At 38.6% G+C, this 144,179-nt stretch overlaps 5 protein-coding genes and 1 non-coding gene across 9 annotated transcripts in view; 2 read left to right on the top strand and 4 right to left on the bottom strand.

The window, feature by feature from the left end:
- Nucleotides 1–18,220: 18,220 nt before the first annotated feature.
- Nucleotides 18,221–23,248, bottom strand: GDF9 (growth differentiation factor 9). 2 transcript variants are annotated; one of them, XM_027546514.1, is made up of 2 exons: nucleotides 22,287–23,248; nucleotides 18,221–19,767 (listed from the first exon to the last, which is right to left on the bottom strand). In XM_027546514.1, exons 1-2 carry the CDS (start codon nucleotides 22,360–22,362, stop codon nucleotides 18,803–18,805), a joined length of 1,041 nt encoding a protein of 346 aa, XP_027402315.1. In that variant the 5' UTR covers nucleotides 22,363–23,248; the 3' UTR covers nucleotides 18,221–18,802. The 2 variants fall into 2 exon arrangements, with proteins under 2 accessions (XP_027402315.1, XP_027402314.1); XM_027546513.1 differs by lacking the exon at nucleotides 22,287–23,248 and adding an exon at nucleotides 20,919–21,610 and having other exon boundaries at nucleotides 18,410–19,767.
- A 30-nt stretch (nucleotides 23,249–23,278) lies between these two features.
- Nucleotides 23,279–24,554, top strand: LOC113895381 (cytochrome b-c1 complex subunit 8). The gene is made up of 3 exons (XM_027546515.1): nucleotides 23,279–23,389; nucleotides 23,545–23,712; nucleotides 24,349–24,554. The coding sequence occupies exons 2-3, from the start codon at nucleotides 23,559–23,561 to the stop codon at nucleotides 24,441–24,443; spliced, it is 249 nt and encodes an 82-aa protein (XP_027402316.1). The 5' UTR covers nucleotides 23,279–23,389; nucleotides 23,545–23,558; the 3' UTR covers nucleotides 24,444–24,554.
- Nucleotides 24,555–29,341: 4,787 nt separating this feature from the next.
- Nucleotides 29,342–30,426, top strand: LEAP2 (liver enriched antimicrobial peptide 2). The gene is made up of 3 exons (XM_027546516.1): nucleotides 29,342–29,452; nucleotides 29,675–29,814; nucleotides 30,136–30,426. Exons 1-3 carry the CDS (start codon nucleotides 29,396–29,398, stop codon nucleotides 30,170–30,172), a joined length of 234 nt encoding a protein of 77 aa, XP_027402317.1. The 5' UTR covers nucleotides 29,342–29,395; the 3' UTR covers nucleotides 30,173–30,426.
- Nucleotides 30,427–31,451: 1,025 nt separating this feature from the next.
- Nucleotides 31,452–116,509, bottom strand: AFF4 (AF4/FMR2 family member 4). 3 transcript variants are annotated; one of them, XM_027546511.1, is made up of 22 exons: nucleotides 116,150–116,509; nucleotides 87,634–87,725; nucleotides 86,801–86,927; nucleotides 82,857–83,651; nucleotides 81,250–81,294; nucleotides 76,895–76,981; nucleotides 63,747–63,783; nucleotides 61,977–62,025; nucleotides 59,755–59,809; nucleotides 59,261–59,298; nucleotides 58,688–58,850; nucleotides 57,302–58,219; nucleotides 54,292–54,380; nucleotides 53,443–53,683; nucleotides 47,407–47,501; nucleotides 46,756–46,819; nucleotides 46,517–46,653; nucleotides 46,198–46,269; nucleotides 44,165–44,258; nucleotides 43,357–43,400; nucleotides 42,171–42,391; nucleotides 31,452–37,265 (listed from the first exon to the last, which is right to left on the bottom strand). In XM_027546511.1, exons 3-22 carry the CDS (start codon nucleotides 86,921–86,923, stop codon nucleotides 37,138–37,140), a joined length of 3,495 nt encoding a protein of 1,164 aa, XP_027402312.1. In that variant the 5' UTR covers nucleotides 86,924–86,927; nucleotides 87,634–87,725; nucleotides 116,150–116,509; the 3' UTR covers nucleotides 31,452–37,137. The 3 variants fall into 3 exon arrangements, with proteins under 3 accessions (XP_027402312.1, XP_027402311.1, XP_027402313.1); XM_027546510.1 differs by lacking the exon at nucleotides 87,634–87,725; XM_027546512.1 differs by lacking the exons at nucleotides 76,895–76,981; nucleotides 87,634–87,725.
- A 22,423-nt stretch (nucleotides 116,510–138,932) lies between these two features.
- LOC113896784 lies at nucleotides 138,933–139,039 on the bottom strand. Its single transcript, XR_003512142.1, has one exon. It is a non-coding gene; the product is annotated as a U6 spliceosomal RNA (small nuclear RNA).
- Nucleotides 139,040–141,959: 2,920 nt separating this feature from the next.
- ZCCHC10 (zinc finger CCHC-type containing 10) overlaps nucleotides 141,960–144,179 on the bottom strand; it is a 15,005-nt gene continuing 12,785 nt past the window's right edge. The window contains exon 4 of the mRNA XM_027546509.1: nucleotides 141,960–143,837. Within this exon, the coding sequence (XP_027402310.1) occupies nucleotides 143,570–143,837 (268 nt within the window). The 3' untranslated portion in view covers nucleotides 141,960–143,569. The remainder of the gene's footprint in view (nucleotides 143,838–144,179) is intronic.

Raw genomic sequence — 144,179 nt, 5'->3', positions numbered from 1 at the left:
ACATAGTACATTATCAGACTTTTGATCTCTGAAACCTGAAAGGTGAAAATGTTTTAATTTTTTATATATAAAATCGCATATCATTTTGTACTTTTTTTTTTTTTCATTTTGTACATTTTAAGGCCACTTGTATTCACTTCTGTGATCTGTCAACTTTCCTTGTCCATGTTTCTATTGGATTATTGGTCTTTTTCTTACTGACTTATAAGATCTCTTTATGTATCAAGGTAATTTACTTTTTTAAATTTTTAATGTGTGGCAAATATTTTCCCAAGTTTGTGTCTTCTGACTTTGTTTGTGGTGGGAGTGAATTTATAACCCATGGTTAAGGTAAAAAAAAAAAAGTTTCATTCTTGTAGATAGCAACTACAGAGCTATTTTAATAATTCAGAGACCATCATATATTGGTTCAAATTCACTAAGGCCAGAAATCCTTCAATGAATTATGTTGTCTATTTCTGGAAATCCAACAAAGCATGAATCACTGTTTTTACACAAGTGTCTACTTAAATTGTTAAGTGTTCCCTTAGAGCAAGTTTGTTTGCTTTTTAATTATGCACTGAATTCACCACACTTGTCCAAAGATAGGGCTTTATAGGAAGTCAGCCATAAGAAAAATTCAGGGAGAATGGAGTCCCCCCACCCCTCCATATGAGGGTGTCTGGCAGGAAGGCCTTTGGGCGAGGCTGGTTAGGGACTGGTTGTCCCAGCAATTGAATCAAAGTTTCCTTTCAGATCAGCAGTTCCTGGGAAAGAATGCTGGTCTGTCACATTCCTATTGAGTACGCGTATATCACCTTTTCCCTACAGATGCTGTGTGACTCCTTAGCCTCTGTTTGCTTTGGCCATAATAACTCAGCTTTTGTTAATTCCTCAGCCTGGTTTACAAACCCCAGATCTGGGCCCATTCCATCCTCCTCGTCTGCCCTCACTGTTACCCACACACCCCTGGCCAAGAGAGATTAAAGGAGGTAGCTGGATACAGGCCTCTCTCCTTTTCTACCAGCTCCAATGGACCCAAGACAGATAAGTGGTGGTCACATGAGCTTTTCCACTTTGCTTTGCTGGCCTCCCAGGATCTAGATGAAAAAATGTCTTTTACATGTCATTTTGGTCCCCAAGAATAGAAATTAACTCAAGACTCTGAACCAGACCCCCAGTAGCATCCCTAGGGAAGGCAAAAGCAGGCTCAGGTCCAGAGGTGGCTCTGTGTTCAGGTCCTAATAAAGGGGTGAAATGGTCTACAAAGGCCCCTCTCCTAAAAGTACCTTCTAATTGAGCTAAATCCGCCAAGTCTCTGGCGTCATCAGGAGTCATCTGATAAGCATTTTCAATGAGAGGATGTTCCAACCCTAGAGGTTTGGGCCTCGGGCTTTAGACGGAAGCCTGGGTACAGGATTGGGTCACAGCATGCCACGTGCACATAGAATGGATTCTAGTCGTTAGCTCTGGAAGTAGATAATGCATGTCCTTAACATTCATCAGGAAACTCTTGCTGATCTTAACTGATGTGTCTGGTCAGTTACTCACATGGAGGAGACTTTGTTCTAAAACCTGCGGGTGTGTTTATCTGGCATCCATCATGGTGCATGAGTTTTTGGGACCCTTCCAGGAGTGAATGTGACAGCACACACACACACACACACAGTTTAGTTGGCAGATTTTTGTACTCCAAGGGAAGGATCAAGAGAAGTTTAAAAAAAGAGGACAACAAAATTCTCCAACATAGCTCCAATAAGTGGAACATTCTCTGAAGCCCTGCCTGGTTTGTGTAGAGATGCAAGTGCCTATACTTATATTTAACTACTTCAGGGTGGGTGACAGCCTAGAAATCAGTTCCGCAGACACCCCAGCCACAAGGTCTTCCCACAAGATCATGCTGCCTGCTAGTCTGCTGCTGTGCTACAACAAACAAAAATAAAATACCACAATTAAAAAAAAAAAAAATAAGGAGGACAGAGAGCTATCCTCCAATTCACTGTGTCCTGGGTATACAAAAACCAGCAGTGAGAGAGCAAGCGTGAGTCCATAGCCTGGCAGACCTAAGTGAATGCCAGTCTGACCCTGGAGATATCCCAACCTTCCTGAACAATTCATTCCCTCATCTATAAAATGGATACGACTACATGTTTGCCAGGTAAAGATTAAATGAGATTTCATCAAATCTACTCAGCACGGGCTCACAGGAGGCCATCAGCAAGTGGCGTTAGTTATCATTATTATTCCTTACTTCAGTTTCTCCTGTAGGGAAGACAATCCTAACTAAATCCCAGCGTCAATTTGATCTTTGAGGACTGGTTTATACACCAGAGGTCTCCCATGAGTGTTGCTCCCCTCCTAAGCTTTGCTTACTACTCCCTCAAACAGGGCTGTGGTAGACATCTGAACACTTCCTTCCTAGGGGAACACATATTGTGTAGGTCTTGGGGAGAGAGAGCCCCTTCTTCCATTTTGAAAGACAGCTTGCCACAGTGCAAACCTTGAGACCTGGGCTTGACCAGTGTGATGCTCCTGCCAGGGACTGGGACTCTCATGTGGGTGTCATGGAGATGTAGGGACAGGTGAGAAACCACTAGGAGTTGGACGGTGTGATGTGGTGGTGGTCCTAACCTGTCTCCTGCTCTTGCTGTCCAGCCTCCTTTAGCTCCTGTCTACTTTCATTGCCTGGTCCTCCTGCCTTTTAGTCAAGTCTGTGAGCCACAAGTCCTCCTTCCGATGCATTCCTTTTTGGAGTTGTAGGAGCTGGCTGCTGCTGCCTGAATTGAAGAAATTTTGGAAATAAAGGTAAGACATCTTTTAATACTGGGATGCCAATGTTAGGCTGGAGGAAAATCTGGCCAGATTTGGGTGTTCAGAGTTATTCTATCCCTGGAAGAAGCAACCACTAGGCGAGAAGTGAGAAAGCTCTCCCACAGCTGCCCTGGGGCTAAGGGGATGTGGTCCATGCCCTTTGATGTGGCTGGAGATCCTCTAACAAGGCTTAAACAAGCTCAAAACTAGCAACTCAGGAAACAGGATAAAGCAGCACAGGAGAAATACAAGGCAGGCAAGTTCCTGGTTCAAAGTGATAAACATTTGCTATGAAATTGAAAACAAGATTTCCCTTGATAAACATAAAATCAAAGACAAGAAAGTTTGGAGATTGGTTCCTTTTTCCTATTCTTGCACTAAAGAGGGTGGCCCAGATTCTACCTGTTCTTTGTTTTTTTTTAGCATGGACCAAAAGACTAAGCAAATGTCAGGCCAAGGTGGGCCTGCCTGGAGACCTAGAAGCATAGGCTTCCATCCCATAGCTGCCCCGCTCCCCACAGAGAGTTGGGCACATGCTGAAGTTTCTTTTTTTCTTCCCTCTCCTACTAGAAAATGTCCTTAGGAAGGACCCATCGTGATGCGGAGTTGTACAACCCCTGAGCCAAGAACCGCCTCCTCAGGGAAACATCCTTGCTATCTCTAGGGAGAGTTCATTGTTCCCTGCTGCACCTAACATTACATTGTAGAATATACACACCTTCTCATTTACTTGTATGTCTGTCCCATAAGACAGATTGTGAACTCTTGAAGGAAAGGAAGTACCAGGCTGAGCCTGGAAGTACTAGGCTCAGAACTATCATCAGTGATTGTTGAATGAATGCAAGTGAGAGACCCAGGTGAACAGCTGGGTCATTCCTCCATTTTCTGAATTCACAGCTGGGAGAAGGCAATGGCAACCCACTCCAGTACTCTTGCCTGGAAAATCCCATGGACGGAGAAGCCTGGTAGGCTGCAGTCCATGGGGTCGTGAAGAGTCAGATACTACTTCACTTTCACTTTTCACTTTCATGCATTGGAGAAGGAAATGGCAACCCACTCCAGTGTTCTTGCCTGGAGAATCCCAGGGACAGGGGAGCCTGGTGGGTTGCTGTATATGGGGTCGCACAGAGTCAGACATGACTGAAGCGACTTAGCGGCAGCAGCAGCAACATCCTCCGGATGGTGACCTTGGTCCCCAGGACTTAGCGATTAGCCTGTGTGTACACACTTTAAAGTTTACCTACAATTCTTGTTTCACTTTCTCCTGTTGGTGGTTTTAACAAAAAGATATCATTTAATATACTGTAAGGAGCTATGTTCTTTTCAGAGTACACTGCTTCTGTCACTCACGTGGGACAGCAGGTAGAGGTCTGGAAGCTGCTGCTATGGATGGAACCAAGGATTTCTGAGTTCATTTGGGTTTTCCAATCCTCTGCAATGGTTCTTAGAAGTAGATTAATATCTTTTTTAGTGATGGCAATAGGTCCTAGTTCACATACAGTCTATGAACAATGGTTGTTTTTGAAAAATGCAGCAAGTGCCTGAAAAGGCACTTTGCTTTAAAAGTAAACCCAAACTGCAACCTGCTGGTCTTCTTGGAACAGTGAGTGCTTTATCTAAATTAGATTTACCTTAGCATGCTTAACAGCTTACAATTCAACAATAAAAAGACAAAGAATCCAATTTTTTAGTGGGCAAAGGATTCAAAAAGACATATCTCCCATGAAGATATACAAATAGCCAATAAGCACATGAACAGATGCTCAACATCAAATGCAAATCAAAACCACAAGGTACCACTTTACATCCACGGGAATGGCTATAATCAAAAAGACAGACATTAAGTATTGGCAAGGATGTAGATAAGTCAGAATCTTCCTGCACTGCTGTTGGGAATGTAAAATGGTACAGCTGCTTTGGAAACAATTTGTTAGTTCATCAAACAATTAAACATAGTTACCATATGAGCCAGAAATTCCACTCAGTATATCAGTTCAGTTCAGTTCAGTCACTAAGTCGTGACTGACTCTGCGACCCCATGAACTGCAGCACGCCAGGCCTCCCTGTCCATCACCAATTTCCGGAGCCCACCCAAACCCACGTCCATTGTGTCGGTGATGCCATCCAACCATTTCATCCTCTGTTGTCCCCTTCTCCTCCGGCCCTCAATCTTTCCCAGCATCAGGGTCTTTTCCAATGAGTCAATTCTTTGCATCAGGTGGCCAAAATATTGCAGTTTCAGCTTCAAAATCAGTCCCTCCAATGAACACCCAGGACTGATCTCCTTTAGGATGGACTGGTTTGATCTCCTTGCAGTCCAAGGGACTCTCAAGAGTCTTCTCCAACACCACAGTTCAAAAGCATCAGTTCTTCAGAGCTCAGCTTTCTCTATAGTCTAACTCTCACATCTATACATGACTACTGGAAAAACCATAGCCTTGACTAGACGGATCTTTGCCAAGAGAATTCAAAACATATGTTGCATGCAAAAACACATATCTGAACATGTAGCTGTTTATAGCAGCATTATTCATAATAGCCAGTAGCTAGAAACAACCCAAATGGTCATCAATAGAGGAATGGATAAACAAAATGCTGTATATCTATAACATGGCATAGTATTTAGCCATAAAAAGAGATTAAGTACTGATGCTTGTTACAAAAATCATAAACCTTGAAAACATTCTGCTAAGAAGAAGAAACCATACAAAAGACCACGTATTGTATGATTCTACTTAAATGAAATGTCTAGAAGAGGCAAATCCATAGAGACAGAAAACAGATAGGTGACTGCTAGAGGCTGGAACGTGTGGGCACAGGGAGTATTATTTGGTATGAACTTCTGTTTTGGAACTATGGAAATGTTCTGAATTAGAGATCAGTGATAGTTGCGCCACCTTGTGAGTATACTAAAAATCACTAAAGTGTATGATGTGAAGTGGTATGTGAATTTTATGGTATGTGAACTTTTCTCTCTGTATGTGTATGTATTACAGATGCACACATATATTCGTAGAGTTAACAATAGTTGCTGACATTGGTCCATTCTTGCCCAAGATCTTCATACATAAGCAACAAATGGTCTCTAAGGGCTATAATTACTCTGATATTTTAAGTGTGTGTCTAAACCCAAAAAGAAAACTCATGTATTCTTGCACTAATTTACCCACTGTCTCAGAGCACCATCTGCCCACAGACCTAAAAGCATGCATACCAGGAGATCTCAGGTTTATCTGTGGGCCACAAATCTCAATATTCACATGCATGGAGGTCACATGACTTTTAAGTTACTATTGAGGGGACTTCCCCGGTGGTCCAGTGGTTAAGAATCTGCCTGGCAATGCTGGGGATGCCAGTTTGATGCCTGGGTAGGAAACTAAGATTCCACATGCCACAGAGCAACTGAGTCTGTGTGCCACAACTTGAGACTCTGTGTGCCACAGTGAAAGATCCCACATACTGCAACTAAGAACTGATGCAGTTAAGTAAATGAGTAAACAATAATAAAATTTTTAAAAATTAAACTATTGAGGATGAATTAAAGTCTACTAATTATTAAAATAAGTCTTTAGCAGTAATACAAAAGGAGTCTGATCAAGAGTATATAGCCTAGTGCTGTGTGTTAGTCACTCAGTCGTGTCTGACTCTTTGTGACCCCACAGACTGTAGCCCGCCAGGCTTCTCTATTCATGGAATTCTCCAGGCAAGAATACTGGAGTGGATTGCCATTCCCTTCTCCAGAGGAACTTCTCAACCCAGGGATTGAACCCTGGTCTCCTGCCTCACAGGCAGATTCTTTACCATTTGAGCTACAGAGAAGTCTAGTGCTACCTGTTAACAAATGTTGTCTGACTTGAATTATAATCAGAATACTTAAATTATTGTCAGGACTTATTAAGTGAAGGCATACTCCAATCCTGACACTGCATGTGTATCTGTATGGTAGTTGTCAGCCTTACACGTGCAGTTTTATCAAAGAAAGAGAACTTTGGCAGAATTAGGTCCAAGGTCTTTATGGTGGACAGAGTTCTATCAGTTCCTCTCATTTGCATGGGGCAGATAATTAGACTGCCCCTGAGAACTATACTCCAAAGGCAGCTACAGAAAATTAATGCAAAGCTTCACATGTGTAAAGAGAGGGGCAACGTGTGCCTCTCTCATTAAACTGTCGTCACTGTTCTCACCAGTGAGAGCTGTGACTTCATTTTTACCAACAGTGATTCTACAAGGCTTGGGCAGTTCCATAGTGGGAAAGAAGCACATTCGAGTGTCATTATTCAGAAGAGCTGGCAGGAGGGGGCTGTATCAGATTAAGTGATAAATATATTATTGTCCTTTAGTATTGAGGGGACTGATTCCAGGACCCCCTGTGGATATAAAAATCCACATTGCTCAAGTCCCTTATATCAAGCAGAGTAGTGTAGTCAGCCCTCCCTACCTGCAGTTTGCACACCCTGAGGTTGGTAGAAGCCAGGTGCAGAACCCAGTCCATACTGAGGGCCAATTGTTTAATATGTGCACTTTATAAGTGTCAGGAACCCTACCTTGGCAGGGGGGCAATATCAAGATGGAGATTGGAGTGAAATCACATGAGGAAGAGATTGTGGTGCTAAAGTTATTTTCAGATCACAAAGGGAATTTGCAATAGACTTTCTTACTCATTTTCTCTAAGCAGAGGCTTGTACAAGGACTTCACATGCTGCTTAAAGATCTACCCTTTTGATTTGAAGAGCTGAGGACACAAACTTGTTTCTAGTTCCTCCCACTGACATTCAGTTCAGTTCAGTTGCTCAGTCGTGTCTGACTCTTTGAGACCCCATGAACCACAGCACGCCAGGCCTCCCTGTCCATTACCAACTCCTGGAGTTTACCCAAACTCATGTCCATTGAGTCGGTGATGCCATCCAACCATCTCATCCTCTGTCGTCCCCTTCTCCTCCTGCCTTCAATCTTTCCCAACATTGGTCTTTTCAAATGAGTCAGTTCTTTGCATTAGGTGGCCAAAATATTGGAGTTTCAGCTTCAACATCAGTCCTTCCAATGAAGACATGGGGCTGATTTCCTTTAGGATGGACTGGTTGGATCTCCTTGCAGTCCAAGGGACTCTCAAAAGTCTTCACCAACACCACAGTTCAAAAGCATCAATTCTCCAGTGCTCAGCTTTCTTTATAGTCCAACTCTCACATCCATACATGACTACCAGAAAAATCATAGCCTTGACTAGACGGACCTTTGTTGACAAAATAATGTCTCTGCTTTTGAATAGGCTATCTAGGTTGGTCATAACTTTCCTTTCAAAGAGTAAGCGTCTTTTAATTTCATGGCTGCAATCACCATCTGCAGTAATTTTGGAGCCCCCCAAAATAAAGTCTGACACTGTTTCCACTGTTTCCCCATCTATTTCCCATGAAGTGATGGGACCGGATGCCATGATCTTTGTTTTCTGAATGTTGAGCTTTAAGCCAACTTTTTCACTCTTCTCTTTCATTTTCATCAAGAGGCTCTTTAGTTCTTCTTCACTTTCTGCCATAAGGGTGGTGTCATCTGCATATCTGAGGTTATTGATATTTTTCCCAGCAATCTTGATTCCAGCTTGTGCTTCCTCCAGCCCAGCGTTTCTCATGATATACTCTGCATATAAGTTAAATAAGCAGGGTGACAATATACAGCCTTGACATACTCTTTTTTCTATTTGGAACCAGTCTGTTGTTCCATGTCCAGTTCTAACTGTTGCCCCCTGATCTGCATACAAATTTCTCAAGAGGCAGGTCAGGTGGTCTGGTATTCCAATCTCTTTCAGAATTTTTCCACAGTTTTTTGTGATCCACACAGTCAAAGGCTTTGGCATAGTCAATAAAGCAGAGTTCCAGTTTTTCTGGAACTCTCTTGCTTTTTCGATGATCCAGTGAATGGATGGATGGCAATTTGATCTCTGGTTCCTCTGCCTTTTTTTTTTTTTAAATTATAAGTGATTATTAAATATACCCAAAAGGCAAAGATCAGGTGAGGAGAGCACAGCAAATGTGTGAACAAAGTTTTGGACTGAAAATTGTCTAGAAGAGTGAACAGAGCTAATTAAAAAGGAAATCTAAACCTGTGGGGAGTGGGGATGTCAATGAGAAGCTACGTGAGACACTGAACAGAATCCTGGGAACCTCAGGAAATGATGCCACATGCCATGGAAGGCAGCAGTACCAGCTACAACTAAGTGGATATTGCCCAAATCTGTAGATGGAACAGTTGGACCCATTCCAAGCAGAGAGAGGACTATTCCTTAGCCAACTCAGCAGGATACTAGGAGTTGACTTTATGTAAGCGAAAGTTGCTCAGTTGTGTCTGACTCTTTGCGACCCCATGGACTATGCAGTCCATGGAATTCTCTAGGTCAGAATATTGAAGTGGGTAGCCTTTCCTCTCTCCAGGGGATCTTCCCAACCCAGGGATCAAACCCAGGTCTCCTGCATTGCAGGTGTACTGTTTACCATGTGAGCCACAAGGGAAGCCCAAGAATACTGGAGTGGGTAGCCTATCCCTTCTCCAGGGGATCTTCCTGACCCAGGAATCAAACTGGGGTCTCCTGCATTGCAGGTGGATCCTTTACCAACTGAGTTATGAGGGAAGCCCTGACTTTATGTAAGAGTTGAATCAAAACAGTTCCAGAGTTAAAACAAAGAGGCGTTGTGGAGGTTGGAGGAAGAGATGCAGTCAGTATTGTAATAAAAAGGGATTAGGTAAAAATTTACAGTCCTTTGCATTGCTTGGCTCTAAGACTACCAGCAGCTAAGGATACATTTTTGACCCATCTTCCTCCCACCAGAAGGATGGATAATTTTTTTGCACAAAAACTTAAACAGAGGAGCCTCAAACTAAAGAGCACACAAATTAACACATCTCACCCTCCCATGCAGAGCTTCCAACAGCTTTATAGAGCCTTATATTTACAAATGGAAAAAAGACATTTGAGAAAAGCCTCCAATGTGAAAAGCAAAACCCGAACAAACAGAAACAAAACTCAAGAAATAATGCAAGAAGAAAACAAACAGAACAATGAAAAAATTATAATTAAGAGGCAGCTCACATGGATGGGAATATGGAGCCAAGGAATAGGATAAGTTTTACCTCTTCATTTCACCATAAGAACCTAAGTTTCTTCTCTTAGTAGAAGACTGCCATCCTACAAGCTCAGAGAGATAGGCCAAGTAACAAATGGAGGTCACAAAAGTAAATCCCAAGTTTCTTCATGTCTTTGCATGCCCATCTCCACTGCCATATTCCAAGTCAGCATCATTTCTCACCTGGACCATGACAATAGCCCCCTAAAACCCAAAGTTCTCCCTGCTTCAGACTCATCTCTGTCAAACAACTCTACATAGAATACTGATACGATCTTTAAAAAACAATGAATTTAACCCTTTCAGGCCCCCAGTTGGAGAAGGCAATGGCACCCCACTCCAGTACTCTTGCCTGGAAAATCCCATGGATGGAGGAGCCTGGTAGGCTGTTGTCCATGGGGTCGCTAAGAGTCGGACATGACTGAGCAACTTCCCTTTCACTTTTCACTTTCATGCATTAGAGAAGGAAATGGCAACCCGCTCCAGTGTTCTTGCCTGGAGAATCCCAGGGATGGTGGAGCCTGGTGGGCTTCCGTCTGTGGGGTTGCACAGAGTCAGACATGACTGAAGCGATTTAGCAGCAGCAGCAGCAGCAGGCCCCCAATTAAACACTCTCAAGGGCTTCCTATTGAACCAGACATGTAAGTCCAATCCCCAAGCACTGGTCAACAAGGTCTTGTATCATCTGGTCTGTCTGCTTCTTCAGTCTCATCTCCCACTCCACTTGCCTTCTACCCATTCTTCCTCCTTTCCCACTTCCCAATCACATCTAGTTCTTTCTGTTCTTGGAACATAAGTTTCTTCTCACATCCATTTGTTCTGCCTAGAAGTTCCTATATATCTCTACTTGTATTGTTTAATTGTTTATTGTCTGTCTCTTTCCCATATAATAGACACTCTATGCAATCAAGTGCCACGATTGTCTTGTTTACCACTCATATCAGCATCTGGAAGAGTCCCTTACATGTAGGGTGTGCCCAGTAAATATTTATTGAGTAAGTAAAATTGTAGTTTAAAAGTCTCCAAGTTTCTCAGACTTGTGGACACAGTGGGGGAAGAAGGTGGGACAAATTGAGAGAGTATCACTGACATACGTACACTACCATGTGTAAAATATAGCTAGTGGGAAGCAGCCATATATCACAGGGAATTCAGCTCAGTACTCTATGATGACCTAGATGGGTGGGATGGGGTGGAAGGGGGGCTCAAGAGGGAGAGAATATATGCTTACTTATAGCTGATTTCCTGGTGGCTCAGATGGTAAAAAATCTGCTTGCAGTGCAGGAGACTTGGGTTCGATCCCTGGTCTGGGAAGATACCCTGGGGAAGGGAACAGCTACCCACTCCAGTATCCTGGCCTGGAGAATTCCATGGACTATATAGCCCGTGGGATCAGCAAAGAGTCATACATGACTGAGTGACTTTCACTTTCAGGGAAGATCTCTCATGCCGCAGAGCAACTAAGCCCGAGTAATTGTGCTATAGTGCCTGGGAGCCAAAACTGCTGGGCCCACAAGCTGCAACTATTGAAGCCCAGTGCCCTAGAGATCGTGCTCCACAACGGGAGAAGCCACCACAATGAGACACATGCACACCACAACAAGGGAGTAGCCCCTGCTCACTGAAAGTAGAGAAAAGCCTGCACAGCAATGAAGATCCAGTATGCTGCTGCTAAGTCGCTTCAGTCGTGTCTGACTCTGCGACCCCATAGACGGCAGCCCATCAGGCTCCCTCGTCCCTGGGATTCTCCAGGCAAGAACACTGGAGTGGTTGCCATTTCCTTCTCCAATGCATGAAAGTGAGAAGTGAAAGTGAAGTCGCTCAGTCGTGTCCGACTCTTCGAGACCCCATGGACTGCAGCCTACCAGCCTCATCCGTCCATGGGATTTTCCAGGCAAGAGTGCTGGAGTGGGGTGCCATTGCCTTCTCTGAAGATCCAGTATAAGCAAAGATAAATAAAATTTTTTAAAAACTCCCTAGATAGTGGGTATAGAAGTATAGAAGAACATACCTCACAGGATAATAAAGGCCACATATGACAAACCCACAGCTATTGATAACATTCTCAACAATGCAAATTAAAACCATATTGAGGTATCATCTCATATCTGTCAGAATGGCTAGCATCCAAAAGAACATAAATGAGAAACGTTGGTGAGGATATAGAGAAAAGAGAACTCTCATACACCGTTGGTGGGAATGTAAACTGGTGCAGCTACTGTCGAAAAGAGTATGAAGTTTTACAAAAACACTAAACATAAAACTACCATGCTAGTCAGTTCAGTCATGTCCGACTGCTTGTGACCCTATGGACAGTAGCCCGCCAGGCTCCTCTGTCCATGGTACTCTCCAGGCTAGAATACTGGAGTGGGTTACTATGCCCTCCTCCAGGAGATCTTCCCAGCCCAGGGATGGAACTGACATCTCCTGTGGCTCCTGCATTGTAGGTAGATTCTTCACTGCTGAACAACTGGGGAAGCCCCAAACTACCACGTGACCCAGTTATTCTGCTCCTGGGTATATATCTATATCTATATCTATATATATATATATATATATATCTGATATATATATCTGATATATATATATATATATATATATCAGAAACAAAAGTACTAATTTGAAACAATAAATGCGCCCCAATGTTCTTACCAGCATTATTTATAGTTGCCGAAATATGGAAAGAAACTAAGTGTCCATCAACAGATGAGTAAAGAAAGTGTGGGTATGCTGTTTCAAAGGTAGAGGCGAAATGGTCTAAGATGAAAACATACTGAACCATTAATTCCACCCAGAGATAAAAACTATATTGATTTTAGGGTCAACATTTCCCTTGACCCAAATGTATTCCTTCACAGAACATTCTGTAGTGATGAATGCTCACTGATGGAACTTAGGGGAATAAAGGATGTCTCCTTTTCTGGTAGGTGAAGCTGAGGACATCAAACTGTTCTTAAGCACAGCATCCAGCCCATAGTCAGTGTTCAATAAATATTTATTCAATGAGCTAATTATTTCTGAGAATACTGAAACGACATCCAGGCACAGGCTGTGAACTCTTAACACTGCCAGTCATAGCACTTCAATGTGGAAAGACACCAGCACGAAACACAGTTCTACAGATGACTCTGAACTGTTCACAAGGTACTTATTCTTAATGAGATGTCCAAAATGTACAGTTGACTCTTATCCACATTTATCTATTCATTTCTTCCCAACAAGTTGTATTACATAGTAGGGTAAGAGAAAGTAATACTGTCAGGCCATCTACAAAATCCTGTTCTTTAAATGAATATTGAAATAGTCCTAGTCTTACTAACAAATCAAGACCCTTTCTAAAAATTGTATAATATATATAGGGTTGGGAAGCACAACTCCATCTGGAAGTAATTAACCACATAAAGCGGACATACTTGGCTTGTCATTTCTGGTTAAGGATGAAGTGTCTCAATCTCCTGGTTGTGTTTATTTTTCCTTCTTCAGTTCAGTTCAGTCGCTCAGTCGTGTCCGACTCTTTGCAACTCCATGAATCACAGCACGCCAGGCCTCCCAGTTCATCGCCAACTCCCGGAGTTCACTCAGACTCATGTCCATCGAGTCGGTGATGCCATCCAGCCATCTCATCCTCTGTCGTCCCCTTCTCCTCCTGCCCCCAATCCCTCCCAGCATCAGAGTCTTTTCCAATGAGTCAGCTCTTCGCATGAGGTGGCCAAAGTACTGGAGTTTCAGCTTTAGCATCATTCCTTCCAAAGAACACCCAGGACTGATTTCCTTTAGAATGGACTGGTTGGATCTCTTTGAAGTCCAAGGGACTCTCAAGAGTCTTCTCCAACACCACAGTGCAAAAGCATCAATTCTTCGGTGCTCAGCCTTCTTCACAGTCCAACTCTCACATCTATACATGACCACAGGAAAAACCATAGCCTTGACTAGATGGACCTTTGTTGGCAAAGTAATGTCTCTGCTTTTGAATATGCTATCTAGGTTGGTCATAACTTTCCTTCCAAGGAGTAAGCATCTTTTAATTTCATGGCTGCAGTCACCATCTGCAGTGATTTTGGAGCCCCCCAAAATAAAGTCTGACACTGTTTCCACTGTTTCCCCATCGATTTCCCATGAAGTGATGGGACCAGATGCCATGATCTTCGTTTTCTGAATGTTGAGCTTTAAGCCAACTTTTTCACTCTCCTCTTTCACTTTCATCAAGAGGCTTTTTAGTCCCTCTTCACTTTCTGCCATAAGGGTGGTGTCATCTGCATATCTGAGGTTATTGATATTTCTCCCAGCAATCTTGATTCCAGCTTGTGCTTCTTCCAGCCCAGCGTTTCTCATGATGTACTCTGCATATAAGTTAAATAAGCAGGGTGACAATATACAGCCTTGACGTACTCCTTTTCCTATTTGGAACCAGTCTGTTGTTCCATGTCCAGTTCTAACTTTTGCTTCCTGACCTGCAAACAGGTTTCTCAAGAGGCAGGTCAGGTGGTCTGGTATTCCCATCTCTTTGAGAATTTTCCACAGTTTATTGTGATCCACACAGTCAAAGGCTTTGGCATAGTCAATAAAGCAGAAATAGATGTTTTTCTGGAACTCTCTTGCTTTTTCCATGATCCAGCGGATGTTGGATCAAGCAGATTTTTCCTTCTTAGAGAACAATTAATGTATAAAACAGCATACTTTTCTATTCTATCAATCATTCAGCCAATCGTTATACCTAAGAAATATTTGGGGGGATTTACATCCTCTAAATATTTTAAAGAATATTTTAAATGTTTTAATTTCACTTCAATTATCATTTTATAAGTTACAATCCCTCCAAAGTTACAAATTAAAATTGCCTACTTAAATTTTGATATAAACCAGGTTCTTTTGCCTGAGCATTATTCTTTTGTCACTTAAATAACCATGAGTACATCCTTTACCTCACGAAAGAGTAACTAATTTTTCCCACAGATTGGCTAAATTGAGTTCTGAACCAACTTGAGCAGCTGCTACCCTTGAAGCTGATTAGTAAAACAAAGTATTCAACCTAACAGAGGAGTTGATTTAAACTAATAAAGACAGGAAACTCAGAGCTGAAGGTGAACCCAGCTCCTGACATGGCCCATTGTTTCTTGGCACTCTAAGGCACTCATCACATTAAGTGACCTCGTATCTCATCTGGACTAAATACCAAAGCTGAATGCATCTATTTAAGGCAGATGTAGCCTCATCCTCGAATTTCCAGATCTAAATCACTGTTGTCCTTTCTCATTTATTTTCTAAATTGGCAGCTTTTATAAGAGTAACTGAAGAAAAACAGGTTTCATATGGAGGAGGCAGCTGGGAGACTAGTATATCCTCCTCAGTTGTGTAGAAGAGAATCTTTGAAGTTTAAATTTAGTAAACATAAACCCTGAATATTAACGATGTCCTATGAAAAAGACTAAATTTACAAATAAAGCCTAAGGGGATGGGAGGAAGCCAAGCTCACAGATCTTCAAGCTACAGTTACTCAGTTATAGCATCAAAACACTACTCGAAAGTGTTTTAAGTCAGACAATTTTAGAACTTACCTATATAGATGAACTATTTATCTACTCCTAATTTTGGCATTGACTCTAATACTTAACTTCCATCAAACTCCCCCACCATTTTCAAAACCTTCCGCTTGCAGACCAAATTCCATACTCAGCCACAGAACTAAACCATGATTTAAAAAAAAAAAAACCCAAAACAAACAATAAAGCAAAACAATTCCCATCTTTAAGGAAATAAACGCCAGTTTAGGGCGATTGGGGAGCTATAAGGGATCCTTAAAGTGGATAGATCTCATGTGATCCATTTGAAAATAGCCATACTTAGGGAGATTTTTTTTCTTTCTTTCCTCTAAGTTACTTTATCATAAGAATACAGGATTTAGTACATTGTCTTGTTTGTTTTTTAGTAGCTAAGTTGTGTCCAACTCTTTTGCAACCCTGTGGACTGTAGCCCACCAAAGCTGTCCAGGGGATTTCCCAGGCAAGAATACTGGAGTGGGTTGCCATTTCCTTCTCCAGGGGATCTTCCCAATTCAGGGATTAAACCTGGGTCTGCTGCATTGGCAGGTGGGTTCTTTACGGCTGTGCCACCAGAGAAGCCCTATAGTACATACAGCAAACAAAATGTGTGTTAATTGACTGTTCATGATATCGGTAAGGCTTCTGGTCAACAGTTTGTTAGTAGTTAAATTTTGTGGAGAATCATAAGTTACATGTGAATTTATTTTTTTGGCCTCGCCGTATGTGAGATCTTTAGTTCCCTGATCAAGGATGAACCTGCAGTGGGAGTCTTAACCACTAGAATCCCAGGGAAGTTCCTACATTTGGATTTTGACTATGCATGGGGTCAGCGCCTCTAACCCTTGTGTTGTTTAAGGGTAAACTATATTTTGATAAATAATCTTAAAGAGGTTATGATTTTCAGAGATTTGTAAGACAAAGTTTTCAATTTCCCAAAGAATTGAGCTGCTGCCTAAATGATATCAAAGGGCCAATCTGCCCATCAAACTATGTTTAATTTGCTTCTTTATACAGAAAGAAAGTTTCCAACTAAAATGGAAATACGATGATTTCTATGTTCTAGAACTTCAGGGTTCAGTGCATTATGCCTTCAAAAAGTCTGCACAAAAAGTTGAACACAAAAGCATTTAACAGGGACCTCTTTTGGAGCATATAATTCAACTCCAAACCATTCCACCTTAGGGGCAAAAAGCTTCCAATATTACTCTTGTCAACCCTGGAATATCAATCCCCAGCTTCCACTGCACACTGTTTGGGCTCAGGCAATTCTCCCGGCTCCCTTTAGCATATTAAGGAAGATTTAATAAGCTCAGTTGTACCCTGTCACCATCACTTGTGGCCTGACCATTCCAAATATTTTTTAATCCTAAGAATAACAGAATGACAAAACACCATTTCTTTTACACCTGCAGCCTCATTTACCCAAGAATAATGACTCCAAGTTATACAACAAGATGGCAAAGTTATTGGAAACTGGGCCACCTGAAACTTTTGTTTTTAGTCCCATTTTTCAGAAAAAAAGAAAAGAAAAAAAAGGGATTTTTGAGGGAAAAAAATCATGAGGAGATAAGAGCATTTATGACAGTGTGTGTGCGTTTATAAAGTGTATGCAAGATAACACCAGGAAACAACTCAAGAATAAATATTTCATTCCCAATATCATAAAAAATACTTAGAAATAAATTTAACAATATAAAGTTCAAAACGTATTTGAAAACTACAAAAAATTTTTTTATTTTTTTAAATTTACTTATTTTAATTGGAGGCTAATTACTTTACAATATTGTAGTGGTTTAAGTGAAAGTTGCTCAGTTGTGTCTGACTCTTTGTGACCCCATGGACAACACAGTCCATGAAATTCTCCAGGCCAGAATACTGGAGTGGGTAGCCTTTCCCTTCTCCAGGGGATCTTCCCAACCTAGGAATCGAACCCACGTCTCCCGCATTGCAGGCAGATTCTTTACCAGCTGAAGATCTAAATAAATGGATCCACCACACCATGGATTGGAAGTCTTGATGTTAAGATGGCAATACACCCCAAACTAATCTACAGATTTCAACACAATCTCTATCAAAATCCCAGCTGACTTCCTTAGACACTAGGCACCAAGCAAAGATCATTTACAAGAATGAGAAGTACTTGCATCTTGGAGGTACTTTTGATTTGTAGATGAGGGTTTTACAAACTCGGAAACAGAAATCACTGCTCAACCCTGGATTCCCCGTCTCCAGGTCTCTTTCAAGGTAAATTTACTGAAAACCCACATAAAAGCCCTCATATACAAACAAGGCCTGGTCTGTAATATAACCTAGTCACTGCCAGCTTAATTTAGTGCTAACAGTGCTAAATTCACCTGGAAAAAACCTGCAGGGGTGGAGTGATGGGAGCTGAGGGAAAGCAGCAAAACCAAACTAAGAAAAAAAAATGCTTCTTGACTGCCTTCCAAAGGTTCAGAGTTTTAAATATACAGAGGAGAAAATACGTTTAAAAATCTTAAACTCTGCAATTTCTTGGGAAAATTTGCAAGGCTGTTTCCTTTAAATAAAGCCATCTAAGGCACACAGTTAGTACCAATTACTAACCCAACAGAAATGGGTTATAGTGTATGTTGTTTAGTTGCTAAGTCGTGCCTGACTCTTTTGTGACCCCATGGACTATATAGCCTGCCAGGTTTCTCCGTCCGTTTCTTGGTTTGCCAGGCAAGAACACTGGATGGGTTGCCATCTCCTTCTCCAGTGCTACATCTACTGCATTGGCAGGCAGATTCTTTACCACTGAGCCACCAGGGAAGCCCAATATATTGTATACTCTCTAGTCTAATTTAGGTAGAGAGTTAGTCTCTCTAACTCTGAAAAAGGGATAGTAAGTTAAGTTGAGTAAAGACTAGCTTTTAGACACACTCCCTCTCCCTCTCAAATGACCATTTAAAAGCAAATCTTTAATTAAAACCGCACACAGAAAATTTATGCCACTCACAGGAATTTATTCCTCCATTAAATAAGACTATGAATTGTCTAGAACTGCAATTCCACCCAAGATTTATGCTAATTGTTTTTTAATTTTCTTACATCAAAAAGAAGACTCCTATAAAAAGAAAAAAGAATTACTTGGGAAAAAATTTAAAGTTCTCCAAAAGAAATACATTTCATTTAAACATTTGGCCATGAGGAAGGCAGCTGTTCCCTTTACATTGATAGATGCCACAGAATACGCTAATCTATACAGGCTCCTCCTTACACAACACACACTGTAGTACAGTTAGAGATTTGACACATGAAACTTCCTCCCAAAGGCATAGACAGGTGCACGGCATTTACACTGGCCAGGACACTCACGGTTTTACTTGACAGGAGTCTGTGTTAACGACAGGTACACTTAGTGGCTATCATATCTTCATATTCTTTATAAGCAATTGAGCCATCAGGCTCGATGGCCAAAACACTCAAAGGACTATACTTGGCAGGTACACAGGATGGTCTTGGCACTGAGGAGTCAAGTTTCTCATGGATGATGTTCATCACCATGGTGTGAACTGGAGAGCCATACCGATGTCCGACCGCCCTGGGACAGTCCCCTTTACAGTATCGAGGGTTGTATTTGTGTGGGGCCACAATCCAGTTGTCCCACTTCAGTTGACTAAAGCTAAGTCTAAAGTCATGGAGCTCACATTCATTCTGGGGAAAAAGAAACTGTTTGAAGTATTCACTCAGATTGAATGAAGCTGGAACCAGAGGCTTCTTCAATTCAGAGCTGACACTCTCCTGGTCTCTCCGGTGACGGGACAATCTTACACCCTCAGCAGCTTCTTCTCCCATGGGACAGGCAGACAGCCCTCTCTTCTGGTCAGGATCCTGTGAAGGCTTCCTTTTAGGGTGGAGGGAATGCCACCTGTGAAAAGCCTGAGCACTTGTGTCGTTCAGATATAGAAGCAGTGAGGGCGCTAAGAGAAGAGTCATGTTAAACAGGCTGTCCCGTGCTGAAGGATGCTGCAGCTGGTCTTTCACACATGTAAAATTTACAGACATGTGAATATTCCTCTTGTGGGAGGCCACCAGAGGCTCAAGAGGAGCTGTCACATCAATCTCAATCCATTTGTATTTCTTTCTAAATTCAAACTGTGAGTTAAAGGTAAATGAGTATGGAGCTCTAGGGAGAGTCTTGCTAGAAAACTCTGGCTCTTTTATCACCAGGTTGCATATACATTTAACAGGAAAGGGAAAAGAAATGGAGTTGTTGAAAGTATATAGCAAGACTGACTTGAATAAATGTTCCACAACAGTAACACGATCCAGGTTAAACAGCAGATCCACTGATGGAAGGGTTCCTGAGAAGAAAAACAATCCAACAGTAATGCCATATATAACAGGAAGTCAAATCAAGGAATCAGTACCTCAGAATGTACTTCTGTCCCTTTTTTCCCCACTTTCTGAAGCCTTAAACGTCAGGGTGGGATAGGAGTTATAAAGAAAAAGCAAGTTATCTGTACCATATCTAAGTCTCAGCACTTACTGCTGGATCACCAGAAATTCAGAATAGCTTTGGTGGTGAATTAAAAGAGAGAATCATTATATGTTGAAGTTTTAGAATCTTAATAACTTGCTCCAAACAAAGAGAAAGCTAAAAAGGAAAGCAGTATTTTTCTCTTGGAAAGTCTTTAAGAGGAAAACTATCAAAAGACACTTGCCAGGCTTGTTAAGAAAACATTCTAAGTTCTTACCGGCAGAATCAATAAAGAAAAAGTACTTGTCTAAGTTAATTTGGAACACTTGAGACTGACAACAAATGGAAGCTCTAAACCCACTGTAACAAAACAGGACATCAAGGAAGGAGAAAGGGTTTAAGATAGCCACAAATGACCTGCTGGGTTAGAAGGGTTTTCTGTAAGTCATGAACTAATGAATATAATTTTTTTTTCTTTTTAAAATAGCACTGCTCCCATCTCTCTCATACACACAAGATTGTTGACTAACACATTGTCCTTGTATGGATCTACTGTTCCACATAAGGACTTAAGCTTTCCTCTCACAGAAAGTAACAAATGTGGGGAAAACATCCTGTTTATTAAAGCACACCAACAGCTGAAAGAGGTACTGTAGGTTCATGTCCAGGTCAACATTGGTAGACTAGATGTCCAGGCCAACATTGGTAGACTAGAAAGAATATGCAACAAAGTCAAAATACCTTTTTTCCAGTCCTGATTTTGTGACCCTGGACAAGATGCTAACCTCCAGCAGCACTCTACCCAGGCTTTAGTCCCATTAAATCTCTTCTAGCAAGAGATTTAGCCTACATCAACCCATGAGGGCATTAGGAAAAAACATTAAGATCAAGTACGAGGTTTGTTTGGATTTGGATATTGAGTACCAAGCAAAGTAAAATGAAAGTCAAGGAGCAAGGGCCAACTCCTTTATGTAACTGAAATGCAAAAGATCTTTCTTCTTCCCTCCACCCATTAACCAATCTGCTCCCACACACCTGCTGCCTGGTCCCCAGGAGCCTGCTTGTGCTGAGCACAGGGGGTGAAGAGCCGAACAGTGTTGTAGAGGTGGCTTCTGTTGGATTTAGGGGTCCCCTCCTTGGTAGCATATGCTTTATAGAGCCTCTTCATGTAGCTCAAAGCTCTGTCATCTGGCTGAAGCCTGGGGGGTTCCCTGTGCCCATCATACAGAACGTTTAAGAGAGGGGAAAGGAGACCAGGTCTGTGTCTCCCATCTAGATGCTTCAGCAAGGACCAAGTCTCAGCCTCAGATTCCAACGCAGTCCTAGCTACAATCTGAGCTTCTCCCCTAGAAGGCTGAGAATCAAGGCTAATAGGAAAACAGAGCCAGGCAAAGCAGCAAAACCAAAGGAAGAATTTGTTGGGAAGCGCCATGGCTTGGAAGAATTAGCAAGGAACACATTTCCCCATACCAGTCTTCTTCCTAAAAACCAGGAAGAGCCTTGGTTGGTCTCTTAAATAAACTTTAGGTGTGTGGGTGGGCTAGGTTCACTTCTGTAATCAGACCTTAAGGATGCTTAGCTGAGGATAATTTTTATCAGCTGACAACACCCTATTCATCCAGTTTGTCCTAATTAGATACAGATTTACTTGGTCATATAGTTTTCCTTTTCCTTTCCCCTGCATTTATTTAAAATCTCTTAAGTTAATGGACTAGCTATGTAGCTGAAAGGCTAAGAGAAAGTGAGGAGTGATTAAAAAAAAAAAAAAAAAAGCCGCCCATTTCTTGAGAGAGATTAAGATTCTTAAAATGTTCCCTAGGTGCTTGCTGAAACTTCCAAGGCATGTGGAAAAGCTAATGATTCATCATGATATCCAGATCTGTTTGTATGCAACTTATGGTATTGGGTTTACTCTTCTCCCTGCATCTGTACCACCTCTCCTACTTTCAGGTGCTTAGAATATTTGTTTACTGCATGTTGATTTGGAGGGTGAGAGAAATTCACAACTGGAATTGAGATTCCAGAGAGCAGAGAACTGTTATTTTGCCTACTTCTCTCAGCTTTGTAAGGATATGTACTTGGAATACTGCAATATGCTTTAAAAAGGAGGACATCACATTTAATCTTGACTCATTTTAAAGTATATCTTGATGCCTTTATTTGGGTCTGCACATTCATCTATGCATACTTTAATTGAAAGGTTTAAAGACGTTTTCAGGTGCTAGAAAATAAATGAAAGGTTTGCTTTTTATTAATCACTCAAATGGTGGGAGTATTTGCTAGGTATTTTTATTCTTACCTGTGTAAGTATTTATGTTCTTGCCTCTGAGCTAAGATCAGGTTAGAGATTATGTTTCAGATAAATGAGACATGGGTGCACTAAGAAGAGCTGAATATACTCACCGTGTAAGATACAGAACCAGTCTGTGCAGTACCTAGGCTGATAAAACCGAGGTATACTGGTAAATTTTAAGTTCATTGTCTGCCAAACCTCCCTGGCTCGGATCTGGCAAGGAGGGTTATAAAACACACCCAAACTGCTGAATGAGAACTTAGTCCTAGATTACACATGGCCAGCAATTCCATGAAAAAAAACATTTACAGACACGTTGCATCAAGTGGAAAAGTCAGTCAGCTGTACAGGACAGCAGTATCCTTAAGTAGAAAGCACTTTCCGAAAATGCCATCGCCTCACACGCGACGCTCCTGACTTCCTCCTGGGCAGTGGAGTAAACAGTGGGCAACGCGGCATTCGGCCCCAGGCACTCTGTCAGGGCGAAGCCGGCTGCGATGGACGTTGCCTCTTCCCTCCTACAATCACTAACAGCTGCTCATCATTTGTTGGACTATTACCTGAGGACTCTTGTGGCTAAATGGAAACATTTTAGCCAATAAAATGGAAACATTTTTATTATCTCTTGGGAAAGTCTACACCCTGCCAGTGGATTCTAATCCGGTGGCTGACAAGAGAAGTCTCAGATCCGTGTCCCTGATTCGGGTCCTGCGGTCGCTGAGGGCCTGACCATAGCCGATTCCAGTTCCAGCTTACTGGACATGACAGTACAAAAACTCGCGTTGACTGCCAGGCGGCGGCCTCAAAGACGCTTTCCACAGCGCCAGGACACCCGACCCTAGGGCAGCTCCCGAGGTTGACAGGCCCCTCGCTCTTGTACTCTTAGTCCGTCCGGTTTCGGCCGCTTCCTGAAGCTCCGAGGAAAGCCGGGAACCGAGGAGAAGATTGAGGGGATCCGGTGGGGGGCGCCCCGGGACCCCAGAACCCGCCCAGAGGCGCTTGGCCCCACCCCAGAGCAGGCACCGCCCACTTCACGTCACGCGGCGGGGGCACGTCTCTTCGGCACTGGGGGCTATGGCGCCGTCACCTGGAGTCAGTCGGCAACTAGTTCTCCCGGAAGTGACCTCACCGCCTCCTGGCGCGGCGTCCGATCCTACCGGAAGTGGTGGACGGAAGCCGGAGGGTCCTGTGGTGTGGCGGCGAGGTGACCTCGGTGTGTGAGTGGGCCGCATCGCGCGGTCTCGGGGACCCCTGGAGGGTGGGGTTGCGTTCTGGGTTGGGGGGATGAGGAGCGCCGCGGAAGGACTCGGGTTGACGGCGGCAAGTCCCGGGCTTGAGCCCAACGCTTGTCCTCTCTCCATCTTGCAGAGGCTGCGGTGACCATGGGCCGCCAGTTTGGGCATCTGACACGGGTGCGGCATGTGATCACCTACAGCTTGTCGCCCTTCGAGCAGCGCGCCTTCCCGCACTACTTCAGCAAGGGCATCCCCAACGTTCTGCGCCGAACTCGGGCGTGCATCCTTCGCGTCGCGCCGCGTGAGTGCCCTGGCCGGGCGGAGAGGCTAGACTCCCATCCACAGAGGGTATTGCGGGTCCCCTCAGTGAGCACTCTGCAGCTCGCCATAAACACGCTTTCTCTTTCAGTAGTCCTGAATGCCGTTGAACTGGTCATGTCCTCCGCATCTTACAGATAAAGGAGTTGGGTCACAGAGAAATGACTGGCTCAAGGTCACTTGTGTGACTCCAGGGTCTCCCTCTGAGGTCACCTTTACCCACTTCTTTCCTAGCAGTGAACTGTTTTGTGTTAAAGGTGCAGCAGATTGTGATGATAGTTGCACATTTTGACTTTGCTAAAACCCACAGAAGTGTACATTTCAAAATGGTTGAATGATGAAGTTTATGCTATGTGAATTTGACCTCAGTTTTTAAAGCATTTTAAAATGTGCAACAGGGGAGCGATAGGGAAGATTTGGTCACATTTTCCTGGATAAACCCCTTTCTTTTACACAGCTTAAAAATGGGTTTGTAGCATAAGCTTTTTGATCATCTGGTTTAAGAGTGATTTCTTAAGAACTAGAGACAGGAAAGCAGAATATAAGGTGAATCAGAAAACAGGACTGGGATCCATGTGTCTTGTATGTGCTCACTGCTTCCTCTCATTTATTTTTATAGCGTTCGTAGCGTTTTATCTTGTCTACACATGGGGAACGCAGGAGTTTGAGAAATCGAAGAGGAAGAATCCAGCTGCCTATGAAAATGACAGATAAGCAGCTCATCTGGATAATGGTTCCTTGTCTCTGAAAGACCCTTCTCTGGGAGAGGAGTGTATATTGTAGTGTCTTGAAGACACAATAAACTTATGGGCTTCACTGTTGTGATTTTGTGTGTTGTGTAAGCAGAGTCTTTGGATGTGACTGCCAGTTTTCAAGTTCATAAACTCCCCTCCCCAGCATGATTGCTGAACCATTTTGGCTAGTCTGAGTTTGGGAAGGAGTGTGGCTCACCCCTTGTTCTGTAATCTACAAGACTGTAGCTGCAACTGAACAGTTGTGGGTGGCATCAACTGTAGGGAATGTTAACTCCCTGCCCACTGCTTCCATATTGACAATAAAATCTAGTAATTACTGTGTCAGGTATTTTTAGCCCTTTATGCAAATAATGTCTTTTAAACCTCACAGCTACCTTTGGTGGTTTTTTCCTTCACAAGTAGCTTTGAAGTATCACCATTACACTCATTCTGCAGATGACACAGGCAGACAGGTTAAGTAATTTGCCCCAAATTATACAACTAGTGAATGGTAGAATCTGGCACTGAAGTTTCTGTTCTTAAAGCTATGCTCTTCTACATGATAGCTATCAAAGGAAGAGATGAGGTGACTCCTTTGCCTCTAGAACTGAGGTCAGCAAACTGGCTACGTTTGTACCAGGTTGCTGAAAGTGCTTTTTAGCCATGTATGACCCATAAAACCTAAAGTATTTACTCTGACCCTTTATGGAAAATGTTCACCCCTGTCTTAGAGCCTTTGAATTATCTTTCTAGTGGAAAAATTACCCTTTTCCCTTCACCTAGGAGATGGTGGGGGTAGGTGTTGGCAGTTTATGCTTCTGGTTCCCTACTCCATTTCTAGAAACTTCCTCTCTTCTAAGGAGCTGTCCTGGTCCAGAGCAGCAGTTCCACAGGGTAGGTCAGCTTCTGGCTCAGGCTGTGTCTTTCCTTCTTATTCTATTATTCCTGCCTTTCATGAACCAAACCTACCTCAAAAATCTATAAGGTATCAGGAGATTGCATTGATTGTGAGCCAGGATAAGGAGGTACAGCTGAGACTAATAGACCTGGGGCCCATATCCTTTTAACTTGCTTCCCTAATGTGTGGTAAAGGCAAGAAACCCTCATTCTTGAGCTATGAACTGCTTACCCATAAAATAGGTATATTAAGACAAAGCCACAGGGCTGAAGTAACTGAAATGTAAGAGTCTGGTGAGGTAGCGCAGGCCTGACAGAAGTGTGTGATGAAAACCAGCCTCACCAAACTAATTTTCCTGTTTGGCTTGTCCAAGTTTATTCCCAGGGCTCACTGCCTGATATGCAACATATTTGGGTCATAGTCTCCTTTGAGAATCTGATGAAAGCTGTGAACTTAAGGTGTAAATACACCCATTCTTAATCTTGCATAGTCTGAACAGGTTCATGGGCCAGGGAGGATCGACTACTTCCTTGACAGGCCATTGATCTCTGTTTCTTTTTTCCCTCCAGTTTTAGCCCCAAGCTTCCTAGGTGGCATGGCCACCCTTGTCCCATCTTTGCTTCATTTTAGACTTCTATTTCTGGTTCTTTTGAGTGCTTTGGAGATTCCAGCCCCAAATCAAACAACCCTTTCTTAGCCTAGACTAGGTTCTGAGCCTTTTGGTCTGAAATCTTTTATCCCAGTAGTGCTCTACTGAGAAGACTGTCCTAGAAGTCTTTCCATGCACTCAGCTTCTACTTCCAGATAAAATTGTTAAGCACTGCTTTAAGCCTGTCCCTCACTAAAGGACCTCCCTCCCTGTGTTTGGTGACTCAGAGTTCTGTGTAGTAGGGTCCTGGAGGGTGGGGGTAGTGGTAGTAGTGAGTGGTGTGGAGTATGAATTACAGCTCAGTACACCTGTACATGACTGGGATCTGGGATCATTTTATGGACTATTCTATCTGTAGAAATTCATAAAGAAACTGAAAATGGGTGGTCTCTTAAGAGGGACCACTGTTGTGGGCCTCTATAGAGGATCCACTTGGAACCACCAGCCCAGGTGTGGCTCCTTCACCTGCTGCTGGGGCACAATCACTTTTTCATTTAGCTCTCCTTTTCCCCAGCAATGCTCCTGCTCCCAGAAAGGCATTTATCTCTGGTCTGCATAATGCTGTGAAGGGGACACTTCCATCAGCCAACACGTTGCCAGAGATGCAGGCCCAGAAGTCAATGCCAGTTCTAGCCAGCAACTGAGCAAATATACTCTATTTGTTGAAGTTTTACCCGGAAAAGTTTTTCCATTTCAGTCTTTCATTTTTCATTAGGCATGTCCTACTTAGGGACAGCAAAAAATTTCCAATTACTGTCAAGCCCTTCATGATCTTCCCTCCACCTGGAATGTGTTTCAAACAGCTGTTCATGTAGCTACCCGTTCGGTCTCACATTTCATCCTAGGCACTTAACTTCAGAAACAGAAAATCCCTCGGAGTTGTATTCAGAGTTACCAAGCTGTAAGCTATCAACCGTGTGTGTCTCTTTCTTCTTGTAAATTAATCATTTGAAAACCCACATGTCAGTGCCTGGGAGGCCTCACAGAGGTGCTCCCATCCATCTCATTGACACAAGAGACTAAAGCCCAAAGAGGGGCAGGGCTGGCTTCTGGTCAGCTAACCTATGTAGGTCCCTGGCTTCTGCTTTCCAGCCAAGCATTTCTTCTTCTTATGGCTGCTTAGACCTTTCTGCTGGAGAAAGGAACATGCACTCTTATGTTGATTCATTCAGCAAAATACTTGATTGTACAGAGCCCCTGCACTTTTAAAATGTTTATGTTTTAATTTCAGGAATAGGCCTTCACAGCTACTCAAGGGATGTGGGATGGCCATGCCCACATCTGGACAATTCTGTCACTTCAGCTGAATGCTGTCTGGATGCCACTTTGCTTTTAATAAAGTTTGACTTTAAATAAAACAACTACCGGGTTAGTGTAGACACATATTGAAATACTCTCCCTCACAGTGATTCCTCCATGGGCAGTAACTAATGGATCTTTTCTTTTGGGAGGAGGGATAGCATACAAGATAGAGGCTTGGGCCACAAAGGCTTCTGCAGTGTTGTCACACCCATGATGATGAATAGCCAGTCCTTTATTCCCCCTACAAAGAGGGGCCCCAAAGCCCCAGGCCTTTCCCTTGGCTGTGGTATTGGCTTTGTAAGTTACAGGCTACTTTGATTTTGCCTTAAGTACAGGATGGCAGAAATGGAGGACTGGGAGAAAGCGTCCATCTTGGGAATAAGCCCTTTCCACATCCCACTTGGCACATCACTGTAGGCTTGTTAAGGGGAGGTTGGCCCTCAGCCCACAGACCCAACTGGCTCTAGGCTATCACGTTGTTCAGGCTTTTGCTTATTTCATCAGATTTCTGTTCTTACCCAATGTTCACTAGGTCACCTCACAGCCTCTTCTCCATCCCACAGAAGTTCCTAGTTAAGCCCCTACTTGAGGTCATTCTGTATCGAAGCTCAGAAGTAAAGGGAAGGAACAGCTAATTAGTCTCAAACTTGCAGGATTGGTTGGGTGAGTTTGGCATAGGTCTGCTTCTCCATGCTCCTTAAGTGCAAGCGATGGTGTCTGTCTCCAGGCCTGGCCTGGTCCTGAAAGGACTGGGAACAGGCAGATGGATGATCTGTGGTCCTACCCTACCCAACCCCAGCCCTGAGGTCTACCACACTCCCTTTTACTTCCTTGGCAAGAGGATTGGTGACTGTCCTGTAGTACCTTCAGCTGTGCCACATCTCCACCACTTTTTCTTGGGGAACAGGCACACCTGCCATATCCAACCTGTGAAGATGAGAAGGGATTAGGGAAGAGGTATCAGCCAAATGTTCAGGGAGACACAAGGCAGAAAATAAAAATCTTGTTGCCTTTCTTGGCTTTTTCTTCCAGATCAAAGGAAGATCTGAAGTCCTATATATCTCCTTTTTCACAGAATTCAAATTCACACCTTTCTCTACAAACTTATTAAAATATCTGTCACTTAATGAGTACCCATAATTACTCATGGTTTAGGGACTTGCAGTGGTTCCTACTTAAGGTGACAGATGTTTTGGGCTTTGGAGAGTTCTCAGCCCTATGCCTGCTTCCCTGAAGTTGATGGATGTGCTCTGTAAAAGGCTCAGTCATGTACTGGCAGGAAAGCTAGTAATTCAAGGTTTGCAATATCTGTCACCACTGTCAAGCTTTCACTGACTTAGGAGGCCCTGCTATTTCCTCAAATTTTAAAGAAGGAAACAAAGTCAACCAATACTTATTTGCCCATGATTGAAACATGTCAGTCCTGATTGCCCTTCTCCTGGGAGATAGCAGGTAGGTCGGACTTTGAATTTTCTGCTGCTGGGTTTCCATTTTCTAGACAAACGATGTGGAACAAATAATTAGGGAGACAGTTAATCTATACAAACAAGGATCTGGGGCACTGTAGGCAAGTCTGGCTGAAGCATCCTCCCACATACATCTTTCCACAGAAGGGAGATAAGGGCCATATCCAATTGCCGGTAACAAGACATCAGTGCTTCTTTCCTAAATAAGCTGAAAGGACTCAGCACTGTTTCTAAAGAACTCATTAGGAGAATTCTATTTTGATTAGTGATTTCACTGAGCTATTTTGGAATGAAAATGTGGCCAGGTGCCTGGTCTCCCTCAATGGCTTCACGTGGCTTTTCAAAGGGGAGGAGGTAGTGCTGACTTTTGGTAAAATGGGTGAAAAAGTCCGAGCCAGCAACACAATCAAAGTCCAGATGAGGGATCAGTAAATACGTGCCTGAGAGGCAGGCCTTGAACACATTCCTCTCTGGTAGACATTAACTTATTAAACTGACCTTGACTGCAAATATAAACTTTGCCCCCATCTTACCTGGCAACCAAAAAAGAGGTGGGTCTGTCTATAAAAAGAAGTGGGTACTGTGCCCAGCCCTTCAGGCTTCTGGATCCTATCAAGATGTGGCACCTCAAACTCTTTGCAGTACTCATGATCTGCCTGTTGCTGTTAGCCCAGGTAAGGGCAGGATATGTATGTGGGTGTGTGGGGATGGTAGGGGTGGAGGGGGAACTGTAGGCAGAACTTGAGAGCCAGACTCAGTCCTGAGGAATGGACCCCTCTGCTCTGAGTCTACAGCATCTGGGGGTGAGGGTGGGTGGGGTGATGATCATTATTCTAAGATAAATAGTAAGGTTTCAACTCTTCTACACCTGAGGTGGCTATGTCTTCGCCCTACAGGTAGATGGCTCTCCAATACCACAACAGAGTTCAGCAAAGAGAAGGCCGAGGAGAATGACCCCATTTTGGAGAGCGGTTTCCCTCAGGCCCATTGGAGCCTCCTGTCGGGATGATTCTGAATGTATCACGAGGCTATGCAGGTACTCCACAAACCTGTGAGCAGGGCTGGCTGGACCCAAGAGGCCTGGGAAGCTGGACAGAGGAGAGATCAGCACATACAGACCTAATAATGAAACTGGGGTGGAGGACTGCCTGGGCTAACGATAGGGGCTCCATGGAGGACAGTCCCTCAAAAGTTAAGAGCCAAGAACAGCTCCAAACAGGTACCCTGATAGAGTGATACCTTTCCTTTTTTTGCTCTACTCTGAGACTGGATATCAAGCACAGGAAGGAAATGCAGCAGAGGTGGCTCTGGGGACTGCTAGACCTTTGTCTTAAAAATCACCTTTCTTTTCCCTTAGAAAAAGACGCTGCTCCCTAAGTGTGGCCCAGGAATGATGTACACACCAGGGGAAAAAGAGGACAGCACTTACCTACAACAATGCTCCGTTCTATGGAATATTGATTAACTGCATTTGGCTGGAGACACTTAAGTAAAGCAATCTTGTTTTTAAATGTTTGAAGACAGATATACGCTTTAAATTGGACTCCGTTTCTTCTTATAATGTTGATATGTAGATAAGCATAACTAAACTTGTTAACTTAAAAGAGTTTATTTTTCTATGGATACTATTAAATGTCTCAAACTGAAATTTTGGCAGCCTGGAATTCACACTTTTGAGGGGAAGGATTCATTTTGTATACTACAGAAAACCCAGCATTGCCTAATGATAATGTGTTAACAACTTAATCTGGAAACTGCAGTGAGAGTTAACATTTCTTCAGGTAATAAAAACACAATGGCAGGTTAAAGGCAAAAGTTTAGTAATAGCTAGTGATTAACCTGGAGAAGGCAATGGCACCCCACTCCAGTACTCTTGCCTGGAAAACCCCATGGACGGAGGAGCCTGGAAGGCTGCAGTCCATAGGGTTGCTGATGGTCGGACGCGACTGAGTGGCTTCACTTTCACTTTCATGCACTGGAGAAGGAAATGGCAACCCACTCCAGTGTTCTTGCCTGGAGAATCCCAGGGATGGGGAAGCCTGGTGGGCTGCTGTCTATGGGGTAGGACAGAGTCAGACAAGACTGAAGTGACTTAGCAGCAGCAGTGATTAACCTCAGCAAGTTCATAAACCATGGCCCTGGATCTTAACCCTTCATTGCATGTAAAGAACATATCAGTGAGGTGCAAAGACAGGCAATATTGGTTTGTCTATGAACAGAGAGAACCAGAAGAAAAACCTAGTTAAATGAAACAAAGCCCAAGCCACCAAGAATAACAAGAAGGATGTGTATGAGATTTCTCTTGGAGCAGGGAGAATTATGATCTATGCAGAGGGACCCATGGCCAGCCAGTTCAGATTTTTTTTTTTTTTTTTGCTGTCCTGTGAGTTTATTGTGGTCTGTTTTTACATCATTGTGTGTGTTAGTTGCTCAGCCGTGTCTGACTCTTTGTGACCCCATGGACTGTAGCCCACCACGCTCCTTTGTCCATGGGATTCTCCAGGCAAGAGTACTGGAGTGGGTTGCCATTTCCTTCTCCACAGAATTGCTGTAATCAGAAATTAAGACCTGGACTGGTGGGACCAGACTTTAAAAGAAGAAGATTAGCACAGAACCCTAATATACAAAACAGAAAGTACACAGAAAGGGCAAAGTAAAAGTTGAAAAAGTATAGACAGCACAGTGTTTATAAACTTTAATACAGAAAATCTATTTGATATTTATTAAACTTAGTTTCTCCAGCTATGGTTTGGCATTATACAAAGCATCTTAATGACACAGTAGAGTTAAAAAGATCTTTACAAATTGAAATGTGATACCCTTGTCTCCAAATATTTTAATTGCCATAAATTTGTTTAAAAATACACATTAAACGCATGTTTGACACTCTAAACTTTCTATAATCTCAATACCACAAAATACATATAATATACTATACAGATGTGGAAAAATCTAGTTAGTATATAATACTTTGCTCACCATTAACAGCTTTATTACGTGAAATGCACATACTGACTTAGAAATCCTAGCTTTTGAGCCCCAAAGTACCTCTGAAATTTTAATGTATTGCAACAAATAAAAATCACAGTATATAATTGAAATTTTGGTTGAAAATGTCAGATGCCTAAATATTTTGGATAAAAGAAATGTAAAACAAAGATTTGGATCATGTATAAAACAAAGGCATCCTATCAGACACTAACAGTACCTTTCTGCAGAATCAACAAGGCTTTTATCAGTGGCATTACCTCCCCTCCAAAACCCTCCCCAAATATCAAACCATTATTCACCAAATAATTTTAATTAAAAAAAAAAAAAAAAAAGGATTTTCAATAAATATATAAGTATTTATGTCCTCCATATACAAAATTTCTTAAAACCATTCAAAACGGAGGCTGGATAGAAATTTTCATAACTGTGCTTACCAACCCCACATCTGGTCCTCAAAGGTGATGCCTTTTTAGACACTGCCACCTGCGCCAGCTCTGTTGGTGAGCCCTGCCCATTCCCACCCCACCTCGACCCCAGTACTGTTGAATGCTCATGTCAATGATCTGCCAGGTGTGTGCATGAAGTTGTAAAATGGGGACACTTCTTGAACAGCAACAATAAACTCAACAGTATGGATAATTATGGCATTGATCTGAAAGCCAGCATTTCCAAATAGATTTTTTCCAGACAGGAACATAGCAGGTAGAAAATTCCAGTGGTAAAAAGCTGTAAAGAAACCCCATGTAAGAGGTCAAAACAGAGTATTTCTAGAATTTCTGGGTGGGAGCTTTTCCCCCATGCTCTAAATTAGAGCACCTTTTGGCTGTTTCTTTTTAAGAATGGGAATTTATGCTTAGCTGAGGAATGGTGGGCAAGGAGAGGTCAAAGGCTGACATTCCCCAAAGTCAACTTCATTATATGACGATTACTTGGGTTGCTATTTTCCGTTGCTTAAAGATTGGTTTAGACTTAACTCTAATGCCTTATTCTGTGACCAAATGCCATCAAAAAGAAAAAAAGAAGATATTCTTTCCATTCGCTTTTTGGGAGACTGTAAGTTCTTTTTAATTAACCATATGGTTTGAGTGAACAGAATCTGCATTTGCTTTACCAACTATTAATAACTTACTTCCTATCACTTGTTGGCTTAGTTATAGGGTCTAGGGGTCTAAAATGAATTTCTCTATTAGTGAATATGTGAAAGAAATGCTCACAAACATGAACAATTTGGCCTCTTGTCACTATATATTCTAAGTCATTCAATACTTATCTCTTCTATTTATATTACTGAATAGCAACCTTAGATGTGCAATATTATTATTGGAAAAAATTCTGCCTCTCCAACACATAGATACATGAAATTGAAATGAAATCTGTGTTCCACATAATTAGGGAATGAGTTATAGGAATCTAGATGGATTTGAAATGTTTTGCTTTGCAATCTACTTAGGATTAAAAAACAATCTTCACAATCTGCCTAAAACATCCTTCCCAGTAGATGTTCCTGGGATCCAGAGGCAAACTTCTATAATTCAAAATACATAATGAGGCCCTTTTGTTCAATTAGCAACTGGAAAATTAAAATCCTTCCCACCCTGTATGAGCCCTATAATACTACGGAAGGGCTCAAATATATTTTAAAAGTTAATTTACTACAAATCATAGTAATTAAGCTTTAACAATCTAAAAGGAATACACATTGCACCCTTGAACATTAATATTCAAGGTGTCAACAAGAAAGTGTCTTAGATCAATAAATAATGTGGAAATAGTTGCACTAAGCTAAAATACTAAACACACACATTTCTGACAAACTAATTTCATGTTTTCATACATACATACATATATATAAAGTGTGTATGTGTATATAATTTTAAAATCCAAAGTTGCATACCCTCACACTTAGAAGAGTGCACAGCGTACCTCTCCTCTACACAACTAGGCATCACTGACTGGAGCAACTACAGACTGCTCTGAAACTCCACAGAGTGCTGCTGGCCTCCAGAGCCAGAACGTTCATTTACAACAGGTGTGTTTTGCAGGCTCTTGCTTCACAACACAAGCTTATTCAATAAGGTAATTTCTCAAAGTCATTGTCATTAAATACAAAAATGATGCTGTCTGATCTAGCTGATTAGACCTTTCTTTAATGAAAAGAAACAAACAACGATTAAAAAACAACAAACAACAGCAAACCCAATAAAGCCACAAGTGTGTTGTTCAAAGTGCAACCCAGACATCTGTGCATCCATCAGTGCAAGAGCCCCTCAGAGCACAGGCATGTGTGGGCATGTGCACACATTACTCTAGACAGCTTTTACATTGGAGAATTAAACTAGTGATGGTCAACCTTCTCTACTCTGCAGCAACTACAGTTGTGGATTTATCTGAAGTATTCATTGCTTATAAAATCAGTTAACTACTTGCCCAGAAAAAGGTGGCACTGAGGCAAGAAATGGGCTAAATGCTTCCCGGTCAGGCTGGGCCTAGGCTGGACTGTGGAAACTTGAATCACCTGGAGGGGAGTGTTCCCCACAGCCCAGCCTAGGCTGGGCAATATTATATACCATGTGACAACTTCCTCCACTGTAATCTGTTCGCTGGTTGCCAGTGGTGTGGCTGCTGCCTCCTGGCATACAAGTGTGGTCTTAAGAGCAGAACACAGAACAATTTTTAAAATAGTTGCTATTTTTATAATTAACTATATTAAATACAAGTCTTAGGCTAAGTAAGTTTTAGCTACTTGTCAAAATCAGTTTTAAGTATTTAGAGAACACTGAAGACACCTATTGAGGAAGGAGGAATGGTCGTCTGTAAAGGAGTCCAAAGTATGTGCTGAAACAGATGCAGACAGACAGAACTTCTGAGGAGATGGACACAGAGGAGAGGGAGGGGTGTTTCCACAGACTTTTACACTGAAAATTCAACTGTTTAGAAAAGGAGTTTGATCCATCGCCCATTACCACCTAGTGGGAAAAATCCTCCACAATTAAAAGCTTGAAAAACTTATTTCCCAAGAATTAACACAGTTTTAGAGACAGAATATTTTAGCACAGCACCATAAAACATGCAGGAAATTCTGCTTTAACAAATTATCAGTGTGAAATGTTCCTGCTATCTTTCAGGACTCACAAGAGACTAGAACACACTGGAACTCAGAAGTGCCCCACTGGCTGCTGTTGCTGAAAGCCTAAAAGCTTTAAGGTTACTTTTTCCATTTCCAAGATATCAAAGAAAATTAAGGAATCAGAGTCAGAGAAATTAGAGAAGAACAGGGCAAACATTTACTTTGATTAACTGTGGCAAATTTCTTACTGAATAACCACCATGGATCATAGAGAAGCTGTCTTCTTAAGGAAAACTGTTTCTAAAACACACTAAGATAAAATTAGCAAGATATCAGAGGCAATTTTCTCCAAGGGAAAACTGTTAAATTCAACATCAATTGAGGATCTGAATCTTCAGTGATATGCAAAAAAACCCAACTTGAGGTACAAAACCATTAAGAAGCTCGAGATGAGGCCACAGGACAAGAAAAGTTAACTAGCTTCATAAGTGTAGATTCAGACACAGAGGGGCCACTACACCACTGGGCTTAGAGATTTTCTATCCCTTCTTTCTCATTTCAAACCTTAGCGATCATCTATAAATAACAGGGCAATCCTTTTTTCTGATTGAATGGATTCATTTTTGGAATTGGGAGGACAAACTATTTTTTGAAGCAGCATTACCCAATAGGTTAGACTAAGTCATGTACCAAAGCATTAGCTTTTCTGAAAGAATTAATCTTTATGTGAGCCTAAAGGACAACTGAAAAGGAAAGAGAATTTAACATTATTACTACAGAAGACCAACCATATGGGTGATCTGCTCCTAGTGTAAAACTTCATCTGTAAACAATCCATAGAGTCTTCATTTAAAGGTAAGATTTAAGGCACACCAGACATGATAGGGGCACTAAAACAAAAGACAGAAGGTATATTTCTCACCTTTAACTCCTATCTGCACCTTATAAGGGAAAGGTACTTTGATATACAACTCTTAACAGAGCTGGCTTATTAAGCTCTACTCCTGCTCCCCTCCCCTTCCCAAGAGAGCTCACATTGAAACAAGTTAGGTACTTTTCTAGTGCGAATTTTCTGATCCCATCAGAAACATACATCATTGATGAAGGCTTTCAAAATACAAAGGTAGTAAACATAAGATAGGTTTAAAAGGTGAAATTCATCATCTCTATATCAGGCATTAGAACCCTAAGTTGTATAGCAAAAAGCACACACACCAAAGCTCCAGGCCATTTTACATCAGTCACTGCATGCTCCTACTGGAGCATCACAGTCTAGTGTGGGAAAATAATTTTTTAATTAAAATTCTGAAGAGAGATTTTACCCTACAAACATCATCAATGAAAGAGATATAGGCAGCAATCCTCAGGAGTTGGATCATCCTTTGTTCAACAGTAACTTATTCTGTTTCAGTTAAGTGTCAAATTATTAGTAGTAACAACAACAACCAAACATATGGTTTAATAAAATCCATAAGGTTCAAGATTGTCCTTTTATGAAACCCTTCACACGATATGCTTCTCCTAGAAAGTTTGCCTGCCCTCTTTTGTAATGCATTAAATGCAAGTTACAGTCACCTTGTGATTGCTATAGTGTTATTAACACATGTTCACAGTTCTTGAAATAATGCATACCAAATCAGAAACATTTCACTTTACATTCACGTAGACTGCCATCTTCTCATATCTAAGTGATTTTCCATGTGTAGAAGAATATCCTTAATATTGTACTAAGTATAAATTCTGCAATAATAAAATTGTACTTAAGATCTGAAGTAATATCAGGTAGTAGGTGTAGAAAGAACATGTCCATATTCTAGATAAACCAACTCTTACTCTTAGAAGAGTTACCACAAAAAGACATTACTTTTAGGTAACAAAGCTCCCAAAGTATATAAATAAAGTCTACATTACATTTACATAAAATATTCAACAGAGTAAATTTATAGGCAGAAATAACTAAGTTTTAAACTAGCCCCAATCTGGGAACTTAAAAAAATTAAAATAAATAGAATTTCAACAAATTAGTAATGAACTGCAACTGAAATTTCAATCTTATTATAGATCATTGAAACCAACTATCAACATGCTGCAGATTTAAAAGTATTTAAATAATTTTCTTATTGGGAATATTGAAGGGTCAAATGACATGACTTTGGGTTATTAAAAAAAAATGCAGGAACCAGGGAAGAGAAAACCATTCCTCATTCTTAGTGTCAACTAGGTGGTGTGTTATGGCAGTTTTCCTTCGTGACATGACACAGTGTTGTGGAGAAAATCAGAGGCAATGAGATTGTGTTCAGTTCAGGATATCAACTTGGCATCCTGGCGAAGCCAGTGCAGTCCCTGCCGGGTGTAACGAACTAGGTCTGTCATGATGCTTGCATTAAAGATGAGAGGGCCCATTACTTTATCCAGTTCAGCAAAGAATTCTAGAAAACCAAAAACACTCATTAAATGATGCACACTCTTTTCAATCAGTGCTTTAAAGTTTTTAGTCTAGACTGTAAAAAACTATTCATATAAATTATAGTAAAAAACATTTCCTCCTGCACTAAAATGGTAACTGTTCATGCTTTAGAACAAATCATCCCATAGTCAATCAAGTTATATTTTCCTTAAGTCACAAAACATTTTATAAAGACTATATGGTCAGGAATTAAGAGTTATACATATAAACAAAATGTCACCGATGGAAATTGCTACTACAAAGCAAACATGATTAAAATGGAGACCTAATTATACAAGGTATTGACACTATACTATTACTCAAAACATTCTCTGTGAACAGTTTTTGTATAAGAAGCAAGTGGTATGAAAATGCAGGATGTTGTTATCTGCAAGTTTCCCCCATAAGAGCCCCTGTGAAGTTAGATACTTACAGTAGCCTGTGTCCAATCTTTCTGCTGTCATCATGTCATGCAACTTTAATGAACTGAATCTCATGTTTTAAACAGTAGTTTAAAAACGTAAGAGATAGAAATGACATGATTCTTTCTATGTGAACAAAATCAGACAGATGTGTATGTAAGGCAGCGGGTAGAGAGGAGGAAAGAATGACAGTATCCTAACATTTGATCCCAACACCATTCTGGGAGAAAACAGAGGGATGTAGGACTCAGTGAGGACAGTTTTTATATGTACAATGATAATAAAGACCTTAGTATACATATATAAGATAAGAAGTAATCAAACAGTTGAGGAGAAAAAGATTTCCTTTCTAGAACTCCAGCTAATAAATTCCTGATGAATTTTCTATTTTCTAATGGAGTAACACATGTAGGTGATAATCATTAATGGATGCTAAAAGCCTTAGTTAAATAGTTTAACATTTTAAAGTTTACATCAAACTGAATCAGGCAAACACCAGATGAATGGTCAAATACTACTAAGACTAAAATAGGAATAACCATTATATAACTCATAGTATCGGAGAAGGCAATGGCACTCCACTCCAGTACTCTTGCCTGGAAAATCCCATGGACGGAGGAGCCTGGTAGGTTACAGTCCATGGGGTCGCTGAGAGTTGGACATGACTCAGTGACTTCACTTTCACTTTTCACTTTCATGCACTGGAGAAGGAAATGGCAACCCACTCCAGTGTTCTTGCCTGGAGAATCCCAGGGATGGTGGAGCCTGGTGGGCTGCCGTCTATGGGGTCGCACAGTCAGAAACAACTGAAGCGACTTAGCAGCAGCAACTTATAGTATGATTTAATAGGAAATATAGAGTTCAGTTCAATTCAGTTCAGTTGCTCAGTTGTGTCCGACTCTTTGTGACCCCATGAATTGCAGCACGCCAGGCTTTCCTGTCCATCACCAACTCCTGGAATTCACCCAAACTCGTGTCCATTGAGTCGGTGATGCCATCCAGCCATTTCATCCTCTGTCGTCCCCTTCTCCTCCTGCCACCAATCCCTCCCAGCATCAGAGTCTTTTCCAATGAGTCAGCTCTTCGCATGAGGTGGCCAAAGTACTGGAGTTTCAGCTTTAGCATCATTCCTTCCAAAGAACACCCAGGACTGATCTCCTTTAGAATGGACTGGTTGGACCCCCTTGCAGTCCAAGGGACTCTCGAAAGAGTCTTCTCCAACACCACAGTTCAAAAGCATCAATTCTTCGGCGCTCAGCCTTCTTCACAGTCCAACTTTCACATCCATACATGACCACTGGAGAAACCATAGCCTTGACTAGATGGACCTTTGTTGGCAAAGTAATGTCTCTGCTTTTGAATATGCTATCTAGGTTGGTCATAACTTTCCTTCCAAGGAGTAAGCGTCTTTTAATTTCATGGCTGCCATCACCATCTGCAGTGATTTTGCAGCCCAGAAGAATAAAGTCTGACACTGTTTCCACTGTTTCCCCATCTATTTCCCATGAAGTGATGGGACCGGATGCCATGGTCTTCATTTTCTGAATGTTGAGCTTTAAGCCAACTTTTTCACTCTCCACTTTCACTTTCATCAAGAGGCTCTTTAGTTCCTCTTCACTTTCTGTCATAAGGGTGGTGTCATCTGCATATCTGAGGTTATTGATATTTCTCCTGGCAATCTTGATTCCAGCTTGTGCCTCTTCCAGCCCAGTGTTTCTCATGATGTACTCTGCATATAAGTTAAATAAGCAGGTTGACAATATATAGCCTTGATGTACTCCTTTTTCTATTTGGAACCAGTCTGTTGTTCCATGTCCAGTTCTAACTGGTTTCTCAAGAGGCAGCTCAGGTGGTCTGGTATTCCCATCTCTTTGAGAATTTTCCATAGTTTATTGTGATCCACACAGTCAAAGGCTTTGGCATAGTCAATAAAGCAGAAATAGAGGTTTTTCTGGAACTCTCTTGCTTTTTCCGTGATCCAGCAGATGTTGGCAATTTGATTTCTGGTTCCTCTGCCTTTTCTAAAACCAGCTTGAACATCTGGAAGTTCACGGTTCATGTATTGCTAAAGCCTGGCTTGGAGAATTTTGAGCATTACTTTACTAGCGTGTGAGATGAGTGTAACTGTGTGGTAGTTTGAGCATTCTCTGGCATTTCCTTTCTTTGGGATTGGAATGAAAACTGACCTTGTCCAGTCCTGTGGCCACTGCTGAGTTTTCCAAATTTGCTAGCATATTGAGTGCAGCACTTTCACAGCATCATCTTCCAGGATTTGAAATAGCTCAACTGGAATTCCATCACCTCCACTAGCTTTGTTCGTAGTGATGCTTTCTAAGGCCCACTTTCTTCAGATTCCAGGATGTCTGGCTCTAGGTGAGTGATCAGACCATCGTGATTATCTGGGTCGTGAAGATCTTTTTTGTACAGTTCTTCTGTGTATTCTTGCCACCTCTTCTTAATATCTTCGGCTTCTGTTAGGTCCATACCACTTCTGTCCTTTATCGAGCCCATCTTTGCATGAAATGTTCCCTTGGTATCTCTAATTTTCTTGAAGAGATCTCTAGTCTTTCCCATTCTGTTGTTTTCCTCTATGTCTTTGCATTGGTCGCTGAGGAAGGCTTTCTTATCTCTCCTTGCTATTCTTTGGAACTCTGCATTCAGATGCTTATATCTTTCCTTTTCTCCTTTGCTTTTCACTTCTCTTCTTTTCACAGCTATTTGTAAGGCCTCCCCAGACAGCCAATTTGCTTTTTTGCATTTCTTTTCCAGGGGGATGGTCTTGATACCTGTCTCCTGTACATTGTTACGAACCACCCCACCATCCATAGTTCATCAGGCACTCTATCTATCAGATCTAGTCCCTTAAATCTATTTCTCACTTCCACTGTATAATTATAAGGAATTTGATTTAGGTCATACCTGAATGGTCTAGTAGTTTTCCCTACTTTCTTCAATTCCACCTATGAAAAGTTCTTACCTAAAATAATGAACTTGACTCTAATCAAGTGTCAAGATATAACTATCAGTATAAATGAGGGGGACAGAAGAGCAAGCTAAACAATACCATGAGGAAGTAATCAGCAAAATCCAGAATTTGACGCATTCTATGGTACAGTTTCTCCTTGATATCAATGGCATGCCCCTCCCGCCAAAGAAATAGAAGAATGGAAGATACTTAAGAAATTGATCAATGAATGTTTCGATCCTGTTTGAAATAAACCCAATTGTTTAAAGAAAAAAGGCATATTTCAAACAATAGGAAATCTACGGGGAGATTATGTCTTAGAAGACATAAAGGAGTTAGCTTTAAAATATACCAGGGTAAAGAAAAATATGATGGGGAGTGATGAGGAGGGATGGTGGGGGGAAAAGAAAACAAGATTAGCAAAATGTTATATTGCTGAAACTGAAGTTGAGTAAAAGGTACATGGGTTCTCTTCCCTTTAGTCAGTGTTTGAAAATTAGCATAAAATATGTAGGCAGGCAGGCAGGCAAGTAAGAATGTAAACAACAGTGGGGGAAGGAAGAAGGAAAGGGAGGGAGGAATGGAGAGATTAAAGGAAAAATGATGCTAGAAAACTGGCATCAGGGAGAAGAATGTAATGCAGGGATAACTTAAAAATTGCATCTTGTAACCTTTCCTGAGTTGTATTGACAATATTTAAAATTTTAGAAACAAATCAGGTTTTTAAAAACACAACCTTCCTCCCACCATTACCCCTCTTTAGGGATCAGAATTTTTCATTTTCATCTGATGCTATAAGCATTATATTTAAATATACTCTGTGACTAAAGTATACTTGCTTGATTGGCTACTTAAAGTTTTCTACAAAGGAGTTGCCTGAACAGATGCTACATACACATATCTGCTCAAAAACATCTACTAAAGTGTTTATCCCGTACTTTTTCAAAGATCTTTAATACTTCCTAATTCGTAGTGTTCTTAGTTTGGGAGATAACGAGGTGCAATGACCTAACATTAAAGAATGCTAGACAGAAGGCTATTCATTTTATAGTCTCTTTTATCACCTAAGTTTCTTCCAATATATCTTTAAAAATCCAGTATGAACATGTTTTCTTATATATTAAATATCTCATATGTGTAAGATGTCTGGATATAATCCTTTGCCCATAGCCAAATTTACCTTAACCGTCCCAGGACAGATTATACATTTTATTACTTTTATAGTATAAGCTGCAATTAAATGTGGCTGAACAAAGCCATATTTGTCTTAGACCAAAACTATTTTTTGTTTAGTCTGTGTCACCACTATAGTGCAAGGTATTTTTTTGACAAAACTTAGTACATTTACATGATTGATAAGCCATGGAGATCAGCAAACTGACTGTCATTAACTCTAGACTAGATAATAAACTAAATGTACAAAAGACACTTAATTTAACTATTCCACAAAATCTCTTTTTAACAAGTCCATCCTTCAGAGTCTCTCCAGAGACCTCCTTACCTTTTTGCTCTTTGGAAAGCTGTTCAGCTTGGTCCCAAATTTCAGTGGCATAGAGGAAGTTGGATGTAACCTGAACATAGCTGGCTGCCATGTGGTGAATCCTCTGTGGAATGGTCACTGAAGAACCACTTGCTGAAGCACTACTGGCTCCAGAAGAATAATTTCCTGAATTGCCTGGTGACAGCTTTGGAGAAACAGGGGAAGGCATCCCAACAGCTTTGCTACACACAGAGAAACAGGAAGTTTATTCATATAGAAAATGATGAATGTGAGGAAATTAATGTACGACTGGCTCTTCCTACATGAAAGCTTTTAAAATGTGAAGGTTCTTTTAAACTAAAAGGGAAATGTACTTCCAAAGAAGTACAGCTTCTTTTAAATAAATACTTAGCTTACTAAAGTGTTTATTGTGAGTTATTATTTTATCAAGACTCTTTGGTTTAACCAATGGCAACAGTACAAAAGATGGGAAAGAAGTGAGGAAGTCATATACTTTGATAAGAGCTGTTCCAAGACTTAGAAACTAGATCATCTCACTCTCAGCTCAACACACTTTCCACCTATCTGGGCATATAATTAGGTACTTCCCAATTGTTTTATAGAAAGCTGAGTTGATTAACAACACGAGATTTCATGGTATTTTTCATCCTTTCTGTGGGTGAGTAGGATGGAGGTGATGTGGGAATGGAGGACAAACCATAATCATGCCACTGTTATTAAATTTTGGCAGTGTCCAGACATGAACAAAGATAAGTGCAAGGTGATAAAACTCCAACTAGCCACAGAACTCAAGCTGAGAAAGGTTGAGAAGTTGTAAAAAAAAAAAAAAAAACTCAAGACTTCTTCTCTAATCTTTCTAAGAGCATGTTCAAGATATTTTCAACTTAAAAAAAAATGATAACGGTAAAGAATCCGCCTGTAACGTGGGAAACCTGGGTTCGATCCCTGGGTTGGGAAGATCCCCTGGAGAAGGGAATGGCTACCCACTTCAGTATTCTGACCTGGAGAACTCTATGGACAGAGGAGCCTGGCAAGCTATAGTCCATGGGGTCACAAAGAATTGGACATGACTGAGCGACTTTGACTTTCACAAAAAATACCTTTTTTGGAAAGTGGCCAAACCCATTCCACTTTCGCATAAAAATAAACTTGTCACATAAAATTTTACAGAATAAAATTTACCTACCTTCCCAAGCCTGGTGATGGTGCTTGAGAGTTATTGTAAGAATTCTGTGGAGAAAAGAGAATGTACTTAATAATTAAAAAAAAACAAACAAAAAAGTAATTTATGAAGTAATATTTATTTATGATGTAATAAATATATTCAAAAGCATTGGGCCAGTACTGATCTTAAGAAACCAAAATGTGTGTGTGTGTGTGTGTATAAATATGCAACAGAAGGAAGTTATTTAGATAAGAGCTGGGGTGTTCTGGAAGACTGAAAAGTGAGAGACAAAGAATGAGTAACATTCAGATGGATAAAGAAGAGGGGAGAAGGCATAGAGCAAGGCAAGTCATCCTATGTACAAAGACTGCAGACAAGAGAGTGTATATGACCCAGACAATTTACCTGGAGTAAACTTCAGAAAAGAAAGAAGGAGAGTGAGAGAGAGATTGATCTTGAGGGCCTTGTAGGTCAGGATAAGAATCTTTCACTTGACCCTGCAGGCAATGCTAAGCTATTAAAGCATTCCAAGTCATTATCAGGGCTGAATTTTAGGAAGACTTATGTAGGGCTATCACAAAAAAACATTAGGTTTTGTGACAAAAATAGATTATATACATTGAAAGATTACTAACAGCTACTGTATATAGCTACATAGGTTCCACAATCAGATATGTGTTCATTTTAAACCTCAAACTATTTGAAAGTTCCCAAATAGTAGTTCTTCCTCTCCTCTGACAGGAAAAGAATGAGGGTACTTCTGAGGTGGGAATAGGAGACTTTACAAATTTTGTGTCCTGGGAAACAGATACTCTTACTGTGTACTTACCTTCAGATGCTCTGTCAGTGTCTTTGAATACTTCAGAGCAGTTTCTTTCTTCAGTTTGAAGAGCCTCAGGTACAGCAAAGACTGGCATCGCAGGCTAGCCAATGGAAAAGGACAGCTTATTTACCAGGACAACAGACTCTGGCCGCATCTCATAGAAAAGCTTCACATTGCACCAGAGTACACAAGTGACTCATGTGAGCAGACCATGGCATAAGGTCAATGACACTAACTCTTAGGCAAAACCAAAAGGTGTGATCTTATTAAGGTACACAACCTAGGGAGGGAAAGGAAGAGGAAGAGACCTAGGAGTAGTCTCCTATTTGGAGAAGGCAATGGCAACCCACTTCAGTACTCTTGCCTGGAAAATCCCATGGACGGAGGAGCCTGATAGGCTGCAGTCCATGAGGAGGAGCCTAGTAGGCTGCAGTCCATGGGGTCTCGAAGAGTTGGACACGACTAAGCAACTTCACTTTCATGCATTGGAGAAGGAAATGGCAACCCACTCCAGTGTTCTTGCCTGGAGAATCCCAGGGATGGGGGAGCCTGGTGGGCTGCCATCTATGGGGCTGCAGAGAGTCAGACACGACTGAAGTGACTTAGCAGCCTCCTATTTGTTGACATTCAAAAATCAAAACCTCACCCCCAGGACACCAACGTGTCATTTATAACATAGGGACTAAAAAATCATTGTGGGGGAATTTCCTGGCAGTCCAGTGGTTAGGATTCAGTGCTTCATCTTTCTCTGTTGTGGTCCGGGTTTAATCCCTGGTCAGGAAACTAAGATCCTATATAAACCGTATGGCACAGCCACCCCTCCCCTCAACACCCCCGCCCCCCTGCCACAAAAAAAACTTCAGAGCATAATTTCTGCATCAAACTAAAAATAATCTAAAACAACAAAACTAGGAACTCACTTGTAAATATTACAACTCTGAAGTAACATATGTAAAACCAACATGGCTTACAAAGGCCCTGCACGGTCATCACTGCCTACCTCTCCAATCACTTTCACTTACTTCTTTCTTCTGGGTCTTTTAGTTTCCTGACACAAGGTTTCCAGTTTCTTTTCACTATCCAGCCCTTGTAAATGTTTCCTCTACCTAAGGACTAAGTATCCCTATAGTTTACCTTTACAGTTATATAAACTTTTCCTTCAAAGTACTTAATTCACGTACTTGTGTGGTTATTTGATTAATTTCTGTCTCTTCACACTATACCCTAGACTCCATGACAAATAGGACTGTGCCAGTTTTTTCCTACAGTTGCTCTCCCAGTTGTTAAACCCAGTACTAGGTAAAGTAAATAACCATGATAAATAAACTCTCTCTCTGGGGATAAGCAAACAAGTCATTTCTTTATTCTGAGCAAGTTAGATGTTTGCTACCTGAGGTAAGGAATGCGTGCGTGCAAAGTCGCTTCAGTCATGTCTAACTCTTTGCAACCCTATAGACTATAGCCCGCGAGATTCCTCTGTTCATGAGATTCTCCAGGCAAAAATATTGGAATGGGTTGCCATGCCCTTCTTTAGGGGATCTTCCCGACCTGGGGATTGAACCCATATCTCCTGAGACTCCTGCACTGCAGGTAGATTCTTTACTGCTGAGCTGCCAGGGAAGCCCCAAAGGTAAGGTATAAGTATATGTAAATTGAGGGAGAGGATACCAAAAGAAGAGCCTGGATTTTTTATAGTGTCCATCTTTACTGAAATACACAATAGAAGCCTCAGTGTACAAAAAAAAAAAAAAAGTAAACTATAGTCAAATCAAAAAAATAAAAAGCCTAAAAAAGTGATCACTTAATAGAAAGTTCTAATATCATTCTCACTTTACCAAGGCTTTTATTTTGTCAAGAGGGCAATGGAGGAGAGGCTCTCAACAACTAAAAATTTTCACTGGAATTCTGTTGTTTTCTTCTTGACCCATCAAGAATAGATTTATGACTGGGTTATGGAAGGCCGATTCAAGGATAACTTTCAGAAGAACACAGACAGAAACTGCTTTGTCGTCTAGCAGAGGCTAACATACAACACTTACCAAAGCACTGTAAGTCTTTTATCTGCAGCTGTAGCATCTGGTGCCAAGTAATTCTTTAGCTTCATAGTGTATCTGTGAGATAAGAGAAGAAACAAAGGACACAAAATATAATACTTCATCTATTTTATGACCTCCTCAGTCCTCTAAACATTAGAATCAAACTTAAAGACAAAAATACCCACTAGAGTGTCTACTTCTCCTTTTCCAAAGACAATAAAGGATTAAGGATCCTCTTTAGCTATTATTTTATAAATTAGTCCTTTCCAAGAAGGAACAGAGAAATATTATTGCCAATAATGCAGCAAGTTTCCCCACTTACTTGATGAGCTCCACCGTTTCTGAATACATAAGGAATGGGGATTTGGATTCCTGAGCATTTTTCTCTAATGCATTCCCACATTCAATGAAAGATACCACAGCATCAAGATAGTATACAGCTTTCTCAAACCTATCAGACTGAAGAAAGGAGAATAAAGGTAAATGAGAGCCACACTGATGTGCTATGAGAACAAATGAAGATTTAAGTTAATTTGATTAAATATATAAATATTTACATACCAATGCATCTGCATTGTGCTTTAGCTTTTTTGCTTCTTGTAAATAATGGTCTGCTGAATAATTTCTGCAATGTAAATTTTTTATTTTAAGTAAAATGGGAAATATTTTCCTAAGATAATATTAGTTTTATAGCCCTCAGTTTTCATGTCCTCAAGTAAAGAAAATGAGCTATTACTAAACATTTGATTAATTTTTTCCCTGACAAATGTTTCTATTAGGTTAAGAGCATAAATCATTTGAAAGATTGAGAGTAAACAGAACGTAGGTAGGAAAAATAACCTTTATCAAAAGGGAGGGGAAAAAACCCTACGTTACTTACTTATTTGAGACATGAGACAGTCTTTATTTTAAACCTACACTGTTTTACTTAAGAAAGCCTTTAAACAGTAAAGTCAGCAAAGGTGGACCACTGGAAGGTACATTATTCACATTCTCCATGAGAATCATGAAGGTAAATTAAGTTAAAAGGAGCAATACTTGGACTTGAAGGTGCCTTTAAAATTAAAAATCTGAATATTCTGTCACAATATCACAATACAACAATATCACAATACAACCAATTCTTCCGGCCACTGACAGACATTAAAATGAGTTTCTTATACACTGACTAAAATGATTTCTTAAATGCATAAAAAATCTTATTTATCTTACCTGTCATCAAAGGCAAGCTTCGTTCTCCGAGGCTTAGAAGCATCAGGAGTTGGTGCAGATGGAGGACAGTTAGAAGAACTATTTGGAGCTTTTTCCTGACCAGAAAAATAAAAACAAAAACTACGTTGAAAATTATGAAATTAAAATTAAACTAGAAGTATTTCTTAGCTCGTGGTTAAAAAGCAAACAAAATTCCATTGTCTGTGGTAGTTAATTCCCTTGTTATAAAAATTTTAAATTTCATAATGTAAATGTCCTTTTTATGGAATGAGCCCATTTTAAATAACCAAGAATATTCTTTATAATATTCAGTTCAATCAGTCAGTCATGTCCAACTCTTTGTGACCCCATGAACCACAGCACGCCAGGCCTCCCTGTCCATCATCAACTCCTGGAGTCTACCCAAACCCATGTCCATTGAGCTGGTGATGCCAACCAACCATCTCATCCTCTATCATCCCTTTCTCCCTCCTGCCCTCAATCTTTCCCAGCATCAGGGTCTTTTCAAATGAGTCAGCTCTCCGCATCAGGCGGCCAAAGTATTGGAGTTTCAGCTTCAATATCAGTCCTTCCAATGAACACCCAGGAACAATCCATCTCCTTTAGGATGGACTGGCTGGATCTCCTTGCGGTCCAAGGGACTCTCAAGAGCCTTCTATTAGGGGTCTACTATGTGGGAGGCAATGACACTGACACTTGTAAAAACTTAAGGAATACACAAATCTAGTATCAATATAGCAGTATTACTTCAGACAAAACTTACTGGTAATAACTGGTCAATGAAAACAATTACAATATCTAACATTTACTATGTGCTTACTATTTACTAGGCACTAAGTTAACTAAGTACTTAGTATAATCATTAATCCTTTAACAACCCTATGAAATATGGACTGCTATTCAGTTCAGTTCAGTTCAGTCGCTCAGTTGTGTCCGACTCTTTGCGACCCCATGTATCACAGCACGCCAGGCCTCCCTGTCCATTACCAACTCCCAGAGTTCACTCAGACTCACGTCCATCGAGTCAGTGATGCCATCCAGCCATCTCATCCTCTGTCGTCCCCTTATCCTCCTGCCACCAATCCCTCCCAGCATCAGAGTCTTTTCCAATGAGTCAACTCTTTGCATGAGGTAGCCAAAGTACTAGAGTTTCAGCTTTAGCATCATTCCTTCCAAAGAAATCCCAGGGCTGATCTCCTTCAGAATGGACTGGTTGGATCTCCTTGCAGTCCAAGGGACTCTCAAGAGTCTTCTCCAACACCACACCTCAAAAGCATCAATTCTTCGGCGCTCAGCCTTCTTCACAGTCCAACTCTCACATCCATACATGACCACAGGAAAAACCATAGCCTTGTCTAGACAAACCTTTGTTGGCAAAGTAATGTCTCTGCTTTTCAATATGCTATCTAGGTTGGTCATAACTTTCCTTCCAAGGAGTAAGCGTCTTTTAATTTCATGGCTGCAGTCACCATCTGCAGTGATTTTGGAGCCCACAAAAAATAAAGTCTGACACTGTTTCTACTGTTTCCCCATCTATTTCCCATGAAGTGACGGGACCAGATGATGTGATCTTTGTTTTCTGAATGTTGAGCTTTAGGCCAAGTTTTTCACTCTCCACTTTCATTTTCATCAAGAGGCTTTTTAGTTCCTCTTCACTTTCTGCATAAGGATGGTGTCATCTGCATATCTGAGGTGATTGATATTTCTCCTGGCAATCTTGATTCCAGCTTGTGTTTCTTCCAGTCCAGCATTTCTCATGATGTACTCTGCATATAAGTTAAATAAGCAGGGTGACGATATACAGCCTTGACATACTCCTTTTCCTATTTGGAACCAGTCTGTTGTTCCATGTCCAGTTCTAACTGTTGCTTTCTGACCTGCATACAAATTTCTCAAGAGGCAGGTCAGGTAGTCTGGTATTCCCATCTCTTTCAGAATTAGGATAGAATAAAAAATACTCTCAAGGAAGCTGAGCAACTTGCCCAAGTCCAAACAGCTTTTAAGTAGTATTCCTGGAATTTGGGTTTTATGTCAGATCTATCAGATTTCAAAAGCCTAGACACTTTCTTAAATTTTATTCCGCCTCCTAACCACATGTCTATTCTGTCTCCTATCAACAGAGACCTTTAACACAAGGGCTATGACCCTGTCCTTCCAACAGCTTCCCCTCCGGTCCTATCTTGAATAAATTGAATACACATTTTTTTCCCATTAAAAAAACCATAAATAAGTAGAATTTCTCCTATGAGTTCATAAATGTCTCAACATTAGAAAACCCAATAATATATATATTTTTATTACTTCTGCTTAAAAGAGACCATGTAACCATTATTTTTCCTTTTCTTGTAAAAGAGTCCTTTCAAGTTCCACCTATTACAGCTTTCTTCAAGAATGAAAATAAAAGCCCTGAGATTTGAAAAAATACTAAACTCTTTATGGTAAAATCTGCACATTTACTAAATGGCTTCCTGAATACTACTGCAATCTAACATTACTTGGACAGCTTTCCCCCTGTGTTTTATAAACAGATCTATTAAGGTTGGCACAAAAGTAATTGTGGTTCCAGACCATGAATTTTAAATCATTACAACTAGGCTAAACATATCTTTATTAATCAAAATAGGAACCATTACAGTCAACATGTTCTTGCCAATGAGAAATAAGTTAGTCTATTCCTGTAGTGAAAAAATCCATGCTTTGGGATTCCATGAACTCTTGGAAAGCATTTTTTGCATCCTACTGGCTGTGGAAGCAAAAAGTTGTTGAGATGCTTGAAGTGGTAGTTGGTTGGCAAGAGGTAAGGTGAATATAGCAGATGGGGCAAAACTTCATAGCCCAATTTGTTCAACTTTTGAAGTGTTGGTTGTTCAACGTGCAGTTGGGTGCTGTTGTGGAGAAGAACTGGGCCCTTTCTGTTAACCAATGCTAGCTGCAGGCATTGCAGTTTTTAGTGCATCTCATCAATTTGCTGAGCATACTTCTCAGATGTTAATAGTTTTGCTGGGATTTAGGGAGCTATAGTGGATCAGATGGGCAGCAGACCACTAAACAATGACCATGACTTTTTTTGGGTGCAAGTTTGGCTTTGAGAAGTGCTTTGGAGCTTCTTATCGGGCCAATCACTGCTGCTGGTGGTTGTTGTATAAAATCCACTTTTCATTGCATCTGATTGAGAAATGGTTCATTGTTGTTGCACAGAAAAAGAGAGGACACTTCAAAATGATGATTTTTTTGATTTTCAGTCAGCTCAAGAGCCACCCACTTATCAAGCTTTTTCTCCTCCATAATTTGCTTCAAACACCAAAAGACTGTAGAATGGTTGACATTAAGTTCTTCGGCAATCTTTTGTGTTGTTGTAAGAGGATCAGCTTCAATGATGGCTCTCAGTCTGTCGTTGTCAACTTCAGTGGCTGGCCACTCGCTCATCTTCAAGGTTCTCATCTCCTTCATAAAACTTTTGAACCACCATTGCACTGTATGTTCATTAGCAGTTTCAGGGTCAAATGAATTGTTGATGTTGCGAGTTGTCTCTGCTGCTTTACCACCCATTTTGAACGCAAATAAGAAAATCACTTGAATTTGATTTTTGTCTAACATCATTTCCATAGCATAAAATAAGTTTAAAATGAATAGTAAGTAATAAAAGTCACTAGCAAAAAAACATAAAGTGAGAAGTGTGCATTAAAATAATGTACAACATAATCATATTTATTTATGAATGTATTCCAATAGCAAGTGGCAAATTTCAACAATGCAAAAACCTCAATTATGTTTGCACCAACTTAAATATAAGTGCCTAAGTTTAAATTTATTGAAGGAAAAGTGAAGTTTCTGAAAATAAAGAAAAATTACTGTGTGTGGTAAGAAATGCTCATTAGACTTACTGTGGTTGAGTAAGTTTTTGCAATACATATACATATAGGAAATCATTCTGTTGTATACCTGAAACTAATACAATGTTATATATCAACTTTATCTCAATTAATTAAAAAAACTGGTAGAAAAGGACTAACAAAATATCAGTCAGCATACAGAAGGTGTGAAAATATCATTAATCTAACTGAATTCTACAGGTCGCTGTCTCTAATTCATGTGGAAGACACAGTCTTTTCATTACAAAAATCTACCATGTAAGTACGCTGTTTTACAAAGCAACTCAACAAATTTCAAAAGATTACTGCATGCGGATCACTTTCTAGCCCCTTCTACAAGGTAGAAGTACTAATCAAAAGACAACCAGAAAATCTCTGTATGTTTGGAAATTGAGTAACACACTTAAGTATTCTTGAATCAAAAATGGAATCACACAAGAAATTAAAAAACGTTTTGAACTGAGTTATAAAAATATTATATACCAAGTCTTGAAGATGCAGCTAAAGCAGTAATTAGAGGAAAATATATAGTCTAACTGCTTATATTTGAATATTAGAGAAAAAGAGCTTACAATTAATTTTGAAAAACAAGCTTAGTATCCATCTTTAAAAGTTAATAAACAGAACAGCAAAACAAAAAGACATAAGAAAGGAAATCATAAAGAGTATAAGTTAATGATATAGAAAACAAAAATAAACTATAGTGAATAAAGACAAAGAAAGGCTGTTTTTTTGAAAAAAAAAAAACAAGTAAAAGTGATAAGCCTCTGATGAAATTGATGAAAGAAGAGAAAGACAGTACAGAAAACTAAAATTAAAAATAAAAGACAATATAAGAAGCAATATTAAAGATATTAAAAATAAAAGGCTATACTGAACAAAATTTATGCCAACGTATTTCAAAAATTTGGTTATCAGCAAATATCTAGAGAAACAGAAAATAAAAATTATATGTAATTTTGGTTTATCATATTATCTAATTTTATCCAGTAAGTTAAACACTGGATAAAGTGCAAACAAGTGAGACACAAATCCCTGCTTTCAAGAAGCTGACAAGAGTAGAGACATAGACATTGAACTTTACCTATGAGATAACAGAAACCAAATGAGCAGAAGAGCTCACTTAATGAGTGCATTTTAAAAAGAAAGAAAGAAAGAGAGAGAAGAAGTTTAAAAGAAGAAGCATACAGGTCTCAAATCCTACAGTTCAAGGATGGGAAATGGAGAAAGAGCCAGCCAGCAGGTAAACAGAGAACTAGGTCAGGGAAGGAGGCCCACAGAACAGGTTCTTCAAGGACACTATCTAAACTGCTATGGAAGTGGTCCAGCTGGAGAAAAATCCTTTGGTATATCTCAATTTGAGACATTGTTCACAATTTAAATTACCTCAAAATTTAAAAAATTTAATCACCACATTTAATAAGCAGGACTAACTGCCTTTGTCAATTTTTTTCAACTGTTAAACAGTTGCTTATTTTAAGTCACAAATAATAATGCAGTAAATTATATGCTTAAAAATCTAGGTATTTTCTTAATTTTGTCAGGGAGTTTGCTCCTGATCAGATCACTTTAGAAAGCAATGAAAAAACCTGATAAACAAATTCAGGATTAGAGCCTAAGTACCACCTTGAAAAAGCTTCTCTGATCTAGTTATGCACCCACAAACGTTAATATTCCCCTACCTGATGATCATGCTCTAGGGCTAATTCCAGTGCTAGCTCAGCTAAAGAATATTTTTCTTCTTCATGAAGCCAAATGGTTGCTTTAGTACTTAATGTAGTATAACTAGCTTGTAAAATCTAACTAAATACTCCAAAGACAATTTAAAACCATAGACAAGAACCCAATCAGAACAACTGGAGTTATTTACAAATTTGATCATAAACAACTGTTCTTCCATAACCAACTTTTCCAGTTATGGAAAACCAACTTTTCCAATTTCTACCTTAACTAATAATATGTGTGTGTCCAGATGACTTCATTCCTTTCATGGTCTCAGATCACAGCACAAGTTTATTATCAGACTATGACATTTTGAGAGTAAAAATGAACAGATCTGTAAGATTAGTAAGATGTTTACAAAATTTTCAAAGCACAGTTACCTTGGAGAAGTCACATGGCAAGGAGATTTTTTTCAAAAGGCTCAGGTCTCTCAGTGCCTTACCTTGACCTCCTTAGAGCTACTGGAAGTCTTCCCTTCAGTCCTCTTCTGCTTTGATGCGGAGGAACTGTTTTTGCTGCTGGCACTATTTTCCTTGTTGCTGTTATTACTTGACTTTAAGGAAGAAGACTGACTAACAGTCCTCTTCCGAGAGCCATGCTCTGTTTTTGGATCTTTTGAAGGAACAGGCCCAGCAGGAGAAGGCAATAAATCTTTTTCTTTAGAAGCACTCTGTTTAGATGACCTGCCAAACCAAACAAATGCCCTCATTTCTCCACATAGTCATTTAAGAGTGATGGACTTTTCCCATTTGACTTTGCCTGACTTCAAGACAAATTTGTTTTTCCCTGTTTGATTATTAGAACATATGATTTCTATAAAACAAAATAAAACTATAAATTTCAAGAGGGCAGATATCTTCTCCAGTGTTTCCTCCCCATTATGGTTGTATACTCAGTGCCTAAGCCTTGGTCTGCCATACACAAGTATTCAATAAATAGTGACTGAATAAAAGAACAAAAAGAGGAATGGTGAATGAAGATACTAATGCTCAAATGTCTCCTGCAGCTATACATAAGCTTGCCATCCAGCCTGAAAGTGGTAAAGCTTTACTTTAATTCTTATCCTATGAACACTTCCTATTCTCCTAAAACGAGAGATAAAGTGACTGAATCTTGCTTTTAATCCCAATTAACTAAAAGCAAAACCTCCCACCATTTGGTATATGACTGCGTACAGAAATGTATAACATATACATACTAAATGGAATATTCTAGGAGCACATTAGAAAGTACCCAGCAGCAAATAACACACACAGATCAACACACATGTTAACATGTTTTGCAGACATACTCTTTGTTGCTGGATGGCTTGTGGCCTGCCATATTCTTGTCCTCTGTTTTAGGTTTCTTGCTTTCATTGGCTCGGTTATCATCTTCATTCTGGATGAAAAATAGAGGAAAAAAAGCAGTTAGGTTTTGATTTTTATTCATCTAATTTCAGTTTTCAGTGCTAGTCACCATCAAACAGTTAATCTCTGATATACTTCAGAAAGAAGATAAATGTGAAGTGAAAGAACTCATTTAAACAGTGTTAAATAAATTAGGTTTTTAAGTCTAAGAAGAAGTCTCCTATTTTAGATAAGAAAAGCTGAAATGCTGTAACAGTCTTTTAAATGGCATCTTTTCAGTCTGATGATTTGAGGAGGGGGGATGGGATAATTAAGATACAATTCACATACCATAAAATTCATCTGTGTTGTAAGATTATTTGTCAATATTTTATTTCTTTGTAATGAATGAATATATTCCATTGTATGGGTATACCACATTTTATTTATCCATTCATCATTTGAATTTTTCCTACTTTTCAAGTATAGGTTTTTGTGTGGACAAGTTTTCATTGTTCTTGTGTATATACATAGGAATGAAATTGCTGAGTCATAAGGGAATACTGTCTATTTACTTTTTGAGGAACTGTTAAACTATGTCCCAAAGTGGCTACATTACTTTACATTCTCATAGGCACTGTCGTTCTCCACATCTTCACCACCACTTGTTACTGTCCATCTTTTTGCTTTTAGCCAAGACTAATGATTTTTGAAAAACTTTTTTGCTGAAACAAAAGCTATGGGCCTGTCTATAATTATCAAGCTACTATGCTTGGGGAATTTAAGTTTTCCTATTGATTTAAATATCAGGGCACAAATATTGCAAACATCCTGCCTTACAAAAGAATTTGTTCCCATACACAAATGATTAAAGTTGGACATGTGAAAACATGAGAAAAAGGAATCCACATCTTTCATTATCTTTGGCTGGTCTCTTTCTCAGTATTATTTGCTTTATCTTCAAGAATAATTTTACCAAAGCAACAAATTTCAAAAATCATCACTGGGAAATACCCTGGTGGTCCAGTGGTTAGGACTTTTTGCTTTCACTGCTGGGGCCTGGGCTCAATCCCTGGTGAGGGAACTAAGATTCTGCAAGTTGTATGGCATTCTGGGGCGGGGGGGTGGGGGGTTGCGAATAATCATCACTAAGTTTCCTGGTGATATACATTTTATAAAATCAAAATTTCATTTACAGGTATTGATATAAAAAAACTTGTGAGGAATATATGCCAATGAAATGTGGGGGAGGTAAGGAGATATGCTTAGTCGCTCAGTTGTGTCCAACTCTTGGTGACCCCATGGGACTGTAGCCCACCAGGCTCCTCTGTCCATGGGATTCTCCAGGCAAGAATACTGGAGTGGGTTGCCATTTCCTTCTCCAACAGAGATATGGAACACTCCTTTTAGAGGAAGGGGATTTTTTTATTACAAGTTAAGTATATTGTAAAATTTTAAACAAGAGTAAAATATACTCAGTATATTATATGTTAAATGTCTGAAAAAGTTTACAAAGATTTGTAATACCTTTTTAAAGATAAAAGAACCATTTTTTTAATTCCATAAGAAACATCTTATTTTTTTAAGGAGCAGAATCTATCATATACAAGCTCTTATTTCATATAATTTCTATGAATTATATAGAATAATATAAAATCCTATAACTAAGTCCACCAATGTGAGGCTGTGGGCTCTAGAATCCAGCAGTCCTAAAGAGTTTACCAGTTGAATAAAGCATCCCTTTACTACAATAATGGAACCTCTTAGCTATAGTACTGAAAGTAGGAAGCTTCAGTTTTCTAGAAATTCAAATTTTAAAAAATCTTCAACTTTTGAAGATGCAAAAAAAAAAGTGTTATTCTCATTTGTCCAGATACATCAGCAACAGCACACAGTACTGTGGTTCCAAGGAAAAAGAGGGAAAACCGCAGGCTCATTTCATTTTAAGAAAACGTTATATTCCTCCTGTCCTCCTACATGAGATTCTCAGGGTCAACTGGGACTGGGATTTTGTTGAGTCCACCTGCTATTCCGTTCACCTGCTCATGTTTTCAATATCTTACAATCGCATTCACACATGTGTATCAAGGGAAATTATACTATTCTGCAATACAAATTAGTAAAATGTACTCTCCTCTAAAGATTTCTCACTAAAGTTGAGAGATCACATTTCTTTCCAAAAAATCTGTCTCTATATGTAAGTTTTTCAGCTCCATGGTATGTCCATTATCTTCCAATCACAGATATCCATGAATTTTCTTATTTCCTGGGTTTAAAAAAAGCTGACCTTAAAAGTATATACCAAGCTTTATCTGTAAATCCAAATTATCTTGGAATTATTTAGGGACGAGAGCTGGTTATGTGCCAGCAGATGTTTTTAATTCTGAACTTGCAGATATGAGTGTCTCAAAAAGCAGAAACGCTGTGGCACAGCTATGTACAATGGATTGGTGAAATCCTTAAGGACATGTTAAAATTGGTGAGTCAATTTACTAGCTGGAATTTGTAATCTAAAACATGTCACTTGGTCTGGATATAAGACAGAAGAAAGTGTTATGAAGTATGACAACCTGGAGAGTACATATCCCAACTAAAGACATTTAAAACCAAAATTTTAAGAATGTTGTAAAGGCCACTTTGCAATCTTTGCTTCGTTCTCACCTCTACACTGGCCAGCACACACTATGAACAGATGCACTGGTTCATTTCTTATCTGAATCAGAAATTCAGATAAGAAATGAACCTTTAATAAAGAATTAGAAACTATAATTCTTTACTAAAGGATACAGGGAGAGGCACGGTGGTCCTCAAGAGACTCTTGTGTCTGTTGCCTCATCAGGGCTTTAGGCTCACCTCTATTTTCCCTCATAGCTATGAATTAACTAGCTAGTTTTTGGCTTAATGAGATTTCCACTGCATTTTAGAGGATGATGTTCACACAACAACAAGAACAACAAAAAACCCATTACAAACCTTATGTTTCCTCTTGCCTTTGTTGGAAACTTTCTCTGAGGCTTGTTTCTGAGCCTCTCTTGTGTGCTTTTCTGGCACATTTTTCTTTTCCCCCTTGGGTGGCTCTGTTTCTTTGTAAGGCTTTCCTGGTATTCTAGTCAAGAGATTCAGGTCAATCTTCACAATAAGTGGATACCTGTCATCAGGCTCACTGAGGGGTGAAAGAAGTTCCTTCTCTTCCATAGGAGAGAACATTCGTTGCCGAAAAAAGCTATCTTCTTCCTCCACTGAGGAGGGTTTAACGGGAGTCCTATTACTCTCAGGGTACTTAGGAGTTTGTGAGGAAGGAGGAAGGCTCTCGCTTTCATCCGAATCTGAGGATGAGGTATCTGTTTCTATAATTTCCCTTGATTTCTGGGAAGATTTACTTGTTGACTTGTATTTCTTTTTCTCTGCTGAAGGTCGAGGGGAAGATTTGGACTCCTTTTTTATATTGGGTTTTCTTGAGCCTTTGGTGGCCGCTTTGTGTCTGCTGGAGGGCATGCTGGTAGCCATGTCTACAGGAGTTTCACTCTCTATCTTCAGGCCTCCACGGGGCTCTTCAGCAGCTGCCTTCTCAGTCTTTTTGGGTTGTTTTTTCCCTACAGTTCTCCTCTGTGCTGTGCTGTCACTCTGGGCAGGAGACTTTTGCCTCCCACGCCCACTTTCTGATCCCTTTTGGACAGTTTTGGAGTCTCGTCCAGGAGTAGCAGAACTTGTTTCTTTAGGACCACCTGGATCTGTGTAGCTATTCCCTGTGCCCTGTTCTCGGCCTTCCTTTTTATAGCCTTGAGATGATGGGATATTACTGTCCACAGAAGAAGCTGGTGATACTTTATGTGGATTTACTTTATTCAGCCAGTTATCAAGTTGCCATTTATTTGTGGGAGGTGGTTCAGGCTGAAAAACAGAGAAAGTATGCTTTTTCAGTACTGAAACTTTCTCCTTTCTTCATAATCTCAAGGAAGAGGAAAAAACACAATGCCTAACACCACAAAAGCATTTGTTTTTCATAGTTCTAACTGAACCAAAGGAAAAGGCTAAAAATAATAATAGCTCTAATCACTTCAAAGAGAACATAAGCTAATTATTATATATATATAGCTTTTAAATATTAAATAGCCCTGTCAGGAATGCATACAGTACATTTAATTCCAGAAAGCAAACAAACAATGTAGGAACCAACAGAGATTTTAAACCACATTTTATCAAGCTACAGTGAATTTATACTATTTAAGACTTCTTTTCACCATAACTAAACAACATGAGTCACCAGGCTGAAACAAAAATAAAGCTCAAAGTAAATACTGGGCATCACCAGGGGCCTTCAGAGTGCCTACAGAAGGGACCCTCTTGGCTCCCTCTCACCTCAGGAGATGCACTCTGGGATGGCTCATTTGCCTCACTGTCACTGGAACTACTTTCACTCTCTGAGTCAGATCCAGAGCTGCTTTCAGATCCACTGTGGCTGCTAGAATCATCCCTGGAGTTATCTGCCCCTTCACTATTATGGTGTGAAGGTTCAGAGTTACTAAAAGAAATAAAAAATATAAATGACCAAAAGATTTTTTTTTTTCAGAATGACAACCTGTAAGCATTCAAAGTTGACACTCCACTTTATTTAAAATGTTTACTATTTGTTAAGCTCTTCAAATTCTATGATTCTTAAACTTCATTATAAATGAAATAAATACTTCCTTTTAAAAAGTTTCTGAAATGCAGCATTAGCCACTAGTACTCACCTTTAATAAAAGCTTTACTGGGGTACAAAATACTCTAAAATTCATTTATTTTAAACACACAATTCACAATGATTTTTAGTTAATTTACAGAGTTGTAATAATAATATTTACTTTATAAGGTCAATTACTCTATCACTACACACTGTTATCAGATTGACCCTTCCACTATAAATAAAACAAAAAATAAAAGGATGCCTACCTTCCTGGTGTACTCCTTGGCATTGTCTTATCACAATCCTAAAATTAAAACATGAGAGGAAATCTATAAATGAATAAATAGTACTTTATCTGCTTAATGTGAACAATATGTGAAATCTTAATAGAAAAACTTTCTTCTCTAATATATGCATCAATGGTCACTTAACACTTATGAAATACTGTTTTTACCTGAACAATAACGAATTGCCAGGATAAGATTAAAAGCTGTGTTAATAGTTTTTCTTATCAACAATCTCATGCTTCATGAGGATGTTCTAATATATGCTAAGTAATAAGGAAAAGTCATTTAAAAAAAAAAATAAGGGAAAAAAGTGGAGGTTTAAAGACAGAGTGGAAAACTATAATATACCAGTGTCAGAAAAGCAGGAATGAACTTAACTACCTGGATCATAAATGTATTATTCAATTATAATTCTTATAAAATACAATAAAAACAAACACTGTGTGAAACTAGTAAATCCTAAGCAGACACACCTGTTCTCCATCACTGTCTTCACTGCTGCTTAGCTTTAAGTCATCTTTTAACATACTAGAAGGAAAAGACAGAAAGGCTGATTATTTGGGGAATTTCATCATGGCATAGCAGAGCATTAGATATTCTACAATAATTCTAGAAATAATCACCGTGGTAGCCAAATATTTAATTGAAAAATAAAGAAAAGACCCAGTAAGTCTTACTCTGTCTGGTTTGGTTTATATCCAGAGTAAAAAACTGAGAAAGATGAAATTTAACAATTTCAATTTTGGAAGCTCTAACTTTTCCATAAGTAAAATATTCATCTTTGTTTTCTATAAATAAAAGTTACCTGCCACAAACTCCTATACTCACTTCTGTTATCTGTAATTTTTCTCTAATTGCAAATACACAAACTCATTCATTATTAAAACAAATTACCATACTCATAACCAACAGTCCACTAGAGGAATATGACTCTCAAAAAGAAGGAAGATAAAATGAAAGCATCAGCAATTCTCTTTCACTATCCCCAAGGTTTTATGAAGAGATATGTACACTTGGGTAATTGTGAAAACCAGAACACACAAAGTGCTAGTTCGTAAAGGCCTTGCTATGAAAGATGAGTGCTCTTTGCAGATGTACAATTTTGGGCAAGAACCTTGGTTATACAAGAGAAATAACCATATATGAATTAAAAATAACTCCAGAGTCCAAATCTTTCTTAATCAAAATTCAAATCAACTGTTTAAAAAACACAAATAAATACTTTAAGTTAACAGTTCCTGGAATTAGTTTTTAAAAGTAAAATTATAGATTTAAATTTTCCTTAAGGCCACAGAATCAAAATCAAAATTAAAAACTGAGTAAGGAATCACAAAACACTCCTTGCCTTTTTATAAGAAAGGAAAAATTAACACAAACCTTAGGGAAAACTAGAAAATGTTTGATTTCTATCACCACTAGTTACATTACCTTTCTTCTCAAAATTTCCTGACAGTCTCCAATCAATGGAAAGGAAATCTTCTTTCACTCCTACTACTACTAATATTGTCCCCTCAAAACTTAATCTGAGTTTCTAAATCTGATCCCAAGTTCAGAGTTTCACATAAATGACCATGTTGATACAAAGTAACCAGATGATTATAGAACTATGAAATCTAAGGATGACCAAATAAGTGGGACAGATAAAAAGGTCTTCTTTTGGTCAAGGTCTCAGTACATCTCTATGACTGATTTCCTATAAAGAAATGTGCTTACTCTGAATTCTCTCAGCCCTTATGATTTAATAATGGCAGGTCAATGAACCTGTTTACACATATGAATATGTCAAAGCTTTTACCATACTGCTTAAGGTACTGGATGCTCTTGTTCCCTCAGAAACCAAAGTAATCTGCACATATATGGTAAGCTCCCATTGGTTTTCTGCACATGAATAAATATAATAAATAGGAATTTACATAATTTGAACTCTTCAACAGTCAGGTGAAATTTCTTGTATTCATGTATTTTCATTCTCACTCAATTCCCACTATGTTCAGCTGAAGAGGCTGAGGTTATCAGTACAGACTGTGGTTATACTGGTTATTCACTTTCTTTAGAATTTTGTTTCAATTACTGAATTAACTTGTGGTCTCAGGAATTCAGTAGTAAGTTCATTCTGTAAGTTGGAATTTCTTATCATCCAATATACCACTCTACTACATTTTGATACATATTTCTGGGTCTACCTATAAAATAAAAGTAGGAAAACAACACGGACAGTATGAACTATGCTGCTTTAATATTCTAAATTTTGTGGTCAAATGGAGGGTTTTACTAAGAAGAATCCTGTATTTTTTTTACGTGTTTTTTTGTTTTTTTAAACAAACTAGCATCACAAACACTTCTGAAAGATAAGAAAAAAGTGTAATCATAGAGCAGGGGTATGTAAACTATGGCCCCACAAGCCAAATCTAGGCCTATTTTGTAAAAAGAAAGTTTTAACTGGAACATAACCACACCCATAGTCTCTGGCTGCTTTTATGGTACAACAGCAAAATTGAGTAGTTGAGACAGAAACCATCTGGACCCTAAAGTCTAATAAAATATTTCACTATGTGGTCCTTTACATAAAAGTTTGCCTACCCGTGCCTTAAAAGATTAAACACATATTTCTAAGTGTTCTAGATATCCAGATACTACAAGTTAGATTTTGAGCAAAAAAAAGACAAACATTAAACTTATTAAGCAATAAACTTACGATTTAGACTGGTGTGCATTTGAAGTTTTAGAAGAAGGATTATATCTTTCTGGAGCAAAAAAGAATGCAGACATCAGCAACTACAGTATGGCTATTTATATTTTAAAATGTCTATCTATATAACCTCAAAGAAATAAAAACGATGGGATATAATTCTTCATCCATCAAATTGGTAACACTTTAATGTACATAATATGAAATATTGGTGGAAACAGGCATGTCACAAGTTATTGGTAGGACTGTAAATTCATACAATCTTTCTGGAGGGCAATTTGATGATATTATCTTACCAATACTGTAAATGCACATATCCACTGACCTAGCAGTTAAAAGGAAATGAATTTACACTACATCTGGAGGAATACATACACACAAATAAACACTCACACAGTTTATTATAGCATGGTTTGCAACAGCAAAACTGGAAACCAATGCCCATCTATGGGGACTAGATAAATACATTAGGATAGTTTCAACAATATAACACATTTTTGTTTTTAAAAAGAATGAACTAGAGCTTTATACTGATATTAAAAAAAAAAGTGACAGTTAGTTGCTCAGTTGTGTCCGACTCTTCGCGACCCCATGGACTCTAGCCCACCAGGCTCCCCTGTCCATAGGGATTCACCAGGCAAGAATACTGGAGTGGGTTGTCATGCCCTCCTCCAGGGGATCTTCCCAACCCAGATTGGGAAGATCCCAATTGGTTGATTGATTGACCTGGTTGGTTGATTCCCAACCAGGGATCAAATCAACCTGGTTGGTTGATTCCCAACCAGGGATCAAAAACCCAGGTCTCCTGCCTTGCAGGCAGATTCTGTCTGAGCCACCAGGGAAGCCCATACTGATATAAAGACAGTTCTAAAATAAATTAAGTGAAAAACACAGGTAATAAAGAGTAGGTGCAGCTTATGGTCCCATTTGCCAATAGTTAGCTATGGGCAGAGAGAATGGGGGAAGAGGAGTAGAGGTAAGGAGATACTTTAAAAAGATTTTAAGAGAAAATGAATACTTTCTGGCCTACAGGTAGTTATTTACTATGTATCTATAATGCTGGGTCCTTTTTTCCTATCTGTAGCTTTAAGACAGAACAAAGAAATAGTTACATAAGATTTGTTAACCTTAAACATGGACCTCTGCTTTAAGATCACTAAAGTCAACAAACTAAGGACTAAAAAAGCTCCACATTTTAATCTCTCTAAATAGCTTATTACCAGAGTAAATATACCTGAGAAGTTACTGCTCTTGGAAAAAGAACATTTTTTTTTTTTTTTTTTTTAAGCGAGCTTTATGGTGAAGTCCCAACATTTGCAAGGTTCCTGACCTTACCACTACCAATTCATACAGCCATCAACTCGTGGAACCACAATGAAACTCCCCAAAGCTCTCTTCCCCTCAAGTTCTTCTGAGGCCAAGAGAGTGGAGGTAGACAGGGATTTTGTAGCAGACATCAGACTTTCCTCCCAGCGAAAAAGACCCAGAAAGAATAGAATGGCTCTTGGGGATATGAGGTGGCCATCAAATTGAACTCATGAGCTCTAAACTATTAGTTCAAATACTTAATAAAAATAGCTTATTTTGATACAGAGTGATTTATAATTCTTCATTTTTTAAGCTAAGATTCAGTTCAACCCATTACTAATCATCAGATCATAAATACTGGGATAAGATACACAAAAGAATTATTAAAGAAACATATGATGTGACCACGAGAAATGAATGTGAAATAAACAGCTTAATATAAAAACCAAGAGGAAAAGAAATACTCACTTTGTTCTCCAGGGCCAAAACTGGACTGCTGAGACTCCTGAGAAAAAGAGACATAAAATTATACAGTGACATTAAGACAAAAAGTTTCATTAGAGAAAAATACTTCACATTAAACTACTCAATTCCAACTAATTCAATGGAAGATTCTGTTGAGTTACTAAGAATGCATAAAAGACAAAAGCAAAAACAAAACAAAGACAAACAAAAAAAGAATGCATAAAAGAAAAAAAAACACACCAAAAGAATTTAATGATTCCATCTGATCAACTTCACCAATTCAATGGTCAGTAGTAGAGCTTCCCAGAGCTTAATACAGAAAAGTACCAATCTATGTAACAGTCTTTCTTTTATCATTTGTTTTTAGCAGCATCCTTGGCACTCATATCCTAATTTAATTCTTGGTCTTAAGAAAATGTTATTTTTTAAAGAATACTAATAATGATATATTAAAGTGAAAATAGTTATGCAAATTATATATACTCAAAAGATACCACTATTATGGACTAGTAACCCCTTCACAGTTATTCCCATGTCATTTTACTCCCCCTCCCTGCTCTCAATATCTTATAATTAGCAACCTGAGGAAGAGATTTGCCATACTCATTTTACATACTTCTTTGTAAGCCCTATACTAGCACTGTGTCTGGCACTCAGCAAGCATCAGTAAAAAGAAAGCCAAAATGTCCAGGAAAGAAACTTTTCAAACTCAACTTTCAAGACGAGAACAGCTATTTCACAAGTGCAAGTTGTACATTTTTCTAGGTTAAGTCTGTGGTACACATTGCAGTACACTAAGATCACACAAACATCCCTATTCTCTTCAAAAGCTTACTTAAAAGTATAATCTTCTAAGAATGACAGAATTATCTGTGAAAGAGAAATCCAAACAGTATCAAAGCTAAAATATAGTTTTGCTGTTTAAAAATACTTTAAACCTACATCAACTGTCAACTGATTTTCAACAAGGGTGTGAAGACCATCCAACACAGAGAGAATACTCTTCAACAAAAGATGCTAGGACAAGTGAAGAGTCATACAGAATGAAGTCGGCTCCTTACCACAGACAACCTGGAATAGATCGAAGAGCTAAATCTAAGAGATAAAACTACAAACTCTTAGAAGAAAATGCAGTGCCAAATCTTAATAACCTTGGATTTGGCAAAGGATTCTTATATATGACACCAAAAGCACACGACATGAAAGAAATAGATAAATTGGATTTCATAAAAATTAAGAACTTTTGTGCTTCAAAGGATACCATCAAGAAAGCGAAAAGACAACATACAAACTGGGGAGAAAATATTTGCAAATCATATATCTGATAAGAGACTGGTATCTACAATATATAAAAAGCTGTTATAACTCAATGCTGAAAGTCAAGTAACCCAATGAAAAAACTGGGTAAAGGATCTGACTATACATTTTCCCAAGAAATGTGGCCAGAAAGCATATGAAAAGATGTTTGACTTCATTTGTTATTGGGAGGAAATACAAATCAAATTGACAATGAGATATCATTTCATACCCACTAAGATGACTAGAATCAAAAAGATAGATAACCGTAGTACTGATAAGAATGTGAAGAAACTGAAAGCCTAATGGGAAATACTAAATGGTACATCTAGCTGTTTTGGAAAGCATTCTGGCAGTTCCTCAGATAATTAAACATTAGAGTTACAACATGATCCAGCAATTCTGCCCCAGGTATAACCGAGCGAAATGAAAACATGTCCACACAAAAAATTGTGCCCAAAGGTTTACAGAAGTATTAGTCATAGTAGCCAAAAGCCCAAAACAACCCAAATTTCCATCAGCTGTTGTTGTGTTAGACACTCAGTCATGTCCGACTCTTTGTGACTCTGTAGACTGCAGCCCACCAGGCTCCTCTGTCCCTGGGATTCTTCAGGCAAGAATACTGGAATGGGTTGCCATTTCCTTCTCCAGGGGATCTTCCTGCCCCAGGGATCAAACTTGCACCTCTTGCATCTCCTGCATCACTAGGGAAGCCCTCCATCAGGTGATGAATGTAGAAACAAAATGATATATCTCTAAACAATGGATTATTATTTGACCATAAAAAAGAATGAAGGAACTGATACATGCTACAATGTGGAAGAACCTTGAATATTATGCAAAGAGAAAGAATCCAGTTGCAAGAGATATGCAATATATGATATGATTTCATTTACATGAAATGTCCAGAAAGGGGAAATCAATACAGAGGACATATTGGTTGGGTAGGACTGGGAGGGGAACAGAAGGAAAAAGGTTGATAGCTAAATGGTAGGGAGGTTCCTTTTGAGGTGATAAAAATGTTCTAAACATTAAAAAAAAGTTCTTTTTGGCCATGCCACATGGTTTGTGGGATCTTAGTTCCCAGACCTGGGATTGAATTCGGGCCCTTGTCAGTGAAAATGCAGGGTCCTAAGCATTGGATCACCACAGATTTCCCAAAATGTTTTAAAATTCACTGCTATAATGGCCGCACATATCTATAAACATGCTCAAAACCATTTAACTGTATACTCTGAATGGGTGATTTGCATGATATGTGAATTCTATTTCAACAAAGCTATTCTAAAAAAGTCTTTAAATACATCAGTGACCAAGAGGTCATTCCTGTGAATCTTATTAAAAATGAAAAGAAGGATTTCCCTGGTGGTCCAGTGGCTAGGACTCTGCGCCCCCAATATAGGGGGTCTGGATTCAATCCCTGGTCAGGGAACTAGATCCTGCATGTCTCAACTATGACCTAGCACAGACAAACAAAACATTTATTTTTTTACATGAAAAGAATTCTCTACCCAGCCTTGAATGACTAATTGTCTTATACTCATTTACCTGGTAAATGGTCTAACAGTTTAATAACCTAAGCTTTTAAGTAGTCTCTTGATTCATTTTTCTCACCTCTGACAATAGTCAGTCAGCTAAGTGACCAAAAGCAACTGGAGGGACGTCCCTGGTGGTTCAGTGGTTAAGACTCCATGTTTCCAATGCAGGGGACATGAGTTTCGTCCCTGTTCGGGGAATTAAGATCTTATATGCCACACAGGTGGCCTAAAAAAACACAAAACCTATAAAATAAATAAGCAAATATGACTGGATTCTGTCTAGACCATCTACTTATATGCAACCCCCTCTCCTCTACATCTGTACTGCAAAGACGTAGGTTCTCACCTTTCTTCATTTACAATGGTCATCTAATGGATCTTCCTGCAGCCTCTAGTTGACCTTTCTAAAGTCCAAGTCTTAGTATATATCATTAATACTCCCTTATTTTTCACAGAGCGTACAATGGCTCTTCCTTTTTCCTAAAGCTGAAACCCAAACTCCTTGATACACATTCACTCACATATCTAAGTACTGGAAAAACACAATAAGCAAAAACTGACATGGCCTTTGTCTTCATGGAACTTAATGAGTATTTTTGCAACTACTCATGCAAATCAAGATAAAATAGCAACTGTGTTAAGTACAACAAAGGGCAAATGCTTGCACAGTATTATAAAGTAATATAAAAATAACAATTATATTATTATTATGTGTGTGTGCATACATGTGTACATGAGAAACAAACATACAGATACACATACACACATACACCCCTGACCAAGAAAATGAGCAAAGGCTTTCCTGAGTAGGTACTGCTCAGGAGGAAATTTGAAGGATATGTAGGAAGTAGACTGGGAAAGAATGAGAAACATAAGTGTTCAGGGTAGACAGAAAAGCATGTGTAAAGGCAAGAAAAAATAAGAGCATAGCTAGTATAAAGAACTTCTAGGCAGCCCATGAGAGGAAAAGGTATAGAAGGAAGAGGGTTAAGAAATTAAACTCAGGACCAGAGAGGCTAAATCACATAGCTGATTTTTATAACCATATTAAAGATTTGTGTGTGTGTGTGTGTGTGTGTGCAGTTTACTACGCTGAAGAATTATCCAAGTACATCTGCATACTGTGATGATTACTTTGGCTATTAAGTAGAGAACAGCTTTGAGAAATCTAGAGTGGAAGTAGATATTTTTGTCAGGAGATAACTTCAGTGGTGCAAATATGAGATGACCACAGCTTAAAGATACTGGTCTCCAAGCTTTTTTGATCACGTACTCCCCACCACTAAGACATTTTTGCATTTGTATATCCCAAATATGTGTGTGCTCAGTTGCTCCTGACTTTTGTGGCCCATCAAGCTTCTCTGTCCATGGAATTTTCTAGGCAAGAATATTGAAATGGGTTGCCATTTGCATTATTAAGTAGTATATATTATGCAAGACCAAAATATTAAAAATTTAAAGGGCTCGGATAAAATAATAGAGTTAATTTTAAAATTGTATTTATCAATGGCAACAATGCTTTCCTTACATACACACAAAAGTACAGTCTGACACTAAAACTGGTTTGATAATTGTTCCACTGGGTATCACAAAGATACAGCTAGACAAATGGAAGAGATGCTATACTGACTAAATCATGATACCAAAATTTCAATCTTGCAGATTAATATGCAAAAGTTTCTGTTGAAATTTAGCTAATAAATTTCCAATGGTCACTGACACAAAACAATTTCTCAAGAAAATAAAAGGTTATGGTTTAGTATTTTTAGGAAATGGGTTCAAAACTCACTGAAGTTAGAAAATTCCGTTTCCAAGTCTTTAAAGCTTGCACATATGACAATCATCACAGTTTTTAACAACAATAAAAAATACAGGATTTCCCTGGTGGTTCAGTGGTTAAGAATCCACCTGCCAATGCAGGTGGCCCAGGTTTGATCCTTTGTCCAGGAAGATTTCACATGCAACGTAAGCCCCTATACCCTAGAGTCTGTGCTCCGCAAAAAGAGAAGCCACAGCAATATAATGAGAAATCCATGCACCACAACTAGAGAAAGTCTGTGTGCAGCAACAAAGACCTAGAGCAGCCATAAATAAATAACAATGGAAATACATAGTGATGACATTATTTTTAAAACACTGCCTTCCTAACTTGAGGCAGTTACTTTTTCATTCATTGTTAGGACATCACTTTTATTCTAAGAAGAGGGTTTAATTTATTATTTTATTTTATTTTTTGGGGGTTTAATTTATTATTATCATTTTAAATATGGTATGAAAAGATCTGATCTATTTGGGACTTACATGTGAAAGAGAGGGAGGGGAAAGGGAAAAAGGAAGGATGGAGGGAAGGAGAAGAGGGAGGGAGGGACAGAAAGGAAGGGAAAGTGAAAGTGAAGTCATTCAGTTGTGTCCGACTCTTTGCAACCCCATGGACTGTAGCCCACCAGACTCCTCCATCCACGAAATTTTCTAGGCAAGAGTACTGGAGTGGGTTGCCATTTCCTTCTCCAGGGGATCTTCCTGACCTAGGGACTAAACCTGGGTCATTGCAGGTAGATGCTTTACCGTCTGAGCCACCAGGGATGTATCTAAATCACTTTTAAGTGCACCAACTCTTACTGTCATTAAACAAATAATCAGTGACCTTCTGGGTTAATATAAAAAGTATTTGGGAGTGCCACATCAGTTCTCCATGAAGGAAGGGGGAGGAGAAATTATCTATACGTTAAGACTTAACTTTTCTCTGTTATATCTTTCTTTGAGTGGTACACACACAAAAATAGCTTTTCAAGTATTTTATAACTGAAGTTACCAGGAGCCTGGTAGCTCAGATGGTAAAGAATATGCTTGCAATGCAGAAGACCCAGGTTTGATCCCTGGGTCGGGAAGATTCCCTGGAGGAGGAAACGGCAACTCACTACAGTATTCTTGCCTGCAGAATTCCATGGACAGAGGAGCCTGCGGGCTACAATCCATGGGGTCTCAAAGAGTCAGACACCACTAAGGGACTAACACACACACACCTAACTGAAAAGAGAGGCAAACAATATCTTAAATTGATACTAGTACTAGAAGCACCTACACTTTCATTCATCTATATAGAGCTAACTTTGTACACTGCATGATTTATTCTAATACTTGATTCTTAAATCTTTAGTTTTGCTTTCTAAATCTGTTTCAATAGTGTTTCCTGACAAAGGAATGCGTTTTAGTCTGTTTTCTCTGTGCTCTCTTTGTACTGGATTTCAGTCATTTTCTTTGCAATAAAAAGACCAAGTTTTTAAACAAAGGGACAACACTGGGAGAAACAACAGAAGAAGTTTTTAATAAAATTTTATTAGACTTATGTTAAAGGTTGTACTGCTGCTGCTGCTATTAAGTCGCTTCAGTCATGTCCGACTCTGTGCGACCCCATAGACGGCAGCCCACCAGGCTCCCCCGTCCCTGGGATTCTCCAGGCAAGAACACTGGAGTGGGTTGCCATTTCCTTCTCCAATGCATGAAAGTGAAAAGTGAAAGTGAAGTCACTCAGTTGTGTCCTACTCTTCGTGACCCCATGGACTGCAGCCTACCAGGCTCCTCCATCCATGGGATTTTCCAGGCAAGAGTACTGGAGTGGGGTGCCATCGCCTTCTCCAAAGGGTTGTACTGAATACCACATAATTCAAAATGTCACTAACAAATTATGATGCTTTCATCATTTTATCAGTTACTATCTCAAGGTATATGCTATATACACCAAAAGCAAGATAAATGATAAAAATGCATGTCAAATTACTGCTGATAATCTGGATTTTTTCTTATTTTTTCTGCTTATGGCATCTTTGTTTCTACTATGCAGTGGCAGATAAAGAGCTCATATATGGAGAAGGACAATCTCAACTTTGCCATTTACTTGTTTGGTCAGAAAAGGATTTGTGTGTTATTTTCTTTTGATAGTTTCACTGCAGATATGTCTTTTAAGCCATTTGTGCATTGGTGAAGATTAGCTGAATTAAAATCAGTTAACACAATCCATATAATCTTAACAAAGCACACTTAAAACTGTAATATGCCACAGCTAGGAAGAACAAATGAACAAGAATAACTATCAACTTTTCCATATTGAAAAGACCTAAACTTCTCTTTGGATACCTCACATACCAAACATAAAATGTGATCATAAAATGTGAGGGTTTGATTCCTGTTCAGGGAACTTAAGATCCAGCATGTCCCGTGGTGGGGCCAAAAAAAAAGCAAAACCCTATAAAAGCAACCTAGCCAAAGCAACAATGAGTAAGTAGCTAACTGAGCTGTTTCAGACAAATAAAAAATCTAAACACAGTTCAGTTCAGTTTGGTCGTGTCCAACTCTTTGTGACCCCATGGACTGTGTAGCAGGCCAGGTTTCCCTGTCCATCACCAACACCTGAAGCTTGATCAAACTGTCCATCAAGTCGGTGATGCCATCCAACCATCTCATCCTCTGTCATCCCCTTCTCCCCCTGGCTTCAATCCTTCCCATATCAGGGTCTTTTCTAATGAGTCTGTTTTTTTCATGAGGTGGCTGAAGTACTGGTGCTTCAGCATCAGTCTTTCCAATGAATATTCAAGACTGATTTCCTTTAGGATGGACTGGTTGGATATCCCTACAGTCCATGGGAATCTCAAGAGTCTTCTCCAATACCACAGTTGAAAAGCATCAGTTCTTCAGTGCTCAGCTTTCTTTATGGCCCAACTCTTTGACCCATACATGACTACTGGAAAACCACAGCTTTGACTAGGTGGGCCTTTGTTGGTAAAATAATGTCTCTGCTTTTTAATATGCTGTCTAGGTTGGTCATAGCTTTTCTTCCAAGGAGCAAGCGTCTTTCAATTTCATGGCTGTAGTCACCATCTGCAGTGATTTTGGAACCCAAGAAAATAAAGTCTCTCACCGTTCCCATTGTTTTCATTGTTTACTCAGGTAAACAGAGTTACCTGAGTATATATTAATATATCTAAATTCAGTCAATAAACATTTACCGAATAGCTATTATGTGCCAGAAATTATTCTATTGGTACCATCTAAATGGCTCAGTGGTATATCTACAGCACCAAGAACACTGCCAGGGATTGTTCAAAACATACAGTTGAATATGAGTAAAGGTAGTCAAAAGCTTTAGTTCACTTCAAACTATTACTGGAAAATCTACCAACTTATCCCTAAGCACACTCATTCACTCTGCTTTCCCTCCTGTGAAAAAGAATGACATAATTGTGCTCTGTGTGTGCATGCTCAGGCACTTCAGTTGTGTCCAACTCTTTGTGACCATATGGACACTATATAGCCCACCAGGCTCCTCTGTCCATGGGATGTTCCAGGCAACAATACTGGAGTTGGTCGCCATGCTGTCCTCCAGGGCATCGTCCTAACTCAGGGACCTCCTGAATTGCAGGTGAATTTTTTCCCTTCTGAGCCAGCTGGGAAGTTCTAATTGCGCTCCAAGGCAAATATTCTCTATGCTATGCTATGTTATGCTAAGTCACTGCAGTCGTGTCCGACTCTGTGTGACCCCATAGACGGCAGCCACCAGGCTCCCCCGTCCCTGGGATTCTCCAGGCAAGAACACTGGAGTGGGTTGCTATTTCCTTCTCCAATGCATGAAAGTGAAAAGTGAAAGCGAAGTCGCTCGGTCATGTCCGACTCTTTGTGACCCCATGGACTGCAGCCTACCAGGCTCCTCCGTCCATGGGATTTTCCAGGCAAGAGTACTGGAGTCGGGTGCCACTGCCTTCTCTTGGGCACAAATTTCAATTCCTCTTGTGAAGATTTCCTAAAATTACCTTCTTTCTTTCCCACTTATCGCTTGCTTTTCCTATTTTTAACAAAATCACTTTCATCAGCATATAAATATGATAAAATGCCCTCATCTTATAAAAAGTACTCCCCAGGCAATATCATCATACCTTTTTTTGGCACCACCACATTTCTCTGCTCCCTTCTACACAAAATAAAATCTCCGTTTATATAATCACTGCCTTTAATACCTTTTTAGCCCACTGCAACCTTCTCTTGCCCTCATCTTTGTAACTAAAAATGTCACCAATAAAGAATACATTCTCAAAATTTCCCTGGTGGTCCAGAGGTTCAGAATCCCCCTTGCAAAGCAGTGGACATGGGTTCGATCCCTGGTCAGGGAACTAAGATCCCTCATGCTGCATGGCAACTAAGCCAACTGAGCCCATGTGCTGCAACTACTAGCCCCCCACTCCCACCACAATTAAGAGAGTCCAAGCACTGCATGTTGAAACAAAGGTCCCATGTGCCACAACTAAGACCAGATGCAGTCAAATGAATAAAAATTTAAAAAAGAATACTCTGTCAAATACTATATGATATCACTTACATGTAAATGCTAAAGCATGACACAAATGAACTTATCTGTGAAACAGGAACCAAATCACAGACATAAAGAACAGCATTGTGGTTGCCAAGGGGGAGGGAGCAGGAGAGGGATGGACTGGGAGTTTGGGATTAGCAGATACAAACTATTATAAACAGAATGGATAAACAACAAGGTCCTACTGTATAGCATAGGGAACTATATTCAATATCACATGATAAACCATATGGAAAAGAATATGAAGATGAATGTATATAAAACTGAATCACTTTGAACTGTAGCCCATCAGACTCCTCTGTCCATGAAATTTCCTAGGCAAGAATACCAGAGTAGGTTGCCATTTCCCCCCTGGAAAATCCTCAGATACTTGAAAATAAAACTACATGCTTCTAAATAACCCATGGCTCTAAGAAGAAGTCACAGAAGAAATTAGGGAAATATTTTGCACTGAATGATAATAAAAACACAATATATCACAATTTGTGAGATACATTTTAAAAAAGGGCTTAGAGGGAAACTGATAGTTTTAAACACTTAAAACAAGAAATGTTTACAATCTATGATCTAAGCTTCCAAATTCATAAATCAGAAGAAAAGCAAATAAAACCCAAAATAGGCAGAAAGAAGAAAATAATCACAATAAAAGCAAAAATCAAAGAAATAGAAAACTGAAACAGCTAAAGGATGGTTCTTGGAACCGACAATATAACTGATAAATGACTAGCTAGACAGATCAAGGAAAACAAAAAGAGAAACTACAAATAATCAGTAGCAGGGGAAAGAGAACTTTACTATAGATCTTACAGACATTATAGAATAAGTATAGCTTATTAATGACACTGGGCCAATAAATCTGACTGAAAAGAAAAAAATTACCAAAACTGACATAAGAAATAGAAAATTTGAATAGCCTTATATTTAATAAAGAAATAATAAATTTAATTTGTAATTTTAAATCTTCCAGTCGAGAATACTAGGGGTACAGTTAGCTTCACTGTTGAGTTATATTAAACACACAAGGAAGAATTAATGTTAATATTTCACAAACTATTTCAGAAAATAAAGATGAAGGGAACAATTCCTTGCTCCTTTTAAGAAGGACAGCACTATCCTGATATCAGACCAAAGACATTATTAGAAAAAAAGAAAAAAGAAACCTATCAACTCTGGCATCACTACACCCCCGCCCCCCCAAGGCAAAGGTGAAAAACCTGAACTAATATTTCAAAAAGAAGAATGGCCAATAAGCTCATAAAGAGGTTCAGTGTCATTAGACATCAGGGAAATACAAATTAAAACCAGTATGAGATACTGCTGCTGCTAAGTCACTTCAGTCGTGTCCGACTCTGTGTGACCCCATAGACGGCAGCCCACCAGGCTCCCCCGATCCTGGGATTCTCCAGGCAAGAACACTGGAGTGGGTTGCCATTTCCTTCTCCAAATGAGATACTGCTAATGCCCAATAAAATGGTAGAAACTAAAAAGAATGACAATACCAAATGTAAGATGTTAAACAAATGAAATCAGTCCTGAATACTCATTGGAAGGACTGATGCTGAAGCTGAAACTCCCAACACTTTGGCTACCTGATACAAAGAACTGACTCACTAGAAAAGACTCTGATGATGGGAAAGATTGAAGGTGGGAGGAGAAGGGGATGACAGAGGATGAGATGGTTGGATGGCATCACTGACTCAATGGACATGAGTTTCAGTAAGCTCTGGGAGTTGGGGATGGACAGGGAAGCCTGGTGTGCTGCAGTCCATGGGGTTGCAAAGAGTCAGACATGACTGAGCGACTGAACTGAACTGAAAACAAATGAAACTACTTATACACGACCAGGAAATGGGAGTGGATAAGGTAGGAGTGTGGTACAACCAATTTAGCACGCACTTGATACACAATCCAGAAATTCTACTTTTTTCTGTATGACTCAGTATACCCGTAAGAAAAGACAATACAAGTTCACACAAAGAATTGTTAGTCAATGTTTATAAATACTCAATTCTTAATAGGTCAAATCTAGAAACAACTCAATGTTTATCAACAGGTGAATGAATAAATAAATTTTGGTATTTTTATACAATGGAAATAAAAATAAACTATGAATATAAAGAAAAACATTACTGATACATTCAAGAACATGGAAGAATTCCAAAAGTATATACTGAGCAGAAGAATGCAAATATATATGCCAAAAATATATATACATTGTATGGATTACATTTATATGAAATTCAAGAGAAAGCAAAACTTACCTATAGTGACATAGAACAGATAGCAATTGTGCGGGGCCAGTGGTGGGGTGAGGTGGACTGGAAAGGAACTTGAGGGAACTTTGTGGGTTGAAGGAAATGTTCTAATTCTTAATTAACATGGTGCTTATAAAGGTGCATATGTCTATCAAAACTCAGGCTGTATATTATATGTGCATTTTTTATGTGTAAACATAGCTGACTTAAAAAGTAAAAGAGTGGTATGACACACATACATGCAGAGAGTTTTCTCTCTACCTCGTATCACTCACAAAAATAAATGGAGCTAAATATAAACAAAGGAAATAAAACTACAATCACATTAAAAGAAAAATGAGAAGTTATGATCCTGGAGATGGAAAAACCTTCTTTAACAAGACATTAAAGAGTAAAAGCTTTATACAAGAGAAAGATAAATTTATTCATCAAACAAAATCTTTTAGACCATAAAACTTAAATGGGCACTAAGTGGGAGAAACATTTGCAGTATGTGGAACAAATTATTCAAATCTAGAATTCAAACAAAACAACATGAAACAAAAACAGAAATTTTCTTAAAACTCATTAGGCAAAAGGTATAGCCCCAAGGGCAGAAGAAATAGGCCAATTAATCCACATAGACATTAAATGGATGACAAATCTGTAAAGATGATGAACCTCCCCAGCAATCTAGGAAATAGAATACTATTTCCTACTCAAAAGATTGGTGATTAAAATAATAAATAGCAGTGTGCATGTAAGGAATAAAAGGAAATACAAGTGCAGGTATTGACTAGCACAATTACCACAGAGGGAATTTGAGAGTATATACTAACTATATACTCTCAATATTCAACAATCTTATTTCTTGCTTTTTACACAAAAGAAACTCATATGCACACAAGAAGGCATGAATAAAAGTTATCCACTATAGCAATGTTTATAGAAATGAAAACTTGGCAACAAGATAAATATCAAAGGGAAATGGCTAAATAAATTTAAATTAAGATATAAAATGGATGCAATTAAAAGAACTGAATACCTCTATATGTAATATATTATATATAATAACATGAGAAAGTATCTAAGATCTATTGCTGACTGATTAAAAATACAGAATAATATATCTATACAGAAATTAAATGAGAAAATGTTTATATGTAATGATTCCATTATATGTACATATAAATGCATTTGAAAAGACTTGTAAACGTATGCATGAAGTAGCTCTGGTAAGATGGAGGAGGCAGAATATGGAGAAGGCTATTATTAGGGGTCCTTCTTACATTACTGTCATAAGTATAAATTAATGTTTAAAAAAACAAATCTGTTGATTTTAGATGAGCCTGGAATTATTGTCTGAAGAACCATTACCACAGACTGTAAGTACGGTTGTTGCATCCTCTGGAAACCCTCACCATCTGTGAGGCCAAGAATATCACAATAGTTCACAATAAACAGTGATGACCTCTAGGTCTCTATCACAAGTTGCCTTCAAAGATTTTCCAAGTTTCTCTCAATCTAAGTCAATCTCAATTCTAAGGTCTAGTTTTATTTTCTTCATAGTAATTATCACTATCTGAAGTTACCTATTCATTCACTTATTTGTTATCTATCTCCCACTAAAATGGGAATGGCAAGATAATTCTGAATTCACATGATTTTAGTCAAGCCATTTAGAGTTTTCTTACAGTATAAAGACACATTTTATTTACTTACCTTAGTTGGAAAAGGAAATTTGGAAGGTTCTGTTTTGCATGGTGTATGAATAGCCGTTAGAGGGGGAGGCCATGAATGCGTCATCTCCTGAAATGTAATTATTACAGTTTGTTTTCAAGCAGGTCAAGGATAAAAATTACACAGCTAAAAACCAGATCTGTATTATAAATGCTGGTTTTGTGACTGCTCCTCCGAAGGTGTACATATTTAATTAATAATATTAATTAAGCACAATGTGCGCAAGGCACTATGGGGTAGGTAACAGGAAGACAGTTTACACTCTGACTTCAAAGAGGTTAGAGTTAAGGTGATAAGGCCTGTGAATAGTTATAGAAATCAGCCTGTAACCAAATACAGGGCACATAGTAAAATGCTATTAAGGAAGAGCTTACTATGGGAGTGGGAAAGGGGGATAACAATAAGAAAAGAAGCCAGCTTTTACTGTGTACCTTTAATGGGCCAGATACTGTGCTATTTTACCTCTGTTACTCAGCTAGTCGTCATAATGACATTATGAGGTAGATACCATTATTATCCTGACTCTATGTAGGATAAAACTGAAGCACAGAGATAAAGCTATTTACTCAAAGTCATATGCTTAGTTAGTAAAGGACACAGAATTTGATCCTGGGTAGTCTCTCTACAGAGTCCATTCACTGATCCGAAATTTTGGTCAAGTGGAGAAAATCAGAAGAAAGGTATCAAATGCACACATAGAGGAAGACACACAAGTAAGACAACATGTCTGATTTCATTCAATGCCTTCTGTCTAATCATATGCCAAATATGTCCAAGCGGAAGTTTGGATACAATCACAATGTATATGTTAGAGATGCAGGAAACAGAGAGGTATCAGACCCAGAATAAGGAAGAAGTATTTTATCTCTGGCATGTAGTTCAAAGCCAGCCATCAAGTAGATTGAGAAAATACAATGAATTAAAGGTGGTATGACCTTTAGGAATTTATCCTATAGCTATACCCACACAGTTATGTAAAGATACATGTTTAAGGGATTCACTCTAAAAAAATGAAAACAACCTAAACATCAACAACACAGGATTAATTAAATTACCAGACACTCATACAATGGAACACCAAGCAAACAGAAAAATGAGAAAGTTACCTTCTGAAATGACCACTGTTAAATGCCAAATACAAATCAGTGTATGTCCTCATAAATGTTTATTTATGGAAAAATCTCTCAGAGATAGTTAACCTTTGGACAACAGAACGACTGAAGGAAGAAGAGAAAAGAACACTTGATACAGCTTCTACCACTTGAATCTCTTGAAATAGTCACCTGCACTCAGCTTGCTCTTTATCCTCTTACAATGCTTTATGTTTTTAATAGTATTTCACTTTCTGAAGTAATTGTATATAGTTGATTATTTCCTACATTGTGCTTGAAAATGCCAGCTCAAAGGGTGCAACACTAACACTATTATCACCACAATATCCCTGGTGCTTGACACACAGTAGGTCCACAGTAAGTTCTGAATTAATAAATCATTTCTTACAATAAATATATTACTTTTAGACTAAAAAACCCTTTTTATTTCCTTTAAGTTTATGATGAGGTTCCCAGAAAAAATATGACTACAATTATGAAGAAAACACAAAGGCAATGTGAACCTGCGCTTCCTTCTATGCTGCACATAGGGAGGGAAAAGAAACAGAAACTTACATGCCCCAGGCTTTCATTGTTGGCATTTTACACCTTAAACACCAAAATCCCCTCAATAAAAAATCTATTTAACTCCCTACTGTCAAATGACTGAGCATCTATTACACCCAAGGCCATGTGCCAAGTCATATATATATACATAAAATATATAATAAATGGCTTCCCTCGTGGCTCAGCTGGTAAAGAATCTGCCTGCAGTGCGGGAGACCTGGGTTTGATCCCTGGGTTGGGAAGACCCCCTGGAGAAGGGAAAGGCTACCCACTCCAGTATTCTGGCCTGGAGAATTCCATGGACTACATAGTCCATGGGGTCGCAAAGAGTCGGACATGACTGAGCGACTTTCACTCAATATAATAAATGGTCGGTAGTATCACAGAAATAATTAAATACAAGAAAATCTTAAGATTTCTTTCAGGTATTAACGTGCCATACATTTCTGAGGATTTAAGAGTAAAGATATATGCTCCCTTAGACTTTTTATGTACATGGCAACTGAAAAATGAAAGCAATGAGTCATCATTGTGGTCTGATGACCTGATTCGGGGGGAAGAGGATTTCAGTGGGATTCTAAGAAAAAAACAGAATCTGTATATAACTGAAGAGGAAGGAGAAACACATTCCATGAAAGTTTACAGAGATGAAAGAATACGAAAGGCTATGGCTTAGGGAAATCAGTTTGGGAAAAGTGGTCAATCTGTAGTGCGAGAGGCTGAAACTGGCCTGTACACAGACTAACATTTAAAATGTTAAATTTGCACCCTATTCTTTTTAGGGGCCTTAGAGAGCCTGAAAACTTCTTAGAAGGAAATTATGAAGACAAAGGATTAAAGCAAAGAATATGACAGCAATACAGAAGACAGATGAGCAGGGAGACTCCAGACAGAAAGTCAGAGTGAGGACTGTATATTACAATTACTAAAGCTCAAAGTGGCAGAAATGGAAACAAAGGAACAAACATTTTCAAGAAATTTTCAAAGTCTTGCATGTAGTTTTGTGGTTAAAGAAAACATGAGAGAAAAAAGTGAAAGATAATTGGGATTCTACAATTAGCCAGGAAGAACAATGATACTACTAATAGAAGTTAAGTCTGATAAATATGGCTTCAGACATATCTGAAGAGGCAGGGAGAAACCCAAACAGAGACCCACCTAAGAAGCAATCAAGAGACAAAACCCAAAACCCAAAGGAGGCCAAGACAGGAGAGAAAGACTGAATAGCTGTCTTAACAGCTGAAGTCCAAAGGATGGAGGAAATTTTCATCAAAGAAAAAGAAGAGAGGAGCACTGGCTTAAAAAATGAACTCAAGTTTAAGAGATAAGAGAGGACACAAGCTTTCCCAAAGGGCAACTTTGGAATGTTGAGAATGCCAGACAAGAAAAGGTGTGTAGAAAATAAAAACAACGTAACAGTCAAGGAAGAAAAAAATGGTGTTTCCAGAAGGAAAAAATAAAAATTCTTTAAAACAGCAGCAACAGTAGAGAACTCAAATGAAGCCTCTAATGGCATGGGAGGTAATGACCTTGGAGAAACAAGTTCAGGAGAACGGCGGAGGTAAAAGAGATTTTAGTAGGCTAAAGGAAGGACAGGGAAGCCTGGTGTGCTGCAGTCCATGGGGTCTCAAAGAGTCGAACACAACTTAGTGGCTGAAAAACAACAAAAGAAAAGAAGGAGAAAAATAAGTGGCAGCAGCCAATGCAAGCAGTCTTTCAAAAATATACACAGTGAAGGGGACTTCCCTGGTGGTGCAGTGGATAAGAGTCTGCCTGCCAAAATGCAGGGGACATAGGTTTAATTCTGATCTGAGAAGGTCCCAGATACCTCGCAGCAACTAAGCCCAACTACTGAGCCTACACTCTAGAGCTGCAACTACTGAAGCCCACGCGCCCTAGAACCTGTGCTCTGCAACAAGAGAAGCCCATGCACCAAACCAGAGAGTAGCGTCCACTCGCCACAACTACAGAAAGCCTGTGCAAAGCAACAAAGACCCAGCGCTGTCAAAAATAAATAAAAATTTTTAAAAATACATACAGTGAAATACAAGTACAGACACAAAAATTCAGGTGTACACAAAAAGTACAATTAATATGTGACTGATGGTTTTTGTCTATTGAGGCAAAAACAGGTTCTTTTTCTAACAGACAACATTTTCTTTTCCCAACAGAAGAATGTACTCTTTAGTCATGTGTCAAGTTTAAACATATTCCATTAAACACTCAAAATGTATAGTATTCAGAAGACTTTTTACGTATATCTGACCAGTATATACAGATGAACTACAAAGCAAGCTATTTTCAACACAATGGTTTGATAACTACTGAGATTTTTAAGCATTTCAAATTATTAACTGATAAACCTAAGAAGGTATAGTTATATTTGGCTTCTTCCTCTTTTCAAAGCAAACTGTTAAGACCAGAATTTGTTTTTACTTACAAACAAAACCCCCAGCTTTTTGAGGGCAAAGAGTAAACAAACCAAGTAGTTCAGAACTTAAGTATGAATATAAACAGAAAAGAGTCAGTTATTTTTGATGGACACAATCAGGTTATACATGTAATCAGTCTGCTGCAGCTTCAGATACTTTGTGACATACAGGGAGGAGGAGGAGAAGAGGGTAGCAGAGCATCATAATTAAAGAGACAAACTATTTAAAAAAAAAACCAAAAACTTACTTTAAGAATTTCATCCACACAACTCACATCCCCAGAAGCAGATGCCTAAAAAAAGAGGAAAAGAAACACATATTAGGTCTAAAGTCATTTCTTATTAGGTTTTTATCATTTGTTGTATAGATTTAACATTATTAGAAATAAAACTAACATTAAAGATATATTTGGTATCCCACTACTCAAAGCCAGAACACTAATTAGAATCTTTGGACTAATTTCCTTAACTACATAATTTCAAGCACTAAAAAATTTTAATCACTAAACTGTAGATAATTGGAAATTAAAAAGAAAGTTTTCCAAGAAATCTTATCTTGCTTATACTTGGATTAGAAATCAACTTTTAAAATGTAGTTTTTTCAGCTGAACAAGATGTCAAAATTTAAGTCGATTTATATACAAAATATACTATGATACTGAGATCATCATTTCACATAAACTAACAAACAGAGTAAAACCAGTATTATTGAAAGATTAGCTGTCTGGAACACAATGGACATTTTATATAATATTTCTTAAATCATGAAAGTTAAGTTTATTCTGAAGCACAAACAACAATTGAGTTATGGTGAAGTCTAGCTCTAAGGATCACATTATAATGTGTAAAGAAAGAACAAATCACCACTTTACTCTTCTCTTGAGAGGAGTAATTAGATGACAAATGCCAGGAACAATGCATTTCCCAAGGCCACAAGAAAGATTTTTAAATGTCCTCAAAACATCATTTTACCTATCCCCCATCCCTTCCTCCACTGTTTTAAGCTATAAGCTGTAATTTTCAGCTACTGATATGGTTTAAAAATTTTATTGCAAAGACTAGATTAAAGGATAAAATTTCAGCTATTTCACAAAGAATGCTCATTATTCTGAACAGAATGTTTTGGTACATAGTTCTAAATACCTTAAATTTCAACCCACTGCTATCCCTGGAGCAGTCGCCGCAAACCTTTAAGTGTACCCAGAGAAAAGGATCATGGCATCCAAATCATAAACATTACCATCTCCATGCAACCAAAAAGTCTCAACATTTACCACAATGAACCATGGCCACATCTTATTGATGAGTATTGTAATGAGAAGTAATTTTTTTAAAACAAAAGAAACAAAATGTATTATCCTATAAAATCAAAATGAGGAAACCTAAGGTATTGAGAGATCATGTTTTAGTTCTATAACTTAAAAAAACATTTTTTTAATTTATTTATTTTAATTGGAGGCACCAATACAGTATACTAATGCATATGTATATGGAATTTAGAAAGACGGTAATGATAACCCTGTATATGAGAGAACAAAAGAGACACAGATGTATAGAACAGTCTTTTGGACTCTGTGGGAGAGGGAGAGGGAGAGGGTGGGATGATTTGGGAGAATGGCATAGTTCTAAAACTGACTTGTCATTTTAATATTTGAAAACAATGAATGACCTTTTTTCTACTGCTCAAGAGAAGTGTCTAAGAGCTCTATGGATTCACTTGGGAGTCAATCACAAGTTTTTCCTTAAACTTTTACATTCCTTACTGTTAAGACAAAGACTTCAAGTTCAATCATAATTTTAGGGTGAATTGCTTCATATAGTTACAATATTAAAAAGCTCTACATGTGTGACTTACATCCAATGGTTGGGAAGGTATTTTCAGCTTGGTGAGATGTGCTTTACTGCTGGGCTTCAGTTCAGTCATGCTGTTGCCATGAGACTGGCTGCTGTAGTGTTCAGAGGACAGCTTTGGTTCCATGGACTCCTGTCCATCCATGGGCCGCACATAGGCAGTGGGTTTCTGTAGCATTGAGCTGGACTTTGACATCAATGAAGGTGGGAAAGACTGATTTGAGTGCTGCCCACTTGAAAAAGGTACACGGGAAGGAGAATCCCAGTTTGCATCAGGGTCCCGAGGTGATTTGGAACGCTGATGTTCTTTGCTATGGTGATCATTCCCATGAGACCTGGAATGACTGGAGCTTAATGAAGAAACAGCCTGGGGTTTTCCAGGGCTGGAAGAGCGTGATTTGGAGTGTTCTGATCCATGCTGGCCTTTTTTTCGGCTACTGCTCCCACCACTGCTGTATGAGTCACGGTCATGTCTCTGGCCACTACTATTAGTGCCACCACTGGCACCTGCACTGGCCCGCTGGCTACTGTGTCCACTCTGTAAGCCCGAGGACCTTTTCTGAGACTGAGAAGTGCTGGGTGCAGGTCCTACTGGAGTCCATTTGCTACTCTGATGAGAGCTCCCATGTCTCTGTTCAAAGAAATTTGGGTTAGATTTTTCATCTGCTGTCGGCGGTACTGTAGGCTTGGGAATTGCAACAAGCTTTGGTATAGATCTGTCTCCTATGAAATCCTTCATTTCATCGTAGTTTCCAAGCATACTCTGAATACGACTTGACAGCTTATCTTCTTTGCTAGTCTAAAAAAAATAAAATAAAATAAAACTATAAAATTAGCATAACTAGAAATAAAAGATGCTTCCAAACTAACTTCACAAACTTTAAATGGAAAGGGACTTTTCTAAAAGGAGGTCTCATCTCATATGTTAAGGTTAAGATCTCAAAGCAAACTCCAAATACATATTTTTTTATGATGAAAAAGAAAATTCACTGTAAGTGAAAAACCTTCATGTTAAAACAATAATATTCTAGAGGACACTGAGAAATATATATACAATAGACTATAGGAGATCTTTTAAAAATCCAAATTTCACTAATAAATATACTGGAACAGTAGTAAAAATATTTTGAAGAGCAGGAAAAGTAATTATGCCTTTATGTAATTAAGTTCCATATCAGCAGATTAGCCAATACTCATACTTTTGGCAGTCAAGGAAAACAACATATTCCTTACATTCAATGTTACAGTTAGAAGCAGAAGTAAAAAGGTGAATGAAACAAGCTATATATACTTAATTATCTTTTTTTAATTAATAATTCCTTCTGTTACTGGAACACATCAAGTTAATAAAAGTCAACAACAAATTAAGCATGGAAAATCCAGTGATAAATTTTTAAATTTTGGCTATTAATCGTGACCATCAAGTCCTCCAACTTTTGAAGTCAAAAGTGTATACTCTTGAGTTTCAAAAATTATTTTTGAATAATAAGATCCAAGATGTCTACAAGCTTTAGGACTCTTTTATATTCATATATATGAAAGAAAAAAGTTGACTGATTACATAAAAAGGAAATCAAGACTGAAAAACAAACAGAAGACCCGGAACCACCAGTATTTATTCTGAGGTTGGTATGAATCAGTAAGGACTTTAGATTATATGAAAATCAGTCTAAGAGGTAAATGTATAGCAATTTATTGACAATATCAAGGTCAGAAATCAAACCCTATTCATTGGATATTTACATACTACACACCATACTACAAAATAAAATGGTAGTATGAGTCAAAGAGGGAGAAGGCAATGGCACCCCACTCCAGTACTCTTGCCTGGAAAATCCCATGGACAGAGGAGCCTGGTAGGCTGCAGTCCATGGGGTCACGAAGAGTAGGACACGACTAAGCAACTTCACTTTCCCTTTACACTTTCATGCACTGGAGAAGGAAATGGAGACCCACTCCAGTGTTCTTGCCTGGAGAATCCCAGGGACGGGGGAGCCTGGTGGGCTGCCGTCTATGAGGTCACACAGAGTCGGACACAACTGAAGCGACTTAGCAGTAGCAGCATGAGTCAAAGATTCTGGACCAAACTCCAGTTCTTTTCAAAATGTCTTTAATTCCAAAGTATTGTGTTATAAATGATGTCAGTCTAACTGCCCTTCATTGGACAAATCTTAAAAAGCTCTGAATAAATGGCTACTTATAGATCTCACAAACGGTTTCTACAAACACCAAATGTTGTAAGAGTAAACCCAGGATATGCTGTTAATTTGTGTTTCATGAGAAAAAAATCTAACACACTTTCAACATCATACTATGAAGCCAACAATGATCACTGGTGCTGTAATACATACTATTATAGCTATTCCACACAATATAAGCCTTTAAATTATAGTAATACTTCCAATGAAAGTGTTAGAAAGTATGAATGTGTTAGTCACTCAATTGTGTCCAACTCTTTGTAACTCCATGGACTGTAGACCGTCAAACTCCTCTGTCCATGGAATTTTCCTGGAGTGGGTACTGGAGTGGGTAGCCATTCCCTTCTCCAGGGGATCTTCCTGACCCAGGGATCAAACCTGCATCTGCTGCACTGCAGGCAGGTTCTTTACCACTAAGCCATCAGGAAGGAGAAGGCAATGGCAACCCAGTCCAGTACTCTTGCCTGGAAAATCCCATGGACGGAGGAGCCTGGTAGGCTGCAGTCCATGGGGTTGCTGAGAGTCGAGCAGTCAAGCACGACTGAGGGACTTCACTTTCACTTTTCACTTTCATGCACTGGAGAAGGAGATGGCACCCCACTCCAGTGTTCTTGCCTGGAGAATCCTGGGGATGGGGGAGCCTGGTGGGCTGCCATCTATGGGGTCGCACAGAGTTGGACATGACTGAAGTGACTTAGCAGCAGCAGCAGCAAGCCATCAGGAAAGCTTACTTCCAATGAAATCCAAAGCCAAATCAAATATAAGAGAAACATTTGTGGCCACTACAGTTACTTTAAAATCATCAGGTTCAGTTTGGGTTGGATCCCTGGGTCTGGAAGATCCCCTGGAGGAAGGCATGGCAACCCACCCCAGTATTCTTGCCAGGAAAATTCTATGGACAGAGGAGCCTAGAGGGCTATAGTCCATAGCGTCACAAAGAATTGGACATTACTGAAGCAACTGAGCATGCACACATGCAAATCAAGTATAACAATGGTTTTTTAAAACAGGCAATTAGTTCAACTTATTGAACACCTCTGACATTATGCTTTAATCTAAATTTGACATTGTTAATTAAGTATTACACATATAAAAAGGAAATCAGAGAATCTAGTATATGATAACAGAAAAAGAACCAGACTGATAATGAAAATACTTTTATTCAAATATACTGAAACTTGATAAACTAGTAAGCAAATGGCAAGAAATAGGGAAAAACAAAAGAATTTATGAAATATTTCTCTTTGACTCATGTTATATCCAAACATCCAAGGAAACAGCAGATGATGTGTATTGATAAAGAAAATTTTAATTTAGTTCAAGGCTCAGAAAGGTAAAATGCCTGCCAAGGGCTAGTGGTAGAGTTAGGAATAATGATAGGAATGTTTGAGCTAACCCATACTTAAGGAGTTAGAGGACAGAGATGGGATGGTGGTGGGGTGAAGGGTTGTAAGGATTTTAGGGCACTAGTGATGTTACATTTCTTGATTTGGGTATTAATTATGTGAGGTTGCTCATATGGTGAATGAAAATTCTTTCACCTACAACACTTACTTTGTGTACTTTTCTGTACATATGTTATACAGCGATGAAAAATTTATACCAAAGAAGTACATTCTATTATGAGGAAACGAAAAATGTTAAAGGGCATAACATAGTAACTCTTTCTAATATAAAAACTCAAGTTTAAACATTTTAAAAGCAAAATATGTTACATTATAGGGGAAAAAACATTCAAAGGACAACTTACAACTTTGTATGGCTCAGCAAAGAGAGGAGAGCTAGGTGGGAAGGCGTCGTCGCCCTGCTGAATTTCCTGATTCCGCCTTTCCCGTTCTTTCATACGCAGCACATTCCGGTCTTCACGGTTCATGTTGCTATGAAGAGAAACACAACCTTTACATCACACAAAAAAAGGAAAAATTAAATGTTCTGTACTCATTTTGTCAGTTTAACGCTTCAATCGGATATTCCCTTTTAACTTTCAAGTGATAACAGGCATTAGTACTGAAGTTGGGTTTTGGCAATGGTTTTTATCTACTAAATAAGAGGACTTCCCTGGTGGCTCAGACGGTAAAGCATTTGCCTACAATGCGGGAGACCTGGGTTCAATCCCTGGGTCAGGAAGATCTCCTGGAGAAGGAAATGGCAACCCACTCCAGTATTCTGGCCTGGAAAATCCCATGGGCGGAGGAGCCTGGTAGGCTACAGTCCATGGGGTCACAAAGAGTCGGACACGACTGAGCAACCTCATGTTCACGTTGTCTACTAAAAACAGACAGTGTCTTCCCACAACTATCCAGACAGGAAACACTGGCCCAGGATATTAGTTAGGATCCACCCCATTTAAACACTTAGCCTTATCAATTTTTTAAGTTTTCTGCTAGCTAAAAGTCAGCTAAAACTTACGTATTCAGAGGGAAAGTAGTACTTAAACCCATAATTCTTAGTTATTTCCTATAAGCCTTCTGTGGCTTCTTCTTCAGAAATCTAACTATTCTTTGTCATTAGAAGCATACAACCCACTCCTACCTACCACCCCCTCCCCCCAGGGTCCAATGCTTTTCTCTACTTTCCATCTACCTTATCTTGATTTCTTTTTGTCCCAAACACAGCTTCCTTGGTGTCCATCCTTATGGCAGTTTGATCTCAGCTTTGCTGTTGCTCTAGATTCCCTAAAAAACGACATTTCTGCTCTAAATACATTAATATTTCAATTAACACCTCAATAAATGCCAAAACTGAGGCTTTCAGCAGCAGAATCTACAATTAACTTGGGTTAGTAACAGTAGTTGAAATTTTACAGAAAAAGTCTTTTGGGAGACGGGGTAAATGAGGGTGTCATTTCTATAATCATGACAGTATGCTCTGTTTTCACTAACAAGAAACCAAGGAAAATAGTTTATATCAGAGGGATTTTTGGTTAATAGATAACAACGAAAACTGTTGTCTAATCCTGGGACAAGGGATTATCAGGGACTCTGCAACACACTCTTCCCTGGAGACATTTAATCATCTGTCCTAGTTATGCTTTGTTTTGCTTTGAAAGTTCTGCTGGAGGCCAGACAGAAAGACCAGGTTACACAGTGGAGTATTTCCAGCCTTATGATAAGATTCAGAAATCAAATTAAATGAGAAAATTAAAGTCAATCAAGACTGGTAGAAACTATAATTGTAAAATGAGAATGGACAGCAAAACCAATTCTTGAGGACTTTTATAAGCACAAATAAACATTTAAATATAAAACTTCCTGATTTGCAATTTACTGTCATTCAAATAGAGCAACTTAGTGTTTAAAAATGTGTTCCAGGTATCCAAATGTATATTCAAGTTCCTTCTTTTATGTACAAGTTTCTAATAAACTTAGAAAAGAATATAAACTATTTTGAGGTTATGGGAATAGTGTGTGCTTTCTTTGGTCTCCCATCAGAACCACAAAAAGTATTTGATTCTTTCTTTAATAAACACCATAAAACATCTACACTTTGGTATTCAGAAATTAAAATGAAAGAACATTTATTATCCCCTAGCATACTTGTGCCAACTAATAACTGTGTATCACTATCAAACTTCAAATAGGCCTCTAGAGCTATAGTGCCACAACACATGAACTTGTGTCCATATCTGCATTAACTACCAATTTCCTCTAATTTCCTAAGTTTAATTCTTGAAAGCTCAGTGACTTCTCCAGTGATCCGGTGGTTAAGACTCTAACCTTCCACTGCAAGGGGAGCGGGTTCAATCCCTGGTTGGGGAACTAAGATCCCATACAGCAGGGCAACTAAGCCCATGTGCCCCAACTAGAGAAGCTCACCCACCACAACAAGAAGCCTGTGTACAACTAGAGAAAGCCCACTCAACACAGTGGAGACCCAGAGCAGTCCCCACCCCCAAATTCTTGAACAATCAGAAAACAACAGACATGCCTTATTTAAATTATGATTTAATTTTATGTATTAAAATTAACAGCACTAACATAATCATGCAAGAAACATGTGAAAGTTTACTGCAAAAATGGATGATTCCCACAATAAAATTCCTCCTATAATTCAATAATAAAAAAACTTTGTTTTCTTAAACAGTAAAAGTCATCACACTGAATATTTCCTCTTTTAACAAAACTGCCAAGAAACTCATGATGAAATTAAATGATTGCTAATAAGAACTAATATCCCAGTTTCAGTTCTTATTCTCTAGGTTTTTTCTGATTTGACTTATTTTCACATCTAATACACTGGTTCTATTTTTTTCCTTCTGTGTCTTTCAATATCAGTATCTCTGCCTAAAATAAAGTTTTCCCCAAAGCAGAATTCCAATAATTCCACTTGAGCTGACCTAAAATTAATATGAAATTCAAATGACTCAATTTGAAGTATATCTCTGTTGTACAGCCAAAACTATATTCCTCCTATATTTGCAACTACTATACTGAAACAGAATTCAGTAAAAAATAACAAACTGCTGTATCACAACCATTCTACTAGATAAAATAATTTCTAAAAGAAAATTAGCAAGTAGAAAGAAGGTTCTTCTTCTAAAATTTTTAATTACTTAAGGTAAATTGTTTAAGTACCTATCCAGTACTTAAAGTTGATATACCAATTACAAATTTTTTCTTCTAGTTAATTTATTGAGATATAATACACAGCACTTGAAAAGTTAACAGCATAATGGTTTGATACGTATCATAAAGTCATCATCACAGTAAGTTTAGTGAACATTCATAATCTTATACAGATGCAAAATTAAAGAAATAGAAAAACATCATTTTTGATGAGAACTCAATGACTGATTCTCAACTGTTAAGTAAAACATACAACACTGTTAATTTTATTAAATTGTATTGTCCAGCACCTCCCTAGCACTTATCCTTATAACTGGAAGTTGGTACCTTTTGACTGCCTTCATCCAATTCCCCTGACCCTGATCCCCCATCTCTGGTAACCACAAATCTTAACTCTGCCCTTTCTGAGTTTGTTTCTAAAGTGTAATTGATCTGCAACACTATGTTAGTTCCTGTTATACAACCTGTTTTACCTCTATACATTTATGAATCTAGTAAGATATCTCACCATACAAAGATAATATATAGTTACTGACCATATTCCTCACACTGTACATTTCAAACCTTTGATTCATTTACTTCCTAACTGGAGTTTGTACCTCTTCATCATCCTCACCTGTTTCTTTCCTTCAACCTCAACCCCTCCCCCCAGCAACCATCTGTTTGTTCTCTGTATGAATGTATGTATGTTCTCTGTTTCTGTTTTATTGTGCTTGCTCTTTTTTATTTTTTTTTTAAAGATTTCACATATAAGTGAAATCATGTAGTATTTGTCTTTGTCGGACTTATTTAACTTTTTAGGATAATATCTTCTAAGTCCATCCATATTGTTGCAAATGGAAAGATTTCATTCTTTGTGATGGCTGAGTAATTTTCCATTATACATATTCATATATCACATCTTCTTTATCCATTCATCTACCAATGGAACTCCGGCTGCTTCCATATCCTGGCTATTGCAAATAATCCCACAACTAACATAAGGGTGCATATATCTCAAGTGTTTTTGTTTTCTTTTGTTTGCTGGATCATATGGTAGTTCTGTTTTTATGGATGATATTTCAGATAACATAGCAATGTTAAGTCCCTCAACTGTGATAATTCTATTTCATTATGTAGGAGAAAATCCTTGATTCTTACTTAGGACATATACAACATACAGGCGAAATGTTATGTTTGCTGCTGCTAAGTCGCTTCAGTCGTGTCCGACTCTGCGACCCCAGAGACGAAAGCCCACCAGGCTCCCCCGTCCCTGGGATTCTCCAGGCAAGAACACTGGAGTGGGTTGCCATTTCCTTCTCCAATGTTATGTTTGCCAACTCTCAAATGGTTGGAATCTACACCAAGTATGTATAGATAGTATGTCTATAGAAAGTATCGTATGTGGGGTTGGGGGGAGAGACAAGAGAGAGAGGGATGGATAAAGGAAGGAGGGAAAGACAGAGGTAAAGGAAAGAGTCAGGAAGAGGAGAAGGAAGAGTAGGAGTAGCAGCAGTAACTAAGTGTTAACAGTAAAAATGTTAATCTAGGTGAAGGGTATAGAGATCTGTATTATACTTTTCTTACGTTTGAGATTTAAAAAAAATAAAATATGAAAGGTTAAGAGTGATTAAAATGTTAGAGCATGATGGGTGCTTTCCAACATTTTTCAGTCTTGGGACTACCATCAAACTACTTCTCCTCTAGGGCTTACAGTATTTCTCTCATGACTAAGGTGCACCTCCAAATCCACTCTGATTTCCAGTTCTCCTCAACTCCTGTGTGTCATGATTTATCACATTTCAGAAAAAAATTGCGCTTATTACTTGTAAGAAGGGGACAACATCCACAGGGCAAGCTTCGGTTCAATAAAAGTAAATGAACATCCAAAATTTAGTATTATTAAGTGTGCTATTAAGTTAATATGCAACAAGCGTCTATTATATACTTAGTATTGGGGAGAACAAGAATAACCTGCCATACTAGATTAAAACTTATAATCCATTACCATTATCAAAATAGCATGGTAAAGAAATGAACAAATTGATCAGTAAACCAGAAGCAAGAAATAAATCCCCAAACATGTGGGATTTTAATAGTTTAAAAAGCCCAATTCAATAATAAAATGTTTTATTTAATAACAATTAAGAGCCATGTACTTTTCTAAAATGACAGTTATTAAAATGGTGAAGACATTTCAAACTCAGCCAGAATAAAAACAAACCTTTCAGCCCAGTAGCCTCACTTGTGGGACTGTATTCCACAGAATTAAAAGCACAGCTATAGGCTACAAAGACGTTCACTGCAGCACTGTTTTTAGTGGTAAAACATTTAAAATAATCGAATGTCCGAGAACAAAGAGATGGTTAAATAAACCATGATTTATTAAAGCAAATGAAGTAGATAATTTCCAATTAACCTGGGGAATTTCCATAAATGCTGTTATGTAAGGAAAAGTAGGTGCAACACAATGTATGCCATATGATTGACAGCCTCATTATTTCTTTAGCTTAAACCTGGAAGCAGAATTGTTAAGTGCTGAGTATATAGAAATACAACTAACTCAACTAATAGGAAAACATGCCCACCACCATTCTCATAAGCTAAACACAAGAAAACTGAAAATCTGAATATCCAGTTTTCATGCATAATATGAAACATGTCTCCTTATTTAGTTAAATCATCTTTCTTATCCCTCAGTAAATATTTTGGCCATTACTGCAAATGTTAATAGGGAATAGTCTTCCACCTATGTATTTTCCAAAAAAGACAAACCTTTAAAGAAATTTTTTTTAGTAAAATATAGTTGTTTACAACACTGTTTTAGTTGCAGGTATACAGGAAAGTGATTTAGTTATAGACATATATATATTTGGATTCCTTTCTATTATAGGTCATTACAAGATACTGACTACAGTTCCCTGTGCTACATAGTAGGTCCTTGCTGGTTATCTATTTTATATACAGTAGTTCGTATATTTTAAACCCAAACTCCTAATTTATCCCTCCCTTCTTTCCCCTCTGGTAACTGTTTTCTATGTCTTTAAATCTATTTCTGTTTTGTAAATAAGTTCTTTGTATATTTTTCTTTTAGATTCCACATATAAGCACTATCATACGACATTTGTCTTTCTCTGATTTACTTTACTTAGTATGATAATCTCGAGGTCCATCCATGTGGCTGCAAATGGCATTATTTCATTATTTTCTATGGCTAAGTAATATACTATTGTGTATATATATCACATCACCTTTATCTGTTCATTTGTTGATGGACACAGGTTGCTTCCATGTCTTGGTGACTGTAAATAGTGTTGCTATGAACAACGGGGTGCATGTATCTCTTTGAATCATAGTTTTCTCCAGATACATGCTCCGGAGTGGGACTGCTGCATCATATAGTAACTCTTATTTTAGGTTTTTAAGGAACCTCCATACTGTTCTCCATAGTGGCTATACCAATTTACATTCCCATAAACAGTGTAAAAAGGTTCCTTTTTCAAAAAAGATAACCTTGATGGGTCTGTTTTTCCAATTACACAAGTAATACTCGCTCTTGGCCCCCAAACTCTAATATGATCACTATAAAGTAGAAAGTAAAGTCACCAATAGTTTTACTTCCCTGAAATAAATCATATTCCAAGGAGTCACATAGAGTAAAGGTGAAAATTATTACACATACAATTCTTACTTCATTTAAGAAGTAATGAACATAGTTCCATAACAATATTCATGAATTTTCATTCTTTTATTGCCTGCATAGTATTCATTTAACCAGAAAGCCCCTGAAGAGGTTGTATCTGGAATTCTGTATGACAAACATTATAATGATTGTACATGGTGTGCACACTATTTTCATTTCAGATAAATTTCTCCATGTGAAATTGCTAAGTCAAAGGATATATGCTATACCACTTTAATGTATACCACTAAACTGCTTTTCAAAAAGACTGTTGTAATTGACAGACTACTAATAAGAGTGTGACACTGCCCTTTAACCATGCCGTTTTCAATCCAGGCATTATGAGTCTTTTTTAATTGAATCACCTAAAAAATTAAAAAAAAAGAATATTCCAATGTTACTTGTTTTATTTATCCAAAAAATACAGGAACCTGTCTGCTACTTCTAGGCACTGTTCGAGAAGCCAGGGAAAAAATAATGACTCCTAGATGGTCCTTGATCTTGAAAGCTCATAGCTGCATTCTACTCAATTTCTCTGATAGTTAAGACTGTACATCTTTTTCATGAGCTGCTTAGCCATTCATATTTCATATTTCTTCCTCTATGAACTGCATATTTATATCTTTTGTCCATTTTCCTATTAAAGTGATAGTCTTGATTACATAATAACCATGCTTTTCCAATCTGTTCTACATTTTAGCTGAGAAATATGAGGTTAGGATTAAACCTTATGCTAAACTGCATCCTACTCTACTGACCACCTCTTCAAGTCTTCTGGCTCCTCCTTCAGGACTACTTCCAAACTCTGCAGGCAGGCCTACACTCTCCTCAATCTAAAATGCAAACCTCACACTGCAGTTTTTGAAAATTTGTCAATACTCTCTCCAAGTCTCTTGATTTCTTTCTGTCTTTTTGACTTTCACCTTGATCCACATTTGTTCAACCTCTCTGGAGTTTTCCAGTCTTTATGTCAATGGAGTAACTATAATCAATCTAAATAAATAATTTTAAGTATTTTTAATACAGACTATGTGCTATCTGTATCTTTACTTTTCAGTTACCTGTAACGAGAGACTAAAAGTAAACTATACTATGGACTACATGGGACTAGGGTACTCAATAAAGAAAAGGCCTGGCTTTTATAGCCCTTTAATAGCTGCTACTCATTGCAGTTATTTAAGTCTTATCCACCCACTACTAGCAGCTATGTCCAAGTGAAACTGTCTTTATAGTGGAACTGGATACTTGATATTTAGCTGTGATTATATAACACACTAGACATATGATTTAGGTAAGTAATCTACATAAATCTCACTTCTGTCCTTTAAAAAACGTCCAAACTAATTGGATGGTAAGAATTAGATGTGAGAACTATTTGTGTACCCGTGAGAACTACATGTGTACCCCATTGTTCATCGCAGCACTGTTTATAATAGCCAGGACAGGGAAGCAACCTAGATGTCCATCAGCAGATGAATGGATAAGAAAGCTGTGGTACATATACACAATGTATTTGAATATTTAACACTATACAAGTATTTAATACAGTCCAGTGGTATTTAACATGGTCCAGAGTATTTAACCAGAGAAGGTGATAGCACCCCACTCCAGTATTCTTGCCTGGAAAATCCCATGGATGGAGGAGCCTGGTGGGCTGCAGTCCATGGGGTTTCGAAGAGTCGGACACGACTGAGCGACTTCACTTTCACTTTTCACTTTCATGCATTGGAGAAGGCAATGGCAACCCACTCCAGTGTTCTTGCCTGGAGAATCCCAGGGATAGGGGAGCCTGATGGGCTGCTGTCTATGGGGTCGCACAGAGTCGGACACGACTGAAGTGACTTAGCAGCAGCAGCAGAGTATTTAACACAGTCCAGGTTAGGACTTGGCACTCTCACTGCCAAGGCCCCAGGTTTGATCCCTGGTCAGGGAACTAAGATCCTACAAGCCACTTGGTGTGCAGCCCCCCTCCCCCTCCCTCTAAAAAACAGAATAAAGGGTAAAACAAAGAATAAAGAGTGACTGTAAACAGACACAACTTATCTTTTTAGGGTAATGGAAATGTTCAGCAATTAAACTGTGGTGATAGCTGCACACTCATAAACCGATTAAGAATCACTGAATTGTACACTTAAAAACAAGTGAGTTTATGGAATGCAAATTATTCCTCAATAAAGCTGTTTTTGAAAACACAATGAAGAAATCTTTGTCAACTCTTCCTGTATCTTTATGGCATTATTAACAAGTTTCAGACCAGTGTGTTCCTTTAAAGAATTGAGGATCCCAACTTTCTGCCTCAACTGCTCGTTTCCCTATGAGAAACAACTGAGGTCTCACAACATTAAAATAATCTGGTGTTAGAATTGAAAGAGACACGTGTACCCCAATGTTCACTGCAGCACTGTTTATAATAGCCAGGACATGGAAGCAACCTAGATGTCCATCAGCAGATGAATGGATAAGAAAGCTGTGGTACATATACACAATGGAGTATTACTCAGCCATTAAAAAGAATACATTTGAATCAGTTCCAATGAAGTGGATGAAACTGGAGCCTATTATACAGAGTAAAGTAAGCCAGAAAGAAAAACATCAACGCATATATATGGAATTTAGAAAGACGGTAACGATAACCCTGTATGCTATGCTATGCTAAGTCGCTTCAGTCATGTCCGACTTTGTGTGACCCCATAGACGGCAGCCCACCAGGCTCCACCATCCCTTGGATTGCGAGACAGCAAAAGAGACACAGATGTACAGAACAGTCTTTTGGACTTTGTGTGTGTGGGGGGGGATGATTTGGGAGAATGACATTGAGACATGTATAATATCATATAAGAAACGAATCTCCAGTCCAGGTTCGATGCACGATACAGGATGCTTGGGGCTGGTGCACTGGGATGACCCAGAGGGATGGTACGGGAAGGGAGGTGGGAGGGGGGGTTCAGGATGGGGAGCACGTGTACCCCCGTGGCGGATTCATGTTGATGTATGGCAAAACCAATACAATATTGTAAAGTAATTATTCTCCAATTAAAATAAAAAAATTTAAATTAAAAAAAATAATAATCTGGTGTTATTCAAGAGATAAAGGATATGAGTAGAACAAATATTAACAGTCTCTCAGGTTTTGATACATTGACTTGAACAACACTGTAATAATTCAACTAGGTCTAACAGGTGTAGAACGCTCAACGAAAGCAGAATACACATTCTCCTCCAGTGCACACAGAACATTCTCCGACAGACTGTACATTAGGCCATAAAACAAATCTAAATAAATCTGAAAGGACTGAAATCATACAAAGTATGTTATTGGATCACGATGGGATGAAATCAGAAATCAAGGGCAGAAGGAAAACTGAGAAATTCACAAATGTATGGAAATTATAAACAATATAATCCTAAATAACCAGTTGGTCAAAGAAGGAAGAAGTCCTAAGAAGGAAACTCTGAGATATTAATAAAACCACAACTCCAAACCAAAACTTATGAGATGCAGCTAAAGCTGTGCTGAAGGAAAATGTGTAATTATAAACACTGATATTAAGCAAAGAGAAAGATTTTAAACGAATCTTAAAAAACTAAAACAATAAATAAATAAAAAACTAAAAAGAATTAAAAGTAAACTAAACCAAATGAAAGCAGGAGGGAGGAAATGAATGAAAATTAGCGTGGAAATAAAATACATAATAGAAAAATAATAGAGAAAATTAGCAAAACCAAAAACTAGTTCTTTAAGAAGACCAAGAATGTTGAAAAACCTTTAGTAAACAATGACCAAGAAAAAAGAAAGAGAATTAAAATTACTAAAAGCAAAAATGAAGAGGGGACAATATTACCAACCTTACAGAAATAAAAGATTACAAAGGAATACAATGAAAAACTGTATGCAAACAAAGTAGGTAATCTAAATGGAATGGACAAAATTCCTGAAAAGACACCAGATCACATAAGTCAAGAAATAACAGGAAGCCAGAAAAGACCCATAACAAGAGGCTGAATTAGCAGTCAAAAAAACTCTTATAAATAAAAGTGCAAAACTGAATGACTTCATTGGTAAATTCTAACGAATGTTTAAAGAATTAACACTGCTGCTGCTGCTAAGTCGCTTCAGTCGTGTCCGTCTGACTCTGTGCGACCCCATAGACGGAAGCCCACCAGGCTCCCTAGTCCCTGGGATTCTCCAGGCAAGAACACTGGAGTGGGTTGTCATTTCCTTCTCCAATGGATGAAAGTGAAAAGTGAAAGGGAAGTCGCTCAGTCATGTCCGACTCTTAGCGACCCCATGGACTACAGCCTACCAGGCTCCTCCATCCATGGGATTTTCCAGGCAAGAGTACTAGAGTGGGGTGCCATTGCCTTCTCCGGAATTAATACCAATCCTTCACAAACTCTTCCCCAAAAAAGGAAGGAGGAAACTACTTCTAATTCATTTTGTAAAGGTAATATTACCCTGATATGAAAACCAGACGAAGACATCACAAGAAAAAAAATCTACAGATCAGGTTGCTGTACTCGCCCTATGAGATGGCTCACACTCTGTCTGTGGAGTGTGCTTCTCTCTGAATCTGAGTAAATCCATTTCTTACCTAAAAAAAAAAATAAAATTCTACAGATCAATACAAACCTTATATTTACACAAAAAGTCCCCCCCAAAATACTAACAAACCAAATCCAGCAATATTAAAAGGATTATACACCATGACCAACTGAAGAATGCAAGACTGGCTTAACATCCAAAAATCAGTTAAAGTAACACATCCTAACAATAGAATACAGGACAAAAACCAGATGACCATCTCAACGGATGTAGAAAATGCATCTGACAAGTTGTAACATCTCTTCTTGACAAAACCACTCAACAAACTAGGAACAGAAGGAAATTTCCTAAAGCTAACAAGGTATATCTACAAGGAAAATGGAGCTATCATATTTAATAGTGAGAGACTGAATGCTTTCCCCTTAAGATCAAGAAAAGAACAAGACAAGGATGTCCTTTCACCACTTCTAATCCATACTGTAAAGAGGTTCTAGTCAAGTCAATCAGGCAAGAAACAGAAGTAAAAGGCTCTGAACTGGAAAGGAAAAGTAGAATAATGATATTATATGTAGAAAACCATAAAGAATCCACAAAATATCTGTGAGAGCTAATAAATGAGCTCAACAAAGTTGTACGACATAAGATCAATATACAGAAAAAAATGAATTCTACTTCTATAAAGTACAATAAACAAACCAAAAATGAAATTAAGAAAACAATTCCATTTACAGTATCACACACACACACACACACAAAATACTTAGAAAAAAATTAACAAGAGAACAGCAAAATTCAAACTCTGAAAACTACAAAACATTAAAGAAATTAAAGAAGATCTAAAAAAAATGGGAACAATCTTATTCATGGATTTGAGAATTTATTAAGATGAAGATACTCCTTTAATTGATCCACAGATTCCACAGAGTCCCTATTAATATCCCAGCTGACTTCTTTACAGAAATTGATGAGATGATACTAAAATTCACATGCAAATTCAAGAGTTCCAGAATAGTCAAAACAATCTTGCAAAAGAAGAAAGTTGGAAGACACACACTTCTCAATTTCAAAATTTACTAGAAACCTCAAAAGAGAACCAGGAGTCTGGAAATATATCAATACTTCACATTTGTAACAGATTTTCCACAAAAATGCCAAGACGACTCAATCAAAAAATGGGGAAAGGACTTGAACAAGCTTTTCTCCAAAGAAAATATACAAATAGCCAATAAACACATGAAGTGATCTATAACATCATCAGTCTTTAGGGAAATGGAAATCAAAACTAAGAGATACAACATCACACCTATTAGGATGGCTATTATCAACATTTTAAAATCTTGTTTAAAAAATGCTGGCAAGAATATGAAGAAATTAGAACCCTGAGCAGTGCTGGTGAAAATGTAAAATGGTGCAGCTGCTGTGGCAAAGTTTGTTGCTCATAATATAGAATTACCATATGATCCAGCAATCATACGCTTACATATACAGCCAAAAGAACTGAAAGCAGGGACTCAAAATAGGTATTTGTACACCCCATGTTCATAGCAGCATTATCCACAGAAGTCAAGAGGTGGAAGCAACCCAAGTGCTCACCAACAGATGAATGGACAAACAAAATGTGGTATACACATACAAAGAAATATAATTTAGCCTTAAAAAGGAAAGAAATTCTGACACATGCTACAACATGAATGAAGCTTGAGGATATCAAGGCTAAGTGAAATAAGCCAGTCACTTACATGAGGTATGTAAAAAAGGCAAACTGACAGAAAGCAGAATGGTGGTTGCAAGACACTGGGCATAACGGAATAGGGAATTATCATTCAATGGGTATGGAGCTTCTGTTCAAGATACACTGTAAATGTACATAATGCCACTGAGCTATACATTTAAAATTACTAAAATAAATTTCACTATATATATATATATAAAACCACAATAAGAAAATATAGTAATCATAGTTCAAAAAAGGGTGCATTCCCAGTGAACCAGAAATTCATCACCTATAATTTTTTAAATAAAAACATGTAGTTTTATAACCTTTTAAAATTTAAAACCTCAAAAATGGTTGAATGAGTAAAATGTGACCTTTAAGTTGCCTTTTTCAAATGTTCAGAACTAGTGTCTGGCATGTTACGATGTTTTTTTTTTTTTAAACTAGTGTCTATTATTAATTAAATTATTTACACTTCAAAAGTCAAAAGAGAATTGAGCTAAGATTTCAATTATTTCAGAATCCAGTTTATTACAACTGCTATTAAACTGTAACTTTATGTTAAAGCAAAAAGCCTCATTGGTATAGAAATTCCTCTTGCCTCATTTGACAGGATTTCTCCACCCAAAGAGAGTCTGAAGAGGTCATTTCCTACAAGTAAGGGAAACAGGTTGTACACCTGTGGAGATCAAAGCCAACAATAACAAAACATCAGGTACCTGGGATGGGGAGGGAGATGGAAGGGAGGTTCAAGAGGGAAGGGAAATAGGTATACCTATGGCTGATTCATATTGATGGTTGACAGAAAACAAAATTCTCTAAAGGAATTATCCTTCAATTTAAAAATTAAAACTAAGCTGGGCTTATCTTCCAAGCACACATTAAAAAAAAAAAAAAAAAGTAGGTACCAAAATAGAATTTTGCATGAAAGGACCTTTCCCCTGAAGAGACTTCTATAGCTTTCAGGTTTAAACTAACTAGTAAAGGGACTTCTCTGGTGTTCCAGTGGTTAGGGCTCTGTGCTTCCAATGTGGGGGGAAGGGTAGATGCCTGACTGGGGAACTAAGATCCCACATGCCATGCCACACGGCCAAAAAATAAAAATAACACAGTAAAAAAAAAAAAAAAAATGGAAGGCAAAGACAATTCCATACCATTTTTTCTTTCTTTATTATATCTTTACATATCATCTAACTTTTCATAATAATGTTTCATAAATCATTTTCAACTAGGCCCTCAAAGCTTCCCAGAAATTTTACTATTTTTCTCTGACAAATGCTCTTTCCTATTCCTCACAGGAATTTTCATGGAGCTCTATGACTCTTCCTCCTAACTTCCATTCCACAAATGACCTTGTCTTACTGAACAAAGATTAAAAAGATTAAAGATCAGAGAGAAATCTCATCAATCAACCATCAACTTTCAAACTATCAGCACTGCATCCATTTTCTTCTTTCCTCTGGCTAAAAAAGAAAAAGCATCTATCAAAGGACAATTATGCCCATTTTGCTATCTTCTTCTGGACTTTTATCAGTAATTGACTTTTCTACAGCAACTTCAACTTTTCTCTCTTTAATTAATCCTTTCTATCATCATTCAAACATATTGTTCTTTAAAAAAAAGAAAGTCTTTCCTGATCCTATAGATCTCTCAAGCGACCATTCTACCTCTCCTCTATTCTCCTCCACGGGAAGGACTCTTGGTGATTCTCCATTTTCTCTGCAACCATTTGTTTCATTTAAGTTACCCAAAAGGTATTCGGAGCAATATAGTGAATACCTGGGTTATCAGCTGCCTGGGAAACACAGCATTGCCAATGAATGCTACTGTGTACCCCTCCTGGATCACATCTCCTGTGCTCCCTTCCTGACAGCCACTATTCTGATTTTGGTGTTAATCTTTTTCTCATAAATTTCTTTGTATTTTTACTATATATGTATGAATCCTTAAATAAGACCCTGAATTGTTCTGCATATTTTTCAACCTTTAAAAATGGTACACTCTATAAAGACTCAGCCTTTTAAATTTTCAACATTATGTTGAAGTTAATCCATCCTGACTCATGTGGCTGTAGTTCATTTATTTCCACTACTGTGTTATACACTCTCCAGATTTGTTTCCTCTTTTTCTGCCATTACAAACAATGGTGTAATGATCATTTTTATACACTTCTCTTTGTACCAATGACTGAGTGAGTTTTTCTGGAACCCATATCTACAAGTGGAATTGCTAGGTTTCAGGCAATGAGCATCTCCTATTTTAACTGATACACACAAACTGCTTTCCAAAATGTATCCAATCACCATGCAACATTCTGTTTCCAACCTTGCAACATTCTGTTTCCAGCTTCCCACATTCCACTCCTTTGCCAAGATCACACTCATTTGCAAGTTGCTAAATTCAACAGACACTCTATCATTTTAGTTGACCTACCATTCCACATACTCAGCCACTAATGGCTCCTTAACATACTTTTGGCCTCTATAATCTCCCAGTTTTCCTAGCATCAGGTTCTTCCGTTCTATCTACCAGACCTCTTAAAAAGTGGTGCTCCTCTGCACTCAGTCGTGGGTCTTATTTAGTCTCTGATTAAGTTTACATTCTTTCCCTACATTCTCATGGCTTAAAATACCAAGTATATGCCTACACTACAAATACCAAGATATGCTCCACATCACACCTTTCTCTTCTGAGATAGAGAACCACAAATTCAGGGACCTGTTTGATCATGTTCTTTGTCTGAGGAATATCAATCTCAGTACATCCAAAACTGATTTCTTGATCTCTTTTCCCTTCACTTCAACAACTCCTGCTCCAGTGATCCTCATTCTACCAACAAACTGCTCTTGCTGAATCCTCCCTTCAACCTCTCTCCACATCCAATCCATAATCATAGCCTCCAAAATATATCTTGTATTTATCAGTTCACTTCCTCCTCTACTGCCACTGTTCAAACAAGCCATCATTTTATCTCTGACTTGGACAAATGCTAGGGCCTTCTAATTGGGACTCCTAGTTTTTTTCTTCTCTCTCTAATCCATATTTTATACAGCAGTCAAAGTGATCTTTTTAAAACACAAATCAGATTATGTCACTCAAACCCTGATTAAAAACTTTTAGTAAGCTTTCCACCTGTAGGATAAACTTTAAGGTACTTAACATTGGCCTGCAAAGCCAGTACTTGACTTTCTCCTGATGTGACTCCTGCCTATCTACCTCATCAGATTCATTTTATATCCTGACACCCTCCCCTCCCAGCTCCCACCAAGGGCTGTTTTCGCGTTTCTTGAACTTGTGGTACTCCTTCCAGCTTAAGGAAATTCATGCAGATAATTCTTCAGAGTACCTGATCACAATTAAGTATAAACTTATTTTGATGTTCATTAGTATTTCCTCTTCCACTAGACAATAATCTGTGAATGTGTTTTCCAGCATCACATACCTGAACATAACCTAGCAGACAACCAAATAAGTAAGCTGAACTTTACAACCTGATTAAAAAGGAGTGATTATCTCATTTATTAGGAGATAATATCTTGAGATCATGATATCCTTTACCTAATACCACAAAATACTATTATTTTGGGACTTTCCTGGTGGTCCAGTGGTTAAGAATCCACCATGCTGTGTAGTGGATGCAGGTTCAATCCCTGGTCAGGTAACTAAGATCCCACATGCCTTGGCGCAACTAGGACAGAGCACCGCAACTACTGAGTCCACACGCCACAGCGAGAGTTTGTGCACCGTAACAAAAGATCCTACATGATGCAAAGAAGGCCCTGGGTGCCCCAACTAAGACATGACTGATGCAGCCAAAAAAATAATTTTTTAAAATACTAACATTTCAAAATTGAAACAATTAGTACTTTATATCACACTAAAATCAGACACTATTCTGCAACACATTTTAACTTAGTAGATTCTTAACATTTGCATTTAATGATTTGAGATTGACAAGAACTGAAATATATTTCTTTACTAATGTGTTAAGCTATATATACAACTCTGATACTTTAATGATACTTCCTCACCTTAGAAATCAAACAGTATCACAAGGTTTATTATGTTATTAAGCAGTATCCAATTTCAAACACTATTTGCCAAACTGATTACTGATAAACTGAGTTGCTCTTTTTAAAATATTAGACAATTTAAAATCTTAATTGAAGAGCAGAAATGCTTATTACATACACAAGTATGCTCACACTTAAGTGTAAGCATTAGAATATGAGTATTCATATTATTTGTAGCCAGCTGCCTCTCTTTAGATGTTTCTCTCAGTACTAAAACTAAATGCTCCTGCTTCCCTTAGTAAGTAATCCTGCATGGTTACATGCCCTGAAGCTGTTTTAAAAACATAACGAAATAAAATTATACTTCTTGGGCATTTACTAATACTTGAGAAATGTTTAAACCAAACTTAATTCGTTTGCATTTATCTCAAAAAACTGTGCTACCACTCTAAAAGCATATAAACAAATCAAAATGAGAAGTCCACCTTTATCTTTAAAGATAAACAAATGGGTGGAAAGAATAGTTAAAAGTCAAATTTCAGAAATCTCTTTATAAAGAAGAAAATCTTTTGACTCAGTTTCTTACTTTGAAAGCATACAAATATCTAAAACCTGCAAAGGTATCTTATTGGAAACTTATGTAACATATGAACCAATAATTATCTTTACAACTTTATAAAACAGATCTAATTAAGACATTTTCTACTTAAAAGTCATTAATAACTCTCCTCTCCATGGAAATCTAACAATCATATCTCAGGTTGCAAAGCTGTCCAAAGTCCAATTTCTATCTACTTTTATAAAGACTTCAGTACTTATCTGAGCCCGAAAATAACCTACACATATTCAGATCCAGGTCTCTGCTCAAACTAGTCCCTGTACATATAATGTCCTTCCTTCTCTCCATTTCCAAATACATCCATTTGAAAGTTTATCACACAGCACCCCTCCTCCAAGAAGGTCTCTAAGAATCCTCTGGGAACTAAACTCATTTACTTCCCGAAACATTTCTTTTTATTTCATTTGGCACTAACACTTGCCTGACATTATCGTTATTTTTCTACCTGCTTTCTCTACTCATCTCCATGTTATAAGCTTCTAGACAGAAAGAACTAAAGATATGATTTAACTTCCCCTCTCTCCTCTCTAGCACTTAACGTAATGGCTGGCATACAACAGATATATACTCAAAACACTTGATGAATTTTATAAAGGTAACACTAAAGTCTTACAGCCTCAAGAGTCAAAGAGGCAGTGAGAGTACTCACTGAAAGTTGTGTTTCACATGTCGCCCATCTTTTTTTACCCACATAGTCTCCCATTCCTTAAGACCTGCTTACATTTCACAACAATAAGATAGTAGGTTTTCTTTTTCCCACATTCAATACATTATAAACCCAATAAATCATTACTATTGATACTAAATAAATTCTGTTGTTTTTAAAGCAATTTCTCTAAAAGAAAAAACAAAAGAAACACAAGTATAGAAATGATTAATTTCTATTTTTACTTAAACCCTGTACTCTCAAATGTTCACCAAATATAAGTACTAGACTATAAACTCTCAGCATCATACTTGGCAAACTGAGATGGTATGAAAACTGTTTCAGTAACAACACTCAGAAAGAAATGATCAGCTCAAAAAGTACTGCAAGACTGCTTTCATTTATAGGACCTGAGGAAGCCAAGAGAAAATAACACGGGTCCAAAAGGCTAAATAAAAGTTTTATTACTTAAAAATGCATCTAGCAAATTAAGCAAAAGTTAAAAAGCATTACATAGCAAAGGTTCTTTAGAATTAACACTAAAAAGGAATTCTTTCTAATCAATTTCATCTTCACTTGCTTATTTCCAAAGTAAAGTGAAGTCGCTCAGTCGTGTCTGACTCTTTGTGACCCCATGGACTGTAGCCTACCAGGCTCTGAGGAGCCTCTCAGTCCATGGAATTTTCCAGGCAAGAGTACTGGAGTGGGTTGCAAGTGGTAAAAAAGTATCTGAATTTCCTGAAATATATTTTAGTGCTTTGCCTGCGTGCTGTCGAGTCATTCATGTCCGACTCTTTGCGACCTCATGGACTGCAGCCCACCATGCTCCTCTATCCGTGGAGATTCTCCAGGCAAGAATACTAAAGAGGGTTGCCATGCCCTCCTCCAGGGGATCTTCTGGACCCAGGGATCGAACCTGTGTCTCTTACATCTCCTGCATTGGCAGGTGGGTTCTATACTACTAGCGACACTGGGGGAGAAGGCAGTGGCACCCCACTCCATTACTCTTGCCTGGAAAATCCCATGGATGAAGGAGCCTGGAAGGCTTCAGTCCATGGGGTCGCTGAGGGTCAGACACGACTGAGCGACTTCACTTTCATGCATTGGAGAGGGAGATGGCAACCCACTCCGGTGTTCTTGCCTGGAGAATCCCAGGGATGGGGCATCCTGGTGGGCTGCTGTCTATGGGGTTGCACAGAGTCGGACACGACTGAAATGACTCAGCAGCAGCAGCACTGGGAAGCCCATTTAGTGCCTTAGAATACTTTAAAAAAAAAAAAAAAAAAGGTGAGAGAAAAATGCTAACATAGAAACTTACATCAGCCCCTATCCTAATTACCCTAAATTCTTGTTAATAACCTTCTATTAAGATGTAAATAAGGAGACTTCACTGGTGGTCAAGTGGTTAAGACCCTGAGCTCCCAAAGCAGGGGGCCTCTGTTCCCTGGTCAGCGAACTACATCCTGCATGCCACAACCAAGCCCACATGCTGCAACGAAGACCTGGTGCAATCAAATAAATTTTTTTTAAATGTAAATAAGAATACTACTTTTAAAGGTAGCTAAGGTCATTTAAGGTTACTTCTCTTAAATCACTGGAATATAAACTTACAAAGTATAAATTAGTTATTTATTATGGTACAAAGAATACTTACTTTGAAAAATCAACTGATAAAGGGATGAGTAAATGTACTTTCAAAATATTTTCTAATTCAGACTTGTAACATATTTAAATAGAATTCAGAAGGAATTCTGAAGGCTTTATAACTCTGATTTTAAAATGTCTCTTTGGTATAAACCAATACTATATATAAGGTACATTAACATTGTAGTTAACCAGGGCATATGTTGTATCAGACACTGCACTAAGGCTAAGATATAAAAACAAAAGTTAGCCATCATTTCCTAAGATTTGATTGCAGCTAGATTAACTACAGAAAGGTGGCATGAGGGCAGGAGAAGAGAAGGGAAGAAAGAAAAGGGAGGGAGAAAGGTTAGTTTTGAGCAGAAAGAACATCTTATCGACCCAAGGAAGAGAGACAGGATCAAGAGTAGTTGGATAATAGGGTTGGGGGGAGTGAAAATGAAAGATAAGACTGGAGAAATACATGGGATCAAACTAGACCTTTGGGTTTGTTTCTGAAATCTGAAAGACATAAAGATATCTTTTCAGAGAAAATTATATCTCTCAGATCTTGAGTGATGACCTTTTAAAAATTATAATGCTAAGAATTTAGTATGAATATAAAATTAGGTATGAACTAATTTTGTTTATAGCTCTATGGAACTGTAACACTTTAAACAACTTTAAAACACTTTAAACACTTTAAAACAACTTTAAATAACACTAATGTGGGATTTCCCTGGTGGTCCAGTGGTTGAACTCCACATTTCCATTTCAGGGGGCACGGTTCTATCCCTGATTGGGGAACTAGGATCCCACATCCTGCATAACACTATTGTTACAGATTATGCTATTTTACATAAACTAAACCAATGATGTATTCGATCCTGAAAATATGTAGCCTCAGGTTTAGTTTGATATACAGACAGATAGATGGAGAAGGAAATGGCAACCCACTCCAATATGCTTGCCTGGGAAATCTCATGGACAGTGGAGCATTGTGGGCTATAGTCCATGGAGTTGCAGACATAGCAACTAAACAACAATAGATAGACAGATACAGATATACAAGTAGATAGATATATCTATCTATATATATATAGCAACTAAACAACATAGTTTAGATAGATAGAACAATGGAACAATAGATAGATAGATATAGATATACAGGTAGAGATATCTGGTTGCACCACAGAGCTTGTGGAATTTTAGTTCCATGACCAGGGACTGAACTCAGGCTCTCATCAATGAGAGCACAGAGTTCTAACCACTGGACAGCCAGGGAATGCCCAGTTTTCTACAGTTTTAAACCATTTGGTTGCACCACAGAGCTTGTGGAATTTTAGTTCCATTACCAGGGACTGAACTCAGGCTCTCATCAATGAGGGCACAGAGTTCTAACCACTGGACAGCTAGGGAATGCCCAGTTTTCTACAGTTTTAAACCATTTCTGTAATTTGACTACAAGAACATAGTGTAGAAAATGCTTATAAATATGTCATACTGCTGCTGAGTCGCTTCAGTCGTGTCCGACTCTGTGCGACCCCATAGACAGCAGCCCACCAGGCTCCACCGTCCCTGGGATTCTCCAGGCAAGAACACTGGAGTGGGTTGCCATTTCCTTCTCCAATGCATGAAAGGGAAAAGTGAAAGTGAAGGCGCTCAGTCATGTCCAACTCTTCACGACCCCATGGACTACAGCCTATCAGGCTCCTCTGTCCATGGGATTTTCCAGGCGAGAGTACTGGAGTGGGGTGCCATTGCCTTCTCCACCATACCAGCTGCTGCTGCTACTGCTGCTAAGTCGCTTCAGTCGTGTCCAACTCTGTGCAACCCCATAGACAGCAGCCTATTAGGCTCTGCCGTCCCTGGGATTCTCCAGGCAAAAACACTGGAGTGGGTTGCCATTTCCTTCTCCATTGCGTGAAAGTGAAAAGTGAAAGTGAAGTCGCTCAGTCACATACGACTCGTGGCAACCCCATGGACTGCAGCCTACCAGGCTCCTCCATCCATGGGATTTTCTAGGCAAGAGTACTGGAGTGGCTTGCCATTGCCTTCTCTGACCATACCAGCTAGTAGTCCCTAAATATCAATTTTAAAGAGGCCTTACTTGCTAACTCTGGCCATCTTTCTTGCTCATTTGTGGTTTAGTACCTTCATGGCAATCCACTCTAGCATTCTTGAAGGGATAATCCCATGTACAGAGGAGCCTGGTGGGCTATAGTCTATGGGGTTGCAAAGAATCAGGCACAACTGAGCATGCATGTACCTTAATGAAAACTATGTTAAATGTGTATCTAGAATAACGACTGCTGAAGTTTGAATAAAACACTCATACTGCAAACAAACTGTTTCATATTGATTAATTACAAGATGGGATCTACCAGATACACCTCACAGTGAAAACATAATACTAACTACTAGCCCAGGTTTATATTAACATATACATGATCCAATTTAACTCACCATCTTGCCCTGCCTGAGCATCATTAGTATAATGATGCTTTAAAGCATTAGTTATAATGCTTTATAACTTGGCATAAACACGTTAATAAACAAAATCTAATAAATAAAATCTAAACTCCCAAGCCATTACTTGGCTATAAATCAGTCCTTTAGAAGTTAACATAAAAATTCACTAATGTACAAGAATCCCCAGTTAGAATACTACAGAAAATGCCACACTACTAAGGAGTTCAAGGAGAAGTGAATTTGCCATTTGAGGGAAAAAAAAATAATCACTCTGGTACAGGATGAAGTAGATTACAAGGTAACAAATGAGAAGACTATTGCAATAACCCAGGTAAGAAATGAAAGCATGGATTAAGACAGTAATGGTAGGAGTGTTGATAATGTAGATAAAGGGTTTGGATTCAAAGATTATGGAGGCAGAATCTTGGGGATAGACAGATGTGAGAAGTAAAACAGAGGCATCAAGGACAACCTGCAGGTTTCTAGGAAAAACAATAGTGGTATAATCTCTGAGGAAGAAAAACAGAATTTAGGAGTGAGGAGATTGAGAAGCAGTAGAATTCAACATAATTAACACTTACAGGGACTATCTGATCAGCTTCTAGTCCTAGAAGCTTACTCATACCCAGTTGTTCTCAAAATTCTCTCCCCCATTCACGCAGATATACTAAGAGCAACCATGTTACAACAGAAGCTAGAGTGTAATCTTACCTTCAGGGTACAGTTGACACATAAAGTTTGGATTTTTAACTAAAGCTAGGCCAATGTGCAGACCCCACCTGTTTTATTTAAATATCTATCTATATACGCAAGTGTGTGTGTATAAACACACACGTATACGCACATATACATATATCTACACGTACACATGGGAGAAGGCAATAGCACCCCACTCCAGTACTGTTGCCCGGAAAATCCCATGGATGGAGGAGCCTGGTGGGCTGCAGTCCATGGGTTGCTAAGAGTCAGACACGACTGAGTGACTTCACTTTCACTTTCCACTTTAACACATTGGAGAAGGAAATGGCAACCCACTCCAGTGTTCTTGCCTGGAGAATCCCATGGACAGAGAAGCCTGGTAGGCTGCAGTCCATGGGGTCACACAGAGTCGGACACGACTGAAGCAACTTGGCAGCAGCAACACACATATACATACATACAAATAGATACATATACAAACAATCAAACAAAAAATACCCTAAGGGTCATCACAGTAAATAGGACCTTGTAACTAACTGCTCAACCCTAAGGCAATCCTCAGACTAAAATATCCACTAAGGGCCATTTCATCTGCTAAGACAGAAGTTGACAAACTTTTTTAAAGTAAATATTTTTGGCTTTATAGGCATAAAGTTAGGACTACTCAACTCTGCCACTGTAGTAGCAAAAGCCATGAACAAATGGGTGTGCTGTCTGTGCTCCGGTAAAACTTTATTCAGGGACACTGAATTTTGAGCTTCCTATAATTCCCATATACCACAAAATATTCTTCTTTTGATTTTTTTCTCACCATTTAAAAAAATGTAAAAACACTCTTTGCTCTCCAGCCATACAAAAGCAGGCAGCACTGGACCTACCAACCACAACGTGTCAATCCTTGTGCAAAGGCAACAGAACTGCCCTCTCCTAAAATTCTTTCAAATGCCCTCTAAGTATAAGCCTCAACCTAAAACAACAGAAAAGGAAAATCTTTCTAGCGGACAGAACTGAAAATCTTCATTTGGCTCATCAAAGAACTCACTCCACTTGCAAGGAAATAAGTCAACAAATGAAGGCCCATGTAATTTGCTGGTTCTATCATTCACCTTATACTGTACCTGTCCAGCAAGACATGGTGTAAGTTTGGGAACAATACCTTCCTTTCCCTTCCCCTCCTAAGAGTTTCAGGGTCTTTTTCCCCTATCACTGTGTATCAGTTATGTTAGGAATGCTTAAATTTAGTATTTAGTCCACAATTTTCAGACCTGTGACAAAGCATATCTAGGTCTGATTAACAAAGAATATCACCTTTAGAATCTGGACTCAGAGAACAATATACCTCTGGATGCAGTAAGTAGATATGATTTGGGTTATTTCCGTAGCAGAGATGAGAGTGTTTGCTGGTATATATAGTGATATTATATTAAAGAAAATATTAAATATATATAAGAAAAGTAGGACTCTGTGTGTACTAAATAGCCATGGAATGAATGAATTGGACAACTGTTTTAGCGTGTCCTTTATTCCTCTTCTCTGCAGGATGCAACCCTGTAACCAAAGCTGTGGTCCAGAGGTGGACACATAATCTAATGAGTCCCTTTATTGAGATCTGAGATTAAGAATCATGTCAGCCTCTCTGATGGCAGAAGATCAAGATTTAAAATTCAAAAGATACTAGTAAGTATTAAAGTTGATCTGCAGCAAAAAAAGAACTAACTCAACACACAAATAGCATCTTGTAGAAAAAAAAGAGTATCTTCTGAGATACAGAGGATACTCCTGACCTCACATGGAGCCTCTGGATCTAGTTTTTCCTGACTTCCAGCTGTCCTCCTATGGCTTGACTGCCTTCCTGAGAATTCATGGGAATTCCAATAAATTCTTCTTTATGCTTAAGTTAGAAATGTGTCTTTTTCCTGACTAAAACAAGGTACATATTGGACAATCTCAAGAGGGACAGTCAGGTAGATCAAAGAGTTCTAGTGAGTTTAAAACTTAAAGATGGTAGTTACAGCAATAAAAACGGATGAAATCACCTAGAAGAGTGAAAACAGGTCCAGGTGAAAATTCATAACTATCAATATGATCAGCAGAGAATTAAGCATCTGCAAAGAGGCAGCTAGTACTAAGAAAGGCAGGAAAGGGACAGAGTCATAAAAGTCAAGTAAATAAACAGTTATCAAGGAGACAATGGGTAACAATACCAAGTATAGAAAGAGGTAAACGACTAAGCAATGACTATACAATTTGACAAAGCAGAAGTTACAGGTGGCCTTGGTAAGAGCAATTTTACTGGCTTGCTAGGATGAGAAGCCAGGCTGAGAGTTCAAGAATACATGGGAAGTACACAACTCTACCTACAAAGTATTCTTCCCATTAAAAAGAAAATTCATGTCTGAACTGGATCAAGCTTCTAGATGTAACTACTAATTTACAGGAAAAACAGTGGACAGAGGAACATATTACATGAAACCACAGGGATGTAATCAGCAAAATCCAGACTATGAGAAATCTCATGGGCAAAGGCTTGGTTTCTTTAACAAACCAACTGCATAGGAATAAAAACAAAAAGACAGTAAGGAACCCATAGAGGAAAAAAGAAAAGAGGGTTGAGATACACATCAATCCAATATGATGTATGAATCTTATTTGGATCCTAATTCAGACAAACTGTTTAAAACAAAAACTCCAGTAAGGGAAATTTGAACAATGACTACAATATGTGATGACATTAAGGAATCACTATTAATTTTTTAAGTAAAATCTTAAATTGGATTAGTGCTTTAATTCTTAGAACCACACAATAATATTGTATAACAGTCTTTATTCTACTAGTGAGTCTTCCCTGACTGTGCCTGAAGTCATCCAACGTGCTACAGTTTCACAGTTAATGCATAACACATAATTATTAAGAGAGATACAGTGATACAAGGACTCAAAGGAGATAGGGCACAATTAGGGTAGGGTGGCGTCAAGTAAAACTTAAGGTAATGGTATTTGCATTGTGCCTTAAATGATGGTGAAATGTAAAGAGGTAGGAATAAAAGAGGAAAAGTGATATTCCAGATGGAAGAAATGATAGCAATTGTAAAGAGGTGGGAAGACCTATTTATGAAGAGCACTGACTGTACTCACCTTTCCATAAAATTGTCCCCACCCTAATGATGACAAAAAGAAAAAGTCAAAGAAGCCGAATAGAAGCCCAGTTCCAGGACAGATCACGACAGTATCTGGGTGGCCAAACCATACTGGCTTTATCTAGAACAATCTATTTATAGAGTCAATTTCTGGGCGTGAGGAGTTAACCACAAGTGTAGGAGTGCTTTTCTTAAACCAAAGAGAAAGGTAGCAAGGTAACAAGTCAAGTTAGCTTTAAGCGGTTTTTAGTCACTGACTATACCTTATTCCATAATAACTGAGACTGGCAAACACCATCCCAGGGATCAAATATAATTGTTTCAACTTAGAGGAAATAAAAAAGGAAGTGGGAAAAGCATAATGAAGACTGGGGGGTTAAAAAGTTGAAAAACCTTTATATTATACATAAAAGTTTTTATAGTAAGATATCTGTAGAATACAGCTTAAACAAAAAATAACATCTACCATATGATCCAACCACCACACTCTTGGCCAAAAACTATAATTCAAAATGATACATGCATCTTATGTTTATTGCTCACTATTCACAATAGCCAAGACATGGAAACAACCTAAATGTTCATTGACAGATGAATGGATAAAGAATATGTGGTCCATATATATACAATGGAATACTACTCGGTCATAAAAAAGAACAAAATAATGCCATTTGCAGCAACATGGAAACAACTAGAGATTATCATTCTAGGTGAAGTCAGAAAGAGAAAGGCAAATAACATAAGATACCACTTATGTGGAATCTAAACTATGGCACAGATGAACCTATCTACAAAACAGAAACAGACTCACAGACATAGAGAACAGACTTGTGGTTGGGGAGAGGGCAACTAGGCTGGGGCATGGACTGGGAGTTTAGGGTTAGTAGATGCAAACTGTTACATACAGAATGGATAAACATTCTGTATGTTTATCCTACTGTAGAGCACAAAGGTCGTACTGTACAGCACAAAGAACTATATTCAATATCCTGGGGTAAACCATAATGGAAAAGAATATAAAAAGATAATGTATATATGTGTATAATTGAGGCACTGCTATACAGTAGAAATTAACACAACATACTTCAATAAAAAAATAAATTTAAAAAACTAATAAAATAAAATAAAATCTAAGTCATCTATTTTTATAATACACACTTCACTTCTGGGTCACTGTCCAGGTGTACCTTCATTTGATACTTTAGGAATACCTCTGATTTTTATGAAAAAAAATTTAAAGAGAAGGCCTCATACATTCCAGACTCCATTCTAAACCAGTAGATGGTCACAAAAGAAACACCTGTTTTCTTTGTTTCTCTCAGGTACATATAAAAATATGACATTTACCTTAACCCTTAAAAACAAAAGATACATAATTTTAGAAGTCTTCGTCTTCTGTCATCTTCTGTAGCTGATAGTTACTTTTTCCCCTTCAAATACTGGTCACTTGCTCATATGATTTTTTTTAGGAGTACCCTTTTGTGAAATCTTGGGTTGGATATCCCATTCAAATTCAACCTAATAACTGTATAAAATATTGGGGAGGACACAAAGATATATAGTCCTTGCTCTAAAGACACAACAGACCTATAAAAAAATCACAATAAAAAGCAGAATGCATCAACTGTCACGAAGAGTTACAACATCTTAAGTGCACAGAGAAGGGAATGTACATCATCTGACAAGCAGAAACTGAATCTAAATGAAAAGATGCTGTCTTTAAGAATTCTTAATTACACAGCTTCAGAGCACTGTAGAATCACATTTACACCTCAAAATGGTAGACTATTTTCCAATGAATACAGCTAAGCTCTTTCTTTAATCAAACAGTAAAGGTTTGGTCATTCACAAACATCCTATCTTGTTCCCACACCTGACACAGAATTTTATTTAAAGCAAAATCTGTCTACTGTTCCTGTAGAGCTAACAAAAACCAAAGTCGTGAGCCTGCAAACCACCATAAACTGAATGAAACTGCTGGTGTTAAACACACACACACACACAATTTTTTAATTGCTTCAGGTAAGTTAAGGCTAAAAGAGAATTTAAAATAACTTAAGCTTTGTTTGTGTTTGGAGATTGAAAGAGGCAGTGATGAAAAAGTAAAATAAATCTGAGCAATTTAAAGAAGCCAGCTTTGTTAAAAACCAGATGGCCACTTGCCAACACTTCTTCAGGAACATAAGACCAAAGACGATTCTAGGCAAGATTCACTGGCCACAGAGGCTCTTTATTAAACACAAAATCAAGAAAGTTCTCATAAATATTTCAATTTTAGTAAGTTAAAGGACAGTTAAATAAAAGGAGCACTTTACAAAGCTTTGCAGAATCAATACGGAAACAAAGCTCTGTGCTTTTAACATCGGAGCCCTCAAACACAAGCCACATTTTAAACGTCACATTTACAAACCTCCTATTCACAAACAACTATAGCCTAAATTCCGTCAGGAAAAGTACTGGTAACTGGAAAAGGGACCGGCCTTAGTTTAAAATCTCCAACAGGTCAGCAGAAAAGAAATCGCACAATTCTGAATTGCAAGTGTCTGAGAACCCTAAATCGAACTCTTCGTCTTAGGCTGAACTCTATACGCAAGCATTTCACATCTGTACCTTCAACTTCCTATAAATGATATCGTTTGTGAAAGAAAAGACAATAAGGATACTCCTCAAACTCCTATATCCCATGATCCATCCTCAAAGAGTGGAAGGAACAGCAAAGTGGAAGGAACAAAGCACTGACGTCAATTACGAGATTAACCCCGGGCACAGGCAGCTGGAGGGAAGGCCTACACATCAACACCCAAATACAAGCTATCGGGGTAACTAGCTAGCAGGGCGATTCAGAAGTTATGGGGGGTATTCAAGTATTACACCCCCATATTCCCATTTTTAGTCAATCTCCTTCGCCAGTCGAAGGCGGAAATTTTTTTTCCTTTTTTTTTCTTTTTTGCGGGGGGGGGGGGGGGGCGGGGGAGGAGAAGGAGGACGTGCGCAGGATCGCGAGAAGGAAAGCGAGAACTAGTTGGGTAATGATAGCCAGAACCTAGGCCTATTCTCTCTTTTAACTAGAAATGACTAGAAATTGAGGAAGGTATTAAAAAGTAACAGATCAGTCGATGATGAATTTCTGAGGGAAGGAACGGATTAAGGGACGAAAGGAGAAACGGTGAAGATGGATTTCTGGGAATTTTTGTTAGGATTGGGTTAGCTTTTTAAATTTTCTTTCTTTCTTTCTTTTTTTTTTTTTGAGGATCGGGGGTGGAAGGCGAAGATGAGGGAAGAAGCCGAATCGAGCAGCCCTAACCTGGAAGGTCTCTCCGAGCCCCCAGGAGAACCCTGTTCTCCCCTCCCCCCACTGTCTCCCCGCGGCCGGCCCGGCCCTCAGTCAGTCAGTCGGCTGTTCTCACCTCCAGTCCCGGCTCCGCTAGGCCCGAACCATTTCCCGGTTGCGGCAGAGGCGGCGGCGAGCCTGCACCTTCAAGGGACGCGCATTCGAGCCCGCCGGGGGGGCGGCGACAGGCTGCCAAGGGCGAGGAGCTCCGGGCGGCGGCGGCGGCGGCGGCGGCGGGGGTTCGAGAGGTCTCAAAAAGCGCAGGCGGCGACGTACTTCAAACACCACAGGCGGAGGTCCCGCCCCGCTCCATGACTGTCGGGCCTAGCCCCCGACGGCCGGCTGAGGCGACAGGGGCGGGCTGACGAGGACCTAGCTCCGGGCTCCCCCGCCCCGTCCGCTGGCGACGGCGGCTCGACTACCGCAGCCAGGACTGTGACTGACGCAGCGGCCGCGCCACCCATGTGACCAGGGCCGGGCGGGGACCAGAGCGTCACGTGGCGTCGCCGCGCCCCTCCCCGCCACAAAAACGGAGGGCTACGGGGCCTGCTGCGTTGGGGGGTGACGCTGACGGTGGTGACGTGCACGGCCGCCGGATCCGAAGACCCGGGGCAAGCCGGGTACTGGCTCAGGTGGCCTAGGCCAGCGTCCCGAGCCCGGCGGCAGCGTCTGACAGGGCGGGCTGGGCATTACCCGGCCTGCACACCCCGGCGCGTAGCCGCTAGTGAAGTTCGGAAGGGCGGGGCCGGGCCGAGCCGGATCTACCGGTTCTGGGGCTCAGGAGAGAAGTCTGTCAGCCTAAGGGTGTGGCTGAAGCCCCCAGACCCTCTGTCAGGTGCTGACGTCTAAGCCCGGGGTCAGTTACGAGACCCTCCACAGCTCCGGCCGAAAAGGGAAGTTTGCCGGGAGTTTCTGTGCAGGAGGCCGCCTAGAACCTCGCATGAACTTCCACGAAGCCAAGCCAGCCCTTTTTTCTTCGTCATCTCAACAGCTTCTACCATTACTACTTTTCTTCAGGACATTCCAAACACTTTCCTTCAGTTGTTAACATCCGTGCCAGTCAGGGCAAGCTATAATTTTATGGAGAGTAAAGTCATAGTTACAGACTCAGTTCAGTTTAGTCACTTAGTCGTGTCCAACTCCTTGCAACCCCACGGACTGCAGCACGCCAGGCTTCCCTGTCCATCACCAACACCCAGAGACTACTCAAACTCATGTCCATCGCCTCGGTGATGCCAGCCAACCATCTCATCCTCTGTCCTCCCCTTCTCCTCCCGCCTTCAGTCTTTCCCAGCATCAGGGTCTTTTCCATTGAGTCAGCTTTTCCAATCAAGTGGCCAAAGTATTGGAGATTCAGCTTCAACATCAGTCCTTCCAATGAGTATTCAGGACTGATTTCCTTTACGATTGACTGCTTGGATCTCCTTGCAGTCCAAGGGATTCTCAAGAGTCTTCTCCAACACCACAGTTCAAAATCATCAATTCTTCCTAGCTCAGCTTTCTTTATAGTCCAACTCTCACATCCATACATGACTACTGGAAAAACCATAGCTTTGACTAGACAGACGTTTGTTGGTAAAGTAATGTCTTTGTTTTTTAATATGCTGTCTGGGTTGGTCATAGCTTGTCTTCCAAGGAGCAAGTGTCTTTTAATTTCATGACTGCAGTCACCATCTTGTGGTGATTTTGGAGCCCCCTCCAAAAAAGTCTCTCACTGTTTCCATTGTTTCCCCATCCATTTCCCATGAAGTGATGGGACCGGATGCCATGACCTTAGTTTTCTGAATGTTGAGTTTTAAGCCAACGTTTTCACTCTCCTCTGAAAGAGCAGTGGCTTTCATCAAGAGTCTCTTTAGTTCTTTGCTTTGTGCCATAAGGGTGGTGTCATCTGCATATCTGAGGTTATTGATATTTCTCCCAGCAATCTTGATTCCAGCTTGTGCTTCATCCAGCCCAGTGTTTCTCATGATGTACTCTGCATATAAATTAAATAAGCAGGGTGACAATATACAGCCTTGACAAACTCCTTTCCCGATTTGGAACCAGTCTGTTGTTCCATGTCCAGTTCTAACTGTAGCTTCTTGACCTCTATACAGATTTCTCAGGAGGTAGGTAAGGTTGTCTGGTATTCTGTCTCTTTAAGAATTTTCCAGTTTGTTGTTATCCACACAGTCAAAGGCTTTGGCGTAGCCAATAAAGTAAAAGTAGATGTTTTTCTGGAACACTCCTGCTTTTTCTATGATTCAATGGATGTTGGCAATTTGATCTCTGGTTCCTCTGCCTTTTCTAAATCCAGCTTCAGACTAGACAGGATTTTCAAAGTGTCTCATACAATACATAGTTACACCAATATGGTAACTATCCAGAGAAACTACTTTGGGTTCATCATTTGGAAAACACTTTATAACTTCCTGCTTCTTATCTGTTTTCTTTCCACCTAGGGCCGTCATGGAAAGCTGGGGTTTTTTTCCTTTCACTTTCTACTAATTTTGAAGGAAGCATTTTAAAGATTTTTTAAAATAAAATTCAAGGATTTTAGGAGCTTTTTTGATAAACTATAAAGAATGTGCATATGAAAATGTTTTTATTAGTCCTAAAAGCTGGTCCTAAATTTATTAGGACTAATGAATTTATTAGTCCTAAATTCATCAGCATTATTTTTTCATCATATAATTCTGAAGTGACGACATATTCTTTAAGGCTAAACTATTTATATAGATTTTGTCTATGTATCTATGTAAATTAGGAAATGTAGTCATGCAAAACCCAAAATGAACTATGATAAAGTAGAGTGAAAAATAATTGGCACCCGCATCTCTGACCTTCAACTATTCCAGTTCTAGAGGCAATCCCTTAACCCTCCCCAAGATGTGTCATAAATATATATTAAAATACATGTACTTTTTATGCAAAAGATAACATACTGTGTATACCGTTAAGTTCTTTTTCTCAGTTAAATATCCTGGATATCTTCTCAGTTCAGTTCAGTTGCTCAGTCGTGTCTGACTCTGTGACCCCATGAATTGCAGTACGAAAGGCCTCCCTGTCCATCACCAACTCCCAGAGTTCACTCAGACTCATGTCCATTGAGTCAGTGATGCCATCCAGCCATCTCATCCTCTGTCCTCCCCTTCTCCTCCTGCCCCCAATCCCTCCCAGCATCAGAGTCTTTTCCAATGACTCAACTCTTCGCATGAGGTGGCCAAAGTACTGGAGTTTGAGCTTTAGCATAATTCCTTCCAAAGAAATCCCAGGGCTGATCTCTTTCAGAATAGACTGGTTGGGTCTCCTTGCAGTCCAAGGGACTCTCAAGAGTCTTCTCCAACACCACAGTTCAAAAGCATCAATTCTTCGGCACTCAGCTTTCTTCACAGTCCAACTCTCACATCCATACATGACCACTGGAAAAACCATAGCCTTGACTAGATGGACCTTTGTTGCCAAAGTGATGTCTCTGCTTTTTAATATGCTATCTAGGTTGGCCATAACTTTCCTTCCAAGGAGTAAGCATCTTTTAATTTCATGGCTGCAGTCACCATCTGCAGTGATTTTGGAGCCCCCCAAAATAAAGTCTGACACTCTTTCCACTGTTTCCCCATCTATTTGCCATGAAGTGATGGGACCAGATGCCATGATCTTCGTTTTCTGAATGTTGAGCTTTAAGCCAACTTTTCCACTCTCCTCTTTCACTTTCATCAAGAGGCTTTTGAGTTCCTCTTCACTTTCTGCCATAAGGGTGGTGTCATCTGCATATCTGCTGCTGCTGCTGCTAAGTCACTTCAGTTGTGTCCGACTCTGTGCGACCCCATAGATGTCAGCCCACCAGGGTCCCCCGCCCCTGGGATTCTCTAGGCAAGAACACTGGAGTGGGTTGCCATTTCCTTCTCCGATGCATGAAAGTGAAGTCCCTCAGTCGTGTCCGACTCTTAGCAACCACATGGACTGCAGCCTACCAGACTCCTCCATCCATGGGATTTTCCAGGCAAGAGTACTGGAGTGGGGTGCCATTGCCTTCTCCGCTGCATAACTGAGGTCATTGATATTTCTCCTGGCAATCTTATTCCAGCTTGTTCTTCTTCCAGCCCAGCGTTTCTCATGATGTACACTGCATACAAGTTAAATAAGCAGGGTGACAATATACAGCCTTGATGTATTCCTTTTCCTATTTGGAACCAGTCTGTTGCTCCATGTCCAGTTCTAACTGTTGCTTCCTGACCTGCATATAGGTTTCTCAAGAGGCAGGTCAGGTGGTCTGGTATTCCCATCTCTTTCAGAATTTTTCACAGTTTATTGTGATCCATACAGTCAAAGGCTTTGGCATAGTCAATAAAGCAGAAATAGATGTTTTTCTGGAACTCTCCTGCTTTTTCCATGATCCAGTGGATGTTGGCAATTTGATCTCTGGTTCCTCTGCCTTTTCTAAAATCAGCTTGAACATCTGGAAGTTCATGGTTCACGTACTGCTGAAACCTGGCTTGGAGAATTTTGAGCATTACTTTACTAGCGTGTGAGAGGAGTGCAGTTGTGCGGTAGTTTGACTGCCTCATTCTTCCTAAGGATAGTATACTATTTCATTATATGCAAATGTAATAATTTAATCAACCCCTTACAGGTGAACATTTAGGTTGCTGCCAAACCATTACTAAATTACAAACTAAACTGCAACTAATAATCTCACAAGATAGATAACTATATCAGTAATTCATTAGACCACAATCTTTAGATGGAAAGGTATTTTCAATTTGAATGAATGCGTGCATGCTCAGTCATTAAGTCATATCTGACTCTTTGGGACCCTGTGGACTGTAGCCCATCAAGCCTCTCTGTCCATGGAATTCTCCAGGCAAGAATATTGGAGTGAGTTGCCATTTTCTCCTCCAGAGAATCTTCACAGTTAAGGGATGGAACCTGAGTCTCCTGAGCCCCTTGCCTTTGGGAGAAGGATTCTTTCACCACTGAGGGACCTGGGAAGTCCCTTCAATTTGAATAGAGATTGTTTAATTGCCTCCATAGAAGTAGTGCCAATTTCATTTTGCCTAGGAAGATTTACAAGTCCATATAGGAAAGGAGTGATGATGAAGAATGACAACAAGGAAGATTATCATTTTACACAATAATTTAAGAAGTATTAAAGCATTGATGATAAAATTTTACAGGAAAATTCCTTTATTTATTTTGGAGTAAATGTTTGGCTAAATTAAAAGATAATATGCTTTTTGTTCCATAAAGTATCATGACAGTTTTTTTGATATAAATGAGACCTTACTTAAAAACTAAAAGGGGGGCTAGGGGTGGAAAAAATAAGGGTGGACTTTTCTTTGCCATTTTTATTCAAATAAGGATGCCCTTCCCTTTTAGCAGTGAGAGAAAAAATTCCTAAAATTATTTCTCAACTCATAACATTTTAATCAGATACATCCATTTTAACAAAATGAATTTTCTGTCTTTAACTTCATATTCTAGAGCAATGTAAGTCAACCGCACTGATTGGCATAATAGCAGAAAATACCAACCATAAAACTTTAAAAGAAAAAAATCTCTGAGAAAAATATGACTATTTTATCAACAGGCGATATTTGAACAAAGTATTCAGTATACATTGTTGCAACAGCAATTCTTAGTAGACTTCTGGGGTTTTTTCAGTCAGATTTTTGTAGAGGTGTAATTGACATACAGTGAAAAAACATAAATATAAAACTGAATCCCTTTGCTGAACACAACATTATAAATCAACTATAGTTCAATAAGAAAGTTGAAAAAATAGAGGCTTCTCCAGTGATCTAGTAGTTAAGAATCTCCCTGCTAATGCAGGGGACATGGGTTTGATCCCTGATGGGGAAGATCCCACATGCCACAGGGTAGCTAAGCTCCTGAGCCATAACTGCTGAGCCCTCACATGTGCCTAGATTCCGGGCTCTCCAAGGAAGAGTAGCCCCTGCTCGCTGCAACTAGAGAAATCCCAACAAAGAGTAGCCCCCACTCTCTACTATTGGAGAAACCCACAGTGCAGCAACAAAGACCCAGTGCAGCTACAAATGAATCAATCAAATATTTTCAAAAATAATAAAATTTATATACAGTAAAATTTATCCTTTTCAATGTTTGATTCTATGAGTTTTAACAAATGTGTGCAGCTATGTGACCACCACCCTAATCAAGATATAGAGCATTTCCTTTATCCCTACCCCTAATCATTTCCTCTTGCTCCTATATAATGAACCCCTCAGTTCAATCCCAGTTCCTGTCAGCCACTGATGTACTTTCTGTCCCTATACATCACCTTTTACAGAATATCACATGAATGGAATCATATAGTAAGTAGCCTTTTAGATATGGCTTCCTTCACTTAGCATGCCTTTGAGATCTATCTATTGTCATTGCATATCTCAGTAATTTATCCCTCTTTATTGCTAAGTAGTATTCTATTACTATAACACAGACTGTTTAGGCATTCATCAGTTGAAGAGCATTTGGGTGGTTTCTACTTTAATGATTATAAGTAAAATTTATATAAACACCCATGCACTAGATTGCATTCAGTCTTTAAACTGATTTTCTAAAAGGCACTTCTAGATATATGAATTGCTAAGTCATAAATGTACCTACATAAATATTATTCTGCGTTAAGAAACTCAAATAAATTATTCATTATTTATCAAATGTTCTGTTTATTAAACACCTACTTTATACCAAGTACTGTTCTAGGCAATGAATAAAACAGTTGTCAAATGTTGGCATCCCCAAATATATCACCAAAATTATGTGTTGATAAGTCAAAGCTGAGTTTATTGCTTACTAGTAAAAGAGCCTAGTACCTTGAATGGTTTCAGTAGCATTTCCAAGGGGAATTTGGGATATTTATAAGATTTTGAGGTCTGGACTAAGGGGGTTTTTCAGTTTAGGAGGCTTGATTGGGATTGGGTAAGAATCATGATGTAGTAGGTTAGGATTAGCAGACACAGCAAGGCAAAGGTTTTTAAGAGTCTTGAGTGTGTATTAGTTTTTATTGCTGCTTTAACAAATTACCACAAACATTTTAAATCAAGTATACCTCAGTAAAAATAAATAGGGAATTCCTTGGCAGTCCAATGGTTAGGACTCCAAGCTTCCACTTCAAGGGGCCTGGGATTCAATTCCTGGTGGGGTTGGGGTGGGGGGGTGGGGGGTGGGGTAGGGTGGGGACTAAGATTCCACAAGCTGAGTGGCATGGCAAATAAATAAATAAAATTAAGACATCTATTGAAAAGTTGAGTAGTTAAATGTTCATTAAAATGGGACTTTGAGAAATTTCTGAAATGGAAAGTTGCAATTTTTCTGTTCCTGGTTGAATGGTTCTGGAATAGTAGTAATGTTGAAGATGACAATGAAATAATAAAATTATGTCAATGTTGATAGTAATCCATGTGGATATGCTGCTGCTAAGTCGCTTTAGTTGTGTCCAACTCTTGTGACCCCATAGATGGCAGCCCACCAGGCTCCCGGTCCCTGGGATTCTCCAGGCAAGAACACTGGAGTGGGTTGCCATTTCCTTCTCCAATGCATGAAAGTGAAAAGTGAAGTCGCTCAGTCGTGTCCGACTCTTCGACACCCCATGGACTGCAGCCTACCGGCTCCTCTGCCCATGGGATTTTCCAGGCAAGAGTACCGGAGTGGGTTGCCATTGCCTTTTCCACCATGTGGATATAGATAGTTTCAATTCTGTGTCTTACTTTGGAGCCATTTTCAGCCTGAGTTGGAAAACGTTAACATCTGGCCATGATCAATCCAAATCTTCACTGTCACCTGTGGTATCATGATTTTTGTTGTTCAGTGGCTAAGTCATGACTCTTTAGGACCCCATAGACTGCAGCATGCCAGGTTCCTCTGTCCTCCACTGTCTGCCAGAGTTTGCTCAAATTCCTGTCCATTGAGTCAATGATGCTATCTAACCCTCTCATCCCCTGCCACCCTCTTCTCCTTTTGCTTTCAGTCTTTCCCAGCATCATCATGATTAAGAAGCAAATTTCTGGGGAGTGGTTGTTTCAAATTGCACAAGTACCAGGTTTTCCCATTCTTAATCCTTCTGGGGAATGCTCAGGAAAACTAGAGAACACTTATATTAGTTACTGCATTTGAGGGGTCAGAGAGCTGGAGAACTACTCCTATTGATCACTGTTGAAGGCTTTCTAGCAACTCTGGCCTGTTGCATGTAAGTAGAGCAAACTATAGCAGCCAGAAATGTTTTGGGGGCAAATAAAATCAGGAACATCTGCATAAACTAAAGGTACACTGACATTTCTGAAATAGTGGAGGTGAGGGACATGGGTGGGCACGGACAATCTCTGCTTCAGTGATAATTACTGTACACACTATGTATCAGGCAAATGCTAAACATTTTGAGATGCATTATTTACTTTTTTTACCTTGTCTTCTCTATCTTGTGTGCTACCACCATGCTGAAACCAGTCACCAAGGTAACCATCGATTCCCATACTGTCAGATCCAAAAGTTGAATCTTTGTCTTTACCTTTTTGTTTTACACAATGAACCATCTTCTCTTGTTTGAGACACTTTCCTCTCTTGGTTTTTGAGATGCCACACTCTCCAAGATGTCTGAACACTTGATCTTTAGCTCTTTTCTCTCTGTTTCTTTCTGGGATTGGCAATTTTTCTGTAAAGGCCAGATAGTAAATACTTCAGGTTTTACAGGCCAAGTGGCAAAATCAAGGATTTTGTGTAGGTACAAAATAGTAGATTAAAATTTTTTCCATAAATTTTTCATGAAATTCAAAATGTAGTAATTAAGCTTTGTAATTCAAGTAATTATAAAGAATTATTTGTAATGAGAATAATAATTTTTCTTTTTGGGCAGGGGATGAGGATAACATTTCACTTACTTGGAATTCAAAGTTATTATTTCCTATCATCAAATGTGATTTCAGATTTTTTTTCCCCACTTGTACTTTGCCAGATATTCTTCTGTTAGTGCTTATCTGTAGTAAAATTTCATGTATTTCATTTTCAAAAACATCTTTTCACAGGTAGGTATTGCCAAATACAGATATGTAATATTACTTAAGAATATTAATTACTGAGAATTCCCTGATGGTCCGGTGTTTAGGACTCCGTGCTTTCACTGCTGTAAAGTCCAGAACTTCCATAGGTACTGCAGTTTGAGCTCAGAAAAGACATATGCTGCAAATTTGTATGGTAATAGACATTTTACTTGTATCTTTGGACAGCACAGGAAGTATATAAAGCAACTTGATATTGTTTGTGATTAAAAAAATTATTGTTGCCGAAATGAATTGACTGTAGTAAAATTTCACATATATACAGTTTGCTTTGTAATTTAGGTTGAACTTGTTAAGAAACATGATTGAATCTTCAATAAAAGCTGATTTCCAAGCCATTTAGTGTTCAACAGTGGCTGAGGGCACTTCTCATTCACAAAAATCCAACTGACAACATTATTTGCAATAGCCAAAATGTGGAAGCAACCCAGATGAATGGATAAGCAAAATGTGGTATATTCATTAACAAAATATTAATCAACCTTAAAAAGGAAGAAAAATTTGCACATGCTACAACATGAATGAACCTTGAGGATATTATGCTAAATGAAATAAGCCAGTCACAAAAAGACAAATACTGTTATGATTCTACTTATAAGAGGTACCAAAAATAGTTAAATTCATAGAGACAGTACTATGTAATTTTCAGTGGCTGGAGTGAAGGGAATGGGGAATTATTGTTTAATGGGTATAGCATTTCAATTTTGCAAGATGAAACAAATTTTGGAAATAGATAGTGGTGATGATTGTGCTTAATGTCACTGAATGGTACACAAAAAATTGGCCAAATATTAAATTTTATGTTATATGTATTTTACCACCATTAAAAAAAGTTTCCATCTCAGTCCAGAGCTCAAATAATCACAATAATATTTTACCATTACTAAGCCATCAAACTGCGATGTGGTATAGCAAGTGAGGATATTCAGGTATATTTCTGAAAAAAAAAAAAAAAAAGTTCCTGGAACACATGATGGTTAAATCCAGAAGAGGAAATAAAGTTCACTCTTGATGCTGTTAGTAAGACAATACATGATAAATTCAAATATTTACAAGGCTTTAAACACCTTACATTTTCCAAAGCTTTGTAAATCTGTTCAAATAAGTTTTTTCTCCTCCACACATGTTCGTTTGTTGTTGTCTTCGTCACGAAGTCGTTTTTGACTCTTTTGTGCCACTATGGATCGTAGCCTGCCAGGCTCCTCTGTCCATGGGATTTCCCAGACAAGAATACTGGAATGGGTTGCCATTTCCTTTTCCAGGGTATCTTCCCGACCTGGGGATCAAACCCATGTCTCCTGCATTGGCAGGTGAATTCTGTACCACTGAGCCACCAGTACCACCATCAATTTAACGTATCTTATTCAACTCAACTGCAGGTTGTACGGAATTAGGGTTTTCACAACTTCCTTGAAAACATTCTCTTTTGTAGTTGTTCCACACAGACTACTCTTAGAGGTAATTCTTTAGTCACTTCAAACTCAATATTTTTTTTTTTTTTTTCAAACTCAATATTGATTCCTCAGATAAACAACTGACTGATATCAGCGACAACTGTGTACTCATCAAGATTCAAGTACCTATATCTAAATGGAATAGCATTGAAAGTCAAAAAATAAATCCTCATATTTATGGTTGAAAAATTCAACAAGGTTCTAAGACAATTTTCAATGAGCAAACAATAGTCTTTTCAACAAATTGTGCTGGGACAACTGGATATCCATATGTAAAAGAATTATGTTGGATTCCTACCTCACAGCACATACAAAAATCAACTCACAATAATCCAAGCCCTAATTGTAAGAGCTAAACCTATAAAACTCTTAAAAGAGAACAAAGGCATAAAGCTTCAAGATCTGGAATAGCCATGGTTCATTAGATATGATACCAAAAGTACAAGCAACAAAAGAAAAACATGAACTGGACTTCATCAAAATTAAGATGTTTTGTGGTTCAAAAAGACAGCATCAAGAAAGTGAATAGACAGGACTTTCCTGGTGACTCAGTGGTAAAGAATCTGCCTGCCAATGCAGGAGCTGCGAGAGACACGTATTTGATCGCCTGGATCAGGAAGATCCCACATGATGAGGAACAACTAAGCCCATGCACCACAGCTAGTGAGCCACTGCTCTGGAGTCCATGCTCCACCACTACTGAGCCCATATGCAGCAACTAGTGAAACCCATGTGCCTAGAGTCTGTGCTTTTCAATAAGAGAAATCATTGCAATGAGAAGCCAGTGCACTGCGGCTAAAGAAAGACCTCTTGCAGCAACAAAGACCCAGCCAGCCAATAAATAAATAAGTAAATAGATATTTAAAAAAATAAAAAGAAAGTGAAAAGACAAAAGACAAATACCCAATTTTTAAAATACGCACAGAGGTTCTTTTTTTTCTCTTGCCTTCCTCAAAAGTTTAAACATAATGCTATCATATAACCCAGAGTCCTAGGTATACACCCAAGAAAATTACAAAAAAAAGGTCCTCACAAAACCTTGCACATGAATGTCTACGGTAGCATTATTCATAATAGCCAAAAGATGGAAAACAAATGATACACTGTAAATGAACCTTGAAAACCTTATGCTGACTAAAAGAAGTCAGTCACAAAGGACAATACACGGTGTGGTTCCATTTATATGAAATGTTCATAATATGGAAATCTATAGAGATAGAAAGAAATTAGTGATTACCTATGGCTGGGTGCTTGTTGGGGAATGGGTAATGACTGCTAATGGGTACATGATTTCTTTGGGGAGTAATAAGAATTGATTCTGGTGGGGGTTGTATAACTCTGAATTGTACACTTTCAATGGGTGAATTATATGGTATGTTCATTAAAACTCAAGAAGCTATTAATATTACAAAAAATAAGTCAAGGAAAACCAATTGATACCCCTTTGTTTTTTAATTAACAATTGATATTGCTCTCAATGTCTTTAACTCTGATTAACTGTTCTCACAGAAAGGTTAATACTCTTAAGCAAGTTTATTTGCTCTGAATATATTTCTTTGGCTGCTACTATCAAACATGATTTAATGAACTTGTCATCATTAAATGACTTTCCTCACTTACATAATGCTGCTGCTGCTGCTGCTACTATGTTGCTTCAGTCGTGTCCGACTTTTAGTGACCCCATGGACTGCAGCCTACCAGGCTCCTCTGTCCACGGGATTTTCCAGGCAAGAGTACTGGAGTGGGTTGCCATTGCCTCCTCCACACTTACATAATGAATCACTCAGAAACTTTAGTTGCACCCTCCTTTTCATTTTTAAACATTTTTGGAAGAAATTAATTTGTAATGAGGTGAAAAGTGAAGTCACTCAGTCTCATCCGACTCTTTGTGATCCCATGGACTGTAGCCTACCATGCGCCTCCATCCATGGGATTTTTCCAGGCAAGAGTACTGGAGTGGGTTGCCATTTCCTTCTCCAGAAGATCTTCCCAACCCAGGGATTGAACCTGGGTCTCCTGCATTGTAGTCAGATGCTTTACCATCTGAGCTACCATTGTACATCAAATCCCAAATGTCTTTTAAGTAAAATCTCCAATGTTTTCTGTGATCTAACCTCAGAAGTCACATGCATTTCTGTAATATTCTATTGGTTGCACAAGTCAACCCTATTCAGTGTGGGAGGGGACTGTACAAGGACATGAGCACCAGGACTCAGAAGTCATTAAGAGCCATTTCAGAGGCTACCTACCACAATGCCTTGTTAAGAGAAAGGACTCAACAAGAACTGTTGCTATAAAAATGATTCTAATGAAAACATTAGGAAAAGTAGTTAGTACAAATCCACACGTGGTTCATAGTCTCTATACATACCCACATTCTCAAAATAAAATCCAAGTATACTATTAAGGCAAATGAGAATACTAATGATTTTGTTATTATCCACTCTTTCAACAATTATTGGTAGAGTGCCACTGATACACCAGGTAGTATTCTAAACATCTAGGTTCTAGGCAAGCAAGTGCAAGTGAAGTCACTCAGTCGTGTCCGACTCTTTGTGACCCCATGGACTGTAGCCTACCAGGCTCCTCAGTCTGTGGAATTTTCCAGGCAAGGGTACTGGAGTGGGTTGCTATTTCCTTCTCCAGGTTCTAGGCAGTAGTGAACAAATGGTCCTTATTCTCATGGGGCTTCCACTTTTGTGTAAAAGAAAGAGAAGAAAGATACACACACACGTACAATTCTAAACTACTTCCAGGTATAAACATTAAGAGGAAGAAGCAGAGCAAAGGGATAGAATCAGTTCAGGGGCTATTTCCACTAGGTTGGCTAGGAAAAACTTCTCAAAGAAGATGAACTTTGAGAAGAAGCTTGAATGTGATCTTTTAATAAATGTATACTTTAAAACCTATGAGCATGAGGTTTTTAAAATTATTCCATAACAAATTGCTCAAAACTTAGTGGCTTAACACAACAATAACCATTTATTGTCTCTCACAATTTCTATGGGCCAGAAATTCAGGTGTGGCTTTGCTAGGCAGTTCTCGCTTGGGTCTCTTAACAGGCAGTAGTCATATGAACACTTAACTGGGAATGGAGGCTCTCCTTCCCAGGTGGCTCCCTGATGTGCCTGGCAGGTTGCTGCTGACTGTTGTTTGGAGGACTCAGTTCCTCTCCACAGGGGTGAGTATGAAACAAGGCTGCTCATACTGCAGAGACTGGGTCATCCTAAAGTGAATGTTTCAAGAGACAAGGGAGAAACTGTAATGCCTTTTATGACCTCGCATCTGAAGTCACAAATGGTTGCTTATGTATTATTCTACAAACCACAGAGGTTAGCCCGTATGCAGTGTGGGAAGGGACTATACAAGGACATAAACAACAGGGAATAGGATCTTTAAGAATCATTTTGGAAGGGTAGTTACACCAATCCAAACCATAATTTTCCTTCATGTGATTCAAGCAGTTTACATAGAGAAAAAAACTTCATTAATGAACAGTAAAATCTACTTTTAAAATATTGGTTCAATTTCCTTTCCAGTCCTTATTTACATGCATAAGCTGTGTACATTAACACTCACAGAACACTCCACCCAACAATAGCAGAATATACATTCTTTTCAAAGTGCAGAACATTCACTAGGGTGTATTTACTAAGGTAACCCATATCTAGATCATAAATTAAGTCTCAATAAAAGTAGAAGGATTCAAGGCATATAAGGTTTAGTTTTTTTTTTTTCCCCTAGGAAATCTGATTATCATTGGCCATATAAGGTTTTGAATATGGTATCTTATTCATTAATGAACACCCATATACCTGGCCTTGGGGCTCCAGGTATATCTGACCATGGCGGAGTTAAGGTAGAAATCAGTAATAGAAACATCTCTGGAAAATCCCTCAATATATAGAAACTGAATAATACACATCTATATAACCCATTGGTCAAAGAAAAATTCCAAAGGAAAAACTAGATAATATTTATCTTTTCAGTTTATAAATTTATAAAAGTATAAAATCATGGTTTTGAAAATATGAGTTCTCTCTGTGGGAAGATTTTTAAATAAAAATTCAATTTCTTTATAAACATACAGGTATTTGGGTCATTTGTTTATTCTTGAGTGAAACTTGTTTGTTTGGGTTCCAATGAATTTTTCTATTTTATTAAATGAGTAAAGTTGTCTTGCTATTTCCTAGTGTATTTTTAATATATGTGGAATCTGTAGTGATAGCATCTCACTCATTTCTGATATTGGTAATTTGTCTCCTCTCTTTTGTCCTGAGCAGTCTGGCTAGAGATTTACTGATTTTTATTAAACTTCTCATAGAACTACTTTATTTTATTTATTTATTGGCTGCACCATGGGGCTTATGGGTTCTTATTTCTGTGACCAGGAATTGAATCCAGGCCCTTAGCAGTGAGAGCATGGAGTCCTAACCACTGGACCACCAGGAAATTCCCATAGAACTACCTTTTAGGTTCGTTGACTTTCTCTATTATTTGTTTTCTATTTCACTGATCTCTGCCCTTGATTTTTATTATTTCCTTTCTTCCAGTTGTTTCAGGATTTATTTGTTCTTCTTTTTCTAGTTTATTAAGGTGCAAGCTGAAGTCACTGTTTTGAGACATTTTTCTCTAATATTTAGTGCTATTAATTTCCCCAAAGTATGCAGTCATGGCATCCCACAAATATTTTGCTTCCATCTTTAGTTTGTTAAAAATATTTTGTAATTTTCCTTTTGAGTTCATTTTTGATCTGTGAGTTATATAGAAGTATTGTTATTCAGCTTCCATATGTTGAGGGATTTTCCAAAGATGTTTCTAACACTGATTTCTAGTTTAACTTCACTGTGGTCAGATATACCTTGTATGTACTGTAAACAAAGAACAAAAGAGCATTTTTGCTCACCAACCAATTCTACAGGGAATAACCTGCTGCAGATGCTCACCAACAGCACACTCTGCTTCACACAGAAGAAAGGATGATCTCAGGATGCTCTGTGCTTTGGACAAGCAGGCCCCTTAGATGTATATCTCAGGAAGATTTTTAATGAACTCAGATTCTTGCATCTTCCCACATATAGGAAAGCACTGAAATCATTAACCTGAGATATCTATTCTTTGTGACTAAAGAATACCAAGGAGAGATAAGAAAGCCTACCTCAGTGATCAAGGCTAAGAAATATAGGAAAATAATAGAATGGGAAAGACTAGAGATCTCTTCAAGAAAATTAGAGATACTAAGGGAACATTTCATGCAAAGATGGTGCACATTAAAGGACAGAAATGGTATGGACCTAACAGAAGCAGAAGATATTAAGAAGAGGTGGCAAGAATACACAGAAGAACTGTACAAAAAAGATCTTCATGACCCAGATAACCATTATGGTGTGATCACTCACCTAGAGCCAGACATCCTGGAATGCGAAGTCAAGTGGGCCTTAGGAAGCATCACTACGAACAAGGCTAGCGGAGGTGATGGAATTCCAGTTGAGCTATTTCAAATCCTAAAAGATGATGTCATGAAAGTGCTACACTCAATATGCCAGCATATTTGGAAAACTCAGCAGTGGCCACAGGACTGGAAAAGGTCAGTTTTCATTCCAATCCCAAAGAAACGCAATGCCAAAGAATGTTCAAACTACCACACAATTGCACTCACCTTGCATGCTAGCAAAGTAATGCTCAAAATTCTCCAAGCCAGGCTTCAACAATATGTGATCCGTGAACTTCCAGATATTCAAGCTGGATTTAGAAAAGGCAGAGGAACCAAAGATCAAATTGCCAACTTCTGCTGGATCATCGAAAAAGCAAGAGTTCCAGAAAAGCATGTACTTCTGCTTTATTGACTAGGCCAAAGTCTTTGCCTATGTGGATCACAACAAACTGTGGAAAATTCTTAAAGAGATGGGAATATCAGACCCCCTGACCTGCCTCCTGAGAAATCTGTATGCAGGTCAAGAAGCAACAGTTAGAACTGGACATGGAACAACAGACTGGCTCCAAATCGGGAAAGGAGTATGTCAAGGCTGTATATTGTCAGCCTGCTTATTTAACTTATATGCAGAGTAGTAGTAATAGTGTTAGTTGCTCAGTTGTGTCCGACTCTTTGCGACCCCATGGACTATAGCCTGCAAGTCTCCTCTGTCCATGGGATTTTCCAGGCAAGAATACTGGAGTGGATTACCATTCCCTTCTCCAGAGGATCTTCCCAACCCAGGGATTGAACACAGGTCTCCTTCATTGCAGGCAAACTTTTTACCATTTGAGCTACAGGGAATACCTGATATATATGCAGAGTACATTATTTGAAATGCCGGGTTGGATGAGGCACAACCTGGAATCAAGATTGCTAGGAGAAATATCAATAACTTCAGATAAGCAGATGACACCACCCTTATGGCAGAAAGTGAAGAAGAACAAAAGAGCCCCTTGATGAAAGCCCCTCCTCTTCAGAGGAGAGTGAAAAAGTTAGCTTAAAACTCAACATTCAGAAAACTAAGATCATGGCATCTGGTCTCATCACTCCATGGCAAATAGATGGGGAAACAATGGAAACAGTGAGAGATTTTATTTTATTGGGCTCCAAAATGACTGCAGATGCTGACTGTAGCCAGGAAATTAAAAGACGCTTGCTTCTTGGAAGAAAAGCTTTGACAAACCTAGACAGCACATTAAAAAGCAGAGACATTGCTTTGCCAACAACGGTCTGTCTAGTCAAAGCTATGGTTTTTCCAGTAGTCCTGTATGGATGAGAGATTTGGACCATAAAGAAGACTGAGCAATGAAGGATTGATGTTTTTTTTTTAACTGTAAAGAGTTAAAATCTGTTAAAGTTAAAGAGTTAAGTCTGTGAACTCTTGCGAGTCCCTTGGAGGGCAAGGAGATCCAGTCAGTCAATCCTAAAGGAAATCAGTCCTGAATATTCATTGGAAGGACTGATGCTGAAGCTGAAACTCCAATACTTTGGCCATCTGATTGGAAAAGCTGACTCATTGGAAAAGACCCTGATGCTGGGAAAGACTGAAGGCGGGAGAAGAGGAGGACAGAGGATGAGATGGTTGGATGGCATCAGCGACTCGATGAACAGGAGTTTGAGTAAGCTCCGGAAGTTGGTGATGGACAGGGAAACCTGGCATGCTGCAGTCCACGGGGTCACAAAGAGTCGGACACAACTGAGCAACTGAACTGAACTGAACAGTAATCTTCTGTTGTTCTTTAGTTGCTAAGTCATGTCTAACTCTTTTGTGACTCCATGGACTGTAGCCCACCAGGCTCCACTCTCCACCGAATTTCCCAGGCAAGAATACTGGGCTGGGTTGCCATTTCCTTCTCCAGGGGATCTTCCCAATCCAAGAATCGAATCCACATCTCCTACACTGACAGGTGGATCCTTTACCACTGAGCCACCAGGGAAGCTCTAGAAATCTTTTACCAAGATATATACCTGATTGCCAAAACTGTCACATATAAACCGGATTTTCTCGCACCTCTTGGGAGCAGTTTACTCAGAACTACTGAGTGACTTCCCTGGGCTTCCTGGTAGCTCAGTTGGTAAAGAATCTGCCTGCAATGTGGGAGATCTGGGTTTGATCCCTGGATTGGGAATATCCCCCGGAGAAGGGAAAGGCTACCCAGTCCAGTATTCTGGCCTGGAGAATTCTATGGACTGTATGGTCCATAGGGTTGCAAAGAGTTGGACACGACTGAGCGGCTTTCACTTTCATTGAGTGACTATCTGCTGGGCTGTAGTCCTTAGTAAGACCCTGAATAAAACTCATAGCTCTAATTCATTTTGCAGTACAGCAGAAATTAATACTACCTTGTAAATCAATTATACTCCAATAAAAATGAATTAAAAAATTAAAGCTCTTATATCATGAATTTTTCTATCAGTTGACTTAAATCCTATTACCTTTATTAAGACTTGTTTTACAATCTGGAATATGAGCTACTTAGGTAAATATTCTTGGTGCACTTTCAAAAGAATGTGTATTCTGCTATTGTTGGATAAAGTGTTCTATAAGCTTATTTTGTCAAATTTGTTGGTTGTGTTGTTCAAGTCTTCTATACCCTTAGTTATTTTCTGTCTACTTGTTGTGCCAGTTAACAAGTATGGGTATTGAACTCTCTGACTATAACTGTGGATTTATTTCTCATTTTATTATTTCCATCAGTTTTACTTTACTTATTTTCAAAATCTGCTCTTATGTATAAATGTTTAGGATCATTATGTCCTCCTGATGAATTGACCACATTATCATACTCAATGAGTATGATAACTCATTATCTTTAATAACTTTAATATCTTTAATAACTTTCTTTGATCCTCATAATATTCTTTTTTTCTGAAATCTACTGGCCTGATATTAATATAGCCTCTCTAGTTTTCTTTTTATTAGGGTTAGCATAGCTATGTGCCTATTTTATTTAAGGTACATTTCTGGTTGGCAGTACTTCTTACTCTTTTATCCAATTCAATAATCCTTAACTTTTAATTGGAGCTTTGATTATTTATGTATAGGGCTTCCCTGGTGGTGCAAAGGATAGGTTTCCACCTGTCAATGAAGGGGACACAAGTTCAATTCCTGGTCTGGGAGCGTTCCATGTGCTCCCAGTGCTGTGGAGCAACTGAGCTTGGGTACTACAACCACGGAAGCCCATACCCTGGAGCCAGCAAGTCGCAACTACCGAAACCTGTGGTCCTAGAGCCTGTGCTCCACAACGAGAGAAACCGATGCAATGAGAAGCCTGTGCACCAAAATTAGAGAAAGACCCAGTGCAGCCAAATATAAATAAATAAATAAAGCAGTGTGTGTATGTCAAAAAATATATAGGTTATACGTAATGAGATTATGTATAATGTGGAAAAAGTGACAGATTTTATTTTCTTGAGCTCCAAAATCACTGTGGAAGATGACTGTAACCATGAAATTAAAAGATGTTTGCTCCTTGGAAGAAAAGCTATGAGAAACCTAGATAGCCTATTAAAAAGAAGAAACATCACTTTGCTGACAAAGGTCTTTATAGTCAAAGCTGTGGTTTTTCCAGTAATCAGGTATGGATGTGAGAGTTGGATAATAAAGAAAGCTGGGTACTGAAGAATTGATGCTTTTAAACTGTGGTGTTGGAGAAGACTCTTGAGAGTCCCGTGGACTGCAAGAAGATCCAACCAGTCAATCCTAAAGGAAATCAGTCCTGAACACTCATTGGAAGGACTGATGTTGAAGCTGAATCTCCAATACTCTGGCCACCTGATGCAAAGAAATGACTTAGAGCCTGATGATGTGAAAGATTGAAGGCAGGAGGAGAAAGGGATGACAGAGAATGAGATGGTTGGATGGCATCACCGACTCAGTGGACATGAGTTTGAGCAAACGCAGGGAGATAATGAAGGACAGGGAAGCCTGGCAGGCTGTAGTCCATGGGGTCAGAAAGAGTCGCACACGACTTAGTGACTTAACAATGAGATTATAGACATGATTAGGTTTAAATCTGTCATGTTGATATTTATTGTCTATTTGTCCCATTTGTATTTGTTTTCTTTTTCTTCTTTTAAAAATTCCATTTATTTACTTTGTTGGGTTATTAGCTAGAGTGATTTGTTTTGTTATTTGGCTGGTTTATAGGGTTCATAGTATATTTAATTATTTCCTCTAGGACTCTCCCCAAGACAAATGAAAGCATATATCCATACAAAGACCTATACGTGAATGTTCATAGCAGCTTTATTTGTGGTAGCCAAAAACTGGAAACAGTCTAAATATCCATCAATACATGAGTGGATAAACAAATTTGGTATATCCATACAGTAGAATACCACTATTAGTAAAAAGGAATAAACTGTTGATAAACATGACAACGAGAAAGAGGGACTTCTCTGGCAGTCCAGCGGTTAAGACTTTGCCTTCCCATTCAGCGGGTGCTGGTTCCATCCCTGGTCAGGGAGCTAAGATCCCACATACCGCATGGCCAAAAAACAAAAATATAAAACAGAAAGAATATTGTAATAAATTCAATAAAGACTTTAAAATGGTTCACATAAAAAAATATTAAAAGAAGAAAAAACAAGAGTGAGTCCCCAAATAATTATGCTGAAAGAAGGCAGACCAAAAAAGTACATACTATATAATTCTATTTATATACATTCAAAAAATGCAAACTATTCTATAGCTAAGTAAGCTATATTTGTAGTTTTCTGGGGATGAATGGCAGGTAGTGTAAGCAAAGAAGGATGGGTGGGAAGGATGACGAAAGGGCACATGGAAGCTTTGTGGGGCAAGGTTTAATTATCTTGCTTGTGGTTATGATTTCACGTGTATATAGATGTCAAAATCCATCAAATTATATACTTTAAATACGTGAAGATCATTGTAGGTCAGTTGCACCTTATAAAGTTCTAAAAAGAAAATATTGGCAGGAATTTCCTGGCAGTCCAGTGGTTAGGACTCAGCACTTTCACTGCCATAGTTGGGATTTAATCCCTGGTCAGGAATCTGCAAGCCATGTAGCCAAAAAAAAGAAAAAGAAAAAAGAATGAAAGAAAGCAACGAAAAAAGAAAATGGGAAAGTAAGGAAATAAAAAGTGTAAATTATAATCTTGGCACTCAAATATGATAACTATTAGCAATTTGGTCACTATCAAACTCTACAGACAAATTTTCAGACACCCAAGTGGTATCTGAAAATTTTAAAAAACTGTAGTATTCCATTGTGTTAAAAATTATTTTACCTTTCTCTAATTTCTAGGGTCAAATTATATTTGCCAAGGTAGTAGATGCTACTATTGTCATAATTATAATGAAATGAATACTTTTATTACTAATCATCCAAACAACAGATCTTGAAAACTTTCTGGGTTCACCTCTTTCACCACAAAATCAACGGATCACTGAGTTCTGTAATTTCTACCTTCTCAGTATCTCTCATATTTGTCACCTTCTTTCCACTCTCATCTTTAACGTGTTAAGTTAGTATAACTGTATTAGGCTTGCACAAAAATCACACAACATACGATCTGCTGTAAGGAGGAGTGTTCCCTCTGGCCTTGCAAAGAGTGATGGGGATGAGTCACTGTGTCAAAACTCGGGACCAACGTCACCAAGATTGACCCTCATTTCTCTTCTGAAAAAACTGAAATAATATCTCATTCTTTTATCTTAATGCTAAAGATACTAAAACAATAAATCTAAATGTAAATTAAAGCAATAAGTCTAAAACGTGAAAAAACAACTTTTTCTTGAACATTTATATGTTGTTACAAGCTGATCAATTAATTTAATAACTATGTTTTATATATCTGAATATTAATTACATATCTATATATATGTTTACATGGGTTCAACAACTCTTTCTCAGCCATATACAGCTCCCTTGGAAGGCTTTACCAAACTCTCCCTGTGGTTAAGACTCTAAGCTCTCTAGTGACTTAAGCTTGTACTACTTAACACATGTCTATAAGTTTATTAATAGCCTATTAATCCTCAGAGGACAAAGACAGATACTTAATACTGGCTGTTAAATTTTGCATAAATGAGTGTTTTTTCCTTTGTCCACATACTGATTCTCTTCAAGGCAGCTAACTAGTTAGGGGTGATTTTCTTTGTATAAATATCTAGTTATATTGGCTTACATGTTTAGTGACCCTATGGATTTGCCTACTACATAAATGATCTCAGAATACCCTCAGGACTTCTTAAGGAAGGGAATTGTTTTATCAAATGTACACCACAATGTTCATGTAAAAATATTACCCAATAGTAGCATGGTTTTTCATTCTTGATTTTGTCCAGAATTTTTGGGATAGTAAGATCCAGTGCGAGGGATTTATCAATGTGGCTTCATAGCATTTATTATCTATAACCCAAGTTGCTTGTAGCACATGGCAACTTGTATCGTGTCTTATTTAATTTTAAATTAACATAATACTCATAATCATAGAAGGTTGAACTCAAGTGTTTACTACTACTCACAAAATGTCACATTCAAGTAATGAAAAATAATCATAATCATAAACCCACTAAGACAGCACAAATGGGAGAGGAGTACACAGGGGTGTAGCTTCTTACATAAACTTACCATCACTCTTTCTGTCCTTGAGCCCTCCCTGACCTTGGCTGATAAGTGCATGGGGTCATCGGGTTTGGAGCCTTTGCAGAGTTCCGTGGCGTAAATTGGCTTGCTTCCTATTGACTTTCCTTCACTGTAGGGTTATGATTGGGCCCTTAAAATGATTTGGTTATTTAAGTAGGCATCCATGATTCCATCAATTTTTCCAGCTTCCAAAAGAATTGCAGTTTCTCATGTTTCATCTCTTTTCCTCTTTGACTTATGGGTTTATAGTGTTTTTTTTTTTTTTAATATGGAATGCTTCACGAATTTGTGTGTCATCCTTGCACAGGGGCTGTGCTAATCTTCTCTGTATCCTTCCAATTTTAGTATATGTGCTGCCAAAGCGAGCACTGTGTCTGTTTCTTTTCTACCATTTTATTAGGTGTCAGGAGGAATGGTATAAGTATGGTTTCAATGAAAGCCTTTTTTCCTTTGTTCTTAGTGTTTTTGTGTGTGTTTCCCCAACTGATAGTGAACTCCAAGTAAATCACTGTTGAAGTGTTATAGTTGTAGTATGTTGTAGTTGTAGTCAATGTTGTAGTATGGACAGGGAGGCCTGGCGTGCTGCGATTCATGGGGTCGCAAAGAGTCGGACACGACTGAGCGACTGATCTGATCTGATCTGATAGTACCTTCCAAATAGGAGTTATACTGATGTTTGTGGTTATTATTGATAACCTTGAATAGCATGTGCAAGTATCCTTGCTGCTGCTGCTAAGTCGCTTCAGTTGTGTCCAACTGTGTGTGACCCCACAGACGGCAGCCCACCAGGCTCCCCTGTCCCTGGGATTCTCCAGGCAAGAACACTGGAGTGGGTTGCCATTTCCTTCTCCAACGCATGAAAGTGAAAAGTGAAAGTGAAGTTGCTCAGGAGGATACAAAAGACTTTCCAAAGACATAAATTTCCAGGTCCTCAACTTCCATCCATACTCTCTCCTAAAATGCATCTGAGAATGTCTGCAGCCCAGATGTCACCCTGGCTTTCTCTTCTCTCTTCCTCTTTCATAGTACCTTTCTCTCTCTCACACACACACACCACCACCACCACCACACCTACACCTACATCTTTTTATGGCATAATTTTACCAAGATGTAAAAACCTGAAGGACAGCATACAAAAATACAATTTGAAATATTCCTTTGGGCCAACTGCTTTCAATTTGTTGTCATTATTTAGTCACTAAGCCATGTCGGACTCTATGCGACCCCATGGACAGACACCACGAGACCCCTTTCAATTAAGGCACTGTAGTCCAAGGTCTGAATATATATTTGGCCTATTATCAATTTAGATATACTGTAAAGGAGAAGGGAGGATGTAATGACCATCTCTTCCATTTGTTGCCAAAGACGTTTGCTGCATGGAGTACTGTGAAATTAAGGAAAGCTAGGCTGAGAAATGTTGAAGGTGATGACACCTAATTTCTTCCTACTAATGGCAGGTCTCCATGTCTTAACCACTTTAGAACACTATTATTCAAAATGCATAAAAAACCTACAAAGACAGCACCAGATCATGGATTCTAAACATCATTCTCCAATTAAAAATCAGGATAAAAATTGGAGAAGTGGTTGGTTCAAAGACAGGGCAAGGAGATCACAAGATGAACCCAGAACACCTTGTGATTTCAAAAAGGAAGGAAGTACTAATAAAAAGATGAAGATTTAAAAAAAACAAAAACAAAGGAGCCAACCTGAAGGAATGCTTCTAATAGTCAAAGGTGGAATAATTGGAGCCAAAAAACAATGCTTTTATTGAATTTTAACCCACAGAACAGAAGAAACATTGACGAGTCCACAGTACCATTGATTAAATGACTGGGAGAGAAGCAGCAGCGCTTCCTTATAGTATAATTCCAATTAGTGTAGAAGTAAAGAGGAAAATGGAAAATTACCATTTGTCAAACACCACAATAACAACTATTGTTATCTACATTAAAAGTAGTAGGTGACTGTGAGGACAATTTGCAGTCTCAAAGTATCTCCTCCAAGATATCTATCAATTAAAAAGGGAAAGACAGTCTTTGTAATGGAGAAATCTGATGAAACCACCTTACCCCAGTGATCAAGGTCAGTATCACCAATAGTAAATTACTTTATTGATATTGGGAATTTTTCATTTCTGTGCTATTATTCTAAAAAGCCTAACGTCAGTTCAGCCATGAGAAAACATTTGACAAATCCAAATTGTGGGACATTAGACAAAATAACTGATCAATACTCTTCAAAAGTGACAAGGGCATGAAAGATAAGGAAAGACAAAGGAACTTAGAGACAGTAGTAGATTTAGAAGTAACTAAATGCATTTTCTGGGTAATATAATGGAACAGAAATAGAACATAACTGGGAAAACTGGTGAAATGTGAGTCAAGTTTTTGGTTTAACTAACAGTATTTTATCAAATATTAATTTCTTGGTTCTGCTCATTGTACTGGAGAAGGCAATGGCACCCCACTCCAGTACTCTTGCCTGGAAAATCCCATGGACGGAGGAGCCTGGTAGGCTGCAGTCCATGGGGTCTCTAGGAGTTGGACACGACTAGAGACTTCCTTTCACTTTTCACTTTCATACACTGGAGAAGGAAATGGCAACCCACTCCAGTGTTCTTGCCTGGAGAATCCCAGGGACGGGGGAGCCTGGTGGGCTGCCGTCTCTGGGGTCGCACAGAGTCAGACACTACTGAAGCGGCTTAGCAGCAGCAGCAGCTCATTGTACTATGGTTATGTAAGATGCTACCATTAGGGGAAGCTAGGTGAGGTATACATGGAAATTGTAATTTTACAGATTTTCTGTAAACCTACGGTTAGTTCAAATTAGCAAGTTAAAAAAATAAATAAAATCATGACTATGAAGTACACTTTCTCTGTACTTTCCTCCATTTCCAGTGCTAACTTTTGGCGTAATGCCAAAACAAATTTACTATATTGTAGTCATACTAACAATCGTTTGAGGAGTAAAAACCTATGATCTGATTATGACTCCTTTTGATATGGTTCTGAGAAATAATACATTTATTACACATGCCAGGGATTCAACTTCCAGAGTTCTGCTTTTAGGCAGGATAGGGTAAATTCTTTGGAAGTTACCCTCCACTGTGCCATTGAGTCTGCTTTTTTGAGTAAACTGAGTGACTAGAGTAAGGATCTTGACCTCTGTACTTTTCCAGGTATACCTTTGAATAGTTGTAATAGTAAAAATAATTAGAATTTAAATGTTCTTACCATCTAAATGGATAAGAAATGGCATTAAGAAAAATAGCAGAGACATTAAAGAAGCTTAAGCTCATCAGCACAAACTGAGTTTTATTTGATTGCAAGTGATATAAACTATGTACACGTTTCCCTTCCAAGTTTCTTCACCGCTAAAATTGCCCTTACAGAGATTACAAACATTGTAAACTGCATTTCATTAGTAGTTTATCAAATCTGCCTGTCAACTGACACATTCTGTATAGAGCCTTAAAAATGATGTTTTGAGAGTATTTATAATCACTGAAAGCAGATGATTCTGTAAAACAGGTAATTACAGATCTTTAAACTGACAACATACATATATTTAAACATTTAAATAGAAGTTCATTTCCTTAAAAAGTAATTTTCTACTGCTTTTTCATAAAAATATAAAAAGACAACATCTGTAGTTTTAAAAACCTATATTTAACCTAAATCAAGATTTTTCTACAAACGATACCTCTTTCCAAAAAAGTTTAAAACACACCACAAAATAATGTGATGTTAAATCAAATAATTTCATCATGACAGAGTATTTTACTTTTAAGAAATACTTGGCAGTATTTCTTTTTAAACTTTCATGCTAGATTTCAACTGTGTATATGCTATATAAACACACTAGATTAATCCAAGTCACTCATATTTATGCAGTAGACCCATATATGATGAGTTACCATATAAACAGTCATACCACAATTGCAAAATGGTAAAAGGCAATCTTTATGAAAACTTCATTAAAAAATTTAGTAAAAGGCAGCCAACATCACTCTAATTTTCTGTAAAAATCACATCTCTTCCTCCTACCCCTTTGAATGGTATCTTTTATAGCATATTGACACACAAAAGTATTAATATCCCTTTTACATAAGCTAGCTTTTTAAATGACTGCTTTCTTTTCTGACACATTGAATTTATCCAAAGGCACCAAGACTAGACTCCTATGTGGTTTCAGAATTTTTGTTCTTTTTTAAGTTCCTCTAGAATAATTTTCCTCAGAAAAGGGTAACTCTAAGAACCAGAAGAAAATGAATGATAAAACACAGTAACCTGAAACTTGTACCATCCAAAAAGTATAAATGTATTAATAGGTTTCTTGAACTTTCCATTTAGGACAAGAAGTCAGAACAACTTTCTGAACATAAACACAAAAATAGAGCACATTTAGTAACAGTAGGAAAACTCCTAAGCTTCTAATGCATTAAATCTTACATAATAACATACAGCCAAAAGCATTAGAAATTCACTGCCAGATATTACGATCCTTTATTCTGAAAAATGTCTGATACACAGCACTAACATGGAACAGAGTATGGCATTTATTTCACGGGGAGGAAAGATAGGTTTCATCACAAAAACAGATTTACTAGATTTCAGCTTTGATTGATTTTAGAGATATATTTTAAAGATAAAAAAGAAAAACAAGATTCATCCCTCAAATAAAAAAAGTCTTTATATATATGTGTATATATATATATATGTATATAATCCATTATTAATACTTTTTATGCTTTTACAATGTAAAACATTTAGAAACTTCTGAGCTCTAGAAATGTTGGCCAGTTAACCTATTTGGCCATAACACATTCTGAATTCCCTTCTGAGAATCACATTAATGTTTTCAGTCCATTAGTCCAATATGGATGGAGCAATTCTATTTCTTTTTCTTCTTCTTTGGTGGTTCATCATCAGAACTACTGTCTGTGCTGGTGCTGCTACTACTGGAAGAGCTGGAATCTGAGTCTGAATCAGAGGATGAGGAGGAGCTTGTGGAGGAAGCGGAAGATGATGAACTGGAGGAGCTTTCATCAGAGTCACTGTCCTCTGAGGAAGATGAGGTAGACGTCTCTTCACTCTCTGATGAAGAGTCACTGGCTGAACTGTCGCTGCTATTGCTACTGGAACTGGTTACACTTTTAGACCTATTAGACAATTATATGCATGAGAAGCCGACATTTAACAGAATGTTTAAAAGCAATTTCACTTGAGTGTTATGCATATATATATATACGTGTACTGAAGCTTTGCCAGTATGATATCACTAGATTTGATGCTTTATGGATTGCCTAACTGTTAGTAACCCTAACGTGCCCACCCTTTCACTCCAACTAGAAGGTCCTTAAATCTCTTGGATGGAATTTGAGAAAAGTGAACATACTATATATGCTTCAGAGTGAATGTTAGAATACAGTTGCGGTTTAACAATTGGGTTTATTTAAACTTCATGTACAGTGGTAAATGTTTCATAACCTTAACTACTTTAG

The sequence above is a fragment of the Bos indicus x Bos taurus genome, chromosome 7 (assembly GCF_003369695.1).
Source record: "Bos indicus x Bos taurus breed Angus x Brahman F1 hybrid chromosome 7, Bos_hybrid_MaternalHap_v2.0, whole genome shotgun sequence".
Lineage (NCBI taxonomy): Eukaryota > Metazoa > Chordata > Mammalia > Artiodactyla > Bovidae > Bos > Bos indicus x Bos taurus.
This window is presented reverse-complemented; position numbering and strand designations above follow the sequence as displayed.

What these genes read in the sequence shown, in the direction of transcription:
- GDF9 (XM_027546513.1), bottom strand. Translation starts at nt 21,315, where the DNA reads ATGGCGCTTCCCAACAAATTCTTCCTTTGGTTTTGCTGCTTTGCCTGG. An exon ending in TCCTGGGGACCAGGCAGCAG is followed by an intron (nt 19,768 to 20,918) that starts GTGTGTGGGAGC and finishes TTTTCTTCTCAG; the next exon opens with GAACCCTTCCATCAGTGGAT.
- LOC113895381 (XM_027546515.1), top strand. Translation starts at nt 23,559, where the DNA reads ATGGGCCGCCAGTTTGGGCATCTGACACGGGTGCGGCATGTGATCACC. An exon ending in CATCCTTCGCGTCGCGCCGC is followed by an intron (nt 23,713 to 24,348) that starts GTGAGTGCCCTG and finishes TTATTTTTATAG; the next exon opens with CGTTCGTAGCGTTTTATCTT.
- LEAP2 (XM_027546516.1), top strand. Translation starts at nt 29,396, where the DNA reads ATGTGGCACCTCAAACTCTTTGCAGTACTCATGATCTGCCTGTTGCTG. An exon ending in GCCTGTTGCTGTTAGCCCAG is followed by an intron (nt 29,453 to 29,674) that starts GTAAGGGCAGGA and finishes TTCGCCCTACAG; the next exon opens with GTAGATGGCTCTCCAATACC. An exon ending in TGTATCACGAGGCTATGCAG is followed by an intron (nt 29,815 to 30,135) that starts GTACTCCACAAA and finishes CTTTTCCCTTAG; the next exon opens with AAAAAGACGCTGCTCCCTAA.
- AFF4 (XM_027546511.1), bottom strand. Translation starts at nt 86,923, where the DNA reads ATGAACCGTGAAGACCGGAATGTGCTGCGTATGAAAGAACGGGAAAGG. An exon ending in AATGCACACCAGTCTAAATC is followed by an intron (nt 59,810 to 61,976) that starts GTAAGTTTATTG and finishes TTTTCCTTCTAG; the next exon opens with TATGTTAAAAGATGACTTAA. An exon ending in AAGCTTGCCTTTGATGACAG is followed by an intron (nt 46,820 to 47,406) that starts GTAAGATAAATA and finishes TTTACATTGCAG; the next exon opens with AAATTATTCAGCAGACCATT.